Source organism: Heptranchias perlo, chromosome 4, assembly GCF_035084215.1.
Source record: "Heptranchias perlo isolate sHepPer1 chromosome 4, sHepPer1.hap1, whole genome shotgun sequence".
Classification (NCBI taxonomy): domain Eukaryota; kingdom Metazoa; phylum Chordata; class Chondrichthyes; order Hexanchiformes; family Hexanchidae; genus Heptranchias; species Heptranchias perlo.
Window position 1 is genome coordinate 67,332,231 of NC_090328.1, and position 111,994 is coordinate 67,444,224.

General features: G+C 44.7%; 1 protein-coding gene across 2 annotated transcripts; it reads left to right on the plus strand.

The window, feature by feature from the left end:
* Positions 1-40,307: 40,307 nt before the first annotated feature.
* cyp1d1 (cytochrome P450, family 1, subfamily D, polypeptide 1) lies at positions 40,308-93,341 on the plus strand. Of its 2 annotated transcripts, XM_067983075.1 has the most exons (8): positions 40,308-40,351; positions 44,723-45,583; positions 52,592-52,715; positions 77,807-77,896; positions 81,859-81,982; positions 85,913-85,999; positions 87,228-87,331; positions 90,242-93,341. In XM_067983075.1, the coding sequence occupies exons 2-8, from the start codon at positions 44,756-44,758 to the stop codon at positions 90,295-90,297; spliced, it is 1,413 nt and encodes a 470-aa protein (XP_067839176.1). In that variant the 5' UTR covers positions 40,308-40,351; positions 44,723-44,755; the 3' UTR covers positions 90,298-93,341. The 2 variants fall into 2 exon arrangements, with proteins under 2 accessions (XP_067839176.1, XP_067839175.1); XM_067983074.1 differs by having other exon boundaries at positions 87,228-93,341.
* The last annotated feature ends 18,653 nt before the right edge of the window (positions 93,342-111,994 follow it).

The window sequence follows — 111,994 nt, forward strand, 5'->3', positions numbered from 1 at the left end:
ATGACCTTCCCTCCATCATAAGGTCAGAAATGGGGATGTTCGCTGATGATTGCACAGTGTTCAGTTCCATTCGCAACCCCTCAGATAATGAAGCAGTCCGAGCCCACATGCAGCAAGACCTGGACAACATCCAGGATTGGGCTGATAAGTGGCAAGTAACATTCGCGCCAGACAAGCACCAGGCAATGACCATCTCCAACAAGAGAGAGTCTAACCACCTCCCCTTGACATTCAACAGCATTAGCATCGCCAAATTCCCCACCATCAACATCCTCGGGGTCACCATTGACCAGAAACTTAACTGGACCAGCCATATAAATACTGTGGCTACAAGAGCAGGTCATAGGCTGGGTATTCTGTGGCAAGTGACTCACCTCCTGACTCCCCAAAGCCTTTCCACCATCTACAAGGCACAAGTCAGGAGTGTGATGGAATACTCTCCACTTGCCTGGATGAGTGCAGCTCCAACAACACTCAAGAAGCTCAACACCATCCAGGACAAAGCAGCCCGCTTGTTTTGCACCCGATCCACCACCCTAAACATTCACTCCTTTCACCACCGGTGCACTGTGGCTGCAGTGTGTATCATCCACAGGATGCACTGCAGCAACTCATCAATGCTTCCTTGACAGCACCTCCCCAACCCGCGACCTCTACCACCTAGAAGGACAAGAGCAGCAGGCACAAGGGAACAACACCACCTGCACGTTCCCCTCCAAGTCACACACCATCCCGACTTGGAAATATATCGTCGTTCCTTCATCGTCGCTGGGTCAAAATCCTGGAACTCCCTTCCTAACAGCACTGTGGGAGAACTGTCACCACACGGACTGCAGCGGTTCAAGAAGGCTGCTCACCACCACCTTCTCAAGGGCAATTAGGGATGGGCAATAAATGCCGGCATCGCCAGCGACGCCCACATCCCATGAACGAATAAAAAAAACAGTGGGTGATGGGGGGTGTAGTGCGTGGCGCAGTGGATGCGGCTAGTGGCGCAGTTGGTAAGATATGCCACTTGACCGTTGAGCTCACTCACCATGACTACTCGTGTCAAATCATTGCACTTGTTCCTGCACTGCATCTATCTTCATGGTGCTGTGCTCCTCTTCCCCTTCTGCCTCCACTGCCTCGGGAGCAAATGTCTGGAGGGCCTCTTGCCCCTCCTTCTGTCCACTTCTTGCACCAAAGCCTCTCGTGCATCAGCAGAGAATCATGGTGCACGCACTCTCACAGGACCGGTACAAACTCAGATTGGAAGATTGGCGGGGTCCAGCGTGCAGATTGAAGGATGTCGGATGTAATTGTGAGCAACCTTTATTCAATGTTTTGAAAGAACTCAACAGTTTGTAAATATAAGGACAGGACCTGCATCTGTGTTTTACGTGTGCGATTTCTGATCTCCGTTCAGACTCTGTTCAGACCCGTTTCCGATATTTGAAGAAACATAAGAAATCTGAGCAGGAGTAGGTCATATGGCCCCTCAAGCCTGCTCTGCCATTCATTAAAATCATGGTTGATCTTTGACCTCAACTCCACTTTCCTGCCTGATCCCCATATCCCTTGATTCTCTTGGAGTCCAAAAATCTATCAATCTCAGTTTTGAAAATATCAGAGTCCCACAAACTTTGAACAGCCAAGTTGTTGCTCATTAAAAATTCCAGAGGCCGCATTATTACCATGATTCACAGATTCACTTCACCATTGACTTCCACCACTTCCTGCAGTCACATTGCACCTTCCCTTTAAAAGGTGCAGGCTGCCTTTAAGTGGTGTTAGCCACTTGCGATATCTGGGCCCCCGGTGGTAAGCAGCCACTCAATAGTGCAGGTAGGGCTGGCTGCATGCAGCAATCATGTAAAATAGCAGGCAGCACGAATGTTACCTATAGGCCGTGAAAATCCTTGGGAGACCAGCAGAAAATCCTGGAAAATGGCAGAGGTACAATTGCACCATTGGGGAACCTCTACCCATCCCATACAAGGCAAATGTCGTCCGGTGGGGTGGAGCCGACGCAGGGACCCCCTACGCCTGGTTCAGTCAAGATCTGGTGTATCTCTGGAGGTGGGCACACTGAGTGAGTTGAGCTGATGGGTGAAAGTGAGCCCCACTGGTGTGGTCCAGCCCAGGAAATCAGCCTGGTCAATTGAAGAAATAGTTGGGTTCTTTTGAAAGCCAATGAAGGTCTTCTGAAATACAATCACTGGTGTAATGTAAGGAAACGCGGCAGCAAAATTGTGCATAACAAGGTCCCACAAACAGCAATTGGGTAAATGACCAGGTATTCTGTTTTGTGGTGTGGTTGAGGGATAAATATTAGCCAGGACATCGGTAGGACTCCCCTGCACTGCCTCGAATAGTAGCATGCGAGCTTTAATGTCCACCTGAGAGGACAAAGGGGTCTTGCTATAACATCTCATTCAAAAGTAAAAAAGGAATAGATTGGGGCCCTTAGACAGGGAGTGGAGGGAGATTTAGCAGAGGAGGGACCTGGGCAGACTTCCCCCAATGGCGAGTAGGTGCCACATTTTCCTGCCTCCACCATGCAAACTAGGTCCCCATCCAATGACCCCACAAACTTGAGTGGAATGATTGCTGGAGAGCACCAGCAAATGTGATCCTGGTGTAACCGCCAGGATCGCGACCGAAGGCATTTCGGGCCCATGCAGTCTACAACTCCTAGCACATTTTGAATATCCAACTAAGATAGATAACGCATGAATATTTTGTTGTGGCGCTCAAGAGAAGTTTGAAATAATGAGGTTTCTTGACAAATGCAGAGACAACCAAATATATTTAGATATGTAAGACTGGATAATACCATGTGCTGATATCTGAAAAATACAAACATATAAAAGGTGAAGGAAGGAATATGATGACCACCATAGGCAAAGCACGGCTCCTGGCTATGGGACTTTCATATGGATGAACCACTGAATGCTTACCTGGATGACTGTTACACTGGGTTGATAAACTTTGCCCTTAGATTTGATATACCTTCTTCTTTGATGCAGTTTCCAGAAGAATCTTGAAATAAATGTAATTCTCCAATATGCCATCCTTGTGGTGATTTTGAATTGAAAGCAAGTGTGCACAATTCACACACTGTCTGAGTTGTAGAAAAACATAGCACATGTAGGTTGATATGCAAAATGTGCATGATTAACCAACTTACTTTCACTTTTGTCAATAATGTAGCATGAAGTGTTCCTGGGCCATGTATAGTACAGCCAGATGCAGAATATAGCTCCCATACTCTCTCCAACAATGTGCTTCAGCTCCAGCTTCAGAAAATTATTTCTACTGCACCCGTGACTATTTGCGCACTCTGCATCAGTGATCCCTTAAGTTCCCCAGTTGAAATTAACACTTGGAATTTACATGGGGGTTCTCCCAATTTCCCACTGTAATTTTGGCAGGAGATCAACATAGCTCCATAGATTCCACTGATCTTATGCTGGTTACAGCGGGAAATCAGCAAGACCCTGCAGAACTTCTCCTCCTGTTACTTTTGTGTCAAATAAATGGATCCACACCCACTAGGAACTGAGTTGCAACTATCCAAGTTCAGTTCTCAAAGGATGCTTGCAGCCAGCAGAGAGATGAGACTTTCTGTCATCCGTCTAGGCAGGATTCAAACCCTGGTCTTAGAGATGAAAGGACAGTGTTCTAACCAACTGTCCCATCCGGTCCTTCAAATGCACAAATTTTCAACAGAAAAATATTGTGGAGCTGCAAATCCTCAGTGAGGCGGTTGTGTGAAAATTAGAAGTATTAAATGCTCTTGGGAAGTCATAGCTTTTTTTAGAATTCACCTTCTGGAAACCCAGTTTTTAAAACCAATGCAATTCAACTCAGGATTATTTACAATTGTGCACATTCTACTCTTCTTTGATTCTTCTCTATCAAATTGTCAGCACATGAATTATTATTCCATTTTCACACATATACCTCATGTTTTAAATACCACTGATTCTTCAGAAATTTTTACAAGTGTTCAAATATTTTGATTTCTACATAGATGAGTGAATTTTTCTTCGAATCGATTTCTTGAAATTATTGGATAGCAGTGCAAATGAGTTAGTGCACCAGATAGCCTAAGAATGTAAAACAGGGAGAAAGCTCAGGAAGTTTGTTCAGGAAGAAAAATAACCAGACCTTTTGGTTTAATCAAAATTAATTTTAATGGAAAAATACAATGTTAGAGGTGGACATTAGAAGAAGCGATTTTCAAATGTAAGCCATGTACACATATTGTTGTATCCATTACATCCACCTGAGTTTGGGAACTTCATGAGCATTGCATCCAAGAAGAATCTTGAATCGAGGTTGACATGCTGTCCACACAGAAAGTAATAGAACATGAAATTGAAAGAATGTAACTCTGGCTGGGCATGTGCGCATACTCTAATTTTTCCCTGTAGTTGCAGCACTTACTTGTAATTTTATTTGCATTACCCTGATTGAAAATGTGCTCCCCATATGGACATGGATCAAATCTTGCTGAAGTGGGGCATCTCACAGCATGCACTGTTAGTTGGACTTTTTCCTGCACCCTTCAGCTCGAATATAATTTGTGTTATAACTTGCTGGAAGTGCGAGCTGATAACGGGGGCAGCCGAGCATTCAGGACCTTAGTGAACAATGGGACCATGTATCTCCGTGACTATTTAAGGATTGAGAAAGAACCAGAGGAATGATGGAGAAGGAGGGTGAAATGGAGGGGGCTAATTATTGTCAAAACAGGTACAGAAAGACAAGTAAAGAGAGGGAAAGAAAGAAAGATTGGATTAAGAGAGAGAAAAAAGGAGACAGAAGGGAAAAGTAAGAAAAAATGTAAAAATTTAAAATTTGACATTTTTAAAATCTGTAACAACAATTTTTTACACGTAGGATTGAGACTCAACAGATTTAATTGTTCACTTTCTGGGCCAGAGAGATTAAGTGGCATTGCATTAACTTTCTGTGGCGAGTTTAATATGCAATGAATATGCAAATCCAGCAAGTTCTTAAAAATAATGGTGAGGCTCCGGGCGAAATGCCATTTGTGTGAGGCAAACGGCAGAACGGCATAAATCGACCAGCAACTTGTGGCGATTTACAATTCATGGGGTAACCATTCCTTGCCGTTGTAAGAGATTTAAAAAAAATCAAATTTTAAATTTTTACATTTTTTCTTACTTTTCCTTTCTGTCTTTTTTTTTCTCTCTCTCTTAATCCAACCTTTCTTTCTTTCCTACCCTTTATTTATCTTTCTGATTGACAGGCTGGCTGCCATCAAAGCTGCAACGTGAGGGGTGGGGGGCGAGAAAGAGAGAGAGAGAGAGAGACGTCATCCGACACTGGACTGGAAGACTCGCGGGCGGGGGAGAGTGGAAGATCCGGGGGGAGAATGGAAGGTCGGGGAGGGGGAGGAGAGGGGAAGATCGAGGGGGAGAGGGGAAGATCGGGAATGGAGAAGGGAAGATCGGGGGGGAGAGTGGGAGATCGGGGAGGTGAGGGGAAGATCGGGGGGGTGAAGAGGCGGACATCGAAGAGGGAGACATCGGACATCGGAGCAGGGTGCAAAGGTAGGTTCATTTTATGTTTTAACTTCCTTCTATGGTGTTTTATGTAATTTATTTGGTTTCTTTTTCCCTGATCCGTTCCTTCCCTGGTTTGACCAGGCATGAATTAGTAGCGGTGGGCAAGCTGCCCAGGTAAGGTAAAAATTGTTACATTTAATTCATCTGTCACAGGTAAGTGCCTTAAGTACCTCAATGAGGTACATTTGGCTCTTTAACTGTCATCCCACCGGCTTTAATTGTCGCAGGGACTTCTGTTTTCGGGTCGCCCTCGCGCACACAGGTGGGTCCCTGGGAAACTCGGAAGTCAGCGGGTTGGAGCCGGCTTCCGAACCCGAACGAGATTTCCGCGATTTTCGGAGCCCCCCCGCCCTCACGCACCCGGCATTGCCCCCTAACATTGAGCCCAGAGTCTTCTGTGACAGAGAAAAGACTGTCTGTGGGAAAGGTAATAACATTACTTTCCCTGTGTGAGAGGGAATGAATGTTCAATATATGTGTGTGAGAGAGACCAGCAGCAAGAGAAAATCTTTGTGTTTTGTGAGAAAGGAATCCTGCACTCAGTGGGTAGCTGCACTTGAAGGGAGCCTGGGTTAGAGAACTGGTGCTACAGTGTTGTACATCTATATCTGTTTGAGTGTGGCTCCTCATTGGGAGTGTGAGACCGGTGAATTTATCCTTTAATGTGTGACCAAGTTTCAGCCAAATTAGGATTGGTATTCCTCACCTTGACTTTGATAATTACCCTTATTGAAATGGGTGGCAATCAAATTGGGTCTAATGTCCTTTGCTATATTATAGCATGTTCAGCTGATGAAAGCATTTGGAGTATTTAGTCTTCTGTGGGCACCGTTTAGACACATTCAGTTCAAAGTGAAGTCCCTTCTTGATGGAAAGATTGCAGCAGAATACAATCCTTCTGTACAATTTGAATAGCTCATTCTGCAAAACACCCCGCTCCAAAATTGTCAAAGTACTAGAATTACTGCTTGAGGACATTAAGGCCGAAAGGTTCCTGGGATGAAAAGGGCACAAGTTCCATTTCCGCTTGATGGTTTGGAATATTGGGCCTGAATTCCATTTCATTTAGACAGGATCTTTAAATTCCGATCAGGGAAGCTGTGGGCAAATTATCCAACTTCCATGTTAACTGGGCATATTACGGAGAGATACTGGACTTCCCCAAGAAATTCCTCTCTTCATATCCTTGACAACTGGCAGGAGTCCCTTTGAGGAAGGTAGATCAGCTTGGGCTGGGGTAGCTGCCACTTGCCCAGTGCACTGATGGAGTGGTGGCACATCCTAGTTATGCTAATGATCCCATCCTCAGGATTTAGGACAGTTTCTCCAGTCTTGGGCATTTACATGGTGGAACCGGGTTCCAGGAATTTCCAGGCCTCATTATTTGCTCAGTGAAAGAGCAAATTTTGTGTGCCCAGTTGTACTTGTGTTCTATTGGCATCAGGCTGTAGCCTAAATACTTGATCCGTCAGCCTGCATTAGGGATACGGTTAGGCCAGTGTGTTTTTTGACACCTGTGGAACCAATCACCAGGATTAAGAGTCTCCAAACAAAGCTACTGAGAAATTTACACTAGTAGACTTTCCATTTACCTGATATAGCGTGAACATTCCCCCCTAAGTAAAAACCATGACAAACCCTCAAAAACCCTTGTGCATCCCCTTCATGCTCACAACACGTTTGCCTTACGCTTCTTACTGCACATATGTGATGCATGCCCTGTGGCTGCAGCACAGGTAGTGGCAGGTTGAGTGAGGCTGACCGTGAAACAGATGCATGAGAGGGTGAGTATGAGATAGAGCCATGAGATTGTATGAGGATTGGGTTGAGTGGTAGTGGCGGGATGAGTACTGGCGAGGTGAATAAGTGCAGGTAAGATGAGGATGAGGTTTGAGTGGGTATGAGGGGTGATGTGACAGAGTAGTGTTGGCAGTGCAGAAGGAGATGTGGGGTGGGGGCGGTGATGTGGCAGACGGAGTGTAGGGGAATGATGGCTGACCTACTTAGGTCATTGCAGCGCCTCCTGCACTGTATGCAGGTGCGCGATATGTTGGTGGTGCAGGTGACCTCCTCTGCCACCTCGAGCCAGGCCTTCCTGGTGGCAGAGGCAGGCCACTTCCTCCCGCTCACCGGGGGGAAGATCTCTGTCCTCCCCCTCCTCCTCACCCCATTTAATGATACCTGGAGAGAGGCATCATTAAACCTGGGAGCAGCCTTCCCCCTGGGCTGCTCCATGCTGTAATTTTTGCTATTTGTTGCAGTATCTGTCAGTGGAGGACTGCCCCTTTAAACAGAGCTCCTCCAGCTGACAGACCTTACTGAGCATGCGCAGTCTGCCCAACGCGCAGATCAGCAGTGGGGAACCCGGAAGACCAGGTAAGTGGATCCAATTAGGCTGCGATCGCGCGGGGGGCAGACTGATTTCGCCGGGCGTGTTACCCACGCGCCCAATAGCCCCCCCGCCGCAAACCCGCAGCCCTGGTAACATCGAGCCCAATAGGTCACTTTCTGGGCAAGAGAGGTTGATTGGCTGTCATTAACAATTATCATGTTGTTAAAGGGGTACTTACTCTATTAATTACTAGACTTAAATTTCTGTGGCGAGTTTAATGGGAAATTAATGTGCAAACGCAGCAACTTCATGAAAATCACGGGGAGGTTAAAAGCGGGATGCCATTTTCGCAAAGCTAACATTGGAGCAGCACAAATCGGCCAGCAACTTGTGTCGATTCACAATTTATGGGGTACCTCTTCCTTGCTACAACTTGCTGGCCGATTTGTGCATTAAAAATGGCATGCATCGTTCTGACGTCATTATATTTTCAGCAAAATCTGGCCCATTCAAGTAATGCTTCATTTGGAAAAATAGGCTTCCTCCATCTTGATATATATTTTAAAATTATGAACAGTTACTGCAGCTTTTATACTCACTTTATGCCATATCTAGCTAGTATTTTAAACAATATCAATACCTATAAACATCAACCTCCATAGCCAATGTTTGAAACCCAGTGTCTTCTGTGACAGAGAAAAGGCTGTCTGTGGGAAAGGTAATAACATTAGTTTCCCTGTGTGAGAGAGGGAACAAATGTTCAATATATAAGTGTGAGAGAGAAGCAGCAAGAGAAAACTATTGTGTTTTGTGAGAAAGGAACATTACTGAAATCTCTGTGAGGGGATGAAAAGCAACAATGTTTCTCTGAGAGATGATGTGGAGATGCCGGTGATGGACTGGGGTGGACAAATGTAAGGAATCTTACAACACCAGGTTATAGTCCAACAGTTTTATTTGAAAATCACAAGCTTTCAGAGTTTACCACCTTCGTCAGGTGAGTGAGTGAAGCATACCTGACTCACTCACCAGACGAAGGAGGGAAACTCCGAAAGCTTGTGAATTTCAAATAAAACTGTTGGACTATAACTTGGTGTTGTAAGATTCCTTACATTTCTCTGAGAGATGAGGGGGCAGGACAGTGAGCAAGAGCTATGTTAGTGTCTGTCAGATGTGAAGAATAAAATCACCATCTTAGTGAGTCAAGGCAACATCACCATCTCTGACAGGAATAAGGTCTCAATATCTGGTAAGGAAAAGGGACCAGTAATGACATCTCTATAGAGATATGGAGAGGAGTCAAGCCATTTGGTATCATATTAAGCAATTTTCCAAGTTCTTGTAAATTCAAACCGTAAGAACATGTGGGAATGCTGCAGTTTTCTCTGAGCAGCTCTGCAATACTAGCTAATCATGGAATTTAGCACATCACTCAGTGCAGAGCCTCAATTATCAGAGCTTGATACCTTAACAAACTGGCAATGGGCCCCTTCAACCCCATAAGAAATTACCAATCAAAATGTGCTGATTGGTAACTTTATTAATATGGTTCAAAAGTCATTGCAAAAGACTTGTTTCATTTACAATGGCGTGTCAATTATTGAGCAAGTATTCTGCAATGATTGAAATCATTCTTTTATTCCCTTTGTTTCCTTTGTAACTTGTACCTCTGGAAAAGCACAGGGCAATGGCAAGGTCAGGCAATTTGCAATGATTGCTGCTATATCAAAAGAATGATGTGGAGATGCCGGTGATGGACTGGGGTGGACAAATGTAAGGAATCTTACAACACCAGGTTATAGTTCAACAGTTTTATTTGAAAATCACAAGCTTTCGGAGTTTACCTCCTTCGTCAGGTCACTCACCTGACGAAGGAGGTAAATTCCGAAAGCTTGTGATTTTCAAATAAAACTGTTGAACTATAACCTGGTGTTGTAAGATTCCTTACATATATCAAAAGAAGAAAGGTGCTCTTTACTCTAATAAATAAATTATTGTATCCACACATCAATATGGACAAGATCTATGTAACATCTTGTGATTAGATGAATACGTAAGAGTAAATTCACCAATCCTGCACTCAGTAGGTAGCTGCACTTGAAGGGAGCCTGGGTTCAAGAACTGATGCTACAGTGTTGTAGCCCCATTCCGTATGAAAGAGGCTCCTCACTGGGAGTGTGAGACCAGTGAATTTATTCTTTAATGTGTGAACAGGTTTCAGCCAAATTAGGATTAGTATTTCTCACTTTGACTTTGATAATTACCCTTATTGAAATGGGTGGCTGTCAGATTGGGCCTAATGTCCTGTGCTATATTATAGCATGTTCAGCTGATGTGAGCATTTGGAGTCTTCAGTTTTCTGTAGGCACTGTTTAAACACATTCTCATTCAGTTCAAAGTGAAGTCCCTTCTTGATGTAAAGATTGCAGCAGACTACAATCCATCTGTACAATTTGAATAGCTCATTATGCAAAACACCCCGCTCCAAAATTGTCAGAATACTTGAAATACTGCTTGAGGACACTAAGGCCTAAAGGTTCCTGGGATGAAGAGGGCACAAGTCCCATTTCCGTTTGAGGGTTTGGAACATTGGGTCCGCATTCCATTTAATTTAGACAGGATCTTTAAATTCCGATCAGGGAAGCTGTGGACGGATCATCCAACCCCATGTCAAGTGGGTATGTTATGGGGAGATCCTGGGCTTCCCCAAGAAATCTCTTCATATCCTTGAAAACAGGCAGGAGTCCCTTTGAGGAAGGTAGATCAGCTCGGGCTGGGGTAGCTGCCACTTGCCCAATGCACTGATGGAGTGGCAGCACATCCCAGTTATGCTAATGATCCCGTCCCATGGATTTAGGACAGGTTCTCCAGTCTTGGGCACTTACATGGTGGAACCTGGTTCCAGGAACTTCCAGGCCGCATTTACCTGATATTGCATGAACATTCTTCCCATAGGCATACACTCCACTTGCCTAAATTCAGCGAAGTTAAACATAGGTTAGTAGAGCCAAGGCTCAAGGAGCCCCAAGTGTGCACTGTACTGCTAGAATTTAGCTGGCTAAAATGGCACATGATGCACTAATAAGCTTCTTGCTGCTTGTCCAGCCAGGAATTCCTTACCTGTTAAAGGAGTGGCTTGCAGGATTATCTGGCTGAGTGGGGAGAATCCCACCTGCAGTGACAAGTTGTCTACTTCAGGTTCCGTTAGTGAGCTAGGCTGGTTGGTCAAAGATCAGTAGTGCCTCTGAGTATTGAGAATCTGCCTTGTCCTAGAATTGGATTTTTACCACTTTGCTTCAAAATTCCATTGTCAGATGTATCATCTTTGAGCCACCTTAGCCCCAAAAGAGTCTTGACTCACCTTGCTTCTTCTCTCTCCCCACCCCATGAAGATTAGACAACTGACAAGCATGGGTTTGAGCCCTCACTCAGTGCACAGCTCTGTCCAGCAGCACAACACACCATAAAATGTCTACGTGCATTACCACCAACCTCTGGACCACAACAAGGACACACAACATACTCCATTGAGGGTGAGTCTACCTGTTGGAGGTGTGGAATTTTATCTGCATCTGCTTGTCTTTAGAAGCTTTAGAGCTCCTTCTTCAGTTCTATCACAGACATTTACATTCAGCATGGCCTAGACAAAACAGCCTGTCACTTGCCAATCATATTGATAGTCTAGATGCCCTTGTCCAATACTGTGGACCATACTTGCTTGTCATCAACTACTTAGTTAGGATCCTCATGTAACAGGCTTTGACAGGAAGACGGTTATTGCATTCAAATGCTGCAGCCAACAATGAGTAGCTGAGGATGTATGAGTCACATGTCAATCCCAGGAACTTTGTATTGTCAAAATCCTTTATTGTGCATTAAAAATAATTCATAGGATTGATCATAGACACATTCTACACCAGTGCAGTCAATGATATTCAAACCTTTGGGGGAAAACAGTAATAACATAGAATTGTTGCAGTTTTGCATCTGTATATTCACACCTCTGAGGAAATAGACAAGCCTGTGATCCCTCTGAAACAGCACATCAGTTACACACTCAGTGCAGGAATTATATTGTACTCTGCCCAATGCCAACTAAATCACCACTAGGCAGTTGGAATGAGCCAGATGTAAAAAAATTAAATCAACTATTATTTTTATAGCCACAGGCATATCAGTTCTGGTCACATTGGGAAACACTCACATCATATACAATTGTTTGTCATTGTTCAGTAATCTTCTCTTTTGATAGCAACAACCTTCAGAAGGGGCGATGTTGAATATAAATGTCATGGGATTTCATCTGCTACATAATAAATAAGTAATGTAACCCCATTTGATTCAGCATCTCTAATGTTTATTACTTGGATTCAAACATTAGGAATCCTTATCGAAGCAGATTGTAATGGCGTGGGTAACACTGCTAGTTGCTTCAGTGAATCAAATTACTCTCAAACCTTAAAAAAAAACAGGATGTGCGATTAGTAAAGAGAACAGCTTGGCTACTAGAAGTATAACTTGATGTAATCCGTGTTACACACAGAATACTAGAAGTATCCTTGATGCATTTAAATTTTTGTAAAGATTTCGATAAAAAAGATCTGAAACTGACTCATATACATCCACAATGTAACCAAAGTCAAATCAATGGGCTGAAAAACTAATAGTAAGGTTTAGCCCACATCTGTTCTGGTATCCTTAATGATGCGATTACTATTCCTCAGTACTTGGTGACTAGATATGACAGGACTAATAGAAACAGTAAGGGAGGGGTCTATATTTCGGATTAAATATCTTATGTATAATTCAAATCTAATTGAAAAATTTAAGTATTGACTGAAAAAAAATCTAGTTTGAGGTTATTTATTCTTTCATATCTTCAAAAAAACAGAAAATACCTGATCTCAGCCTAGACTGGGCAAAATTAAACTTTGAACTTCTTAAATCTGCTTTTGTCATCCTAAACACAGGATGTATAATTTAAAATGCTATACTAGAGGATATCTTGAAGATATAAATTCAGCAGTGATGTGTTCCAGGTACAAAGATCAAATGGACTAAAGTAAAATGGCCATCATAAAGCTGACTCAAATATAACTTTATGTAAGGAGTCTTACAACACCAGGTTATAGTCCAACAGTTTTATAAGGACTATAACCTGGTGTTGTAAGACTCCTTACATGTGTCCACCCCAGTCCATCACCGGCATCACCACATCAAATATATTACATTAAGTAAGCTGAGCCTGGAAATAATCTAATGAAAGTAAACTACTTGATCATTTATATATATAAACAATATACAGGTCTGGGAGGCATTGTACAGTAGAAGTGAAACATAGTGAGGGCTCAGTAAAATTTAGGGACTTATGAATGTATCATTTCACTAATAAAAAGGAAAGTGCCTGAATAGCTTGTACTAGGAATATGCCATGGAATGTGTCTTCATATTAGGATTGGAAGAGTTATAGAGCAAACATAGTTCATATTGCAAAAAAAATTACATGCAAGTCCAAGTCAACTACAACTCCACATTCTCACTCAGTGTTCTAGGCCCAACCATCTTCAGCTACTTCATCAATGACCTTCCCTCCATCATAAGGTCGGAAATGGGGATGATCGCTGATGATTGCACAGTGTTCAGTTCCATTTGCAACCCCTCAGATAATGAAGCAGTCCGTGCCCACATGCAGCAAGACCTGAACAACATCCAGGATTGGGCTGATAAGTGGCAATTAACATTCGTGCCAGACAAGTGCCAGGCAATGACTATCCCCAACAAGGGAGATTCTAACCACCTCCCCTTGACATTCAACGGCATTACCATCGCCGAATCCCCCACCATCAACATCCTGGGGGTCATCATTGACCAGAAACTTAACTGGACCAGCCACATAAATACTGTGGCTACAAGAGCAGGTCAGAGGCTGGGTATTCTGCAGTGAGTGACTTGCCTCCTGACTCCCCAAAGCCTTTCTACCATCTACAAGGCACAGGTCAGGAGTGTGATGGAATACTCTCTACTTGCCTGGATGAGTGCAGCTCCAACAACACTCAAGAAGCTCGACACCATCCAGGATAAAGCAGCCGGCTTGATTGGCATCCCATCCACCACCCGAAACATTCACTCCCTTCACCACCGGCGCACCGTGGCTGCAGTGTGTACCATCCACAGGATGCACTGCAGCAACTCGCCAAGGCTTCTTCGACAGCACCTCCCAAACCTGCGACCTCTACCACCTAGAAGGGCAAGGACAGCGGGCACATGGGAACAACACCACCTGCACGTTCCCCTCCAAGTCACACACCATCCCGACTTGGAAATATATCACCGTTCCTTCATCGTCGCTGGGTCAAAATCCTGGAACTCCCCACCTAACAGCACTGTGGGAGAACCTTCACCAAACGGACTGCAGTGGTTCAAGAAGACAGCTGACTGCTATCTTCTGAAGGGCAATTAGGGATGGGCAATAAATGCTGGCCTCACCGGCGATGTCCACATCCCATGAACGAATAAAAAAAACTTCTCATTCAGTTAGCCTTACTGAAAGTATGAGGGGTTGGATTAGCTCAGTTGTGGCTGAATAGGTTTTTTTAATAACTTCATTAGCAAAAACATTAGTCAAACTTTCCCAGTGTCCTGGCCAACGTTCCCCTCCCAACAAAACATCCCAAAAAACTTTCTAACCGATCATTTCCTGGTGCTGAATGATTACCAGATTTACCTATATGACATGTTTGCTCTATAAATGAGCAAAGTTGTGTGAAGTACTTTGAGGTACTATATAAATACAAGCATTGTAACAATGAAGACTTTTTGAGATCGGGGGTGCATTTCAAGTGCAAGTTACACCCGGAGTTAGCAGCTTGCCCAATAGGGGGCAAGAAATCTCCTGCTAGAGGAGATCTTGAAGGCTTGCAGGTTTTAAAGGAATGCTTGACTTTTTTGGGTCAAAGTGGGGAGAACAACACACAGCACCTTTGCTGACACATCTTCTAGCAGTTCAGGGAGTGGCAGAGCATCTTGCTTTTCTGACAGACCTGTGGAAATTTTACTTGAGCATGTTCACCTAGAGAAGGTCATCCTCTTTTCTGCGGCTAGTTGAGTTGGCAGACTGGCTGTCTGTCAGACAGGAAAGCCGCAGGCCGCAACCGGGGATTGGGGGAAGGGAGGGAGGGAGGGATCATGGGCCGGGAGATGGAGATCGGATGGGTCGGGAGGAGGACATCAGACGGACCGGGAGGTGGAGATTGGATGGGCCGGGAGGTGGAGTTCGGATGGGTCTGATGCCGGGAGATCGGAGGTCTCTGGAGGTTGGGTGAAGAGTCGGAGGTAGGTGGGAGGGGCCGCCAACTGCGGGGAAGTCCACTATGGGGGTGATGGGGCTGACTGATTGCGGGGTCCTGTCGGCCAGTGAACTTGTTGAGCCCGGATGAAGCAATCCTGCTCCTCCGGGCCCACAAGTGATGCAATAAAGGCACTCACCTCATGGATCCGGCCTTTCCCGCCTGCTTTCACCCGACGTGAATTGGAAGCGATGGGAAACCCGAACAGGTAAGGTTAAATTCATTTAAGTTTTCCAATATACAAAGAATTAAGTACCTCAAGTATTTCAATGAGGTACATTGGCACTTTAAGTATCGGCTCGCCGGCTTTAAATGGGGACACGACATCCTGGGGCACAATTTTAAAAGAAATGTGCGGGTGCGTTGGGGGGCGGGTGGGCAAAGAAAATCGTGTTTTTGAGGAGCGGGAGAAATCCCGGCTCCAACACGATGAAGAATGCGCATGACCCATAGCCATCTGGATGCACGTGTCGTTCCCAAACCCGGAAGTCCCGTGGGCAATTAAAGCGGGCGGGACGATATTTAAAGGGTTAAAGTACTTAAAGTACTTGAAATGTACATAAATCTAATTAAGAATGAAGGCAAGAGATTTCAACACTGCCTTAACGTGTTTCCCGTGCTGTGTGAAACATGCCATGGGAAAGTAGTTGGGCTTCAACAGGCAACCACTTGGACATTTAAATCCCAGTTTGACAGATGGGGATAAAAGGTCAGTTATTACAGCAGAGCACTCAGTTCTCTCAGACAAACTTTTGGCTGGGAGATCTTTGTGTTTAGACTGAAAATTCTTGGTTTCCACACAGAATTGTTCTGTTTACACATATTTACCGACTTTTCCGACCCCCTCAAGCTGACACCATCAGGATGGGGGGCGGGGGGGGTGTGATGGCTGCATTCACCAGTACATCCCAGGACGAGGAACATCACCATCCTCGCCAGGCATGGCGTACACTTCCGCCACTTGCAGCTCCACAACACAGTGCTGCGACACAGGCACCTGCACAAGAACAGAAAGGGGAACATCAGAGAGACCGACGTCGCAGGAGGCATAACCCTTGTGAGAGGGTCTACAGACCGAGGCTGAGCTTTCTAGACCTCTCTGAGGAGCAGTGCCCATAAAGGCTGAGAGTGAGTCGCCAGGTGGTTGCAGACATCAGCTGCCTCCTTCATGCCGAGCTGCTCCCAGCTGGGCCTGGCGACATCTCATTGCCCGTCGCTGTTAAAGTGACCACTGCCCTCAACTTCTTCGCCTCCGGATCATTCCAGGGTGCCACCGATGACATCGCCGGGATCTATCAGTCGTCTGCACACAAGTGCATAAGGCAGGTCACTGATGGTTTGTTTCGCAGGGCCTTGCAATATGTCAACTTCCCCATGGATGACCTCAGCCAGATGGAGAGGGCAGTGGGATTCCACTCTGTGGCTGGCTTCCCACGGGTACAGGGTGTAATCGATTGCACCCATATAGCAATCTGAGCACCTCCACACGAGCCAGGACTGTTCATCAACAGAAAAAGTTGTCATTTGATCAACGCTCAGCTCGTATGTGACCACCGCAAAAGATTTCTTCACGTGTGTGCAAGATTCCCTGGCAGCAGCCACGATTCGTTCATTCTGAGGGAATCCAACATCCCGGACCTCTTCCACGCACCGAACAGCCTTAAGGGCTGACTTCTCGGGGACAAGGGATACCCCCTGCACAAGTGGTTTATGCCATCTCTGAGGAACCCCATCAGCGAGTAACAGAGCCGATACAACAACCACATCACTACCAGATCGGTCATTGAACATGCGATAGGACTGCTGAAGATGCAATTTTGGTGCTTTGATTGTTCTGGGGGAGCGCTTCAATACGCACCAGCGAGAGTGGGTCGCATTATAATAGTGTGTTGTGTCCTGCACTACATGGTGCAACAGAGAGGGGTACCGGTTGATGAGACCCCATGCCCTCATCCAGCATCCACATCTGCAATGAATATTGAAGATGAGCAGAACATAAGAAATAGGAGCAGGAGTAGGCCAATCGGCCCCTCGAGCCTGCTCCGCCATTCAATAAGATCATGGCTGATCTGATCCTAACCTCAAATCTAAATTCATGTCCAATTTCCTGCCCGCTCCCCGTAACCCCTAATTCCCTTTACTTCTAGGAAACTGTCTATTTCTGTTTTAAATTTATTTAATGATGTAGCTTCCACAGCTTCATGGGGCAGCAAATTCCAAAGACCTACTACCCTCTGAGTGAAGAAGTTTCTCCTCATCTCAGTTTTGAAAGAGCAGCCCCTTATTCTAAGATTATGCCCCCTAGTTCTAGTTTCACCCATCCTTGGGAACATCCTTACCGCATCCACCCGATCAAGCCCCTTCACAATCTTATATGTTTCAATAAGATCGCCTCTCATTCTTCTGAACTCCAATGAGTAGAGTCCCAATCTACTCATTGGAGTTCACCCCCTCATCCCTGGGATTAACCGAGTGAACCTTCTTTGTACTGCCTCGAGAGCAAGCATGTCTTTTCTTAAGTATGGACACCAAAACTGTATGCAGTATTCCAGGTGCGGTCTCACCAATACCTTATATAACTGCAGCAATACCTCCCTGTTTTTATATTCTATCCCCCGAGCAATAAAAGCCAACATTCCGTTGGCCTTCTTGATCACCTGCTGCACCTGCATACCAACTTTTTGATTTTCTTGTACTAGGACCCCCAGATCCCTTTGTACTGCAGTACTTTCCAGTTTCTCGCCATTAAGATAATAACTTGCTCTCTGATTTTTCCTGCCAAAGTGCATAACCTCACAAGCAGCAGGAGGAGGAGGAGGAGGTGGAAGAAGAGGAGAAGGAGGAGGACGAGCAGAGCAACGGCTCACCTGGCTGCTTGTGAGGCCTGGGAGTCACTCATACGTGAACGCTTCTCAAAAGATCACGAAGTGAGAATAGTCCACTCCTCACACTACCTGGAAAGAGCAGCGCCAACACCAGAAACCCCCCCCACCCCCACAAAACAGTCCTGCAACTACACATACACCCACCGTAAACTCACCCACTGGGTGACATCAAGTGTCGCCTTTCATGATGAAGCACATGAAAGGGCGCTATCACAAAAGACAGTCAAGAATGGGCAAGATGTGGCAGTAGTGATGAGAATGTTAACATTTAATGTAACTTATCAAAAAACAAATATAAATGAAAAAAAGACAATCTATCAAACACCCTTGTGCATACCCTTTGTGATCACTAAACCTTAGCCTTTCTCTTCCTACCACTTCTACGTGGTGCATCCCCTGTGGCTGCAGCAGAGGTAGTGACAGGTTGCTCATGTCCATGCCTGGACTGCTTAGATACTTTCGTTCTATGCCCTCTGGGTTTTGGAGCCCGTGAGGGCCCCTCCAAAAACTGCTCCACCTGCACCTGTGCAGGGGCAGACTCAGCCACCTGGAGAGGATGTGGAGATGCCGGTGATGGACTGGGGTTGACAATTGTAAACAATTTTACAACACCAAGTTATAGTCCAGCAATTTTATTTTAAATTCACAAGCTTTCGGAGGCTTCCTCCTTCCTCAGGTGAACGATGTGAAAGGAGAGGAGGCAGCATTGCGGATACTGTTTGAGAGGGGGGCAATGGGTGAGACGTGGGATCGCTTTGAGTGGCGTCCCCACTTCCATGTCCTCTTTCGCCATCATCCCTTTCCTGAACCAGGCCCACATCACTCCTACCACCCAGCTGGAGAACAGTTTGGAGGACATGTGTGATGCCTTGGAAGCCCAGTTGTAAAATTTCTGTCTGCCTGTTTAAGGCGGCAGAATGTTGTTCGTCCTGAGTCCGAACAGCCGTTTTCAGGGCCTGAATGGACTCATTTGTGAGACGCGCTTGAAGCTCAATGGAGACTAGCCTTCTCTGTAGGATTATCATTTTTAATCCAAGATTTTATTCGCCAGGGGAAAACCCCAGTTTTGGGAAAATGGCTGCAAAAAGGACCCTGTTTAAAACGCAGTTCCCAGACCAGAAAGGACAAGCTTTTGAACTAAAACCCACCCCTCCCAACAGAGACATTGCCGTACATCATCACCGGCTCCAAGTTGGCTAAGGAGACAATAAAATCCACCGGTTGATATAATTAAGTCAGCTGGTCGGGACAACAGAACCCATCTGAAAAAAGCTTTTTTTTTCACATCGTTCACTTGACGAAGGAGGAAGCCTCCGAAAGCTTGTGAATTTAAAATAAAATTGCTGGACTATAACTTGGTGTTGTAAAATTGTTTACAATTGTCAACCCCAGTCCATCACCGGCATCTCCACATCTGAAAAGAGTTCACACCTCATATAGTACACAAGATCAGCAGTTCCCATTGTCCCCCAAAACCAGCTATTTGAGAGGTGGGAAAATAATACACATTCAAACAAAGCTTTCTCTCCAGGGACCAATCGTAGCATTTTGCACCGTCTGACTCGATCAGCCAGAAAACAGTCTAACTGTTGCAGCCTCAGGAAGGAGGGGGGTCGAACAGTGGATGTAAAACGAACACCAGCCACACAGCTCTACAACGTCAGAAGATCAGAGCACGCTGCTCTTTCTACAACTAGGACCGAAGGAAGTCGCATACCCCAAGGAACGGCTTCGGCCCTAAGGACTTTGATCATAGAAGGCACGACCCGGCAGCCAAAGTCAGCAGGGTGAGCATTTCAACCACAGCCTGCAGAATACTCAACTCACAGCCATGTGGAGAGTTACCTCTGCATGTCCCAACCAAACCTTAGCAGTGTAGTGTTGGGAGTTAACAGCCGTGAGTATGGGAACATGGAGGGGCTTAGTTTAAGAAGTCCAAGGGGAAGTAATCTATTTGTTTGTAGTCATATGGGAACGTTAGCATCGGTTTTGTCATATTGAGATTTGCGGTACATATTAAACATACTTTTACTAGTTAAAATCTGAAACCTGTGTTGATTGAATTATTCATCATCCTTCAGTGTGATTCATAAGGGTAAGCCCAGACCTTCGACTGTAGATAAGTGAGTTCGGTTGTGGCCAGCAAGGCTGAATGACCCTCACACGATCGGAAACCACTTACATCTCTCCATCGCAGACATTCCTGCACTTACCCGCGACACTATCTCAGACATTTCCGCAGTTATCTGTGACACTATGTCAGACATTTCAGCAGTTATGTGCGACACTATCTCAGAGATTCCCTCACGTCCCTGTGACACTATCTCAGAGATTCCCACACGTCCTTGCAACACCATCTCAGAGATTCCATCCCGTACCTGTTCCACCATTCCACTAATGCAGGAGTTGGATTCCTCCATCCTCCGCGCTATTGTGGGGAGTGTGCGTGGCACCTGTTCCAGTACCTCGCAAATGTACGGCTGTCCCTCGATCATTCTCCTTTTAAAGGATGGCCCCCGGATTCAGCATTTGTGTGAAGCTGAGCAGAATCTGGAGGGGAGTGCGCCCACGGACACAGACTCTCCACAGCTACCCCTGCCACCAGTGTCTGCTCGTGCTCACTTGTGTGTGGTGATTCACCAGGTGCCAACCCAACTAACTGACTACCAGGACCCACTGAGGTGTGAATATCTGCACTGGTGGATGGCTCACTAAGATGAGATGGTGCGCCCTCAGAGGCCGAGATCTCCTTTGAGGAATCGTCCTCTGCCATCACTGCGGTCATTGAATGGCCTGTAAGAGAACAGAAGGCAATATTAAGCATCATCACAGATGTGTCATGTTGCGATGAGCATACTGAGGTGTTCAACATGCCAATCATTGTTAACATCAATTCATGTTGTGTTTGATGAATGTTAAAGTTGAGTCACCAGACGTTTGTGGGGTGCCAGTCTCGGCGTCCCCGATGGACAGGCACTCGAGGGTGCAGCTGATCTCCAGGGCCTCCTCCTCAGCCTCTGTGAGGACCACTATTTGCTGTGGCCCCCCCCTCCAGTCCTTGCCCTCTCGGGTGCATTTTGCGCTCTCTTCTAGAAGGGGAGAAAGTACAGACATGTGAGTGAGTGAGGGTGAAGTGGCCAACCGATGAATGCATTGCTTTGGGTGAGGCTGACCATGAAAGAGATGCACCAGAGGGTGAGTATGAGACAGAGACATCACATTGGATCAGGATTGGGGTGAGTGGTAGTGGTGGGTCACAAATGGGGAGGTGAGGAAGTGCTCAGGAAGTGAAGGTAAGTTGAGGATGAGCCTTAAGTGGGTGTGAGGAGTGATGTGATGGAGTGTCTTGGCAGTGCAGAGTGAGTTGGGGGGGGAGGGTGGGGGTTTTGTGGAACACGGAATGCAGGAGAATCAGTAAGTGTACTCACTTTGGCTGACCTAGTTTGGTCATTAAAACACTTCCTGCACTGGACCCAAGTGCGGGAAATGTTGCTGCTGCTGGTGACCTCCTCTGCCACCTTGAGCCAGGTCTTCTTGGTGGCAGAGGCAGGGCACTTCCTCCTGTCAGCCGGGTAAAATAGTTCTGTCCTCCTCCTCACCCTGGCCAGCATCACCTCAAGTGAGGCATCGTTGAATCTTGGAGCAGCCTTGCCCCTCTGCTGCTCCATTGTGTCTCTTTGCTCCAGCAAAATCCATTGGAGCAATGGCCCTTTAAATCTAGACGCTGCAGCTGACGGCAGGTCATGCGGGTGTGCAGTCCGCCCACTGCACAGCTTTCAGATGGCAAACCCGGAATCAAGATTAATGGCCACCAATTAAGTTGCGATTGTATGGGGAATGGTAAGTTTTTATTATTCGGGTTACCTGCGCGCATGTTCACCCCACCCCCCTCCCACCGCTGCCATCGTGGCATTTTAAAATCGTGCACCTGGTGTCTGTTGTCCACACTCATACAAATCTGCCTCAGTTAAACCCAGAAGTGGGCGAGTTGGAGCTGGGATGTGGTCCCAATCCAAAAAGCTGTTATTTTAACCTTCCGCCTGCCCCCAGCCCACCTGTTCCTGGGGGTTAAAATTACTCCCATGTTCCCTCTGGGGCTATCTTGAGCAGAGGCCCCTGTGAGTGAGCTCCACAGTGTTGCCATGCAGGCTCTATGCTGTTCCCTTCCTTAGATGGGCTGAAATTTATATGGGAGGGAGCTTCAGTAATCTCAATGCTCTCCTTGAGTCTTCTCTAATACAGATCAGTGGATCTGCTAAGATAGAACCTAATAGCAGGGATAGGCATAGAAAGGGCATTGCTGATGCTGCTGCCTCCTGGATGGCAACACCTCTGTACCTTTGTGTCCCCTCCGCATTGAATCACTGTATGTATCAAAAAGCATGCAAGGCCAGAGCGCCCCTGCAGCTACCAGAGCGAAACAGCCTGCAGGTCTGCTCACAGAAGTCAATAACCACAACTATCTCAGGAACCTTTGACTGCATCACAATAGCTAGCCACCCCTATCCTCAGGCATTGGGGAGCACCTCATAGAAGCACATTATTTTGGATGTTCTGGAGAATCGCAACTCATGGCGTATCTCTTCATCTCTGGAACTTGCTGGCCAATTTCCGCATTAATAACGGCATGCATCATTAACCCCCCTTTATTTATCCAGGAAGATTTGGCCCATTATTGATTAATGATTTGATTGATATTGGCAAATGTATGTGATCTTGGTAATGCAATGCAAAATGTGATATTGCAGCTTCAAGACTTTGGAAATAAAATACAAAAATATTCTTCATGATCTTCATTTGCCCAATTAGGAAAGGAAGAGAGGGAGAAATGGAAATAAAGTGTTTTAAAAACTTGTTTTAAATGTTAAAACATGATTTTATGCCTTTGTATTTGCCTAAGGAAAAGGGAGTGGGACAATTGGTTGGGAGTCGTTAGCATCTTCCAAATGACCTGATCATAATTTTATGCAGAATACTACACCATAGAACTATACACTGTATAGGAACTATACAGACTACAGGTTAAAGCTGTAAAATAGAATGGGAGAGAGAAGTAAAGATATTTGGGACAAATAGTCCAACAAATTATAATTAGATTATTTAATTTTTTTAAAAATTGGACTCAATTAATTCAAATAAATGAGTAGGGAAAGTAGAAATACTGAAGTGCTTGTGATAAACGAAATGGTGAAGTAAAAAAGAAAGATAATTTTTAAAAATTATTTTGCACATGCCTCTTGAATTTAATTATCTTTCTCCCTCTGTGAAGCCTCTAAAGTTTGGGCCAAATCCAGAACCCACAATGGGGTAGTAGAATGTTTCTGCAGACAAGTCTTGATGGCCTGGACAAGTAACTGTATTTCATGGAATTACCAGCTTTGATGAATCTGCACTGAATTGTTTTTCGAAACTGAGAGTAGGATGAATGCCCCATTTGAACAGAACAGATCGATTTTAAAGGGTCCCCTATCCTACATTTCAGAATTTAAGGTTAAATAGTTTTGCTTTAATTAATCTAAATGATAAAAATCAAAAATGGAAACTTAACATGTTTAAATGTAATTAATCTATTGACCCCAAACTCCTAATCCCAACAGTAACTACAATTTTTTATTCTTATTTTTTTTATTATTCAGCCAATCCACTCAGCTACATTTGTCTTTGATCGCATTTAAATGCAAAACCAATTAATCTTGTTCCTGACACTTCCAGTTTAAACATTTAGACACACAAACGGAAATTACTTGTCCTTACTTGAATGTTTAAAGGGGCACCATTTCATTAAATTTGCACCACAAATTTTACCTGGGTTTTTTAAAAAAACACACAAACGATAATGTACGTCATGTCAAATACAGTACTGCATCACTTTGGTCCATCATAATAAAAATGATAGGAACATAGGAACAGGAGTAGGCCATTTAGCCCCACAAGCCAGTTCCGCCATTCAACAACATCATGGCTGATCTGTGACCTGACTCCATATACATACCTTGGACCCATATCCCTTAATACCTTTGGTTAACAAAAATCTATCACACTCAAATTTAAAATTAACAATTGAGCTAACATCAACTGCCATTTGTGGAAGAGAGTTCCAAACTTCTCCCACCCTTTGCGTGGAGAAGTGTTTCCTAACTTCACTCCTGGAAGTCCTGGCTCTAATTTTTAGGCTATGTCACCTAGTCCCAGACTCCTCAACCGGCAGCAACAGTTTCTCTCTACCTACCCTATCAGTTCCCCTTAATATATTGAAAAATTCGATCAAATCACTCCTTTTTCTTCTAAATTCCAGAGAATAGAACCCTAGTTTGAGTAATCGCCCCATGTAATTTAACCCTTGGGGTCCAGGTATCATTTTAGTAAATCTACGCTGCACTCCCTCCAAGGCCAATATATCCTTCCTAAGGTGGGGTGCCCAGAACTGAACAAAGTTCTCCAGGTGTGGTCTAACCAGGGCTTTGTATAACTGTAGCATAACTTCTACCCCCTTGTGTTCTAGTCCTCTAGATATAAAGGCCAGCATTCCATTGGCCTTTCTGACTATTTTCTGTGCCTCTCCATGATATTTTAATGATCTATACACATGGACCCCTAAGTCTCTTTGGAACTCCACTGTTTCGAGCTTTTCACCATTTAGAAAGTACTTTGATCTATCCTTTTTAGCTCCAAAGTGGGTGACCTCACATTTGCCTTCATTGAAATCCATTTGCCACAGTTTTGTCCATTCACTTAATCTATTAATCTCTGTAATTTTATGCTTACAATGCTGCCCATCTTTGTGTCGTTGACAAACTTGGATATGTGGCTCTCTATCCCATCATCTAACTCGTTAATAAATACAGTGAATAGTTGAGGCCACAACACAGATCCCTGTGGGACACCACTAGTCACATCCTGCCACTTTGAGTACCTGCCCATTATCCTTACTTTCTGGGCTATAAATTGGACCGCATAGTACCCGTTTTGTAGGCGCTACGCGGCCTCCTATAGACTCAAAGTGGCATCCGGAAGGTCGCGCACGCTTCTAGCGTGATGTGCACTGGAGGCACCATGTAAAGTAGGGAGAATATGCAGTAGATCAGTGTGCAATACTGATATAAAGGGACAGATGCGATTTTGGAAATCAATGCTCAAGTCAAGGCACTGTCTTAACCATGCACAGCTGAAAAGGTTGTAGATGGCCTGTAGGACCCTCCACCAGCGCTATTTAAAGGGATCAAGCAAATAATGCACGTTAGTTGTTGGATTATTGCTTCTGGCTGCTGGTACAATTGCACGTGTTTGTTGAAGCTTCCTATACTTGGAGAAAGTTGCAATATTATATAGAGAGTGGTCTGGCAGGTCCTGCATTGCTGTTGGTGGCATTTAAAACAGTGTGCTGAACAAGGTTTCTGCCAATCATGGGTGGCCTGCTAGGGCTCCCGCTGGGCATTGAACATGACTGGGAGCATGCAGAGAGGCAACGCAGGGCAGGTCAAGCTGCGAGGAGGAGGAGGAGGAGGAGGCACAGGGCACTGAGTAGGAGGCCATATCCAATGAGGGCCTTCAGGGACCAATTCGCTTACCTCAACCTGAGCAAAGGTTGGTGCATCCAATGGCTGCGGTTCACGAAAAAGGTCATGATGGAAATATGTCAACTGCTGCAGCCACAGCTGCAACCTCAGAGCAGGGCAAGGACAGCATTGCCTGTGGCTGTGAAGGTAACCATGGCTCTTAATTTTTACGGCTCTGGATCCTTTCAAGCCGCTGCTGGCGATATGTGCAACATCTCACAGTTTCCAGAACACTGCTGCATAAAGGAGGTCACGGAGGCACTGTATGAGCTGTGAAGCAGATTTATAATGTTCCCTCTTGACAGAGCAGCAGAATGAGCGAGCACGAGGGTTTGCTCACATTGGAGGCTTCCCCATGGTACAGGGTGCCATTGACTGCACGGATATTGCCATGCTTGCTCCACATCCCAAGTCGGCCATCTTAATGAACAGAAAGGGGTTCCGCACCCTCAATGTGCAGCTGGTGTGCGACCACAGGCAGCGCATCATGCAGGTCAATGCCCATTACCATGGCAGCAGTCATGACACGCCTTCATTATGCGGCAGACCAACGTCCCACCTATCTTTCAACCGGCTCAGCAAGTCAAAGGCTAGCTACTGGGTGACAAAGGCTATCCCTTCATGAGGTGGCTCATGACTCCGATCAGGAACACACGCACACATGCAGAGCAGGCCTACAATGAGAGCCACACAGCACTATGAAAAATCATCGAGCATACCGTAGGCGTCCTAAAGCAACGCTTACGCTGCCTGGACCGTTCTGGAGGAGTCCTGCAGAACTGAGCGGGTGTCAAGATTTGGTGTTGTATGCTGCATGCTGCATGACCTCGCCCTTATGAGAGGACAGTCATTGCCACCACCTATCCGGCAAGACCCTGAGCCAGAGGCAGAGGAAGAGGATGAAGAGGCGGAGGAGGCAACAAGGTGCACAGGCCTGGGCTCTGCGTGCTCACCTTATTCATGAGTGATATCAGTAACCTCAACGACACCTCTCCCACATGACCATCAAATTGTCCTCCTTATGATTACACATTGCTTCCTCCCACAGCTCATAAATAAAAACCACCACCAACTGCAAAGTCAAATACAAATATATAAACCAACACACGAAATCGTGTATGCAACATTACACTATTCACCCCTGTGCATTCCCTTAGTGCCTGTCATTCATGTGCCTTTTCATTTCCTAATGCTCCTACGAGGTGCATCCCCAGGGGCTTGAGCATGGGTGGTGGGAGGCTGCTGACCTTCAATGGAGGAGCGTGCAGATGGCTTTGGAGGACAACCTCGAGCAGCTCTGGGCCGGTAGGACCCGGCTTCAGACTGCACCATCTTGGCATGCACTGCAGCAGTATGGCCTGGCTGGCTGGCAGGCAACAGCAAGGGCACTGGTGGAATGGCAAGGGTGGGAACAGGAATGCTGTCCATAAGACCATAAGAGCTTAAGACCATAAGACCATAAGAGATAGGGTAAAGAATTCCAAAGATTCATGACCCTCTGGGAGAAGAAATTCCTCCTAATTTTCATCTTAAACGGGCGACCCCTTATTCTGAGACTTTGTCCCCTAGTTTTAGATTCCCCCTTGAGGGGTAACACCCTCTCAGCATCTAGTCTATCGAGTCCCCTCAGAATCTTGTATGTTTCAATAAGATCTCCTCTCATTCTTCTAAACTCCAATGAGTATAGACCCAACCTGTTCAATCTTTCCTCATAAGAAAACCCTTCCATACCTTGAATCAACCTAGTGAACCCTCACTGAACTGCCTCCAATGCAAGTATGTCCTTCCTTAAATAAGGGCACCAGAACTGTACGCAGTACTCCAGGTGTGGTCTCACCAGCACCCTGTACAATTGTAGCATGACTTCCCTGCTTTTATACTCCATCCCCCTAGAAATAAAGGCCAATATTCCGTTTGTCTTCCAGATTACTTGCTGCACCTGTATGTTGACTTTTTGTGTTTCATGTACGAGGACACCCCGTCTTCCTGAGAGAGGGCAGCAGGTTCGACTGCCATGGCGCCACTGCCACTCTCCCGGAGTGGTGCTTCAGCAATCCTGGTGATCAGCTGGAGAACAGGTTGCTGGACTGCTATGACGCCCTGGAAGCCCCGTTCCACAATGGTACCCATACCCACGATAGCAGCAGTTTGAGCTTCCAAAGCAGCAGTCTGAGCTTCCAAATGAAGCATGCAGACCTTGGATGGCAGATGTTTGTGCTGCAATGGAAGCTGTGACATCGGTCATCAGACGTTGCATCATGATGGGTTCCACAGGTGCGCTGACGGAGGTGACCACCCGATCCATGTGGGAAAGGATGGGCTCCAAGCTCTGTGCAAAGCCATGTGCCAAGTTGGAGTGGGACTCCTCCATGTCCCTTGAAACTGCACGCAGGCTTTCTGGCAGGCTTTCCAATGCATCAGTCATTTGGTTGTGTACGCCCATCAGCCTTCTTCTGTAGCCTGGCCCATCGAAGTTATCATCTGATTCCTCGGCAGCAGAATTAGCATGCGACCTCGTCTTCCTGCGAGCTGGCACCTGTGGTATCCGTTCTCCCCATCCCGGCTCCTGCGCTCTTGTGCCCGGTATCTCATTACATGTAGATACCTCCTCTAACCTAGTCTTTACACCACTTGCAGTGTCAGTATCTGAGCTGGTGGATGCGAGTGACAGATCAAGTGACGGTGTGGCTTCAGTGTCAGTGTCCTCCTCCTCCTCCACCTTGGACGGCCGGCTCCAGTTCTTGGGTATCTGCAATGACAGAGGAAACAGGTTGAGTTGTGGAGCAGGGATAGGAGAAAGTAAGACGTCTGTGCTGATACCATCAGCAGCATGTGAATCAGAAAAGATTCTGGGAAGAGGGAGATAGGGTAAACGAGAAGGAGGATTAAGTATGTAGAAACCCTCATCAGCGATACCTCCAGTGCTGCCAGAGGTCACAGCCGCAGCGATGGCCTGCCCAATGATCCCCAGCACTGTCTCCTCCATGGGGGTGAGGACATGTAAGCGTGCCTGTCCTCTGTCCATTCTTGTTGCCAGTTGCTATGCGCCACATTCTCCTGCAAGACAGAGGGAAGTGTGTCAGTGAGTGTCCTGCAAGATGTTTTGGTGATGTGCCTGTCATGGTTGAATAGCTGTCAGTGTGTGTGACCTGTGAGATGTGGGCGTGTGGATTGCCAGAGTGGTACTATGTGAGGGTGAGATGCAGCATCTGAAGTGCAGCGTTGCATACGGATGGGAAGCATTTGATTGTGGGTGGGTGACGGGGGTTGTCTTGCGTGGTGCAGTAGTGCAGTTGGTAGGATGAGCCACTTTACATTTGAATTCACTCACCTTGACTACTCGTGTCAAATCATTAAACGTTTTCCTGCACTGCATCCACGTGTGTGGTGCGATGCTCCTGGCATTCACTTCCAGCGCGACTTCCTCCTACTGCCTCCACAGATGGTGTCAGGAGGGTCTCCTGCCACCCTGCGGATACCGGATGGCCCTCCATGCATCCATCTCCTCCACCAAGGCCTCCAGGGCGTCATCAGAGAACCTTGGTGCACAATCTCTTGCAGGTCCAGCTGTCACACTTGTCTTCCAGCACCGATTGCATTGACAGTGCATTAAGAGGTGCAGGCTGCCTTTAAGTAATGCTGGCCAAGTCCCAGATCGGGCCCCCTGCTGGTGCATGCAGCCACTCAACAGCGCAGACAGCGCTGGCTGCACTCAGAAATCATGGAGATGATTCCGCAGCACAAATCTCACATGTTGCCTGCATCTCAACGACCGGGCGCAGGTTAATCATGCACCGTGACCAGATTCAGGGGCATTCCAATTTAACCCCCCTGTCTCCTGCCACTCAGCCAATTTCCTAACCAGGTCAATAATTTGCCCTCAATTCCATGAGCTTCAACTTTAGCTAACAGTCTTTTATGAGGGACTTTATCGAATGCCTTCTGGAAGTCGATATTAACAACATCCATAGACATTCCCCTGTCCACTACTTTAGCCACCTCTTCAAAAAATTTGATCAGGTTCGTCAGGCATGATCTACCCTTTACAAATCCATGCTGGCTCTCTCTGGCCAGCTGGAAATTTTCAAGGTGTTCAGTCGCTCTATCCTTAATTATAGACTCTAGTAATTTCCCGACACCAGATGCTAGGCTAACTAACCAATAATTCCCTGGTTTCCCTCTCTCACCTTTCTTAAATAGCAAATCTAAAGGAATGATTCCTGAATCGAGAGATTCTTCCTCCCCAACCAAAAAGGGGTTTTCTAAACATTTTTTTCAGCAAGACAATCCCCTTAAAATTGATAAAACTCATTTAAAATGTTTCAAAGTTCAGGTTAAAAGGAAATGATTTCTGAAATTGGGTGTAATTTTGAAAAACAATTTAACCAATATACAATAGACATATTCTGAAAATAACAGACTAAAGTCTAGGAAATATTTAACTTTTAAATGTGCCCAGAAATTATGTTTATTTCTGTCCTTACACTTCTTTTTCTTTTATTGTTGTTGAGAGTAACAGCCCTTTTTTCCTGCGTTTTTCTTTTTTTCTCCTTTCACGGTCTTCCTGGATATTACAATGTGTGAACAGGAAGGCAGTCAGGGTGGGTCTTGTTACCTAGCTTTGCTCTGAAGTCAGTTGCTTAAAGGTGCATGACAAGAGCTCAGGAATAACTTTCCCAATGATTTTCAATCCCTCTCTATGGGACTTACATGGACTTCTTCAGTCCCTCCCTACGATTGTAACCACAACATGGGGAAATCATTGCATGACAAAATGGGAGTCTAAATTTAACAATCAATTTAACAGTCCATTTTATGGGCCTAAAATGGGCGCAAAAGTAAGCAATTTAGCAGTGCAGAGGCCTGCGCATGAGAGTTTGGGCTACTGCTAAATTAGTCAGGGCATTTTGTTTTAGGTGGTCCTGGCACCTTCCTGAAATTAGTGCAGATCTCATTTCAATATTGCTTGCCCCAGATCGAGCCTGCGATCTGCAAGTTCCAACTGGCACTTCTGGGTCTTGAGCAGCCTAACCAGCGGTCCTTACAGCCTCATGCATGTTTCAGGTGAGCACTTTGGATGACTAAAAATCTGGATTGATCGCTGTGTCTTATCCACATCTCTCCGAAGTTAGACTGACTTAATGTTAGAGACGTGGGGCTCGAATTTAGCAGGCCTGCGGGTTCCCAGCCGGTCGTCCTCCGGGAGCGTGGTCAACACGCTCGGCGAAATTAGTGGGTTGCCCGCGCAATCGTAGCAGGCAACACACTAATAGGAATCAATTACCTGCTCCTCCGGGGTCCACGCTGCTGGTCTGCGCGTCGGGCGGGCTGCGCATGCGCAGTACGATCTGTCAGCTGGAGGCTCTCTAGTTAAAGGGGCAGTCCTCCACTGACAGATGCTGCAACCAATGGAACAAATTGCAGCATGGAGCAGCCCAGGGGGAAGGCTGCTCCCAGTTTAATGATGCCTCACCCCAGGTATCATCAGATGGGGTGAGGAGGAGGGGGAGGACACAGATCTTCCACCCGGCGGGCGGGAGGAAGTGGCCTGCCTCTGCCACCAAGAAGGCCTGGCTCGAGGTGGCAGAGGGGGTCACCTGCGCCACCAACATATCGCCCACCTGCATACAGTGCAGGAGGCGCTGCAATGACCGCAGTAGGTCAGCCACAGTGAGAACACGAAGTCTTTCCCCTACACTCCGTCTGCCACAACACTGCCCCCACCTCACATCTCCTTCGGCACCGCCAACACTACTCTGTCACATCACCCTTCATACCCACTCAAACCCCATCCTCATCTTACCTCCACCTACTCATCTCGCCAGTACTCATCCTGCCACTAACACGCAACCCAATCCTCATACAATCTCATTGCTCCATCCCATACTCACCCTCTCGTGCATCTCCCTCACGGCCAGCCTCACTCAACCTGCCACCACCTGTGCTGCAGCCACAGGGCATGCATCACATATGTGCAGTAGGCAGCGTAAGGTAAACGTGTCGTGAGCATGAAGGGGGTGCACAAGGGTGTCTGAGGGTTTGTCCTGGGTGTTACCTATATTGAATTTCAGAGCAACAAACAGCACACATTATATTGACACCACCACTGCCATGTCTCCGCGAATCCTGTCCGTTGTGTCCAATAATGCCCGCTCCTGGGTATCACTATGAGGACCCACCACTGATACCACCCATCGTGTTCCTGCAGAGTAGGTGCAGGTGTATTTGCAGGGCTCTTCCGCGCAGACGACTGAGCGACATCGGCGGTGTAGCCGGCTGCACCCTGGAAGGATGCGGAGGAGAAGTTGTGGAGGGCAGTGGTGACTTTGACAGCGACAGGTAAGCAGTTGGTGCTGGGGCCAGCCAGGAGCCGCTCGGCATGAAAGAGCCTGCAGATCTCCACGATTACATGTCGAGCGAATCTGCGCCTCCCTGTGCACTGCTGCTCGGAGAGGTCCGGGGAGCTGCGCCTCGGTCTGTGGACCCTGCGGAGAGGGTAGTGCCCTCTGCGATGCGTCTCTCCCTGCGGTAGCCCTCCCTCCTGCTGTGCAGGTGGGCGTGCAATAACACCGTGTTGGGGGGCTCCACGTCTCTGCGGCGGACGGCGTGGACTGCGAGGCTGCTGGGGCTGGTCATGCTGTTCGTCCTCCAAGGGTGTCCACGCACCACCCATCTGGCAGGTGTTGGTCTGAGGGGTTGTGCAGGGTAGGTGGGTGGTTCCTCGCACTAGGGCTGCGGTTTCGTGTCGGTCTGTCCTCTGGCTTGGCGGGGGGTGGTGGAGGGCAGGGGTTGCCCTATGTGACGCGGTGGCCTCCTGCGTGGGTGAGGGCTCTCCCCCGTGGAGTGCACCTTGGCACCTGCCACAGGCTGCTGGCTGCAACACGCCTGGTTGGAGAGAGACTGTTTCCCCCAGTGTGGGAAACTCACTGCCTTGAACCTAAAATCCCACACTTCCTCTTTTGACAGCTGCTTCAGCTCATTAACTGACCTCAACAAGCAAGGTAAGTACACTCAAGTGGAACCCCGCTGGCTTTAATTGCCTGTGGGATTCCCACCAGCGGGGCTTGCGCGAGCAGCCCCGCACGTCAGCGCGGTACCCGGAAGTGGGCGGGATTTCGGCGCGATCCGGTCACGTGACCGGATATCGCGATTTTCGGGGCCCCCCCGCTGGAAACCCGCAGGTAACCCGACGCGAAAATCGAGCCCGTGAAGTTTGGTTCAAATCATAAGCTGCTTTATTCCATAGTATGATGAAATGTACAAGCAATGGATATGATCTGAGTTGCTTAGTTCAGTCAGTGCAACTTATAATTGTGTGATGCTACAGAATGAAACATGTGAGACTATCCCCACACAATGGGTGGTGTTACTTAACTTAACAGAATAATCTGTCTGCACTTGTCCTATTGCCCTGGGCAGAATCTCTCTCCCTACAGTCTCCTGTCTTTTCAACTTTCCTGGAGCACTTCGCTGCCTGATTGGCTTTCTGTTGTCTGGTGTCCATGTTTTAATATTTAAAAGCTTCTCTCACAGACCAACAGAGATCATGGAGTTTTCTAACACCATGGTAGAAGAAATCTCCCAAATATCTAGACAAGCTAGTGTTCAGTGTCCAGGAAAAACAACTTCTGATTAGTATATACTAATCCCCTTTCATCTGACTTTGGATTCACAATCCAATATGGGGCTGTCCTGAGGACCTAACCCCTTTAAAGCAAGTTTCAACTCAAAACAACCTAACCCCTTTAAAGCAAGTTTCAACTCAACTCAAGAGGGAGCTGTTCCATTGGGACAGGCTCCACTTAAACCAGGCTGGCACCAGTGTCCTGGCAAATTGTATAACTAGGGTGGTAGATAGGTTTTTAAACTAATAAGAGGTGGGAAGGGTTCAGGTAAGGGTAAACGTATAAGTCTAAAGAGAAAAGTCAAGGCTGTAGATAGAGTAGTGATTTGGGTAAAAACAAGCAGAGTGTGTCAGGAAGGGATAGAGAGTTTAACAAAGGTAATAGGGCATTAGTGATTAAGATCACATCAGGGAAAAATAGTAAAAAGTTAAAATTAAGGGTGCTATATCTGAATGCACAAAGCATTCATAATACGATAGATGAATTAATGGCACAAATAGAGATAAATGGCTTTGATCTAGTAGCCGTTACCGAGACATGGTTACAGGGTGACCAATGTTGGGAACTAAATATTGCAGGGTACTTGACTTTAAGAAAAGATAGGCAAAATGGAAAAAGGAGGGGGGGCAGCCCTGATAATAAAGGATAAGATAGTGAGAAAGGATCTTAGCTCAGAAAATCAGGATGTATAATCAGTATGGGTGGAGCTAAGAAATAACAAGGGGCAGAAAACACTGGAGGGAGTAGTTTATAGGCTCCCCAACAGTAGTGTTATACTGTTGGACAGAGTATAAATCAGGAAATTAGAGGAACATGTAACAAGGGTAATGCAATAATCATGGCGGACGTTAATCTTCATATAAACTGGGCAAACCAAATTGTCAAAAGTAGTTTAGAGGACGAGTTCATGGAATGCATTTGAGACAGTTTTCTAGAATAATATGTCGAGAAACCAACTAGGGAACAGACTATTTTAGATGTGGTATTGTGTAATGATGTGGAGATACCGGTGATGGACTGTGGTTGACAATTGTAAACAATTTTACAACACCAAGTTATAGTCCAACAATTTTATTTTAAAATTCACAAGCTTTCGGAGGCTTCCTCCTTCCTCAGGTGAATGTCAAGAAATCCTCGAACCTCTAGCATTTATAAATCACAGAACAATACCTGGTGATTACAGATAGTCTTTTCAACTGCCCGTTGCCAAGGCAACCAAAGTGTTCAGACAGATAGATGTTACCTACAGGGCCACCGAATATACAAACGGCCAAAACAAAAAAAAACAGAGAGAGAGAGGCAGAAACATAGAAACATCTGGAAGGAAAAGATAGCAATTGACCCGTTATATTAAAAACAGAAAATTTTTGTTCGCTGGTGGGGTTACGTGTAACGTGACATGAACCCAAGATCCCGGTTGAGGCCATCCTCATGGGTGCGGAACTTGGCTATCAATTTCTGCTCGACGATTTTGCGTTGTCGTGTGTCTCGAAGGCCGCCTTGGAGTACGCTTACCCGAAGGTTGGTGGCTGAATGTCCTTGACTGCTAAAGTGTTCCCCGACTGGGAGGGAACCCTCCTGTCTGGCGATTGTTGCGCAGTGTCCGTTCATCCGTTGTCGCAGCGTCTGCATGGTCTCGCCAATGTACCATGCTTTGGGGCATCCTTTCCTGCAACGTATGAGGTAGACAAAGTTGGCCGAGTCACAGGAGTATGAACCATGCAACTGGTGGGTGGTGTCCTCTCGTGTGATGGTGGTATCTGTGTCGATGATCTGGCATGTCTTGCAGAGGTTACCGTGGCAGGGTTGTGTGGTGTCGTGGACGCTGTTCTCCTGAAAGCTGGGTAATTTGCTGTGAATGATGGTCTGTTTGAGGTTGGGTGGCTGTTTAAAGGTGAGTAGTGGAGGTGTGGGGATGGCCATAGCGAGGTGTTCGTCGTCATTGATGGCATGTTGAAGGCTGCGGAGAACATGGCGTAGTTTCTCTGCTCCGGGGAAGTACTGGACGACGAAGGGTACTCTGTTGGTTGCGCCCGTGTTAGTCTTCTGAGGAGGTCTATGCGATTTTTCGCTGTGGCCCGTCGGAACTGTTGATCGATGAGTCGAGCATCATATCCCGTTCTTACTAGGGCGTCTTTCAGCGTCTGTTGGTGTCCATCGCGTTCCTCCTCGTCTGAGCAGACCCTGTGTATTCGCAGGGCCTGTCCATAGGGGATGGCCTCTTTGACGTGGTTAGGGTGGAAGCTGGAAAAGTGGAGCATCGTGAGGTTGTCCATGGGCTTGCGGTAGAGTGAGGTGCTGAGGTGCCCGTCTTTGATGGAGATTCGTGTGTCTACTGCCTCCCAAAGATACACAAAGCCAACACACTTGGACGTCCCATCGTATCAGGCAACGGAACCCTGTGTGAGAACCTCTCTGGATACATCGAGGGCATCCTGAAACCCATCGTACAGGGAACCCCCAGCTTCTGTCGCGACACTACAGACTTCCTACAAAAACTCAGTACCCACGGACCAGTTGAACCAGGAACACTTCTCACCACGATGGACGTCTCGGCACTCTACACCAGTATCCCCCACGATGACGGCATCGCTGCGACAGCATCAATACTCAACACCAACAACAGCCAATCTCCAGACGCCATCCTACAACTCATCCGCTTCATCCTGGATCACAATGTCTTCACCTTCGATAACCAGTTCTTTACCCAAACACACGGAACAGCCATGGGGACCAAATTCGCACCCCAATACGCCAACATTTTCATGCACAAGTTCGAGCAGGACTTCTTCACTGCACAGGACCTCCAACCAACGCTATACACCAGATACATCGACGACATTTTCTTTCTATGGACCCACGGCGAAGAATCACTAAAGAGACTACACGATAACATTAACAAGTTCCATCTCACCATCAAGCTCACCATGGACTACTCCTCAGAATCAGTTTATTTCTTGGACACACGAATCTCCATCAAAGACGGGCACCTCAGCACCTCACTCTACCGCAAGTCCACGGACAACCTCACGATGCTCCACTTTTCCAGCTTCCACCCTAACCACGTCAAAGAGGCCATCCCCTATGGACAGGCCCTGCGAATACACAGGGTCTGCTCAGACGAGGAGGAACGCGATGGACACCTACAGACGCTGAAAGACACCCTAGTAAGAACGGGATATGACGCTCGACTCATCGATCGACAGTTCTGATGGGCCACAGCGAAAAATCGCATAGACCTCCTCAGAAGACTAACACGGGACGCAACCAACAGAGTACCCTTCATCGTCCAGTACTTCCCCGGAGCGGAGAAACTATGCCATGTTCTACGCAGCCTTCAACATGTCATCAATGACGACGAACACCTCGCTATGGCCATCCCCACACCTCCACTACTCGCCTTTAAACAGCCACCCAACCTCAAACAGACCATCGTTCGCAGCAAATTACCCAGCTTTCAGGAGAACAGCGTCCACGACACCATACAACCCTGCCACGGTAACCTCTGCAAGACATGCCAGATCATCGACACAGATACCACCATCACACGAGAGGACACCACCCACCAGGTGCATGGTTCATACTCCTGTGACTCGGCCAACATTGTCTACCTCATACGTTGCAGGAAAGGATGCCCCAGAGCATGGTACATTGGCGAGACCATGCAGACGCTGCGACAACGGATGAACGGACACTGCGCAACAATCGCCAGACAGGAGGGTTCCCTCCCAGTCGGGGAACACTTCAGCAGTCAAGGACATTCAGCCACCGACCTTCGGGTAAGCGTACTCCAAGGCGGCCTTCGAGACACACGACAATGCAAAATCGTCGAGCAGAAATTGATAGCCAAGTTCCGCACCCATGAGGACGGCCTCAACTGGGATCTTGGGTTCATGTCACGTTACACGTAACCCCAACAGCGAACAAAAATTTTCTGTTTTTAATATAACGGGTCAATTGCTGTCTTTTCCTTCCGCATGTTTCTATATTTCTGCCTCTCTCTCTCTGTTTTTTTTTTGTTTTGGCCGTTTGTATATTCGGTGGCCCTGTAGGTAACATCTATCTGTCTGAACACTTTGGTTGCCTTGGCAACGGGCAGTTGAAAAGACTATCTGTAATCACCAGGTATTGTTCTGTGATTTATAAATGCGAGAGGTTTGAGGATTTCTTGACATTCACCTGAAGAAGGAGGAAGCCTCCGAAAACTTGTGAATTTTAAAATAAAATTGTTGGACTATAACTTGGTGTTGTAAAATTGTTTACAATTGTGTAATGAGACAGGGTTAATTAGTAATCTTATAGTTAAGGATCTTCTGGAGCAGAGTGATCATAATATGATAGAATTTCATTTGAGTTTGAAAGTGAAGTAGTTAAGTCCAAAACTAGAGTCTTAAATTTAAATAAAGCCAATTACATTGGTATGCGGGGCGAGTTGGCTAAGGTAGATTGAGAAATTAGATTAAAAGATATGACAGTAGATAAGCAATGGCGAACATTTAAAGAAATAATTCATAATTCTCAACAAATATACATTCCATTGAGGAATAAAAACTCCACGGGAAAAGTGATCCAACCATGGCTAACTAGAGAAGTTAAGGAGACTATTAGATTAAAAAAAGAGGCTTACAATGTTGCCAAAAAGAATAGTAAGCCTGAGATATTGGGAGGATGATCAAGAAATTCATAAAGAGGAACAAAATAGAATATGAGAGTAAACTAGCAAGAAATATAAAAACAGATTGTAAGAGCTTCTACAAGTATGTAAAAAGGAAGAGATTAGTGAAAGTAAATGTGGGTCCCTTAGAGACAGATAAACGAGAAATTTAATGGGTAATAAGGAAGTGGCAGAGATGTTAAACAAATATTTTGTATCCATCCTCATGGTAGAAGACACAGAAAACATAATGGGGAACCAAGGGTCTAATGAGAGTGAGGAACGTAAAGAAAAAGTACTGGAGAAATGAATGGGACTAAACGCCAACAAATCCCCTGGTCCTAATGGCCTACTTCCTAGGGTTTTAAAAGAGGTGGCTACAGAGAGAGTGGATGCATTGGTTTTGATCTTCCAGAATTCCCTAGATTCTAGAACGGTCCCCGTGGATTGGAAGGTAGCAAATGTAACCCTGCTATTCAAGAAAGGAGGGAGAGAGAAAACAAGAAACTACAAGCCCGTTAGCCTGACATCAGTAGCAGGGAAAGTGCTTGAATCTATTATTAAGGACGTAGTAACAGGGCATTTAGAAAATCATAATCTCTTAAAGGTAGCCGGTACCTGTAATTTGCTAAAAATAACAGTCTGCTGTCTGCATGGAGTCTGAATGGAGATCAGACATTGCACATGTAAAAACACGGTGACTAGCAGGATAGATAAGGGGGAACCAGTGGATGTAGTATATTTTCGATAAGGTGCCACACAAGGGGTTATTACACAAGATTAGGGCTCATGGGATTGTGAGTAATATATTAGCGTGGGTTGAGGATTGGTTAACGGACAGAAAACAGAGAGTAGGAATAAACGGGTCATTTTCGGGTTGGCAGGTTGTAACTAGTGGGGTGCCGCAAGGATCAGTGCTTGGGCCTCAGTTGTTTACAATATATATCAATGACTTAGATGAGGGGACCGAATGTATTGTATCCAAGTTTGCTGACGATACAAGCTAGGTGGGAAAGTAATCTGTGAGGAGGACGTAAAGAGGCTGCAAAGGGATATAGGCAGGTTAAGTGAGTGGGCGAGAAGGTGGCAGATGGGGTATAACGTGGGGAAATGTGAAATTATCCACTTTAGTAGGAAGAATAGAAAAGCAGAATATTTTTAAAAGGTGAGAGACTAAGTAATGTTGGTAGTCAGAGGGATTTGGGTGTCTTTGTACATGAATCACAGAAAGTTAACATTCAGGTACAACAAGCAATTAGCAAGGCAAATGGTATGTTAGCCTTTATTGCAAGAGCCTTGCAATAAACAGAATTGAACCATTGGAAAGTCAAGAATGCGAGCCATGGCATAAAACAAAACTGCCAACAATGGGTAGGTCCCACTGCCATGCATTGAGGTGTTCAGTCGCTAGTTGGTACACATGTGAATAAGCTCAATGCCTGAGGGTCTTGCTGCAATTATATAGGGCTCTGGTGAGACCACACCTGTATACAGTTTTGGTCTCCTTACCTAAGGAAGAATACACTTGCCTTAGAGGGGGTGCAACGAAGGTTCTCTAGGTCAATTCCTTGGATGAGAGGGTTGTTCTAAGAGGAGAGATTGTGTAGATTAGGCTTATATTCTCTGGAGTTTAGATGAACGAAGGAGAAAGCCTCCGAAAGCTTGTGATTTCAAATAAAACTGTTGGACTCTAACCTGATGTTGTAAGACTCCTTACATTTAACCTAGAGTGAAGCATAGGCTCCACTGTCCCCTGTGTGATGATGTGGAGATGCCGGTGATGGACTGGGGTTGACAATTGTAAACAATTTTACAACACCAAGTTATAGTCCAGCAATTTTATTTTAAATTCACAAGCTTTCGGAGGCTTCCTCCTTCGTCAGGTGAAGCCTCATCGTTCACCTGACGAAGGAGGAAGCCTCCGAAAGCTTGTGAATTTAAAATAAAATCCCTGTGTGATGAACACAGCTAATGTTTTTGGTGCTGGCCAACACCTTAGGCATTGGGCTTATTCACAATATACCAATTAGCGACTGACACCTCAATGCATGACAGTGGGATCTACCCATTGTTGGCAGTCTTGATTTTCCAATGGTTCAATTCAGTTTATTTCTTCTACCTTATTGGGTGTTTCCAAATTTGTACACCGTGCCCATCATCAGACAATTGCACGTGAACTAATTTTGAATGCCAACGCTTTACGGAGCAGTATTGACGTGACACACTCTGCAATGCACCCGCTGATGGGGGCGCGTTCTCGTCATGCCGGGAGCGCGCCTGGTAGTTCTCTACGTCACTGTGCACGAGCGCAGAGCTCAAGAAGTTGTGAAGAGCAGCAGAGTGAGCGCAGTGCAGAGAGAGAGCGCTCAGAGTAAGTGTTTGTCTCCTGAGACTTGTTAATATTTCTCTTGGGAAAACAATGATTCTATGGATATATGTGGCGTGGTATAGTTAACAGGTTTTTTTTCTTCTCACTTAACTGACTTGTAAATTCAACTTTCGAGACTTGCTACATGTTGTAAATTTGGGTCGAAGTATATTGTAGCAAAGTTTATTTCAAGTCCAGTGAATTGCACTGTTGTACTGTGTTTTATTTAAAAAGTGAAAGAGCATTTCCAATCGTGATTTTATTTTCAATGGTAGTGCAGTGTTGCGATATTCTATATCGTAATGGAAGATTTTTGTTCCTTCAAGTTTTTCGACTTAGAAACTGCGAGTATGAACAGCGCTGTTTGGAATTAAATATCGAATATTAAAAATGAACTACTGCACTGATTTTATTAAAAATATAGAGGTTCACCGTTTCAAATGTAACCGAAATTTGCTATTTGGGCTAGAATTTGTTTTTTGACAATGAAACAATGTTTTGCTACAGCAATTTTTATAATTATTATTAATATACATTCTGTGAATAGATTTTGACATGGCTAATTGCTAAATTTATATTTGAAAAAAATGGGAAATATTGAGGACTTAAATATTCAATCTACCTTACATTATAATTGTTTCTTAAAAGTTAGGGGGTGAATTTCCTCTCCACTTCTCCCGCTCTGATGCTGTAAATTCGGCGGAAACCCCGTTTATGGGCGTAGTTATGGCGGCGGAGCAGGAGAAACCGAGACAGTGCAAAATATGACTGGTTTTGATTTTGGCAGATAATCATTTCTGATCTAGTCTGCCCCTATTCTAAGTAGGAACTTAACTCTTGAAACTTGATTATTTTTGTTGAATTTTACATTTAAGGAAGTGCCTAAAATTTCTAAATTGTGCATTTAAAGTTTTTGTACAGTCGTAGTTTAATTGTTTTCAGAGCAGCCTTAAAAGACTTATGCAGAATTGGAATTGTTTAATATTATTTCTGCATTGTTTTCAAATTAAATGTGCATTAAATCAAATGTATAAATTATGTGCAGGGTTGCGAGGACATTTTGGGCAATTTCAGGATTAGAGTGGGTGGGGAAAGGAATATATAATTAGGGTTGCCAACGCTGGTTGGAGGCATTCTGGAAGGTTTGACCCCGTGACAGCCTCACCATTTGATCAAATATTCATCCCATTTCCTTTGAACTGAAATTTTAGTGTCGACCTCAATAACCACACGTGGTTAAGGTCTAATAGCCTTCAGTCACCATTGGGGGTCACCATTGACCAGAAACTTAACTGGACCAGCCATATAAATACTGTGGCTACAAGAGCAGGTCAGAGGCTGGGTATTCTGCGGCGAGTGACTCACCTCCTGACTCCCCAAAGCCTTTCCACCATCTACAACGCACAAGTCAGGAGTGTGATGGAATACTCTCCACTTGCTTGGATGAGTGCAGCTCCAACAACACTCAAGAAGCTCGACGCCATCCAAGATAAAGCAGCCCGCTTGATTGGCACCCCATCCACCACCCTAAACATTCACTCCCTTCACCACCGGCGCACAGTGGCTGCAGTGTGTACCATCCATAGGATGTACTGCAGCAACTCGCCAAGGCTTCTTTGACAGCACCTCCCAAACCCGCAACCTCTACCACCTAGAAGGACAAGAGCAGCAGGCACATGGGAACAGACCGCCTGCACGTTCCCCTCCAAGTCACACACCATCCCAACTTGGAAATATATCACCGTTCCTTCATCGTCGCTGGGTCAAAATCCTGGAACTCCCTTCCTAACAGCACTGTGGGAGAACCATCACCACACGGACTGCAGCGGTTCAAGAAGGCAACTCACCACCACCTTCTCAAGGGCAATTAGGGATGGGCAATAAATGCCGGCCTCGCCAGCGACGCCCACATCCCATGAACGAATAAAAAAAAGTTCAAGAACCTTCCTCCTCCCCTCCCCTTTGTATCTTCCAGTGAGAATCCTTGGTTTCCATGACCTTGTTCCTCATTCACTTATCAATGGAAATCATTTTTCACTGTTTGCCCACAGTAAGGTCCACAGGTTTCATTCACCCCTTTACTGCCTGCTCCTCTTTCAGTGATGCACCAACTTGCTGCTGCTGCTACCGGCTCTGTGGGAAATGCTGGCCCCTCGCCCACATTCCCCAGTCTCCGCCCCTCGCCCCCATTCCCCGGTCTCTGCCCCTCGTCCCCATTCCCTGGTCTCCGCCCCTCGCCCACATTCCCCCAGCTTCGCCTCCATTCCCCTGTCTCCGACCCCGGCCTGCAATCCACGGTCTCTGCCCCTCACCCCCATTCCCCGGTCCCGCCCCTCACCCACATTCCCCAGGCTCCGCCCCTCACCCCCATTCCCCTGTCTCCGACCCCGGCCTGCAATCCATGGTCTCTGCCCCTCGCCTGCATTTCCCGGTCTCCGCCCCTCGCCTGCATTTCCCGGTCTCCGCCCCTCGCCTGCATTCCCCGGTCTCCGCCCCTCGCCTGCATTCCCCGGTCTCTGCCCCTCGCCTTCATCACCTTTGTCTCTGCCCCCCCCCATCCCCCTGCATTCCCCGGACTCTGCCCCTCGCCTGCATTCCCCGGTCTCCGCCCCTCGCCTGCATTCCCCGGTCTCCGCCCCTCACCTGCATTCCCCGGTCTCTGCCCCTCGCCTGCATTCCCCGGTCTCCGCCCCTCACCTGCATTCCCCGGTCTCTGCCCCTCGCCTTCATCACCTTTGTCTCTGCCCCCCCCCATCCCCCTGCATTCCCCGGACTCCGCCCCCAGCCTACATTCCCCAGACTCCGCCCCTCTCCTGCATTCTCCGGTGTCCGCTCCCCCGCCTGCATTCCCCGGTCTCCGGCCCTTGCCTCCATTCCCGGATTCTGCCCCTCGCCTGCATTCCCCGGTCTCTGCCCCTCGCCTTCATCACCTTTGTCTCTGCCCCCCCCATCCCCCTGCATTCCCCGGACTCCGCCCCCAGCCTACATTCCCCAGACTCCGCCCCTCTCCTGCATCCTCCGGTGTCCGCTCCCCCGCCTGCATTCCCCAGTCTCCGTCCCTTGCCCTCATTCCCCGGTCTCCTCCCTTCGCCACCATTCCCCGGTCTCCGTCCCTCGCCCTCATTCCCCGGTCTCCGTCCCTCGCCTGCATTCCCCGATCTCTGCCCCCTCGCCTGCATTCCCCAGTCTCCGCCCCTTGCCTGCATTCCCCGGACTCCGTCCCTCGCCCTCATTCCCTGGTCTCCGTCCCTCGCCTGCATTCCCCGGTCTCTGCCCCCTCGCCTGCATTCCCCGGACTCCGCCCCTCGCCTGCATTCCCCGGTCTCCGCCCCCCCGCCTGCATTCCCCGGTCTCCGCCCCCCCCGCCTGCATCGCCCGGTCTTTGACCCCCGCCTGCATTGCCCAGTCTCCACCCCCCGCCTGCATTGCCCAGTCTCCACCCCCTGCCTGCATCGCCAAGTCTCCGCCTCCCGCCTGCATCGCCTGCTCACTGCCCACCCCCCTTCCCAGGTCTCTACCCCCGTTTCCTGGTCTCCACCCTCCCCTCCCCCCCAGGTTCCCCGGTCTCCGCCCTCCCCTCCACCCCTTGTTCCCCGGTCGCCGCCCTCCCCTCCACCCCTTGTTCCTCGGTCGCTGCCCTCCCTACCAACCCCCCGTTCCCTGGTCTCTGCCCACCCCCTCCATTCTTCAGTCTCCCTCCCTTTACCCTCAGACCCTGTGTAATGGAAATGAACCATATATTTTTTTTGAAAACTCTTGGCCTTCAGGAGTTGAGGCTGCTTCCCTTCCACCCTCCTGCAGGCTGGTACATTTCATCTCACTGAGCGTATTAGCCTCAAGTGATACGCCAAGTCCCTGGTGGGACAAGGAAGTGGGAACTCCCAGTTTCGGAAGTCCCCATCCCCTCCACTGTTTAGAAGGCCAAACAGGAATTCGCAACTCCAGTCAGGATCTGATATATCTGGGTCTCGAACTTTTTCTGAGCTATTCTGTTGGACTGTATGCTGAATGCAACAGCAATGGTGTCGTAATGGTGGTGGGGTTACCTTCAAAACCTGCATAGGATCACATTTGAAAAGGCAGGCTGTGAATTATTTCAGTGGAGGCTGGTGAGATCAAGAAAGGAGAGCACACACTACCTTTATTGCTCACTTCTGTAGCTGTGGGTCAATGATTAGTATAGTGGTAGCATTTTTGACATGTTGTTTTCTTGGGTTTGTGGCATATTTGTGGGCTAAAGTTGCAAGTGATTTCTTGGGGAGTTTTGAGCTAAAAGATCAGTGCCCAACGGTCTTCTGTTTCTTCATGCCTCTTTGTAAACTGATTTTGTGCTGGTCTGACTTTTTATGACATATATCCATTTTTATCTTGCAGGTTTGAAGAATTGGACACGTTTTCTCAACGAAAATGGCAGGATGGAGATTTTTTCAGGAAGAGCGTGTGGTTTCACTCTCTGAAGTTACAGTTGGTCTTGTTGCATTTGCAATTGTTCTTCTCATCGTCAAAGGTAGAAGAAAAAATATAAATAATGTTAGCTTCCCTCCAGGCCCTAAGTCATGGCCAATTATTGGAAATATGTTTCAATTGGGAGAATACCCTCACTTAACACTTACTAAAATGAGTGAAAAGTATGGAGACGTCTTTTGTATAAAACTAGGAATGATACCAGTGGTAGTGGTGAGTGGTGCGGAAACAATTAAACGAGCATTGATCAAAAAAGGAGAGGTGTTTGCTGGAAGACCAGATCTCTACACGTTTTCAGTTATAGCCAAAGGGCCAAGTCTGACATTCACTGAGAAATATGGAGAAGGTTGGAAGTTACACAAAAAGATCGCTAAGAGTGCCTTGAGGACCTTTTCACAAACAGAAGCCCAGAACTCAACATACTTGTGTCTTCTTGAAGAACGCGTATGTACTGAGGTTACAGAGTTAATCAAAGTATTGTTGAATCTTGCAGAAAAAGAGGTTGGATTTGACCCTGTTGGGCCTATTACCAGTGCTGTGGCAAATGTCATCTGTGGTCTTTGTTTTGGCAAGAGGTATGATCATAATGACGAAGAATTTCTCAGTATGGTCCAAGCCAATCATAAGATTATGAGAACATTTGCTTCTGGAAATATTGCAGACTTCCTCCCATTTTTCCGTTACCTACCAAGTCCAAGTCTTAAGTTTGCTGACAAGTTGAACAAATTTATGATTAACTCAATAGAGGAACATTACACATCGTTTGATCAGGTAAAGTAAATTCACTAAAATTGTAAGTTCATTGACATTAGTTTGGGGTGTTTCCAATTACTGGAGTAGATGGCTGATATTCCTTACTGTAGTGTCTGGGTTATGTATGCTTTCCAGGCACTACTAAGAAGAAAAGGGGATGGACAACTGTTACGCCATCCCAAGACGTTGGGGCTTTTCCAAATGGCTGGATCTGTGTCTGTGCCCGCAATCGGCACAGGTCCAGCATTGTAATGTAAATGTGGCAGGAGGGGGTATTCTTGGTCCTTCTGTCACATTCTCCTCATTCTATGCCCAAGGAGCATCCATTTACAGTGGCGCCCCAGGAAGCTGGAGCTGGGCTTTGTAACAGGATACCCCTCAGATCTGAGGGTCTAAGGAGGACCAGCAGCAAGCAGAGGACTGAAAAGTAAGTCATGGGGCCAGATTTTGCCGTGAGCGGCGACTGAACAGCGCCTGCTGTTCATTAGACTTGCATTTGCCCATAGACTTTCTATGAGCTTTTGCACGGTAAGTTCCTCTAAATTAGAGATCTGACGCCCTCTACAGGGTATCTGTGACCTGTGTGAACAGGACAAGCAGCTGTGTATCTTCTTAACCAATCGGATTGAAGCATCATTAATAACAGCGCAAAGTCTGAAACAGGAAGTGTAAGTTAGAATAGTGAATTCAGTGTCAAATCCGGTACAGAAAGTGAAATAGAGAGGTTAAGAAAGATTGAATTCATAGAATGGTTACAGCACAGAAGGAGTCTTGCTGACTCTTTGTAAGATCAATCCAGTCAGTCCCATTCCCCTGCTCTCCTCCTAGCCCTGCAAATTTTTCCCCTTCAAGTATTTATCCAATTTCTTTTTGAAAACCACAATTGAATTTGCTTCAGGCAGATTCAGGCAGCGCATTCCAGATCATAACTACTTGCTGCGTTAAAAAGTTTTTCCTCATGTCGCCTTTGGTTCTTTTGCCAATCACCTTAAATCTGTATCCTCTGGTTCTCGACCCTTCTGCCAATGGAAACAATTTCTCTTTATTTACTTTATCTAAACCCTTCATGAATTAAGATAGAGATAAAAGAGACAGAAAGAAAAGGTAAAAAAAGTATTTACATTTTTTTAAACGTCCAACAATTCAAATCTGAAGGACTGAGACTCCACTCTTGTAAAAGTTAACTTTCAGTGCCAGAGAGGTTGTTTGGTAATAATTAAGACATAGCACGCTGTTAAAAGGGTACTTAGACATGAAATGACTTGACTTAATTTTTTTTGGCGAGATTAGTTCGTATCAGGTAAGTGCAGGAACTTCACGCCATTCAATTCATTTGAATGGGGAGTCAGCTGGCGAGATGCCATATTCACATAGCTTTTGGAGGACAATTATATCTGACTGCGCATGTGCGGTCACTGGAAGTTACTGTCTGATTTGCACATGAATAACTGTGAGCCTAACCGTTATTCTAACAGCAAAATCCAGCCCATTGCTTTTTACACTGACCCACTGGACCCTTGGACCTCGGGCCTTCTGCTGTTCTCCAACAGCAGCCAGAAGACCCTGAGGACAAAAGACAGGCCTGCAGTTGCACTCCTGAGGGCCAAAAACCCACAACTGTTCTGGCAAACTTCCACGGCAACTTCAGTGTGAGTCCGTTTGAATGGCCAGAAACTAGGATGGGACTTAGTTATGCTGGGTCCTGACTTTGCGCCCAAATTTCCTACATGGCTTTGTGGGGGCAGAGCTTCCACATGCCCCTTACAAGGCCATCGATGTAAAGGGACTCAACGTATGGTCAGCATTGACCGGTTGGTGGTAGTGGGTTCCACGTGGGGGCCCAAGCTAGAATTGTGACCTGGACTCCCGACGACAAATATTTTTTTAATATGATTTTTAGATATCCGGGGGCTGCAAGAGCATCAAAAAGTTTCTCCTGAAGGGGAACACTCTTTTCGCCCAGGACCTGGCCACTTACGCTGGACTTTCACTTGATCTTCAGCGGAGGGGACATGCAGGTGCAACCCCAGCCTGCCAATGCCATACAAATCGTGGGACCTCCCCAGATCCTGCAAACTTTGGAGTTAGCGGCAAAAGTCACAACCAGCAGATCTTGGCTGTTGTGCCAAGATGCGTCTCCTTATGGCTTTTTGGGGCCCTGATTCCGATTCTCAGAGCAAGGCTCTGCCAAGGAGTGTGATACGCCGGGAATGTGAGCAAGTCATGCTAATGCACTGGGACATCCAGTTCGGGGATTTGACGAGCTGAACAGGTGGAACACACTTCTGAAAGGGGTGGGGGTGGGGGGGGGAAGAAGGAATATCGGGGCTGATATCTTTAAATCTTGGCCTGTGATACTTGAAGTATTATTCTCATCTTGGTGCTATACCTATGAGAAATTACAAATAGCATTAATTATGTAAAAGTTGTAACAATTTTTGTGCACATTTTGATAACATTTCAGGGGAAATCTGAATTGCTCCATAAACCTAAATGTTATAAAGGAAGATGCCTGTATACTTAAATTGTTGCCTTTTCCTCAGTCTTTTTATTGCATATTTTGTTTCAAACTTGGTTAGACACAGCCTGGAAACAGAGGGGGGAAAAATTGGACAGGGCCTAATATTGGATGCGCAATCCGCTATTACCCCGCGCCTAATGGCCGCTGCGCAGGCAGGATGAGACTTTCGTGAGGCCTGACAGCTTCCTTCAAGCAGCATTCCGAATCAGCATTGGCAAGAGGATTCCTTGCAATTTGCACTTTCCACCAGCAAGGGGAGCCCCAATCTCTTAAAGGCAGCTGGTACCTATTATTTGCTGAATATTCACTCGAGTTTAGAAGAATGAGAGGTGATCTCATCGAAACATGTAAAATTCTAACAGGACTAGACAGACTAGATGCAGGGAGGATGTTCCCGATGGCTAGGGAGTCCAGAACCAGGGGTCACAGTCTCAGGATACGGGGTATGCCATTTAGAACCGAGATGAGGAGAAATATCTTCGCTCAGAGGGTGGTGAACTTGTGGAATTCTCTACCACAGAAGGCAGTGGAGGCCAAGTCATTAGATGTATTCAAGAAGGAGATAGATATATTTCTTAATGCTAAAGGGATCAAGGGATATGGGGGAAAAGCGGGAACAGGGTACTGAGTTAGACGATCAGCCATGATCATTTTGAATGGCGGAGCAGGCCTGAAGGGCCGAATGGCCTACTCTTGCTCCTATTTTCTATGTTTCTATAACAGTCTGCTGTCTCCACGGAGTCTGAACGGAGATCAGACATCGCACATGCAAAACACAGGTGCAGCTCCCGTCTCTATGTTTAGAAACTAATGAGTTATGTTAAAACATTGAATAAGGGTTGCGCACTACTAAATCCCACATCTTCCAATCTGCATGCCAGAACTCACCAATCTGCCAATTTGAGTTTGTACCAGGCCTGCGAGAGTGCGTGCACCAAGGTTCTCTGCTGATGCACTGGACGCCTTGGTGCAGGAGGTGGACAGAAGAAGGGGCATCCAATATCTGCCGGGGGCAGGGTGGTGGGGGGGGGTGCAAGAGGCCTTCCAGATATATACCCAAGAGGCAGCCAGGGACGAAGTCAGTGCCAGGCGCACAGCATCATGAACATCAATGCAGTGCAGGAAAAAGTTCAATGCTTTCACATGAGTGGTCAAGGTGAGTGAGGTCAACTGTCAAGTGGCGTCTCCTACCAACTATACCACTAGCCGCATCCACTACACCCCCTATCACCCACATACCAACGAACTCTTTCCATCAGTACTCAACTCTTCCAATCAAATGTTTCCTCTCATGCTTACACATTACCACAGTTGCAAGCCGTCCACCCACAACTCACAGGCCATACACAGTGGCAGCTATTCAACCATGACATGCACATCACCCAGACACACATCCCACTTTCTTGCAGGAGAAGGTGGCGCATATCAGGAGGCAGCAAGTGGCAGTGGCATTTAGCCCCTCGAGCCTGTTCTGCCATTCATTGAAATCATGGTGGACCTGTGACCGAACCCCATATCTCTTAATACCCTTGCTTCACCAAAATCTATCAATCTCAGATGTAGAATTCATAATTGAGCTAGCATCAACTGCAGTTTGCAGAAGAGCGTTCCAAACTTCTCCCACCCTTTGGGTATAGAAGCATTTCCTAACTTCACTCCTGCACGTCCTGGCTTTAAATGTTAGCCTATGTCCCCAAGTCCTAGTATTCAAGTATAGGAGACCTTCAAAAATGGTTACAAGTGTCTCGGCAGCCAGAAGCAATAATCTAGCCACTAACCTGTAAATCTTGCATGGCCCCTTTAAATAGTGCTGGTGGGGAGGGGGGGTGGTCCTCCAGGCACTCTAAGACACATTCAGATAGTTGTGGTTAAGACTGTGCATTTAGTTGAGCATAAAATCGCAAAATGGTGTCTATCACTTTAAATCAGCGTTGCACACTGATTGTATCCATTTTCTCCTTACTTTACACGTTTCCGGCGTTCGATATTTGCGCATGCGCTAACTCCTATACCAAGAGCGCGTCTGGCGCACGTGATGCTGGAAACGTACACGTGCAGCCAAGACGCCATCTTGGATGTTGGAGAGACCATGTAACGCCGTAACAACGGGCGGTACATGGCCCAATTTAGCGCCCATACACTTTGTAAACAACTCAACTGATGTGAGATCATCATGAAATTCCATCAATAGAAATAGGGTTGTCGGTCGCAATCCCCAATTCATGCTTTTGTAATGTGATAAATAAGGTAAACTTCACAATACTAAATATTACAAAATAATAAATACTGAAGCGTTTACATCACTGACATTTCTAGGGAATTCTGTACCTGTTAGCCATTTAAAAAAGACTTAATCTTTCACAGTGTAAGGTTGAAAATCATTGTAGTGATAGTGCTACTGAGATAAGTATATTTTTCTGTCAATGAACAGATGGAATAGTAAAGTTTGACTTGATTATATTAAGAGAATGACAGTTCAAACTTCCTTAACTTTTTCGGCCAACTCGGCTAAATCCGGGAAGCATAAAGCAGAGGGTAAGATAATTTGGTGGCCTAGCTAGAAGAAGGCATCATACAAATCCTCATTATCAGTGCTCAGTAGGGTTAAACTTACTAATTGTTTTCATGAAAAGCCTAAAAACAAGAGCCTACAATTTCCACTCTTTTTGGGGTGAAAGTCAGGTGTCTCAGCAGCAAAGGGGACAAAATTTGGGGCAGAAACTATTGGGGCATGTTGACATGCTCCTCTAGAAATCACACCAGATAAACCTGTTATTCTCAGCAGTACAGATGCCTGCAGGAAGCAGGTATACATGAGCGGGGCCGTATGTTGGCCCCATTATGCAGTATTCAAACAGCTCGATTGCCTTTTGAACCTGGGGCATAACATCCAGGTAGCTGTTGAAGAGTTCATTCCCATCCTTACAACTTTTGGCCCAAGGAGTGGTAAAGAGCTGTTCTGACATCCTGTCAGGCCCACTAGGGTGGGCACCTATCTCTAATATGGGGTATGGTCATGGCTGGGATAGAGTGGTGGGCAGAAGTTCCATCCTGCTACACTTCTGGTGGCACAATAGCACTGCCACAATTTCTGTGCTTTGATCTTTTTATAGATGGTAAAGATGAAGAAGCAATGTTTTGCAGCCACCAGTGAAGGGTTGAAGCTTATTGTTCCTAGCAGCAACAGGTCTGAAGAATTAATAAGCCTACTTCAGCTGACTCCTACTCTCTTTGCCCCTTACCACCATTACTTTGATGATGGATTTTAGAAAAGCAGCTCGAGAGTCATAATTGAGAGGTTGTCCTGGTTGAAATTTGATTGGTAACCTACAGGACTCTTCCATGGGGAAAGTACATTTAATATTTTGCTTTTTATTCTCCAGGCATTGGCCAATTTACTTTAGCTATTGCCAGGTTAAAAGAGCGTGAGATAGATTGATAGCTAAAATGTAATTTTAGGCTGGATGATGTATATTCAGCATTGTGCAGCTTTTGTAAAAAAAAATGTTTGTTAGTAATTTAGAATGTCCTGTGCTTAACTGTATAGAGAGTCTAGATTACTTGTATTCGTTGAGATTACTTTCAGCACAATATATTAAACTGATCTATATCATGGCAAGTGGAATTTGATTTTCTTGTGTATCAATAAATTGCTTTTGTTTCTGTCCCACTGTAACCAGCATTCCATACAAACTTGGCATTGGAATTCACCAAAATAGAGACTATCCATTCAGCTGCCTATGCTGCCCCTCAGCCCCAGGGGTGTGATTTTTCATCTGCCTACCACCCTGTTCACACTGGAAAACCGGGTGGTAGACAAAAATATTTTAAAACCCTATCACCCATTGGCTACCCGAGGCCCACCTTGAAATGGGAGCCCAGCGGTCCCGCCTGAAACAGGTAGGAGTCTTATTTCATTATTTAAATCAAAGTCTTACACCGGTTGCATTTTTCAAGTACCAGTGGATGGACTGTGCACCGCAGATGCTCTCCCAGTGGTACCAGATGTAGAGTGGCCTAACCAGCAGTCATTAAAGGGAATTACAGTAAGCCTGTCCAAAAATGCTTCCAATGGACCTGCGGCCTGTTGCCAGTTGCTCAGTGGGCCTTCCGCATCCTCCTATCCTTTGCATATCCGTTTATACTTTGATGAGGCCTAATGAAATCAGCCTCAAGACAATGTTTCTGTGTTATGTCTGATCCGCAAATCAAATGCAGTTGAAATACATGTATGCTGCAGACCCCCAGCATCAGACCTCCATTTGTGGCCAGCAGAGCAAGACAGCTTCCATCTTAGCACTAGTAAATTCAAAAACATCCATATTATCCCACATAAAATAAAAGTAATAAATAAAATACATAACACAGGAATCTTATATTTTGAAGTAGGATGTAGTTTTGCCTCCATTAAATATCTTCCTTATAACATTTAGGGTCATAGATCAATTCAGTGTATATTTATAATGCAAAATCTACATGTAATCAAACTCTGTTTAATTTTATAGAATTGTGTTCGTGACATCACTGATGTTTTCATTGCGCTCTGTGAAAACAAAAACTTGGAGCAAAAAACAGCTCAATTAACTAATGAACAGATTATTGCCACTGTGATTGACATATTTGGAGCAGGTAAGCTTAACAGATGATACCGATTCCTTGAGCTTAATTACTATGTGCTATAAAATAGAAGGTGATATTGGAAAAGTAACTGGAAAGATGATATAAAGTGCCATAAAATCCACAATGGTGTATTTTCTAAAATATGGAACAGAAATTTCATAAAAACTGATCATATAGAGCAAATGTACGTGTATATTTCGAATAAAAACCTTTCGTCCCCCTCTAAATCAAATGATTTCTTCGAACTTCATGGAAATCAAATGCAAAACTTAGCCTGAATTTTACTGAGGGTGAATAAGTCAAGTTGTTGGAGTTGAAATTCTGCTGAGCACTATTTTTAGTTTGTTGGTAATTCACTTGTGTAAAATTCCCATACACAGTATTTTAATATTTTGCATTTGTTTGTGGAAAATTATACTGATCAAATCCAAAGTACTGCAGTCAATGAGATACTTTCATATTTATTGACAGGAACACAGATCAGGAATTTGGACACAGACATCAGCATTTTCCATCCATTAATTTTATTAGATGAAAAATCTAATGATGTCAGCTGACCTTTATGACCAAATCCCCGATATGTGTATCCACTGGGCCAGTTGTGCAGATTCATAAAATGTATCCTATAGTTTATAGTGAATGTTCAAAATTGTAGATTTATCTATATACAATATATAGTGAAACCTGTACAAACAGACACCTGCAAAAAAGGGACTCTAACAACTCCAAATAACTTACATTGTAAAATATACAAGCCGCACCTTGAAAAAACGGACACTCGCAAATTACTTACCACAGACAGCATTCAATGCATCAAGTCTGTTTACAGCTTCAAACACGGGACATGGGCGAAAAAAAACAGCTAGTTGCAAAGAAACTGCTCTATCTCTGCGATTGAATGCTTGCATGGCTCTATTCCAAGGATAGAGCGGTTTCTCTGCCATTCTGGATGCCGGGCAAAGAACACCCCATTACACAAAAGCTAGGAACAGTACCGGGCAACATCAAATCTCACTGAGGGAGTCGGGAACTGGGAGCTGTAAAATCATGGTTGGGGTTTGGGTGGGGGGGGGTGGTGGGGAGAAGTGGCCTGAAATCGTAATGGTGGGGGGGGCGGCGGAAGAGAGAGAGGCCTAAAATCACAGTGGTGGAGGGGGGAAGGTGGCCTGAAATCGTAGCAGAGGGGGCTCAAAAGTTGGGGGGAGGAAACAGAGACTGAGGAATTTGGGATTGGGAAAATGATGGAGAGAATGGTTTCCCCTCTTTGTCTGCTCACGGGTGGCCTCCTGATTCTTGGAACTTCTCACACAACAGCTGCTAGCATGAGAAATGCAACTACAGGGGACCCAACCTTTTATAAGGTACAGTAAATCCAATAACATTTGTAGACGTCCTGTGTCCTGACGTCATGTGGTCAGAACATCACGTGATCATCCCTCCAACCAGAGTTGGCAGCCCTACTCCATCAATGAGCTGCTAACAACCCCCTACCCACCCCTGGCACTTCAAATGTTAGCAGCTGCAGCACAATGAGGGAAGGGGTCATGGACAGGGGTCTGCAGGACACTAGTCCTCCCTGATTTGGCTGGGATCTCCCAGGCACTCTGGCCCTACAGCAGCCACCTTGCCCTGTGCGGGCTGCCAACGTAGCAGATCCCAGGATCAAGACATCCCTCCCCCAATTGAAAAGGACCCCAGGATGGCAATGAACAGAAAATGAAACCCAATGAACAGAAAATGAACTGAAATCACATTCTGCTGATAGGGCTCCAGTATTAGGCACGATCCCAGGCGAGGGCGATAAAAAGGAAAGCTGCAGGGGATGCAGCCAATCCCATGATATTTGGATCATCCAGTTTACAGTACTGTATATACAATGACCATTTTGAAAATAGAGACATCTGCAAATAAAGGACACCTGATGCAAGTTCCTTAGGTGTCCCTATTTTCCAGTTTTACTATAGCTCTGTTTGCAGTGAAAGCAAAATCAGGGCTATAAGGCTAATCATAGGAAATTGCCCTCCCAGCACAGAGCTTTGCTCGGGATTGTATAGCAATGCTCTTCTGTGAATACAAGTTTATGAAATGTATCTTATACGTCTGTTGTGGAAACATTCTTTATTTTTGTAACGGAAACCAGTCATCTATGTTGATAAAGTTTACTCAATCTGGTGTGTTTAGCTGAGTACATCTTCTAACATTATTTTATATCACAAATAACAAAGTTTTATATCACAAATTTCCAGGTAATAGACACACATTGTACAGGAGCTTTGCCATTTGTAGAACTAATTTGCTTGTCTGAAATTCAAGAAAAAGCAATAAAGAATCTTTCAGTAACCTAACATCCTACTTTTTAAAATATCAGCTTCTCTGTTGTGGTGGATGTGTATGTGAACCAGATTGTACAAGGGTGCAGTGATATTACCACACTTGCATTGTTGTGAAGCAATTCAGTGAAGCTAAAGTGACAACGTAGTTGGGATTCTCTAGCCAATCCTGCCTGAATTGGGAGGGGTCATGGAGAATTCAGGTGGCGAGGTCACTGCTCTGACCAGATATGGTACGGTAGCATAGTGGTTATGTTACTGGACTAGTAATCCAGAGGCCTGGACTAAAATCCAGAGTTATGAGTTCAAATCCTGCTATGGTAGCTGGGGAATTTAAATTCAATTAATTAATTAAATTCAATTAATTAAATAAAAAATCTGGAATTAAAATACTAGTATCAGTAATGATGGCCATGAAACTACCGGATTGTCATAAAAACCCATCTGGTTCACTAATGTCCTTTAGGGAAGGAAACCTACTGTTCTTACCCGGTCTGGCCGAACACAGCAATGCGGTTGATTCTTAATTGCCCTCTGAAATGGCCCAGCAAACCACTCAGTTGTAAAATCTTGCTAAAAAAAGTCACAATAAGAATAAAACCGGACGGACCACTAGGCACCGGACACGACAACGGCAAAACACCAAGCCCAGTCGACCCTGTAAGGTCCTCCTTACTAACATCTGGGGACTTGTGCCAAAATTGGGAGAGCTGTCCCACAGACGAGTCAAGCAACAGCCTGACATAGCCATACTCACAGAATCATACCTTTCAGCCAATGTCCCAGACTCTTCCATCACCATCCCTGGGTATGTCCTGTCCCACGGGCAGGACAGACCCACCAGAGGTGGCGGTACAGTGATATACAGTCAGGAGGGATTGGCCCTGGGAGTCCTCAACATTGACTCTAGACCCCATGAAATCTCATGGCATCAGGTCAAACATGGACAAGGAAACCTCCTGCTGATGACCACCAACTGTCCTCCCTCAGCTGATGAATCAGTCCTCCTCCATGTTGAGAAGCACTGAGGATAGCAAGGGCACAAAATGTACTCTGGCTGGGGGACTTCAATGTCCATCACCAAGAGTGGCTCGGTAGCACCACTGCTGACCGAGTCCTGAAGGACATAGCTGCCAGACTGGGCCTGCGACAGGTGGTGAGTGAACCAACACGAGGGAAAAACTTACTTGTCCTCACCAATCCACCTGTTGCAAATGCATGTGTCCATAACAGTATTGGTAGGAGTGACCACCGCACAGTCCTCGAGGAGACGAAGTCCCGTCTTCGCACTGAGGACACCATCCAGCGTGTTGTGTGGCACTACCACCATACTAAATGGGATAGATTCAGAATGGATCTAGCAGCTCAAAACTGGGCATCCATGAGACACTGTGGGCCATCAGCAGCAGCAGAATTGTATTCCAGCACAATCTGTAACCTCATGGCCCGGCATATTCTTCACTATACCATTACCAACAAGCCAGGGGATCAACCCTGGTTCAATCAGGAGTGTAGAAGAGCATGCCAGGAGCAGCACCAGGCGTACCTAAAAATGAGGTGCCAACCTGGTGAAGCTACAACTCAGGACTACATGCATGCTAAACAGCGGAAGCAACATGCTATAGACAGAGCAAAGCGATTCCACAACCAACGGATCAGATCAAAGCTCTGCAGTTCTGCCACATCCAGTCGTGAATGGGGGTGGACAATTAAACAACTAACGGGAGGAGGAGGCTCTGCAAACATCCCCATCCTCAATGATGGTGGAGTCCAGCACGTGAGTGCAAAAGACAAGGCTGAAGCGTTTGCAACCATCTTCAGCCAGAAGTGCCGAGTGGATGATCCATCTCGGCCTCCTCCCTATATCCCCACCACCACGGAAGCCAGTCTTCGGACAATTTGATTCACTCCACGTGATATCAAGAAACGGCTGAGTGCACTGGATACAGCAAAGGCTATGGGCCCCGATAACATCCCAGCTGTAGTGCTGAGGACTTGCGCTCCAGAACTAGCTGCGCCTCCAGCCAAGCTGTTCCAGTACAGCTACAACACTGGCATCTACCCAACAATGTGGAAAATTGCCCAGGTATGTCCTGTCCACAAAAAGCAGGACAAATCCAATCCGGCCAATTACCACCCCATCAGTCTACTCTCAATCAACAGAAAAGTGATGGAAGGTGTGGTCGACAGTGCTATTAAGCGGCACTTACTCACCAATAACCTGCTCACCGATGCTCAGTTTGGGTTCCATCAGGACCACTCGGCTCCAGACCTCATTACAGCCTTGGTCCAAACATGGACAAAAGAGCTGAATTCCAGAGGTGAGGTGAGAGTGACTGCCCTTGACATCAAGGCAGCATTTGACCGAGTGTGGCACCAAGGAGCCCTAGTAAAATTGAAGTCGGGGGGAAAACTCTCCAGTGGCTTGAGACATACCTAGCACAAATGAAGATGGTAGTGGTTGTTGGAGGGCAATCATCTCAGCCCCAGGACATTGCTGCAGGAGTTCCTCAGGGCAGTGTCCTAGGCCCAACCATCTTCAGCTGCTTCATCAATGACCTTCCCTCCATCATAAGGTCAGAAATGGGGATGTTCGCTGATGACTGCACATTGTTCAGTTCCATTCGCAACCCCTCAAATAATGAAGCAGTCCAAGCCCGCATGCAGCAAGACCTGGACAACATCCAGGCTTGGGCTCATAAGTGGCAAGTAACATTCTCGCCAGACAAGTGCCAGGCAATGACCATCTCCAACAAGAGAGAGTCTAACCACCTCCCCGTGACATTCAACGGCATTACCATCGCCGAATCCCCCACCATCAACATCCTGGGGGTCACCATTGACCAGAAACTGAACTGGACCAGCCATATAAATACTGTGGCTACGAGAGCAGGTCAGAGGCTGGGTATTCTGCGGCGAGTGACTCACCTCCTGACTCCCCAAAGCCTTTCCACCATCTACAAGGCACAAGTCAGGAGTGTGATGGAATACTCTCCACTTGCTTGGATGAGTGCAGCTCCAACAACACTCAAGAAGCTCGACACCATCCAAGATAATGCAGCCCGCTTGATTGGCACCCCATCCACCACCCTAAACATTCACTCCCTTCACCACCGGCGCACTGCGGCTGCAGTGTGTACCATCCACAGGATGCACTGCAGCAACTCGCCAAGGCTTCTTCGACAGCACCTCCCAAACCCGCGACCTCTACCACCTGGAAGGACAAGAGCAGCAGGTACATGGGAACAACACCACCTGCACATTCCCCTCCAAGTCACACATCATCCCGACTTAGAAATATATCGCCGTTCCTTCATCGTCGCTGGGTCAAAATCCTGGAACTCCCTTCCTAACAGCACTGTGGGAGAACCGTCACCACACGGACTGCAGCGGTTCAAGAAGGCGGCTCACCACCACCTTCTCAAGGGCAATTAGGGATGGGCAATAAATGCTGGCCTTGCCAGCGAAGCCCACATCCTGTGGACAAATTTTTAAAAAAGATATCCTTCCACCCCATGCCGGGACCGGTGCTGGCCCACTGCATGTCAGTGATGGTGGGGGAGGGGCTCATGTACCCTTCAGATTTCCTTCCTGTCTGCACCACTTACCATTGCTTCCCAGGCTGCTATGAGGATGGTGGCAGTAGGCTCTGGGAAGTTGGAGCGATGACGCTGGGTTCCCCTCATGGAAGAAGAGGGCTTTATAGCAGCTTCCTCTCCCCTCTATTCTGGCCCCCATTCACCTTCTTGCATAGGCCTTGGCATTCCGAGGATGCTGATCTTCCAATATTCGGAGTGCTTCTGCAGCTTTACCTGCCTAGCTGCCTCTTCTGGTGCTGCCACGGCAGTCTTGTTGCAGCACCACTGGGATTTTGTGGCTGGCTATGGTAAGTTCCTTTCTGGCAGCGCTAATCCCTTTGGGAACCTGCCATGCATGAGTAATGAATGCTGACCTAGTTTCCTGGATCGATTTCTAGTGGTGTCCGAGGGGTAGGCAGAAGTACTGCCCTGGTGGAACACTGTTGCTGGAAGGATAACCTTGGCCTATAACTCTGAAGTGAGATCCCAACCAGACCACCTGTTCTCCCAAAACTTCTAAGAGCTCTCTTCTGGTTATGAGAATTTGATTTGGAGTCGAGCAATCTAGCAGGGCTGGAACCGATTCTGCAGCTACCAATCTTGGGCAAGTAGCTATTGTATATATCACCAGAGTCATGCATGAGATGCATTGGAATGATCAACTTTTCTATGGTGTGTCAGAGAATGTCTTTAGTTTTGCTAGACCTTTTTTGGCATTAAGGAAAATACATGTGGATTGTATTTTCCTTAAAACTGACAACAGCACAATGGCATCTGGAAGTAGTTACTGAAAGATAAGGCAAAAACTATAAAGTGGATCAATTAACTTTCTACTGCTGTTTTCCAAACTTTTGTGCACTTTTGCCCTAGTTCAATGAACCTCAAGTTAAAGTATATTGTTTTACTTAAACTGCTTTGTCTTCTTTTCTAATTTACACAAACAAATAGTTTTAATTTTTGGAAACTTTTTTAACTATTGTTTTCATAGTTGTGATCCATTAAGTAGAGAAACTATTTTTAATCCATATGAATACTTTTCAGTACTTGTTACTAATTTGCTCTGATGGTTGTGGATAATTGAGTTACATTTTGTCCTAGAAATTTCTTGGAAGCTATGAGATCATGGAATATTTGGCACCAGTAGCACTAGTGTGCATTAGGCACTGATGCCCATATTATTGGGCTCCGAGGCATGAGACCTGCTTAGTGCTGTATAATGCTTTGTGGAAGCAACTGCTTGGCTTATTAAGGCCCTCCAAAATGTGGTAATGAGCTTATTACTCATTTTAGAGTGAGTGCCTGAACAATGTTTTAGATGTTAGATGCCCATTTCAAATGGCTGCTGCATGGGAAGTACAGCTGCCATGTTGGGTCAGTTCTTCGTGGATTCATATTTTTATAATTGTTTCCAGTAGCTGCTGTGTTTGTGCTGATTTCAGTGCTTTTCTGGATTGTTATGCTTCCAAACTTGAAGTTACTTAGAAATTCTTAAAAGCTCCATCCCATTTGTTATATCAGCCTGTTGCCCAATGAATCTGTCATTTTATACAGCCTTAATAGGAGCTTGGTTATCCCTCTGGCCATCCTTTATTTGCAGGTTCTGAAGGAGGAGGATCACATGAAGCAAGCAGGAGAGATGCTCATGGAATTTGGGCTGTGTAGTAGGACCCAATCTTACACCTCCATTCCTGCATAAGCTACAAGGCAATTGTTGGTGGATATGTCTCAAGAAGTTATGACTTCTGGGGGTGGCTAGGACTGCCTTGATTCTTTGATTTACCTTATTTGCATGGCAAGCCCCTCAACTCTGTGTTTCTTCCTACAAGATTTTTAAGTTGTAGCCGGGGCTGTGCTCCTACTGTGCAACAGCCTGGATCCATTCTCTCCCACTCCACCGTTACTGTAACATACAATGCTAATGCCCACTCCCTCCCACTTCTACTGTTGCAGCAGTCCCTGCAGAAATTTAGGGCCATAATTTATATATTAGTTAGCTTTTAAAATATTACAAATATAAGAAACTTTGTGTTGCAGGGAAGACTTTTCTTGGATGTTATATTTGCTCTATGCAGGGTTAAACATTACTATAGGATCAAAAAACAACTGTAGTTGCAAACTGACTTGATTCTGGTAAATGCAGAGTTATCTTCCAGAACTGTGAACCAGGTTTTTATAAATCATTGTTATACAACCCACTATTGGTTTTGGACAGAACCCAAGAACCCAAGGCTCTGCAGAGAGAGATTTAATAGGTTCCAAGAGGCCATTTTAGGTGCGAATTGTTAGTTGTCAGCATGTAAATATTCCCATTTTGCCATAAATAAATAAAATATTTCCAGTTCTGTTTCAAATAGGTAGAAAGTATTCATTCAATTTTTAATTTATGATTTTATTTTATATAATTTTGCAGCTAAAACATTGAGAACGACTGGGATCTATTTTGCTCTCTGTGTTAATTTGAATGAAAAAGTAGATGTGACTAAACTGATGGTTAAAAAATGTATTTTTATTCATTATTACCTCCAGTTTTACTCAGCCTAAAATGGGAGTAAGGACAGTACTGAAAAGTAAAAAAAAATTGCTTGAAGGCTTTGATGCAGAAGAAGGTAATTTGGACCTGCGCTAATGGAATTGGGTGGGAGGAAATGGATTTTGCAATATATCCTGTAACATGACCTGACAGTTAAGCCCAGATTTTCTGCTTCTCAGCCGTATGGATGCCAGAAATCAGAAGTTCTGCACCACCAAAAATGTGCCATGCTTGTATACTGATTGTTTTCTGAAACAGATGCATGCTTCATTTCGCTATTCATTTGGGGAAGGAGGAGGAGGGGTGGTTTGACAGCCTACATGCTAATTTCGGCATTTCTGGCATGTAGGATGCCAGATATAAATAAGACCAGTGTAAAATAGACATAGTGTTGCTAGGTGATAAAAAGGTGGAAATGCATTTAAAGGGGTTGGGAGCTACTTCAAAAATATCAAAACTTATTTTTCAGCTGATTTTCTTTTTGGTTCATTTTTTCACTCCTGACTACACCTTTTACTGTCTACCTTTTGAGCCTTCTGTTTCTTGGTTCCCATTCCCCCTCCCTCCTTCCCTTCCTCAATCAATCTAAAAGGGTTAGTGGAAATGCCCCTCTATTTTGTCTTTTTCAAGGAAGAGAAGAAGCAATGGACAGAATACATGCTGGTCACACAGCACATGGAAGCTTATGGCATCTACCCACTGGTATCCCCAAGTAGAATATACAGACCAAGGTATTCCTACCTTCACTTAACATAGGGCGATACTTGTGGAGGCTGTTTCACAAAGGAAGCCATCAATACGTTATGCCACATGCTTCAATCTAACCTTCAGCACATGCACTCAACTGCCACTGACTGCCCTGAATTTTTATACAATGAGGTCTTTCCAGACTGCCACTTGGGACATCAGCAACATTAACAAATCAGCTGTGTACAGATACATAAAGCAAATCTTGGATGTATTATTTGATAAAGCAAACTAGTTAATCGTCTTCTGCATGGACAATAGGGTTTCAGAGTGGCAGAAGGGGGTATAAATTGTACTCGCATGGCCATACATGCTTCCTTCATCAACAGGAAGGGATTCCATTCTGTCAATGTCCAGCTCAATTGTGCCCAGCAGCACTGTATCATGCAAGTGAATGTTTGCTGCCATGGAGCCTTCATTTTAGAGGTCCACCATGTCAGAACTCTTTCATTCAGAAAAGCAAGTCTCTGGGTATCCCTTGGAAGATCAGCTGAGCACCAGTATAACAAGGTCCATGCTGCCACCAGAGTCATAATAGAGTGCACAATTGGATGCAGGTGTCAGAATCACTCTAGGGATGCTCTGCAGTATAGTCTGACTTGGGTCTCAATGTTGACTTGCTGTACAGTTCGAGCATTTTCTGGTTTTTTTATTCCACTTTACACTGACATGTTTATATAAGTTTAAACTGAAATATTTCCCTCACTGATTTGTGTATGAAGTTTCTCTTAACTGTAAATGTATTTTTTTAAGTAAGGATTGTATATTTTCTGGGTATAAATTAAAGGCAGAAGCAGAGCTAACAAACATAGACTGTACATGCAGTAAATACACAAAGAAGCCCTGAAATTCTGTGGGGGTTCTTGTCTCCAACTGTAACTTCAGCTGAAAATGGTCAATTACATGATTTCTTTGGGGGTTCCACCAGCCTCCAACTGGAGTTATGAAACCCCTCCAGAATTTCAGGACTGTAGTGAATATAATGAGTATTGGCCACAATTTGCAAGGTCATTACAATCTGGTAATGTTACTTTTAAATTAAGACCCAGCCTGAAGATGGATATTTGTTAACATAGGCAGTATGCCGTTACTGTTACCTGCTGGGCTTAGAGACTGTATTCAAGTGCATTGGTGGCTTCACAGATTTACCCTGCTGTTGTTTTGGGTCCTGGGCAGAAACCTGGGGGGTAATTTTAACTCCCAAGAACAGGTGGGTTGGGGGCAGGTGGGAGGTTAAAGTAGCAGCTTTTTGAAGTGGGACTGCATCCCGGCTCCAAGGCGCCCACTTCCGGGTTTAACCCAGGCGTGTTAGGATGCGCACACACAACAGAAACCTGGAAGTTCCGTCCCCACTTAAAACCGGCAGGCCAATATTTAAAGAGCCAATTCAGGTAGTTGAAACACTTTAGGTACTTAACTTTTTGTGGATTCTGCAACAAAAACAGATTTAGCTACTCCTTGAACGTGTCTCCCATGACTTCTGAAACACGCCATTGAAACGGAGGCGAGTTGCAGCCAAAGTTCATTTTAAAGTTCCTTTAAAACAGTGATTGACACATAAAAGGTGAGGTACTGGGCAGCTGTGCTCTCAGTTCTCTCAGACAAACATTTGGCTGGGAGTTCTGTGTGTTTAGACTAAGATTTCTTTGTTGAGACTGAGAATTCAGAAAATTTACCTACATTTTGAAGCCCCTCAAACTGACAAGATCAGGATGGGGGTGGGGGGTGCGCAATGGATCTATTCCACAGTACATCTGAGGAGGAGGAAAATAAAGATGGAGAACCCATCGCCATAGCAGCGGCGCACATTGCTGCCCGTGATGCCAGGGATTCCCTCATCTCTAGCAAGTTCTCATAATGAGAGGAGCAAATTGAAGACTTTGAACTATTCAGGCCACCTGGAACAACCACTACCAACCCCTTCCTCCTCCCCCCACCCCATCCTTTTCCACAAAACAGTCCTTCAGTGGCATTGTGCCTTGACATTCATTTTGAAGCACATGAAAGGGCGAAATCACAAAAGGGACTCGATAATGGCCAAGACGTGGCAGTGGTTGTGATAATGATTAAATTTAATGTGCTATAACAAAATAAAAATATAAATTAACAACATGACAGCTCGAACACCATTGTGTATACCCTCGGAGAATTACAATTGCTTAGCTTTTCTCTTTCTACTACTGCTATGTGGTGCATCCCCTGAGGCTTCAGCAGAGGTATTGGCAGTTGCTCAGATCTCTGCCCTGACTGCTGAGATGCTCTCGGCCTACAACCTCTGGGTTTTGAAGCCCGTGAGGGCCCCGCCAAAGACTGCTCCACCTGCACATGTGCAGGGGCACACTCAGCCAGCAGGAGAGGAGGCAGCACTGCAGATACTGGTTGAGAAGGGGGCAACCAATGAGATGTGGGAGCGCTTTGAGTGGACTTTCCACTTCCATGTCCCCTTTCGCCATCATCCCGCTCCTGGGCCAGCGCAACATGACTCCCACCACTCTGCTGGCCAGCAGGTTGGTGAGCAGATGGGCCGTGTTGTAAAGCCATGGCTAAAGTAACTGCCTGTTTAAGGCAGCCGACATGTTGGCATCCAGAGTCCGCACGACCATTGTCAAGGTCTGAATTGACTCATTTGAGAGCCGTGCTTGAAGCTCACTGGAGGCTACCATTCTGTCCATCGCAGATACTTTTGCACTTACCTCAGTCACCAATCCAGATACGATGGAGTTGGACTCCTCCAACCTCTCCGCTATTGTGGAGAGTGTGCGTGGCACTTTTCTCATTACCTCGCAAAATTGCTTCTGCATCTCTATTATTCTCCTTCTCAATGATGGCCTCCGGGGTTCAGCATCTGTGTCCAGCTGAGCAGAGCTTGGAGTGGAGTGCACCCCTGACATGGACTCTCCACAGCTGCACCTGCCTCCAGTGGTCTACTTGTGCTCATTTATGAATAGTGAACCACCAGGTTACAATCCAACTAACTGTCTAACAGGACCCACCGAAGTGCAAGTATCAGTGCTGATGCATGGCTGAATGTTCTGTGATGGTGCACCCTCAGGAGGAATGAGCTGCTCTGAGGAATCACCTTCTTCCATTTCTGCTGATTCCTTGTGAAGGCTCTGGAAGACAACAAAAAGCGATATTAAGGATTCATCGCAAAAAGTGACATTCTTTCCAATGACCACACTGAGGTTTGGCACAATTATATCTTTGATAAAATCAATTCATCATGTGTGTGAAAGATGTTGAAGTTCTTTCACCAGTCATCTGCGGGTTGCCAGTCTCTCTATCTCCCGATAGATTGGCATGCAACTGTCCGACTTATTTTCATGGCCTCGTCCTCCATGTCTGCCATCTCCAGTTCTGCTCATCCCCCTTGCGTTTTGCGCTGTCTTCACTGGCAAGGGGAGAAAGAACAGACCTGTGAGTGACTGAGGGTGACATATTCACCCTATGAATGATTGCTTTGGGTGAGGATGACCATGAAAAAGATGCATCAAAGGGTGACTATCAGACAGATACATCTCATTGCATCAGGATTAGGGTGAGTGGCAGTGGTGGGTGAGTAAATGGGCAGTTGAAGAAGTGTATAGAAAGTGAAGGATGGTTGCTGCTGCTGACACTTAAATGGGTGTGAGGAGTTATATGATGGGGTAGGCCTGCCAACACAGAATGAGGCGGTAGGAGGGGGTAGGAACTACACAGTGAATCAGCAACTGTACTCGCTTTTCCTGATGTGGTTAGGTCATTGAAATGCTTCCTGCACTGAACCCAAGACCTGGGGACTGTACTCCTGCTGCTCACCTCTTCTGCCACCTCCAGTCAAGCATTGTTATTTACAAAGCCAGGTTTCTTCCTGCCATCCATTGGAAACATTACCTCCCTCCTGGCTCTCACTGCAGTTAGCAGTATGTCCAGGGAGGCATTATTAAATCTAGGGGCAGCATTTGCTTTTCTGGACTCCATTTCTCCTTTCTCCTTCAAAATCCATTCTTGGACTGGCCCTTTAAATAGTGGGCTTTAAATCGTGTCGTTCGGATGCAGAGTAGGCCCGCCACACTGCTTGGAGACGCAAAACTCGGAAACAAAGATAATTGCCTTCACTCGAGTTGCGATTGCAGATTTAAACGCGCACACTTGACGTCCGGGTTCCCCAGGCGCAAATCCATCCATCGGCTGAGTTCCCTTCTCCAAGTAAAAATCATGCCCCAATTTCTCCTGGGCTGAATTCCATTTCCTTGTTGGCTTCTGGGCTTTACTGTGACCTCCGCCTTTGCTGCCTTTTTCTACTAAGACTACAGGGAAGAATTTCCATGGGGTCCTTCCAATCTGCCCCCATAATTTTGGCAGAAGATAGTGGAAATACTGGAGAAATGGCAGAGACTGTTTATGTCTTTGCTGGACTAGGTTGGACTGGCTCCTCAAACTCTTGCTGCTGCCTCTAACCTTGTGTGCTGATCACTGCTCTGCAGCTGTTCTTTGGACCAGCACCCACATCTGCACTGATTTCAAGCCTTTCTGTCCAACACATCCTCTGGGGGCTAACCTTACCAACCTCCTTCCCATCTTGCTCACCCCACCCACTGCGGTCCCCTTGGACTCTGCCGGGGGATCAACAATCACTGTCCCTCTCCACATTTCCCTCCAGAATGTCTGTTGACTTCAAAAAAGGCCATTACTATCCATGACCCTATTTTAGATGACTGACTATACTTTCCACCACCTGCCCTGCCCAATTTGCTGCAGTGGCAGTGTGGCCCTTATCACCTAGTCACACCTTAGTCTCTCACCTTACTCCTCTGGACCCTTCTTCTCCTTTGAACTTTGAACACTGCACCCTGTTCCATCCCCTCGTTTCTACATAAATATCTTTGATGTCTACCCCCTCTTCCAAACCCCACGCCGAGTTTCTCTGAGATAGCCTCCTTTCTTTCCTCGCTCAGCCACTTCATTGAGCTATTGCCCATCCTTGGTGATTTCAATCTCCATCTCAGCACTCCTTGCCTTCTCTTCTCTAAATTCACCACCCTACTTTCCTCCCTATACCTCTCCCTCCATATAAAATCTTCTACTCATATGACCAACGCCTCAGCTTTTCTACTCTAGTGGTTCCAATCACTGACAAGACCAGTACCACCCATACCCTCTACACCCTTCTGCTCTTTCTCTGTCTTCCCTTTGAAAAAAACTCTCTCCCAATTCACTAACAACTGCTCTTTCAAGTTCCCAACTGGCTAGCCTTTGGCTCTCTATTCGCCCCGATACTTCTGGAGTAATCAATTTGCTCAACCACTCCCTCACCACCTTTGATGCTCCTATCCCAAGCAAAACCTTCACTATCTCCCATCCTCTTCATTCCCTTACTTTGGCTTCCATCTTCAGTGCCTCACGTCAAAGGGTAGCAAACTTTGAGAGTATATGGTGCACAATTTGTTTAGCCATCCATCACCAGCTCTACTGGACCTCACATACCTCTACAAAAACCATCCACTACTCTAAGATCATCATAGGGACAAAATATAATCCCTGGCTTCTTTTCTGTATTTTAAACCCCTCTCCTCCATCACCCCTCTTCTCAAATGAACCACCCTCAACCTCTTTCCTTGCAAACTATTGCTGAATTTCCAACCTCCCTCTCCTCTAAAACTACTTTAACGTCTTGTTGCCTCTCAAATCCATAGCCATCTTTCCTACATCTCTCCTATAAGGTTTCCACCCTTTCCACAACACAAAAGAGCCCTAAGCAAAGTCGTAAACAACATTCTCTGGTACTGCGACTATGATGTATTATCCCTCTTTATCCTTGATCTCTGTGCAGCCTTTGACGCCAAGCACACCATACTCCTCCAAGGCCTTTCCTTCATTGTCCAGCTCAATGAGACTGTCCTTGCTTCATTCCACACTTGAACATAGTCAGGCCTTCACTCGCACTGACTTCTTATCCAGCTGGAGGATCTATCCTTAGCTTCCTCAGCTGCATGTTTCTCCTTGCTGACATCATTCGCAGACATGGGATGAGCTTCTACATGTACACTGAAAACAACGAGCTTTCCACCTCTTCTCTACCTTTCTTGCACCCCCCCAATGCTTATTTGTTGTCTGACTGCTTGTCTAACATTGAGTCTTGGAGAAGCAGCAATTTCTTCCAACTAAACATTGAGAAGACCAAAGCCATTGTCATCAGCCGCTGCCAACATATCTGTACCTTTGCCAACAACTCTACCCCCTCTCCAGTCACTATCTCAGGCTGAACCAAATTGTTCACCACATCGGTATCCTATTCACCCCTGAGTTGGTCTTCACACTCCATATTCTCTCCATTACAAAGACTACCCAGCACTACCTCCATAGCATTGGCCGCCTTCACCCCATCTCAGCCCATTTGCCACTGAAAACCTCATTCATGTCTCTAGACCTTACTATCCCAATGCTCTTCTGGGTGGCTTCCCATCCTCCACCCTTTGTAAATTTCATCTTCATCAAAACTTTATTGCCTGTATTCTAACCAACACCAAGTCCCAGTCACCAATCTCTCCAACATTTTTTCCCAGTCCTCCAATTTCTCAAATTTAAAGCTTTCATCCTCATGTTTAAATCTCTTCATGGCTTCACCCATTCCTATCTATTGAATCCCTACCACTACGCTCCACCCTCCCTCCAGCTTTCTGCTCCTCTGACTCTGACCTCTTGTGCATGTCCCTCCTTTAGTGGCTGTGTCTTCAGCCACCAAGGTCTTGTGCTCTAGAATTTGTTCCTTAAACCCTTCTGTCTGTGAACTTCCCACACCTCCTTAAAACCACTTCTTTGACCAAGCTTTTGGTCACCCCTCCCAATATCCCCTTTGACTCGGCACACATTTTATTTTTGGTATGTCTCTGTAAAATATATTTGGGTGCTAGTCTATTGAAAAGATCCTACATAAATGCAAATTGTAAGCACAGTATTAGAGAACAAAAAAAATCAGCGAGAAACAGTAATTAGTAACGGGGTTTAGAAAAGTTTTTATTATTTTTGAAAGGATTAAAAATCTAGCCAATAATTTAACTCTTCAGCATACATTACTGACCCATGAATACTTCTTTTGTTTCATTTAATTGAAATTGTGTGCAGATGTTTTTCCGTTTTGACCATAATTTGAAAGTAAAATTGGGAACATTGCCATTGTTGGCTGTATAGTAGCATAGTTGTGCCTAATGCTGTTTAACTGTTCCTAAAAAATCTTACTTTCTTGTTTGGAGCCTGAATGAATTGAACAATATTTTGGTATGTTGTCCTTCTTTAGTTATGTTTATTAAAGTTCACCCATATCTGTTTGCTGGTAGATGCGCTGTTTGATGGAAAGGTAATGAGTTTCCTTGAATCAATGTGTGTAAGCATGAATTCAATAATCCGATCCAGCATATGCACATATGGTAATTTTCACATTTCTTAAGAAGTTAAAAGGTCCGTAAATAAGAATCAGAATGTTGGGACTAATTTGCTCTTGAGATGTGGGTTACACTGGCAAAGCCATATTTATTGTCCATCCCCAGTTGCCCTGAGAACATTAAGTCAACCACATAGAGACTGAAGGCACATGTAGGTTAGACGAGTTAGGGATGGCAGGTTCCCTTCCTTGGAGGACATTAATGAACCAGTTGGGTTTTTACAACAATCTAGCAGCATTTTTTTTCGTGCCAGTCTACAAATGACCAGATTAATGGATTTAGTTTTACAACATGTCATGGTTGGATTTGAATTCATGGCCTCTGGATTGCTGGTTGAATACCATAACCACTAGACTACTGTACCCTGTCACTTTTACCTTTATGACATGGAAAGGATTTTGTTTTATGTTACGATGTTGCTATGAAGTTAGGTTCAGCTTACAAAGGGTTAACTCCTAGCAGTATACAAACCATTTAGAATTTTGTTTAGGTTGATTCCAGGGATGGGATACGAGACAGGTCAGTTCAACATAAACATCAACAAGTTGTTTTACTTTTGCATGTCAAATTAGTTTTGAGACCATGAAATTCGTTGAGGACTGGTCTCTGGTAGTTCTGGCCATTATGATGGAATGCTTTTCACTCATTGCATCCAGCAGGGGACTGAGCAGTGCCTCCAGCTTCTGCATCAAGGGGGCTTTTCATTCAAGGTGGTAATTTTGGCAGCTTGATGAACTAATCCTCAACAGCCAGAGTTGAAGAAGGGATCACAGAACAGTCTTCGAGGTTGTATTTTCTTGGAGCTTCTCCCTCTCCGCTGACGTAACTTTGGCAGAAGTTCAGCAGAAACCCTGCTTACACTCGTAAAAGGGGTTTCCGCTGAACTTACGGCGGTGGAGTGGGAGAAGCCCCAAGTAAATTCACCCCTATATTTCTTTTCTCCCTCTGGAAAGTCAGTTTAAAACAGTGAGACATAATCAGCCAGTGAGACTGAGAGGTTCGAGGCCTAGTTATGAACACATACACCCTGTAATAGAGGAAGTCAGTGCCAGTTGCCTCGGGGACTGCTAACTTGTAGAAACATAGAAAATGGGAGCAGGAGTAGGCCATTTGGTCCTTCGAGCCTGCTCTACCATTCAATATGATCATGGCTGATCCTCTGTCTCAATACCATATTCTCGCTCTCTCCCCATGCCCCTTGATGCTTTCTGTGTCTAGAACTCTATCTATAATCTTTTAAAATATATTCAATGACTTGGCCTCCACGGCCTTCTGTGGTAGAGAATTCCACAGGTTCACCACCCTCTGAGTGAAGAAATTTCTCCTCATCTCGGTCCTAAATGTCCTACCCCATATCCTGAGACTGTGACCCCTCGTTCTAGACCCCCCAGCCTGGGGAAACATGCTACCTACGTCCAGTCTGTCTAGCCCTGTCAGAATTTTATACGTTTCAATGAGATCCCCTCTCATTCTTCTAAACTCTAGTGAATACAGGCCTAGTCGACCCAATCTCTCCTCATACGACAGTCCTGCCATCCCACGAATCAGTCTGGTGAACCTTCACTGCGCTCCCTCTATGGCAAGTATATCCTTTCTTAGGTAAGGAGACCAAAACTGCACACAATATTCCAGGTGTGGTCTCACCAAGGCCCTGTATAACTGCAGTAAGACATCCTTGCTCCTGTACTCAAATCATCTTGCAATGAAGGCTAACATACCATTTACCTTCCTAACTGCTTGCTGCACCTGCATGTTTACTTTCAGTGACTGGTGTACAAGGACACCCAGGTCCCTTTGTACATCAACATTTCTAATCTATCACTATTTAAATAATACTCTGCCTTTCTGTTTTTCCTTCCGAAGTGGATAATTTCACATTTATCCATGTTATACTGCATCTACCATGTATTTGCCCACTCGCTCAACTTGTCTAAATCGCCCTAAAGCCTCTTTGCATCCTCCTCACAACTCACAATCCCACCTAGTTTTGTGTCGTCAGCAAACGTGGAAATATTACATTTGGTTCCCTCATCCAAATCATTGATACATATGGTGAATAGCTGGGGCCCAAGCACTGATCCCTACCGTACCCCACTAGTCACTGCCTGCCACCCCAAAAAAGACCCATTTATTCCTACTCTGTTTTCTGTCTGTTAACCAAACAGTAACTGAGTTTAGCCTATACTTGTTATTTTATAGTATGAAGAATAGTAGCAGTCAGATATATTTAGTTGGAAACTGTATTTTGTTCATTCATATATTCTATGTAAAATAACCCAGTTTGTTGGTTTATAATATTTTGTTGCACTAGCATGCTTTTCAGTACACCTATATAGGCAGAAGAAAGAAAGCGGTTGCATTTATATAGTACCTTTTACATCCTTAGGATGTCCCAGAGCACATTATAGCCAAGTGCAAGCACTGTTATGATGTAAGCAGACACAGCTGCCAATTTGCACAGATCAAGGCCTCACAAACAGCGAGATATTGATATCAATGGAAATGAAAATTGGATAATTTCTATAATGCTCACAAAACTCTATCCATCTCCATCTGTATTGAAATGAAGAGCAGAAATTGAAATGTACTATAAGATCCATCTGCTATAAGGATATGTCTCCTTTGAAGTGCAAACAATTTCTTTGAAGATTGCATCACCTCCATGTTGGATTATATTGAGCATCTAAGTTTATATTTCAGCTGTCTAGGCCCAAGCTCTGGAATTCCATCCATAAACCTCTGCCTCATCACCTCTCTCTCCTCCTTTAAGACCTTCCTTAAAACCTTCCTCTTTGACCAAGCTTTTGGTCACCTGTCCTAATGTCTTGATGTCAATTTTTGTATTTTAATGCTGCTGTGAAGCGCCTTGGGACGTTTAACTATTTTAACAGCACTATATAAATACAAGTTGTTGTCAGTAACAATGGTGTCTTGCCACTTGACCAGTTTTAAATCACAATTTACAATGGCTTTGTTTGCTCAGGACTTTTGGGAACAAATTGCTATTTGCTTTTAGCAGTTAATTCACAAAAGCTGGAATACTCTCTGTACCAATATTATTACAAGGCTGTTGGGCACTGACAGCCCCATGTCCCATAATAGGTTGGTTTAGTCTCTATGGAGGAAAGTAGCAGAGGTAGTCAGTTCAACCTCCACCACCCCCAACAACTGCCACACATGCAGGTATAAGTTAAATTTATTTTTTATTCGTTCATGGGATGTGGGTGAGGCCGGCATTTATTGCCCATCCCTAATTGCCCTTGAGAAGGTGGTAGTGAGCCGGCTTCTTGAACCGCTGTAGTCCTTGTGGTGAAGGTTCTCCCACAGTGCTGTTAGGTAGTGTGTTCCAGGATTTCCAAGCTGGGATGGTGTGTGACTTAGAGGGGAACGTGCAGGTGGTATTGTTCCAATACGCCTGTTGCCCTTGTCCTTCTAGGTGGTAGAGGTCACGTGTTTGGGAGGTGCTGTCAAAGAAGCCTTGGCGAGTGGCTGCAGTACATCTTGTGGATGGTACACACTGCAGCCACAGTGTGCTCGTGGTGAAGGGAGTGAATGTTTAGGGTGGTGGATGGGGTACCAATCAAGCGGGCTGCTTTATCCTGGATGGTGTCGAGCTTCTTGAGTGTTGTTGGAGCTGCACTCATCCAGGCAAGTGGAGAATATTCCATCACACTCCTGACCTGTGCCCTATAGATGGTGGAAAGGCTTTGGGGAGTCAGGAGGTGAGTCACTCGCCACAGAAAACCCAGCCTCTGACCTGCTCTTGTAGCCACAGTATTTATGTGGCTGGTCCAGTTAAGTTTCTGGTCAATGGTGACCCCCAGGATGTTGATTGTGGGGGATTCGGCGATTGTAATGCCGTTGAATGTCAAGGTGAGGTGGTTAGACTCTCTCTTGTTGGAGATGGTCATTGCCTGGCACTTGTCTGGCACGAATGTTACTTGCCACTTATCAGCCCAAGCCTGGGTGTTGTCCAGCTCTTGCTGCATGCGGGCATGGACTGCTTCACTATCTGAGGGGCTGCGAATGGAACTGAACACTGTGCAATCATCAGCGAACATCCCCATTTCTGACCTTATGATGGAGGGAAGGTCATTGATGAAGCAGCTGAAGATGGTTGGGCCTCGGACACTGCCCTGAGGAACTCCTGCAGCAATGTCCTGGGGCTGAGATGATTGGCCTCCAACAAGGACTACCATCTTCCTTTGTGCTAGGTATGACTCCAGCCACTGGACAGTTTTCCCCCTGATTCCCATTGACTTCAATTTTGCTAGGGCTCCTTGGTGCCACACTTGGTCAAATGCTGCCTTGATGTCAAGGGCAGTCAATCTCACCTCACCTCTGGAATTCAGCTCTTTTGTCCATGTTTGAGCCGAGTGGTCCTGGCAGAACCCAAACTGAGCATCGGTGAGCAGGTTATTGGTGAGTAAGTGCCGCTTGATAGCACTGTCAACGACACTTTCCATCACTTTGCTGATGATTGAGAGTAGGCTGATGGGGCGGTAATTGGCCGGATTGGATTTGTCCTGCTTTTTGTAGACACGACATATCTGGGCAATTTTCCACATTGTTGGGTAGATGCCAGTGTTGTAGCTGTACTGGAACAGTTTTGCTAGAGGAACGGCTAGTTCTGGAGCACAAGTCTTCAGCACTACAGCTGGGATGTTGTCGGGGCCTATAGCCTTAGCTGTATCCAGTGCACTCAGCCATTTCTTGATATCACATGGAGTGAATCGAATTGGCTGAAGACTGGCTTCTGTGATGGTGGAGATATCGGGAGGAGGCTGAGATGAATCATCCACTCGGCACTTCTGGCTGAATATGGTTGCAAACGCTTCAGCCTTGTCTTTTGCACTCACGTGCTGGACTCCACCATCATTGAGGATGGGAATTTTTACAGAGCCTCTCCTCCCGTTAGTTGTTTAATTGTCCACCACCATTCACGACTGGATGTGGCAGGACTGCAGAGCTTTGATCTGATCAGTTGGTTGTGGAATTGCTTAGCTCTGTCTATAGCATGTTGCTTCCGCTGTTTAGCATGCATGTAGTCCTGAGTTGTAGCTTCACCAGGTTGGCATCTCATTTTTAGGTATGTCTGGTGCTCCTCCTGGCATGCTCTTCTACACTCCTCATTTAACCAGTGTTGATCCCCTGGCTTGTTGGTAATGGTAGAGTGAGGAATATGCCAGGCCATGTGATTATAGATTGTGCTGGAATACAATTCTGCTGCTGCTGATGGCCCACAGCACCTCATGGATGTCCAGTTTTCAACTGCTAGATCTGTTCTGAATCTATCCCATTTAGCATGGTGATAGTGCCACACAACACGTTGGATGGTGTCCTCAGTGCGAAGACGGGACTTCATTTCCACGAGGACTGTGCAGTGGTCACTCCTACCAATGCTGTCATGGACAGATGCATCTGCAACAGGTAGGTTGGTGAGGACGAGGTCAAGTAGGTTTTGCCCTCTTGTTGGTTCGCTCAACACCTGTCGCAGGCCCAGTCTGGCAGCTATGTCCTTCAGGACTTGGCCAGCTCGGTCAGTAGTGGTGCTACCGAGTCACCGTGGTGATGGACGTTGAAGTCCCCCACCCAGAGTACATTCTGTGCCCTTGCTACCCTCAGTGCTTCCTCCAAGTGATGTTCAACATGGAGGAGGACTGATTCATCAGCTGAGGGAGGACAGTAGGTGGTAATCAGCAGGAGGTTTCCTTGCCCATGTTTGACTTGATACCATGAGATTTCATAGGGTCCGGAGTCAATGTTGAGGACTCCCAGTGCCACTCCCTCATGACTGTATATCACTGTACCGCCACCTCTGGTTGGTCTGTCCTGCCAGTGGGACAGGACATATCCAGGGATGGTGTTGGAAGAGTCTGGGACTTTGGCTGAAAGGTATGATTCTGTGAGTATGGCTATGTCAGGCTGTTGCTTGACTAGTCTGTGGGACAGCTCTCCCAATTTTGGCACAAGTCCCCAGATTTTAGTGAGGAGGACTTCGCAGGGTTGTCTGGACTTGGTTTGCCTTTGTCGTGTCCGGTGCCTAGTGGTCTGATGCCGGGTGGTCCATCCGGTTTTATTCTTATGATGACTTTTTTTAGCGAGATTTTACAACTGAATGGCTTGCTAGGCCATTTCAGAGGGCAATTAAGATTCAACCACACTGCTGTGGGTCTGGAGTCACATATAGGTCAGACCGGGTAAGGACAGCGGGTTTCCCTCCCTAAAGGACATTAGTGAACCAGATGGGTTTTTACAACAATCCGGTAGTTTCGTGGCCACTATTACTGATACTAGTTTCTTTTAATTCCAGATTTTACTTAATTAATTTAATTTAATTAATGATCTCATAAAGGTAGCTAAAGTAAGTCTAGACATTGGTGTCAATATGCATCTTCTACCACTCGAACTGCCTTCACTGATCTCTTTACTTATCATACTTATCAGCACCTTTGTGTCAGGGAAACGCGAAGAGCAACCTTTCAAAACACTCAAGCGCTATCTTATCTAACAATCACTGTCAACTTATATACCCTGTCACCAGGGCTTCTGCTATTCTTTAAGGACATTTCATTTACAGGGACAGCATGCCCCCACCTCATCAAGGCCTGCATGTGTTCATACGGGGTGAGTGCTCAAGCCACTCACATATCTTGAACATTTTCTTTTCTCCCTCTAAAGAAAAACCTGGCCCATGAGACATGCAACTGGGGAGGAGTGCCATTTTTCAAAACTGAATCTACAAGAAGAGGAGGTCTTTGACATTATAAGCAGACAGATAGGAGAGTGTATGAGAGATGATGAGGTCTTCGACATTATAAGCAGACAGATAGGAGAGTGTATGAGAGATGATGAGGTCTTAGACATTATAAGCAGACAGATAGGAGAGTGTATGAGAGATGATGAGGTCTTAGACATTATAAGCAGACAGATAGGAGAGTGTATGAGAGATGATGAGGTCTTAGACATTATAAGCAGACAGATAGGAGAGTGTATGAGAGATGATGAGGTCTTAGACATTATAAGCAGACAGATAGGAGAGTGTATGAGAGATGATGAGGTCTTAGACATTATAAGCAGACAGATAGGAGAGTGTATGAGAGATGATGAGGTTGGAGGCAAGGTTATAACAGAAGGTTGAAAAAATCTGAGCAAGGATCAGTATACATAGTCTCAGCTTCATGTTCTTTCTCAATGTATTACACTCTCGAACTATTTCTTCAGGAGGAAATGTCACTGTGTGCGCAGCTAAAAAAGCTCTTCTGTGTTTCGCATGATAGGGAATTCCTTTCAGGAAGAGGCCAGCTACTCAGATGGGGATATGCCTGCAACAACTTTTTTTAAAAATTGCTTTTTAAGATGTGAGCAATGATGGCAAAGCTGAATTTATTTCCCATCCCTAGAACTCCTCTGCCATTTCACCACCAGCTCCATCAGGATATCTTATTTGCACAGCACCAGTCCAAAAGTTACCCACTTGGGACAAAGTAGTCACTGAGTCAGGAGGGTGGTTACTGGGTGAAGCAGTGGGCACTGGTGAAAATGAGGACTTGGGAGTGAAAGAGAGAAAGCATGTTATCCTTCCTTGAAGGGTGGAGAAACAACTGCCCTTGTTGAGGAGCCTAGGGACTAAGATCTTAGGGGCTCAATCTTCAAAAGAGATATAATTATGGAACACAATTACATGTGCAGTAGTGTAGACTATTTCCACCCTGTATTGCAGAGCTCAACTAGATGTATTCAGGCAACTAAGACTTGAGAATTCCTATAATCTGCTGTAACACTTCTCGTAGCATCATGGGCTTCATCATATCTGTTTTCCTCCTCTGTCTGCAGAAGCCTTACTGGAGTCATCAACCATGACATCAGGGGATCACCAATCAACCATCTTGATATATGGCTCTAAGTCATGAGGGCTGGTATGGTAGATTGTCACATGATGAATGCATCATTGCAGCTTCCTGGTTATCTGGCATTGCACACTAGCTGCACATTAAAAGAATGAAAGAATTTTTTGTTCATAAAATTATCATAAACAACATTTTAAAAGAAATAGTGAATTGTAGAGAGTGCTAATGCCTTCATTAATGTACCTTTTTACAGATGGTAGCTTAGGGGCCAGTGGTCTGCAGTGATTAGCAAATCAGCACAGCACACCAGAGCACCCAGTTTGACCATTTAGGAAGTCAATTGGTACTAGGTGTTGAGCGGCCTAATCAGCGGTCCTTGAAGGTGGAACATGAATGGCCCCACAAAAATCTCCCAGTCCGTCCGATACACGTCCCCAACCCCCTGATTGTCAGTGGATACCTTGGCCACTATCAACATATATTGTAAAATCGTGGGCTTGTTGCCTGCAGTTTTCTGATATGCGCTGGTGGCAATCAAGATTTCCTTGCCAACACACAGAAAATTTGGCCAATGCCTCCATATTTTTATGTGGTTTAAAACATGCACATGGTATCTATTTAATTTAAATTGTTTCATATTGCAGGTTTTGATACAATATCAACTGCTTTGCAGTGGTGTTTTCTGTACCTTGTACGCTATCCAGAAATCCAAACAAGAATGCAAGAGGAAATTGGTAAAGTATAACTTTCAATACAATTAAAAAATAATATGCTGTTAGTTTAAGGACACTTACTGCTGCAGTAAGTTAGAAAACTGTCACTATATCTTTGGAACTAGGGATTAAATCCACCCTAGTCTAATGGGAAGAAAGTCTCCTCGGTCTGCTGGCTATAAAGGTTCAACATAAACTGTTCTGAAATATCAACCCAGCTGCTAGCAGAAATGGGACCACATCTCAAAACTCCATAATTTAACACAATCTGAAAGAGACACAGTAAGGATGCCATATGTGTGGATTAAAAAGGACACACTGGTGCAGTAAGGATAATATATTCCAAAATTGAGATTAAGATATATTGTTGAGGCAGAATAGCTGGACCTTTACTGTGGATTTCAACTGTGCTATAACTGGGACTGCTTGATAACGACTGGTGAAAAAAGTAGAAAAATGTCCTGTCTCCAGCGCTGGCATCCTTCATCTCATTATGCACCAATACTTACGAAGAATCTTAGAATATGAGAACCAATTCTCTGATATTGTGCTCGGAGTGATCCCCATCCGGAACGCACAGGTACTTCAAATTGAGCAGGTAGGCCCAAGCGCACTCTCGGCTCAACTGAATTCCCTAGGGGTATAAGAATTAAAATTTTCTGAAGCTGCACTTCAAGCATATGTGGGCTTCATTAGAGCCACTAAATTATGCAGATTAATGAAAAATGGTCTGACAGTGAATTCCCCGTGGTCTTTTGCAGCAGCTCTTCATTCACTAAGCGCCTGTTTAAAACATGAGGGCTCCATAATGTTTCCTGTAGAACAACAATCCTTAAACTGAAACTGTCTGATGTTTGCAAGTTGGACTTTTCCCGCTGTTTGAGAGTTGCCATATTGAGTTTTTGCTTTATGGTGAATGCACTATTTTTCTGTGGCTGTTTGCTGCGGCTTTTCTGTAATTAAGGACTCCTTTGGGTACACACCTGCAGCAACAGCATTATTGCTGCCAACCTCAGATACAAGCACACTGTTCGGCATGGAAATTCCATTGGGTCTGCTTAACACTGACCTGTATGTGGAAGAGGAAGATAATTGGCGATCATGCCAAGTATAGGTCGCAACTGAGGAAGGAATGTTGGGTATACTTGCACCTCAGCCCTCTGTCATCCACCGCCAGCCAGCCTAGGAATTAAATTATCTGACCCAGACACAATTACTTGGACATGTCTGAAGAGACATGACTTTGCATCTCTGCTTCAGCAAGGAAGCTGTCACGGAGTTGTGCTATCTACTAGAGATTGACCTTCATGTAAGATCCAGCACAGGGACAGCTCTGAACATTGTGATGAAAGTCAAACACTGCATTAAACTTTTGATGTGGAGATGCCGGTGATGGACTGGGGTTGACAATTGTAAACAATTTTACAACACCAAGTTATAGTCCAGCAATTTATTTCCACATCGTTCACCTGAGGAAGGAGGTAGCCTCCGAAAGCTTGTGAATTTAAAATAAAATTGCTGGACTATAACTTGGTGTTGTAAAATTGTTTACAATTAAACTTTTGAGTCAGAGGATGCTTAAGCCACCACTGATACTTGCTACATTAGTCAAACATTGGTTCACCAAAGTATCAAACGAGTAACAGGAGCCATGTTTGTTAGGAGCAACAATTAGTCACTTTCCGCATGGAAAGGAGGCAACAGCTCGAGAGGGTGCAGCACTTCTACCAGATGGCAGGACCTCATTGATGGGGGCCTTGATATGCTACATGAGTGCTAACAACTCCATGTCATATATGAATCAGAAAGGCTACCATTTCATCTATGCAGTCTCAGATCAGAAGAATGGAATAATGCAGGTGACTGAAAGATAACCCAAAAGCAGCCACAATGCCATCATCTTACAACCATCCAGTGCCAGCACTATTTGAAGGAGCAGAGAGACTGGAAAGATGGCTTCTCGGAGTTTGGCACTACCCATTGGAGCCGTGCCTCTAAATACCAGTCAGGGACCTTCCCACATTGAGTCATAGAGTTTGTTGTTTGCTGTTGGATCTTTCCTGATTAATATTTCAGTTTAACGATGTGATTAAGTTCCTTATTTGAGCCAATCAAAGAAATGTGAGATTTATTTTTTTATATGCTGTGGGCAAATTTAATATGCCACCCTACAAATTTATTGTGTGACTTGTTATATACAAAAATGTCAATTTTATAGATATTGCAGGATTATTTGAAATTGTGAAGATCAAGCTTAGCATATTGTGTTGGTGTAATCTCAATTTATAGCAGCACAGTTGGTGAGAAATTGAATTGGTTCCTGACTCTATTCTAATTCTCAGCAAAGTTGAGCCACATTCCCACAAAGATGAGGAAAATTGCTAGGAGAGGTGTCCTCAGGTCACTTTTGTGTACCCATTTAGTGACTGGCTCAAAACGACATTAATGGAGGCCTGAGAGCAGTTCAGCTATCATCGCAGGTGTAGCTAGCCAGTGGCCTGCGGGAAAGAGAAGGATATCATTGCAGTTTATCTGTGACTCTGTTGTTTTTATTCCAGCAGTGGATGTTGTGACAATCAGCACAGAACTTACACAGAAATTACAACATAGAAACAGGCCATTCGGTCTAAGCAGTCTGTTCTGGTGTTTATCCTCCATGTGAACAGTAGTCTTTCCATATCCCTTTTTTCTCCCCCTTTCCTTCAACCTCCAATCTAACATTCTTAAAAGTTGATTTGATCTCTGCTTCAAGGACTAACATCAGTAATGGAATTCCAAAGCCTCGCAACATTGTGTTTAAAAAAACAAGTTTCTCCTATTCCCTTCTTGTATATCTATGTCTCCTCATTCTAGACCCCTCAACAACTGGAAACAGTCTGTTTCTATCTACCCTGTTCCATCCCTTCATAATTTTAAATGTTGTTATCAAATCATCCAGTAATCTCCTGGGTTCTAACAAAACAGCCTCCATTTTTCAAGTCTTTCTTTGCATTTGTATTTTCTCACACCAGGCAGCATCCTAGTGAATCTGCATTGTACCCTCTCTATTGCCTCAACATCCTTCCTATCGTTTGGAGCCAAAACTGCACACAGTACTCCAAATGTGGTCTTACCATAGTTTTATATAGATTCACCATTACATCTTGACTTTTATATTCTATACTTCTTGCTATAAAACCCAGTATTTCATAAGTATTTTTTGATTTGGTCCTCCGAATTATTTACCGTGCCTCTTATTTAGTATCTATAAATTGTGACACCACTCCCTGTAGCCCTAAATCCAAATAATTGATATACACAGTGATGGCCAAGAAGCTTCATTCGCTTGATACACAGTGATGATCTCAACGAGTGATTATAAGAAAGATTTTCCAGTTGGATGCTTCTGGCAAGGACCACACTTACTAGGAGTGCATTTCACGAATATATGCCAACTCACCCAGTACTTTTCCTTCCATTTGAAAAAAAGGATGGATAATTGTGGACTAAAGGTACACAATTTCTCAATGTGTACTCCTGGTGGGAATGGTTTTGTGCCAGGAGCACCCAAGCAGAAATTCTCCCTTTATTTGTGTGATGTAACTACAGCAAATATTTATCAGAATTTATATTTCTTAATTGCTCTTGGGATATGGAGGACACTTGCAAGACAGTATTTATTGCCCATTTCAAGTTGCCCTGAGAGCAAGAAGAGTCAACTATGTAGTAGCAAATGGAAAGCCAGACCAGGTGGGGTGCAGGCTTCCTTCCCTGAAGGATGTTAGTTAAACAGTTGGATTTTTACGGCAATCCAGCAGTTTTCATTGTTGTTTTCCAGTGCTCACCCATAAATTGCCAGATTTATTCAATTCAATTTCACAACTTGCAATGCTGAGAATTATTGCACAACCTCTCGATTGCTAGGCCAGTTCCATATCCTCTACAATAATATTAGTATAATATAATAATTCAGGGTTTAATATGATTAAAAACTTTATTTCTAGATAAAAAGCTGGGACAACATAGATCACCAAGGTTTGAAGACAGAACATTGCTGCCTTACGTGGAAGCTTTCATTAATGAGGTGTTTAGGATCACAACTTTTGTACCACTCGTGATTCCTCATAGGTAAGGACATTACTGGCAGTGAATTACTTCATTGTATTCATTTATTAAGAAAGTTCCTAAAAACAAAAATTGTATGAATGAAGTTAGCGAAGAGGAAGATGTGATTGTTTTATGACGATACTAATTTGAGGCTTCTGTTCATAATTGTTTTGGATTGGAGTGGATTGAAATTCACCATCTCCGCCTGGTCCTAGTCCCTCTGCTAACTTCTGCAGTATTGACAAAGTCCTGAGTGGCGAGGCAATAATTGCAATGAATTAGAGGATTGTGAGATAGTGAAATGCTGGGCTAGGAGCCAATGGGAAGTAGAGCATAGAACTAGGAAGCAGGGCATGGAGCCAGGGAGTGGTGGCAGTTGGGCCAGAAGACATGCAGAGGCACAGAGAGCTGGGGGGTCTAGAGCAGCAAGGAACAGTTGCAGTGGAGAGCAGAGCCTGGCAGAGGTTTAGCTGCAGGGGAATGGGGAAATGTCATAGTGGTTGTATGTCACAGAAAACATCTTGTGATAGAATGTAATTGGTTGATTTTGGATTGAATGAATCAGAAATAAAATTGCAAACTCAGAGCTGATTGGGTCCTGGTTTTGGAATCCGATTAGTTGAAGGGACACATTGAAAGGACAGTAGTCGCTGGATCTAATTGACCAAAGATCAGCGCAGTGGTCTTTAGTTCTAGAATCTAATTAATCAAAGGGACAGTACAATTATTAAGTCCTACCTTCTTACAGCCAAAACAGTTTTAATAATATAGATGTTGTTTATTCTAAGGAATTATTTTTGTGGTTTGAGGTCTGTTTGAGAAGTAAGTCTTCGTTATCTATTTCATTTTTTCTTCTGCCTAATAACTACTTCCTGATTTACCTCAACATCTCTTACTGCAGTCTTGATTTCTCAATTTTAAGAAAATACTCTCTGATGAAAAAATGATACATGGGTGGAGATATTTTTAATAAAGAAGAAAATTATATAAAAGTCTTGTGTTTGCTCATGTCCATCACATTCCAGATGTCATGAAAAACAATCTTAAAAAGACAGAGGCATTTTATCCTGTATTCTTCCGATTTGAAACTTTAGAGTCATAGAGTTATACAGCACGGATAGAGGCCCTTCGGCCCATCGTGTCCGCGCCGGCCATCAAGCCCTGTCTACTCTAATCCCATATTCCAGCATTTGGTCCGTAGCCTTGTATGCTATGGCATTTCAAGTGCTCATCCAAATGCTTCTTGAATGTTGTGAGGGTTCCTGCCTCCACAACCCTTTCAGGCAGTGAGTTCCAGACTCCAACCACCCTCTGGGTGAAAAAGTTCTTTCTCAAATCCCCTCTAAACCTCCCGCCTTTTACCTTGAATCTATGTCCCCTTGTTATAGAACCCTCAACTAAGGGAAAAAGCTCCTTAGTATCTATCCTATCTGTGCCCCTCATAATTTTGTACACCTCAATCATGTCCCCCCTCAGCCTCCTCTGCTCCAAGGAAAACAAACCCAAAATTTATATGGAATTTACTCAACTCTAATTCACCTCAATAACTTACAAGCAGCTCTAATTACCTGAATTCCCATGGGGCGTATTTTAGCGGTGGTCTTGGAGAGACAGAAATATATATATATATGAGCCAATTTTACAATTGCACACTACCTGCAGGGAACTGTCCCACTAGCCACGCATTTTGGAAATTCATAGACAGTGAACTAGTGTTTTCCCAATATTTGCGGCTGGGAGAACAAAACTATATTTTGTCACAGATGCAAAGCACTCTTAAATTGCTGTGTGCTTCTGAGCTTGCACCTGAAACTGACTAGCATGTTTCGATTTGCCCTGACCAAACAGCAGTTAAACACTGCATGACCTGCTTAATTAATTAGACTTGTGATCACAAAAAGACATGAGGGGGTTAAATTGGTTAACCCCCGAATCCAGGCGCGGGCATCGTGGTGCACGATTAGCCCCTGCCCAGTGGTTCCAACGCCGACAGCACGGTCGATTTGTGCAACCTCCTCATTTACCTAATAGTAATGCAGCATCGAGGCCTAGTTACGATGTTCTCTCCAGGCACTTCTCACCAGCAGGGGGGCCCAAATTGCGTGAGAGTTGCTTGCACCTCTTAAAGGCAGCCTGCACCCCTTAAATGCACCATATATATAAGTGCAAAATATAAGATATGGGTTCACATGGAGTCTAAATGGAGATGGGACATTGCACACGTAAAACACAGACACAGGTCCTGTCCCTATTTTTACAAACTGTTGAGTTATGTTAAAACATTGAATAAAGGTTGCGCACTACTAATTCCCACACCCTCCAATCTGCACGCCAGACCTCACCAATCTGCTGATCTGAGTTTGTAACGGGCCTGCTGATGCACTGGAGACCTGGGTGTAAGAGGTGGACAGAAGAAGGGGCATCCTATATCCACAGTGGGGCATGAGGCCCTCCAGACTATGCTCAAGAGGCAGTGAGAGGCAGTGGGGGATGAAGTTAATGCCAGGTACAAAGCACCATGAATATGGATGCAGTGCAGGAAGAAGTTCAATGCTTTGCCGTGAGTGGTCAAGATGAGTGAGGTCAAGTGGCATCTCCTACCAACTGCACCACTAGCCACATCCACTGCTCCACGCACTACACCCCCATCACCCACATACCAATAAATTCTTTCAATCTGTACTCAACTCATCCAACCAGATGTTTCCTCTCATCCTCACATATTACCACTGTTGCAAGCTGCACACCCACAACTCACAGGTCACACACACTGGCAACTATTCAACCATGACAGGATCATCACCCAAACATCCTGCTGAACACTCACTGACACACATCCCGTTTTCTTGCAGGAGAAGGTGGTGCATAACAGGAGGCAGCAAGTGGCAATGGCATTTAACCCCTTGAGTCTGTTCCGCCATTCAATGAGATCATGGTTGACCTGTGACCTAACCCCATATACCCGCCTTAGCCTCATAGTTAACAAAAATCTATCAATCTCAGACTTAAAATTAACAATTGAGCTAGCACCAACTACCGTTTGCAGAAGAGCGTTCCAAACTTCTCCCACACTTTGTATTTAGAAGCGTTTTCTAACTTCACTCCTGCAAGTCCTGGCTCTAAATGTTAGGCTATGTCCCCTCGTCCTGTATTCAAGTATAGGAGACCGCCAAAAACAGGTACAAATGCATCAGCAGCCAGAAGCAATAATCGAGCAACTAACTTGTAAATCCTGCATGGTCCCTTTAAATAGCGCTGGTGAGGGGTCCTCCAGGCCGTCTATGGCATGTTTAGCTGATAGTGGTTAAGACAGTGTGTTGGCTGCAGTGGTTAATGCCAAAATGGTGTTTATCCCTTTAAATCAGTGTTGCACACTGATCTAACACATATTCTCCTTACTTTACATGCTGCCGGCTTTCGTTATCTGCGCCTGCGCGAACTACTTTACCAAGATGACATCCGGCGCACATAACACTAGAAGCATGCGCGTGCATTCCAGACGGCATTTTGGAACTTCAGGAGGCCCCGTAGCGCCTATACAACGGATGCTAAACGGCGCAATTTCTAGCCCACAATTCCTTCTTAGGACTAGAATACATTGTACATTATATGTAATAGCATCCCTTGAACCATCGAACCATAGAAGTCAATGGAAAAGAAAATCAGGTCAGGTGTGAAATGGGCTGCTGATTTGCTATCACTTGTTTTCCACCCAGTGATAAAAGTTAATTGTTCACAATTAGTTTGGAGCATGATTGCAATGTTTTAGCTGCTAATCTGTTCTGTCTCTCTAAGATATCATCTGAGCAGTACCATAGGTGCTCCACGATGGGTTACCTTTTGTCTGTTTGGTTCCAGTTTGCACATATGGAAATGTATTATTCTGTTTCTAGTTAGTTCTTGGTTATTCTTAAAACTGCATGTAACATATTTCATTTATTTGCCTCACAGCACAACTACCAGTACCGTCCTTAATGGCTATTATATTCCCAAAGATACTTGTGTCTTCATAAATCAATATCAAGTCAATCATGATAAGTAAGTTTTCAGTTTCTTCATTATTATGGATTCCACTGAAAATCTATGGGCTTTCTGGTGCATTTCTGCTGTAACTCCAACAGAAGTTCCCATGAACCTTGTTGGGACAGAGCCTCTGCTTGCCCCAACCAAGGAAACTGTCATCACAGCAGCATGGCTAGGGAGGCTCTCAGGCTGGGAGTTTTCTTGGTCCTGTCTCGAGGTTGGCCTCGCATATAGTGGTTGCCAATACACCAAAAAGAAAGAGGAATATCGACACCAGCAATGGTCTATGTGGAGCTCACTGGTCCTGAGACCTCTGAGTTTCTCACCAAGATATCTTCACTCCTTTCCTCCCTCAGCCTCTGCACTGAGCGACTCCTCTATGATTTCAATCTCCATCTCAACTCACCTTGTCCTCCTCTGATTTCACTGCCCTCCTGACCCCCTTAACCTCTCCCTCCATATAAACTTTCCTACCCATATTCACGCAACCCCCTTGACGTTACCATCTCATGTCGCCTCTCTACTTCCATTGCCTCAATCACAGACAAGGCCATCTCTGATCACTTCATTCTGCATTCAGCCTTGCAAAAAATTCTCCTCAAAGTCACTTTAACTGCACTTCAACTTCCAATTGCCCAGCCCCTGGCCTTCCATTTGGCATAATACTTCTGCAACTGGTGATCTACTCAATCACTTTCTCACCTCCGCCTTTGATGCCCTTTGGATCTGAGAAAGACAAATGTTTATTCCCTGCTATTAACAGGAAGTAGGGTCAGAGACTTGTGGTACTGGGTCTCTACTTCCTTAACGTTGCTTTGGGATTTCTGGGGCTTCTCCAAAGCGTTGGACCTGGTCCTTTCCTGGTCTGGCTTATATGTGACTCCAGTCCTGCACCAACTTGGTTGATTCTTAACTGCCCTGTGAAGTGGTCTAGCAGGTCACTCAGTTCTATCAAAACTATTACCAGCAGATCAAGAAAGTGGTCCTCCACTACCTTTGCAGGGCAAGTAGGGATGGGCAATAAATAACTGCCTTACCAACAATGCTCACCTGCTGATGATGAATTTAAAAAATGTAAACTTTAAGTCATAAAATATTTGATAAATTCTATGATTAGCAACTACAGATTAGCAACTACAGTGTGTTAATTAAATGTCAGCAAATATTGACTCTCCTGAAATTTAAACTTACACAAGAATTATATATAACTAATGTTGAAAGTGATGTTCCTTTCCTTTCTCAGGACATTGTGGAAGGATGCTGAATCATTCATCCCCGAAAGGTTTCTGGATGACAGTGGACAACTAAAAAAGGATTTAATTGATAAAGTCATGATATTTGGGATGGGTAAGAGAAGATGTCTTGGTGATAGCCTTGCACGGGTTGAGATTTTCATCTTTTTAACTACCGTGCTGCATCAGCTGAAGATTGAGAACTTGCCAGACCAGAAATTGGATCTTACTCCAAACTATGGACTAACTATGAAACCTACATGTTACAAGATCATTGTGTCCCCACGCAAATAATGCATTCATTATATCTCTACTTTTAACATGATTGTTACAGTTAGAAAATAAAACCAAGTGTATACCAAGAAAGACTTACTGACAGTGCCACCCAGATAATTTAAATAAAAATGGGCTATTTTAATAAAACAAACAGATTAAACCCTTATAAAAGTACTGGGCAAAGGCATTTCATACATTACATCCATATGCTAATACCACACACTCCATTTCACCCATTAATCTTTTATAAATTATATGCTGGCATTTTCTTGCAGTGTTTTATTTGATTGCAATATTTTATTGAAGTATATGATAACTCGAGACATGTTTTTGTGAATGTTGTTTGTTCTCATTCTGTTCTTTTGAGGAGAGGAATGATGGTGCTAGAAATAAAATAAGTTTTTCCCATCAGTCTCACCATCAAGCACCATCAAGTAATGTAGTTAGAGTTTCTACTCTGCAAAGGTATGTACCTCCCAACATAAAAAGAGCATCCCCTACTGCATCATAGTGATTCCACATTTCCTCCACCTACCATTCTGTGGACAGTCTGTGTAACTTTACTCTGTTATAGTTGGTGCCTAGCTATAAGAATTTGCATATTATGGAGTCTTGTTCACTAAGAATACAGTTGAGAGTCTACAAACTCATTTTACTTGGAATTCTTACAGCTGTCAAAGATCACAGCAGTATGGACAGTTATCTACTGTTGTACTCTGGCTTTGTAAATAGTTTTTGGTTTGCCATGTCCCATAACATGATTACTGGCATTACAAACACATTGGGCAGAAATTCCCCTGTGCGCTATTGTTGATGAATCCGTTAATTGTTTCAAGATAACATAATTGAAAAAAGCAAACAGAAGCATTTTACCTGAACTTGTTAATCAATTCATTACAATAGCACACACAGGAATTATGATAATTGAATATATGAAACATTAATTTGTAGAATATTTCTTCAGAAAAAAATCTTAAAACTTTCTCAAAAAACAGAGATTTTAAGTAATTAGAAGTCACTTACATCTATGATCAACTTCGTCAATTTTTAGCAAAATTTTGAAGTGGACAATGGGTTATAGTGAACTTTTTGGGGAAGAAAAACTAACCTAAGATTAGAAGTCAAAAAATGCAAGGCTCTATTGCTGGGGCAGACACAAACAGTGGCCAGAGATAGAGCCACAATACTGTAACCCCGAATTTGCATCCTACACTCTGGTCTAGTGAGGCTCCATGCCAGCAGTGGAGACTTGCAATTTCTGCTCTTAGGAATATACTCAGAAAACTGGCCACTAATTAAGCTTGAGAACTACCCTTTTCAGTTTGTATTTTTTGGTGAAATTTTGTGCTAATTAAAATGAAAGCACCCAGCTTCAAACATAGCTATATCAAGTACAGCCATACCAAATACAAACTAAAGCTACTTTTCCTCAACAATATTTGGACCCCTCCACCCCCCCCCCCCACAAATTCAGAAGAGCACCCCCAGTGGAGTAGTGTTTCTGTTTCCTGTAGCAGTCACCATTATGACCTGAGTCAGTGCCTGTTTGGAACATAGGAAGTGTTAGATGAAAAAAGACCAAAGCCCATCTAGTTCACCTTCTACCATCCAGGTAGTCACATGATTTGTGCAAAATGATGGGCCATTTTGCATTATAGACCTGTGCCCACAAGGAATTGAGTTGATAATTCCCAAACTCTTTTCAAACTCTTAAGGAATTAAGGGAACAATATTGAGATTTGCTAATGACAGCAAATTACGATGAGGATTGTTTAATAAAAACTGTAGGGGCACAGTATGGTATGGTAGTGTAGTCTGTGTTACTAGACTAATAATCCAGAGGCCTGGACAAATAATCCAAAGCACATGATACAAATCCCACCATGACACTTCAAGAATTTTAATTCCGTTTTAAAAGTCTGGAAAGAGTAAATGTGACCATGAAGCTGTCAGCTTGATGTAAAAACCCAACTGATTCACTAATGTCCTTAAGGGAAAGAAACTTGCTGACCTATATGTAACTCCAGTACCACACCAATATAGCTGACTCTTAATTGGCCACTAAGAAGCCACTCAGTTATATTAAACTGCTACCAGAAGTTCAAGAAAAAGGTCCGTCAGTGCCTTCTCAGAGCAACTAAGGATAGGCAGTAAATGCCAGCCTTGCCAGCGACGCTCACATCCTGGAACTATTTTTTTTAAATGCAGTCTGATGTAGAAAAATGTGAAGTTATACATTTTAGGAGTACACCTACAAGGTAGATAACAAATAAAACTGGCACATTTAAATTTACATGGATATATATTCTCTTTACCCCTTGAAGTCAACTTGAAAGCAAGAGAAAAATGATCTGCAAACAATTATTTTGGTGGCACCGTTGGTTAGATGTGTCTATCATTAAGTTTCCATTGAATACTACAACCATTATTATCTGATCTATAGAGTTGCATGGCTGAATTTTAAGTAGAGTGATAAATGAATGATGATTCATTAAATTAGCAGTAATCAGCATAATTGATATAAAAAAGATTAAATTAGGAGCTAACTTGAGAGTCATTTGACAAGTGTTACATGTATAAATAAATTAAAACATGCTTTGGAATGCAAACAACAAAATGTAACATATATATCAGATAATCATTTGTCTTTGAATACACTGCAATGTTTTCTGCTTTCATTTTATTTATGTAACAGGCATTTTTATCATTGTCTACCAAAACTTATAATTCCTTTGTATTCTGCTTTAAGATACATTCAGGGATTTCTGCAAGGGTTCTCGAGCAGGAGTTCATCGGAACCCCTGAAGAAATGGGGTAAATTGCTTAAAAGCAGCACTTATGCCTTCCCGTGGCGGGGGAAGGGGACGTCCACTGATCTGCTGAAATTACGACAGGCAATTGGGAGAATCTTATGGAAATTCAATGCATTGCATATAACTTCTTAGTATTATGAAAACCTATCTCTCAGTCACCTGTTCTCGCTATATTTTACGCTTAGGACTGCTAGTCACGATTTGGCATCTTAGATGAGGTGCGGTAGTGTCTGTTCCCAGAATGCTTCTAAACAGCAGTTCTAAAGTCCAAAACACTAACAAGGGACTAGTTACAGACACCAATATCCTTATATTTGTAGCTCTTTTTCTGGAATATTGGATTATGGGACAATTCAGTTGTGTAAAGCACTACTAATTTCTATCAAGATTAACTCACAGAATGTATTTGCCAGAAATTGCATGCCAGCCTGTCAGCAACAATCTTCACATTGGCTCTGTAAATGCTTCAGAATATGTCACAAGATGAACACTAATTATGTTTGCATGCTGTTTGTAAATAAAGGTGCAAAGCTTTGCCATCCAATGGGAAAAAATTAATAAATGCATTTTACTTAGTGAATAACTGATATTTAGAAGTGTTTTATCAGATTGTAACACAGGAGCAGAGTTGGGACAACACTAATTTGAGGGGTTTATACGACACTAAACTAATAGTGAAGCTTGAGCCTTGAACATTCCTAGGAAGCCTTTTTTCTTTATAACATATGCAGGTCCAGCTGCAGCTTTACTGCACCAAAACAGTCAAGTACCCTTATAAATATTGAAAAAATTATGCAACTATGAAAAAGAAACTTTGTGCTCTATGAAAGAGTGATTCGTGTTGGGATATGGTTCTGAGGGTACTAGCAGCATTTTGCTACCTTGCACCTTTAATCTTGTGTGAGCCTCGCAGTTGATATTAGGTTATTCTATATTTTACAGTGGGGTATGACATAGCCAAGCTAAGTTCTGTACTCGCATTTCAACTTCCAGGAAGGGTCACTGGATAGCTATAAGGCACAGAACTGTGGCTGATTTTTTTCCCCTTCCTAGCCCAAAGGTGCCAATGCCAAATGTACCACCATCCTGCAAAGACCAGAGATTGAACCTGGGACATCCCTGCTTCAGTCACTCACCAGGTGGTGAACTTACCCACTGAGCTATGGAGAGAGCATCTTGATGGATATATAAAACATTTTAAATTTGAAGAAAATGTAAAAAGAAAATACATCTGAAAAGGATATTGCACTTGTGTATGCAGAATACATCAGGTTATTCACCTGGATAGAATTGGACAGAAACAGTAATCTAGCAGGATGGCCTGTGGGCCCTCTGCTTCTTCCTTGAACGGAGGCCCAACCAGTCCCCATCCCCCACCACCCTCCGCCTGGATGATCTTACGTTGAACAACTTTTCCTTTGACTCCACTCACTTCCTCCAAATAAAAGGTGGCACTATGGGAACCTGTATGGGTCTGAGCTATGCCTATCTTTTTGTGGGATACATAGAACATTCTTTGTTCCAGTCCTACTCAGATCCCCTCCCTCACCTCTTTTTCCGGTATATTGATGACTGTATCGGTGCCGTTTCCTCGTTTCCTGCTCTCACCCCAAACTGAAAGATTTCACCAACTTTGCTTCCAATTCCCACCCCACCCTCGCCTTCACATGGTCCATCTCCGACTCTTCCCTTCCTCGACATCTCCATCTCCATTTCTGGGGATAGGCTGTCAACCAATATCTATTCTAAGCACACCGACTCCCACAGCTACCTTAATTACACTTACTCCCACCCAGCTTCCTGTAAGGACTCTATTCCATTCTCCCAATTTCTCCGTCTCCGTCGCATCTGTTCTGACGATACCACCTTCTGCACCAGTGCTTCCAATATGTCTTTTTCCTCAACCGAGGATTCCTCTCCACTGTAGTTGACAGGGCTCTTGACCGTGTCCGTCCCATTTCCTGCACGGCTGCCCTCACCCCTTCCCCTCCCTCCCATGATAGCCCCCTTTATCCTCACCTTCAACCCACCAGCCTCCACATTCAACAAATCACCCTCCGCCATTTCTGCCACCTCTAGCGTGATGCCACCACCAAACACGTCTTCCCCTCCCCTCCCCTTTCAGCATTTCGAAGGGACCGCTCCCTCCACGACACCCGGGTTCTCTCTTCTATCACCCCCAACACCCACTCTCCTTCCCACAGCACCTTCCCGTGCGAGCGCAGGAGATGCAACACCTACCTTTTCACCTCCTCCCTTCCCACCATCCAGGACCTCAAACACTCCTTCCAGGTGAAACAACGATTTACTTGTATTTCTTTGAATTTAGTATATTGTATTCGCTGCTCACGATGCGGTCTCTACACTGGGGAGACCAAACGCAGTTTGGGTAATCGCTTTGCTGAACACCTGTGCTCAGTCTGCAAGCGTGACCCTGACCTTCCATTTTAATTCTCCATCCCACTCCCACTCTGACACCTCTGTCCTTGGTCTCTTACACTGTTCCAATGAAGCTCAGTGGAAGCTCAAGGAACAGCACCTCATCTTTCGATTAGGCTCTTTACAACCTTCCGGACTCAACATTGATTTCAATAACTTAAAATCAAAACCACTGCTCCCATTTTTTGGGACAGTAGGTGCTGGCAATGGTTCTGCTGTTGCCATTTACAGCTCCTCTATAGTTATCTTTTGTTTCTTTACTTGTCCCATTACCACCCTCCTTGCCTTGCACCATCATCCCTTTTGTCATTTAATCACTCGTGCTCTCCACCCTATCACAGACCTTCCCTTTTGTTTTTTCCTCCCCCCCCCCCAGCTCTGAACTTGCTTAAAAACTGTTAAATCTTTAACTCCTTCCAGTTCTGACGAAAGGTCATCGACCTGAAACGTTAACTCTGTTTCTTTCTCCACAGATGCTGCCTGACTTGCTGAGTATTTCCAGCATTTTCTGTTTTTATTCTAGCATTCTTTAGCTGTTTTGTAAATTATTGTTGATGATAAAACAGTAAAATATTTGTAATAAAGTGCATACTCACAGCAAGGTGTTCTCCATTTATTGCAAAATAATCCTTTCCTGATAAAGAAATTGAATATTTATATGTAACACAACACATTAATGGTTGTGGACATCCAGACTTAATATTAGATGCACAGTACTGCAGATAGAATGCATTGGTCTTATTCTGAGGCCATAAAGAACCTACAAGTTCAGTTAACAAACAGTAAGTTGTAAGCAACTTAGTTATAAAAATGTTACAATGATTAATTTAGCAAAAATGTAAACTGTACTAGCTCCATTATCCTTTGGTAGTTAGTCAAATTGTTATTTGATCTATACAATTCTGCAGTTCCCCCCATTTTAAGCAGTAGTATAAAAGACTACTATTCATGTGTAGTATTTATCAATGTTTGTGATCTGTGAAGCCATCAGCATGACGGATCAACCTACAAGATCAAACATGAGATTCTCTTTTACAATTTTAATTCTTGCGGAACAAATAGAGCTGTGAAATGTTAATAATTAAACATCATGAAGAAAATTTCAAACTTTTTTTTAACTCCTGGGGATTAGAAAATGATTAGAAAAGCATCAATTTCAAGAAATTTGCAAGCTTGAAGTTGCCCAGCAGCAATATGATCAAGTGAGCCTATTATCAAGTCAAGCTGCAACTCAAGTCTATCATTTCTTTTCCAGTATTTTACTGGGAAAAAATAAAACACTTTGTTCTTTTTCTTTAGTGAATTTAAGTAACCATGGCAAATAGTTCAAGTACTGAGGACAAATGGGTTCTGTTTAAAACCACTCTCAAACAGAATGAAGCCATGTATGTCCCAGTGGTTAAAAGAAGGGCACGTGGTGAAACGAAACCACTATGGTTGACTAGGAATCTACAGAGGTAAATTTGATTGAAACAGAATGCATTCCACACACTTATGGCATTTAACTAACAGGAGAACAGGGAAAAGCATCACATGCAAATAAGAAAGACAAAAACAGACATAAGATTAGACAAGAGATCTCTGGAAAAGAAGATGGTGCGTAATTGTGGCAGTAATAGCAAAAGATTTTTTGGCTATGTCAGTAGACAATAAAGGACCGCATAGGGCCACTAAAGGACACTAGGGCAGATTCAAACTGATTCTCAGGTTATGGCAGAGCTGCTAAATTTTTTGCATCAGTCTATACTTAAATGATACTTTTGTTCCAAATGAGGGGTGCTTAGTATTGAATAGCATTATTAACATTAAAATAGACAGTAATATCATCTTGGATAGATTAGGAAAGCTCAAAATTGAAACGGCTCCAGGTCCAGATAATATCCATCCAAGAAGATTAAACAGATGGGACAGGTGCTCTGTGAGTCCCTTGCCCGTGTCTTCAATAGTTCAGTAGACTGGAAGCTAGCTCATGTAGTTCTTATTTTCAAAAAAGGGACAAATCAGAGCCGCTGAACTACATGCCTATCAGTTTGACATCCATTATTGGGAAGATGCTAGAAGGGATTGTAAGAGATGCCCTTTATGATCACTGGAAAAGAGAAGGGACCATTAGAAATTCACAACATGGCTTCCGATAAAAAGGCCGTGCCTAATAAATTTGATGAGTTTTTTGAGGCAATCACTAGGATAGTGAGGGTAATCCGGTAGGCATTGTCTACCTGTACTTTCAGAAAGCCTTTGATAGGATAGGCAAAGGAGGAGATTGCGGGGGCTCTGACACATATATTCAGAACCTCTCTGGCCACAGGGGATGTGCCAGAGGACTGGAGAACCGCTAATGTAATACCATTATTCAAGAAGGGGAGTAGGGAAAAACCGGGGAACTACAGGCCAGTGAGCCTAACATCAGTGGTCGGAAAATTATTGGAAAAAATTCTGAAGGACAAAATTAGTCTCCACTTGGAGAAGCAAGGATTAATCAGGGATAGTCAACATGGCTTTGTCAAGGGAAGATCATGTCTGACTAATTTGATTGAATTTTTTGAGGGGGTGACTAGGCGTGTGGATGAGGGTAACGCAGTGGATGTGGTATACATGGATTTCAGTAAGGCCTTCGATAAAGTCCCCCACAGGAGACTGGTCAAGAAGGTACGAGCCCATGGAATCCAGGGTGCCTTGGCACTTTGGATACAAAACTGGCTTAGTGGCAGAAGGCAGAGGGTGATGGTCGAAGGTTGTTTTTGTGACTGGAAGCCTGTGGCCAGTGGGGTACCACAGGGATCGGTGCTGGGTCCCTTGCTGTTTGTGGTCTACATTAATGACTTGGATATGAATGTAAAAGGTATGATCAGTAAGTTCGCTGATGATACAAAAATTGGTAGGGTGGTAAATAGCGAGGAGGATAGCCTCAGTCTGCAGGACGATATAGATGGGTTGGTCAGATGGCGGAACAGTGGCAAATGGAATTTAACCCGGAAAAGTGCGAGGTGATGCACTTTGGAGGGACTAACAAGGCAAGGGAATACACAATGAATGGGAGGACCCTAGGCAAGACAGAGGGTCAGAGGGATCTTGGTGTGCAAGTTCACAGATCCCTGAAGGCGGCGGAACAGGTAGATAAGGTGGTAAAGAAGGCATATGGGATACTTGCCTTTATTAGCCGAGGCATAGAATATAAGAGCAAGGAGGTTATGATGGAGCTGTATAAAACACTGGTTAGGCCACAGCTGGAGTACTGTGTGCAGTTCTGGTCGCCACACTACAGGAAGGATGTGATCGCTTTGGAGAGGGTGCAGAGGAGATTCACCAGGATGTTACCAGGGCTGGAGCGCTTCAGCTATGAAGAGAGACTGGGAAGATTGGGTTTGTTTTCCTTGGAGCAGAGGAGGCTGAGGGGGGACATGATTGAGGTGTACAAAATTATGAGGGGCACAGATAGGATGGATACTAAGGAGCTTTTTCCCTTTGTTGAGGGTTCTATAACAAGGGGACATAGATTCAAGGTAAAAGGCGGGAGGTTTAGAGGGGATTTGAGAAAGAACTTTTTCACCCAGAGGGTGGTTGGAGTCTGGAACTCACTGCCTGAAAGGGTTGTGGAGGCAGGAACCCTCACAACATTCAAGAAGCATTTGGATGAGCACTTGAAATGCCATAGCATACAAGTCTACGGACCAAATGCTGGAATATGGGATTAGAGTAGACAGGGCTGATGGCCGGCGCGGACACGATGGGCCGAAGGGCCTCTATCCGTGCTGTATAACTCTATGACTCTATGATACCTTACACTAGGTTATTTCACAAGTTAGAATCTTGTAGTATTGTAGAAATTTGAAAAGCTGGATCAGGAATTGGCTCCAATCCCACAGTCAAAAAGTGTAGTTAACGGATGTGGTTCCGCTTGGAGACGTTACGACTGGTGTCCCCCAGGAATCGGCCCTAGGCCTGCTACTCTTCACGGTCTTTATTAATGACCTGGACAGAGGTATTGGGAGTATGGTAAGTTTGCCGATGACATCAAAATCGTCAAGGGTTAAGACAGCAGAGGAATGCAATCAAATCCAAAAAGATTTAGATGGAACGACATATAATACACGTATCATTTGCAGGGAATAATACAGAAAGAGGTGAGAGAAAAAGATCTTGGCCTTATTGTGCACAGATCACTAAAAGTTCATGACCAATGTAGAGAAACTGTACATAAAGCTAACAGAGTATTGGGGTGTATTAATAGAAATATTCAGTATAAATCAAAGGACACCATTTTGACACTATACAGGTCGTTGTTTTATTTTATTCATTCATGGGATGTGGGCATCACTGGCATGGCCAGCATTCATTGCCCATCTCTAAGAAGGCGGCTATTGCCAATCCCTAAGAAGCCCGCCCTTGAGAAGGTGGTGGTGAGCCACCTTCTTGAACCGCTGCAGTCCGTGGGTGAAGGTTCTCCCACAGTGCTGTTAGGTAGGGAGTTCCAGGATTTTGACCCAGCAACGATGAAGGAACGGCGATATATTTCCAAGTCAGGATGGTATGTGACTTGGAGGGGAACGTGCATGTAGTGGTGTTCCCATACGCCTGCTACCCTTGTCCTTCTAGGTGGTAAAGGTTGCTGGTTTGGGAGGTGCTGTCGAAGAAGCCTTGGCCTTCTTTGTAGGGCATCTTGTAGATGGTACACACTGCAGCCACAGTGCATCGGTGGTGAAGGGAGTGAATGTTTAGGGTGATGGATGGGATGGCAATCAAGTGAGCTGCTTTGTCCTGGATGGTGTCGAGCTTCTTGAGTGTTGTTGGAGCTGCACTCATCTAGGCAAGTGGAGAGTATTCCATCACACTCCTGACTTGTGCTTTGTAGATGGTGGAAAGGCTTTGGGGAGTCAGGAGGTGAGTCACTCGCCGCACAATACCCAGCCTCTGACCTGCTTTTGTAGCCATAATATTTATGTGGCTGGTCCAATTAAGTTTCTGGTCAATGGTGACCCTCAGGATGTTGATGGTGGGGGATTTGGTGATGGTAATGCCGTTGAATGTCAAGGGGAGGTGGTTAGACTCTTTCTTGGAGATGGTCATTGCCTGGCACTTGTCTGGTGCGAATGTTACTTGCCACTTATCAGCCCAAGCCTGGATGTTGTCCAGGTCTTGCTGCATGTGAGCACGGACTGCTTCATTATCTGAGGGGTTGTGAATGGAACTGAACAATGTGTAATCATCAGCGAACAGCCCCACTTCTGACCTTATGACGGAGGGAAGGTTGTTGATGAAGCAGCTGAAGATGGTTGAGCCGAGGACACTGCCCTGAGGAACTCCTGCAGCAATGTCCTAGGACTGAGATGATTGGCATCCAACAACCACTACCATTTTCCTTTGTGCTAGGTATGACTCCAACCACTGGAGAGTTTTCCCCCTGATTCCCATTGACTTCAATTTTACAAGGGCTCCTAGTTCCACACTCGATCAAATGCTGCCTTGATGTCAAGGGCAGTCACTCTCACCTCACCCCTGGAATTCAGTTCTTTTGTCCATGTTTGGACCAAGGCTGTAATGAGGTCTGGAGCTGAGGTTAAAATACCTGTTCACCTTGCTATACAAAGTTTCAATCTTGTCCCTAATACAACTGCCAGCTGCATAATAAATTGAACTTGCAATACCTGCAGTACGGACCTGGAAGGAGTCAGTTTCATATACAGTCATGGCTGTGGTTACTTTGGTTTTGCTTATATTGAATGAGCAGGACTGATGGTTGACTGATCCTGTAGCTGTGCTCATAACAGGTTCCGAAGCTCATTTACAGATTCTTTGGTTAGTTGATTTCTCAAAGCACAGCCTACAGAATTTATGCTAAGGCTCTGCCATGCACAGTTAGAACACTGTGATCAGTTTGGGTCACTAGCCACAGAAAAAAAAAAACTGTACTAGAAAGGGTACAGAAAAGAATAACAATGGGCTCCTCTGAAGCCTCAGTGACTTTATTAGTTGCATGTTTGATAACTGGTCTGTTCTGGATTAGCGGATCTCAGCCAGGATGTCACTAGGGATGTTACATTTGGCCTCAGTACCCTTAAGTTGTGTGTGGAGGAGAAAATAGGCTAGAGTGCCCACTCCTGATTGCTATCCAATGACCCCATTGGAAATGTAAACATGTAGGCTTTGGTCGAGGTAAAGGTAGAGTGTGACTGTGATGTTCCCTAAGGGCAAATTTGCATCTGCAATATCTCCAGTATGCCAACGCTCACAAATGAATAACAGCTACTTGGGCAAAGTACTAGTGAGTGACCAATGCCCATGGAATTGTAATAAGCAAGAGGAGGGGAGAAAATTGTAGGTAAACAATTCAGCAACACCATCTACAGATTGTTTAAAGGCAGCTCATTACTTAGTGTTTTTATATCTTCACCGTATCTTCCACAGATTATGTGGCACAGAGATTCTGAATTGCATGCTGAACTTTTACAAACTTTTGTCCTCCCAAGATTACATTTCACTGTTATCATGATTTTAGTCATGCAAAGGATTGCAAAATATTTATTTATAATTGGCAACAACAAGCCCCAGTTGAATCCTTGGTTAAACTTAAAAGCACCAGTTGAAGGTAAGGTTTATTAACTGTCAGCAATCCGAGCTGGAATCTAGGTTAGCAAAACATTTCAAGTTAAGCAATATTTTCAAAGAAAGAACTTGCATTTATGTATCACCTTTCACCCAAAGTGCTTTACAGACAATGAATTACTTCTGACATGCATTCGCTGTTATGTAAGCAATGCAGTATTAATTAGAAATACATATAGAGGAATGGTTTGTTTGCTGTCTGTTTAGCTTCTGATTGTGCAGCAAGCTCCATTCTTGGCAGTGGCTCCACCACAGTTTTGTCAGGAAGAACAGAGGTGCCCAATCTAATGAACACTGAGTGGGTCTCGATACCATAACTAGTGAATGGGCTGCATATGATCATTTGGCTTTTAAGTCAGGCAGAATCAGAATTTGCACAAAACTGATGAGTTGCTCGTGTTTAAAACACTCTTCCCACTTGTTGCTGGAATGAATTATAATTATTACTTATTGCAGCACTGCGGCACTTTTTGAGATCAGTATCCAGCATTTGTGAGTAATTAAAAAAAATCTATATTACTCCTCTATTTGAGAACATTGTCATATTGGCTATAATAGGAGCTAATGGATAATTCATTTTAAGCTGAAACTTTAAAATCTTAACATTGGAGGAAATATGTACTATTAAATATATTTTCATTAAAGCAGCTTATGACACAATATTTTGGCAGCTGTACAAATCAAATATGTAATTAATTTACAAAACAGGTACAGGATTGTAAAATAATTAGCATTTTGTACTTATAAGCTGGCAGTAATGGCCATTTGAAATTTTATGATTCATTGTGGATTAGAAAAGGTTTATGCACCTAGTCTCCTTGGAGGCATTTAAATGAACAATTTAGCACAATTGATTAAATACTTTGATTGAGCAATGCTGGATGAATGACAGTAAACATAAATACATTGACTGGCATAATTGGAACAAAAATCCTCAAACTCGAGTAAATAAATGCAGAGAAAAGCATGTTGGGGTGAATTTCTGTGGGGATTCTCCTATTAGTCTGCCATAACTTCAACGAAAGAGTCACGGAAACCCATGAATAACAGTAAACGCTCTTTATACCATTTTTCCGTGGCTTCCATGGTGTAGTTATGGTGAATGAGCAGGAGAACTGTGGCAAATCACCCCCATTTTTATACAAAATTCATTATTGATTACTGCACATGTCTAATGATCATAAGGTGAACAATGTCAAAAAGTTTCATGTTCACCTGTTCTTCAAACAGATGGAAAATGCTTAAGTTAAATCAGCTGGTTTATTCAACAATATTAAAACGGATCGCGATTTTTAAAAATTATCCAGATTTGCCTGATGTGGGCAGTGCTCACTTTCCAATGTGAGAGAAATATATAATGCCATGAACTCTTCAATATTATTTTTAACCCTGTCCCAAACAGATCCCAAGTAACACTCCTGACACTGTCGATATCCTGAAGGACACCCAACTCCTTCGTATTCTTTAAATTCATGGCTAGTGCAGTCTCCAACATCCAAAGCCAGCAATTATGAAAAGCAAGATTCTGACACTGGCTGCAAACCCCCTGCTTTCTGCCTTGCCTAAGGCTCAAGTACTCCCAACCATGCATGCTACTTTAACCCTTATGCCTCAATTTTAGCCCAGCCATGCCCGAAGCGAACAGGACATGTGGGGTTAAATTGGGGCAGAGTACTTAGCTCCCAGTTTGTGTTGCATTCCTGCCGGCCGATATTTTAACTCCCAGGTTTCAGGAGATGTGTGAGGTCCTCACCGCGGGCAGAGGAGGGCCTGAGAAATATTTAAAAGTTGGGGTCGGATTATATAATTCGGACCCTGTCGCGAATCTTACCTCAGGCTGTGCGACTCTCGCTGAGCACCTGGGAAAGCTGGCAGTGGATTAATCCAGGGCCAGAAGTGCCCAGCCTTCATGTTATTGCCGTTGGGTTTGGGTTGGAGTCAGCATTCCAAAATTTAAATGAGGCCTGGGAGTTAGAATGGACTGGACCTCACGCTGACATGGCCATGTAAGCCTATCGTTCACTTTGGTCCCCGCACACTTTACAGCCCCAGTTAAAATTGATGCTTTAGTTCCAACACCATAGCCCAGCTCTGCAACCACAATTATTTTTCAGAGCTGCTCAGCCCCAGGTCTGACTCTGGCAAAATGCTTCCATCATATACTTGTCAAATGTAGGTTCCAAAAAAATTAGATCTTTGTCAGGAGGCTAGCAAGATACCACTACCCATGTGCCAATATAACAATACAAACTTGCAGGCTATTCTAGAACAGTGATTCTAAAGCTATCTCATTAAATGGTGTGTGTAGCCCGCACAACACCATTTGGCTGCATTTTGAAACACTACAGGGAGGTGAATGAAAGTGCAAAGTGACTTATAGATCATGGGTTGTGCACCAATTAAATACACAATTTAGGCCTGTTTACTCCAATGATGGCTGTTATGGTAAAGACGTGCATCAGCACTTTGGTTCATAAACCTACAATTACAATAAGCAACAGCCTCCGGTCTTCAGGTATCCAGATACTATTCTGCTTGGAGCTTTTCTTCTAATGATTAAGGATTCCTTTTTATCGTGACAAATTAAAACTTGACTAAACTTGCTACGAGAATTGATTTCAGAAATTCTTTCAGGAAAACAGGACTTGCATTCCTTACATGCATTTTGGGCAGCTGTGGGCTTAACGCTGAATAGTTGTTTCAACTGTTGTCATACCAATGTGAGCCACTGCAAGCATTGCAACTTGCAAACATTGGGAAGATTGAAACCATTGTCTTCGGCTCCCACCACAAACCCTGTTACCTAGCCACCAATTCCATCCCCCTCTCTGGCCACTGTCGCAGGTTGAACTAGACTGTTCACAACCTCTGCATTCTATTCGACATGTAGCTGAGCTTCTGACCCCATAAACTCTCCATCACCAACAACTATCTCCGTAATATCACCCATCTCCACCCCTGCCTCAGCCCATCTGCCACTGAAACCCTTATCCATGCTTTTGTTACCTCTTGACTTGACTATTCAAATATTCTTCTGGCTGGCCTCCCATCATCCACCCTCCATAAACTGAGCTCATCCAAAATTTTGCTGCCCGTATCCCAACTCACATCAAGCCCCGCTCACCCATTACCCCCGTGCTCGCTGACCTATGTTAACTCCCGGTCCAGCAAAGCCTCAAATTTAAAATTTAAAATTCTCATCCTCAGTTTCAAATCCCTCCATGGCCTAATCCCTCCATGGCCTCGCCCCTCCCTATCAGTCTAACCTCCTCCAACCCTACAACCCTCTGAGATTTCTTTGTTCCTCCAATTCTAGTACCTTCCTTGCCCCACCATTGATGGCCATGCTTTCAGCTCTCTAGGTCCTAAGTTCTGGAAATCCCCCTCTAAACCTCTTTGCCTCTCCATATCTCTCTCCTATAAGATGCTTCTTCAAACCAACCTCTTTGACCAAGCTTTTGGTCTGTCCTAATGATGACCTGTCCTAATGTATCCTTCTTTGGCTCGGTGTAAATTTTTGTTTGCTTACGCTCCTGTGTTGAGCCTTGGGACATTTTACTATGTTAAAGTCTATATATAAATGCAAGTTGTTCTTGCTTCGCATCTGGAAGCAAAACTGACACAAAATGATCTATTGTTTATGGAGCTGATAATATGACAGTTGGCAACAGTAGCACAGATGCACACTGGGTTCTGAGGCCCGCTGAAAGCCTAGTGCGTAATACCGTGCCAGCCTGTAACTGTGAGGCACTTATGGAACAGAAGTCCTGCACACCTGGCATGCACTAGGCTCATTAGGGTCCCAAAAGTTATTTAAATTAACTGTTGACCCCATAATATGTTCTCAGTACTTAAAAAGTGCAGCAGTTGCTCAGCGCCCATACAAAATGGGCATCGGCTGGTAGACCCACTCAGCCACATTGGGTCCTCTTTCTTAAAGATGAAGCTGGTTGGTAGTCATGTCAGGTTGCTGCAAATTGACATTGAGTCTATCTGCTTTTTGTTGTTTTTGTCACTGAAGCAATTCTGACCTTGTTAAAACTGCACATCTCCCATCTCAAGGAACTTCTAATTGGCTGCTACTTCAATAGAGCCTACGGGTATCCCACTAGGCATCCCAGTCTATCTAGAATCTCTGGAGGTGTATCAGAGGAGTCATGCAAGGTTCTTATATCTCTGGTGCACAGGTAGGAGCTGTAGCCAGACTTTGAAACCATTTTGAGTCCAGGGATCGCTCTGTCAGTGGCTATCAAGGTCACTGCTACTTTGAATAATTTTGCTACTGGTTCTTTCCAAGCAACAGCAGAAAAGATCTGTCAAATCTCACATCCGGCAGTGCACCTCCGTATCATGAAGGTGACAGATGCATTATTTGTCCAGGCCTGGGATTTCATTAATTTCCCCATAGAAACCAGCCAACAACATAAAAGAGCTCTGCACTTTTTAACCATCTAGCTTGATTAAAGCATAGAGCCAGGCCTGTCCTGTTACAGTGTTGCTTGAGAGAGAGATAATTCAAACATAAGCAATGTTTTGTGGTCGGTTCAGTTTGCATTTGACTTAACAATTCCGTTTTGAATTTATGATGTCAGATCTTCAAAATCTCAGAAGTCCTAGTAACTCTTCTGGGTTTTAAAAAAACCTTCAGTTGGAAAATTTCATGTGACCCCCTTCTCCTGACCCCTCTCAGACCTGTCTCTCCAGTCTCCTCCCCTTCCTGTCATCCAGTCATGCCATCTTACAGTTCTCACCTTTCAGGTACTTTGTCCTCCCAAATCACTATCCCAGCCTGTAACTATTTCTTTGCCTTCCTACTCTCCTACCACCACCTCAGTGCCTCCTTATGAGCAACCATTCCAACTGCTCCATCCTCGCCAAACTTTCCGCCCAGCAAGAGTCTTAAGGCAGGCTCTAATAAAACACAACTTTATTTAAGTGCCTACACCATACAGTGTACAACAGTCATCTGCATAAGGACCTAAAACCCTGGGATAAAACTGCTTTCAGTCTTAAGTCAAGACCGTTTAATACCATTGCATTTCCTTACAACTATACTGCCTCATTCCAAATGAACTCCCATGACACATTAAAGTACAATTTAACCCAAACTTTATTCATCCTAAAGGAGTGTGGTACACCTGTTCACTGTTTTGCCCTAGTGCTTCTACTTACTGAAAGTGTTTGGTCTGTGTCTTCTACTTCCTAAGCTTATGCTCCTTCTAAGTGGCTGCCTTGTTGGAGGAGGAAGTGAGACGAGTGGCTGCTAGGTGTCAGTGCACACTGCATACAGAGGTAATCGAGTACTCTCTTGTGCTGAGTCAGTAGATGGCCCTGCAATCACAGGCACATGCGTATTGTTGCCTGGGCCTGTAGATTATTTGACACATCTGGACTCATTTGAACGAGGCAGCAGGGTGTTATGCAAGTTGCATCGTACTGAGTGACATCTCCATCATCTGTGCTAGCTCCTGCCATTCTACTGCTGCTGGACAGTCATTCAGCATGTCCAGAAATCTATATGGTAGCAGATGCAGGTTGCCAAGTGCCAAGTGTGTGCTGGGGTAGTGCTGAAATTTAACCAAAGTACTGGTAAGCTTCCTGTTGCTTGTCCAGCCAGGACCCCACCCTAGCTGTTAGGGCACCGGCTTGTAAGGTTCCCTGGAGCTGAGTGGGATGAATCCCACTCCATTAATAGTTCGAACCCTCCAGATCCCAGTAGTAAGCCACTATCAATCATCATTGTGTTTTGGAGTACTAAGGACCTGCATGGTTCAAGTCTCAGATTACGGAGTCTGCCAGTGAGGGTTGACACTGTTCCAAATTTTCATTGCAGCTGTTTCTTCTTGGAGTTAGCTCAAACCCAAAGCAATTCCTCTTCCCGGTCCCCCCCCCCCAGAAAAGGATAGTTGCCAGTTAGCCATTAAAGGTTGAGCCATTGCTACGTGGATAGTAGGCACCAGGAACTCTTCATGGTGAGTGGCACAACTTACCATGAAATATGTGAATGCATTGCCATTATCCTCTTGAGAACAGCATGGATGCAGACTGCACCCCATCAAACAGTTGGGGCAATGTGGAGCCTCAGCATTGATGCTTTCCTCACTGAGTCCTCATTATTGGCCTCCAGGCAACGTCTCCCAGCAGTTTCTGTCCTAAGCCTGGTTTTCTCATCATCTATACAACAATATTCACCTACAGTGTGATGGAAGGACCTATACAGGAAAGCTTGCAAAATGTCAACCACTTTGATGTTCTAGAAGTCCAAGGTTGTTTGCCAGACTCACACAACACATGGTACTTAATTGAAGCCCTTATGTGAGCACATGTGGCAAAGAGATATGCCACCATGAGGCTGATGTCTTCTCCGAGGTACTCAGCAACAAGTTGGTGTGAGTCAGACACCTCTCTCTGTAACTTTCCGAATTTCCAGTTTGACTAATTTATAAATAATATTAACAGCTGTTCTGGCAAAAAAGCATCAGTTACTTCCTTCATTGATTTTTAGAATCCTATATTCTGACACTGTAAGTAAAGGTTGAAAAGCTTTTTGACTGCACTTCTTTAAGTCACAGGAAGACCAAAATAAGAATGTCCTGAATATTTATGCAATATTCATATTTTTATATACATAACTAAATTTTGAAAAGACCTTATCAAACATTAAAAACTCCTAAGGCAGTCAGCCTAATTGTACAGAATGCAATGTTTTGCGGTTTTGAAGGAAGCATTGAGGCTGAAATCACTATGAACCTGGCAATTATACAATAAAGTTATGAGATTTATCAGGGCCAGGTGTGTAGGCTCAGGTCTTCATTTGTTGGCCTTCTGAATATAATCTGCAATGCTCCATTATAAATCATAAATCACAAAATCACTCTTAACCAATATACAAAAATAGTAAAGCAGGGTCTATATGGCAGTAAATGTGTTGCATAGCAACTTAGTGTTGGCACCTTCTACACTTTCACAATTACTGCCTTTTTCTGGGGAGAGGTGCAGGAGAAAGTGTTTTGTTGCTGTACAAGGCGATTAGAGAGCAATCGACATGACGAAAATATTAGAAGTGGGATTTTAAAGCAAAAACAGTGAGGCAGATCACAAACCCACTTAAACTAGGACTGCCAGCAAGTTAGAAAAATCCAGCTGGACCATTGAAAAACCCATCAGTTGGCAACCCTAATACTTGGAGCTGTGTTTGACTTTAAGAACAAGTCTTTGAAGTCATGGAATCACTGCAACGTGAATGAGAATGCATAATTTTGTTAAAAAAGCATAACAAAGCAAGTAGAGTAATATTTTCTCAAGTATAGTTCTTTCAAGTCATCAAGCAGTATCGAAGTGCTTAGCTAATGGCTCACCGTTATGTATGGCATGAGAAAGTCTCACATTATACCACTGACCTTGTGAAGTTGTATAGTTTTTATGATATTTCTGAAACATCTGGAACCATCCTGTGGTAGACAATACAACAATCTGTGTATTGGCAGTTTGGCTTCTAATGCAGCCTCACTGTTCAGCGGTCTCCAGTTTTGGGATTGTTTTTTAAAATAATAAGTTAAATTGGCAAGCAACTGTTGAAAAATTGTTTCCAGCCACTCAATGTAATAATCTAGGAACTCAGAGGTCAGATCTCATGTTAACAAAGGGATAGATTTTGAAATGTCACCACAACAATACACTGAGTTCCATTGAATCTACAGCACAGAAACATGCCATTCGGCCCAACTGGTCTATGCCGGCATTTATGCTCCACATGAGCCTCCTCCCTCCCTACTACATCTACCCCTATCAGCATACCCTTCTATTTCTTTCTCCTTCGTGTGCTTATCTAGATTCCCCTGAAATGCATCTATGCTATTTGCCTCAACTATTCCTTGTGGTAGCGAGTTCCACATTATTACCACTCTTTGGGTAAAGAAGTTTCTCCTGAATTCCTTATTGGATTTATTAGTGACTATCTTATATTGATGATCTCTAGTTTTGGACTTCCCCACAAGTGGAAATATTTTCTCTATGTCTACCCTATTAAACCCTTTCATTATCTTAAAGATCTCTATCATGTCACCACCCCAGCCTTCTCTTTTCTAGAGAAAAGAGCTCCAGCCTGTTTTTCAGTCTTTCCTGATAAGTATATCCTCTAAGTTCTGGTATCATCCTTGTCAATCAGATCTGTGCACAGTACTCCAAGTGTGGTCTAACCAAGGTTATATACAAGTTTAACATAATTTCTCTGCCTTTCAATTCTATCCCTCTAGAAATGAACCTTACTGGTTGGTTTACCTTTTTTATGGCCTCATTAACCTGTGTTGCTATTTTTAGTGATTTGTGTATCTGTACCCCTAGATCCCTTTGCTCTTCTACCCCATTTAGACTCTTATTATCCAAGTAATATGTGGTCTCCTTATTTTTCCTACCAAAATGCACCACCTTGCACTTATCTATGTTGAAATTCATTTGCCAATTACATGCCCATTCTGCAAGTTGATTAATGTCTTCTTGCATCTTAACGCATGTCATGTTGTCCACAAATTTTGAAATTGTACTTCTGATTCCCGAGTCCAAGTCGTTGATGTAAATTGTGAACAACAGTGGTCCCAGCACTGATCCCTGTGGAACACCGCTTCCAACATTTTGCCAGTCTGAGTAGCTGCCGTTAACCACTACTCTCTGTTTTCTGTTTTGTGGCCAGCTTGGTATCCATTCTGCTACCTGTCCCCTGACTCCACATGCTCTGACCTTAGTCACGAGTCTACAATGTGATACCTCGTTGAAGGCCTTTTGAAAATCCAAATATATTACATCTACTACATTACCTTTGTCTATTCTTTCTGTTACTTCTTCAAAGAATTCAATAAAGTTGGTCAAGCATGACTTTCCCTTCTGAAATCTGTACTGACTATTCTTTAATATATTTCCAATTTCTAGATGTTTTTCTATTCTATCTTTGAGTGAAGATTCCATTATCTTTCCTACCAATGAGGTTAAGCTAACCGGTCCATAGTTCCCTGGATTTCTAGCTCCCTTTTTAAATATATGAGTAACATTAGCTGTCCACCAGTCCTCTGGCACTATTCCCTTTTCTAATGAATTTTTATATATATTAGTACTTCTGCTATCTCGTCCCTAACTTCTTTTAATATACCCAGATGCAGGGGTTATCTCCCCTATCTATCTTAAATGTCATTATACCTTTTTTGATCTCCTCTTCTAATGTCATACCTAGCTTGTTAGTCTCCCTGGTAAATACTAAGGCAAAGTAACTATTCATTATTTCTGCCATTTCACTGTTATTACCTGTGAGTTTATGGGGTAAATTTTAACTGTGACCCAGGAAGGGAGTGGGGGGGGGGAAGATTTACGGGTGCGAAACCCAGAAAGTAAGTAGGGGGGTCACGATCTGCAATTGCGGCCTTAATGAGGCCCATCAATATCATTTTGTGCTTGGCAGCCAGCCTGATTGACAGGCTGGTTGGCTGTCGGCCGGGAAGGCCTGCTGCATCAGGCTGCAGCCGGGGATTGGAGGGAGGGAGGGAGGAATCGTGGGCCGGGGAGGAGATCGGGGGGCGCGGGCGTGGGGGCCAGCAAGAGATTGGACGGGACCAGCAAGATGATCTGGGGGGGTTGCCAGAGATTGGAGGGGGCCAGCAAGAAGACTAGTGGGCCAGCAAGAGATTGGAGGGGACCAGCAAGAAGATTGGGGGGCCAGCAAGAGATTGGAGGGGGCCAGCAAAAAGATTGGTGTGGGGGGGGTGGGCCAGCTAGAAGATCAGGGGGGCTGGCAGCAAGGAGATCGGAAGTTGCTGGAGGACCGGTGCAGAGTTGGAGGTCGGTGGGGGTCCACCACCAATCGCAGGGGTCCTGTTGGCCAGGTGAGCTTGATGGGTCTGGATGAAGCACTCCTGCTTCTCTGGGCCCTCAAGCAATGTAATAAAGTCACTCGCCTCATGGATCCGGCCCTTCCTGCCTGCTTTCACCTGATGTGAATTGGAAGCGATGGGTAACATGTAAGGTTAAATTTGTTTTAATTGTCCAATACACAAAATATTAGGTACCTCAAGTATCTCAATGAGGTACAGTGCCCTTTTAAGTATTGGCCCGTTGGCTTTAAGTGGGGGCGGGCCTTCCTGGTGTCTGCTCTCCACACGCAGACAAACCTGCCTGGATTAAACCCAGAAGTGGGCAAGTTGGAGTCAGGATGTGGTCATGCTCTGAAAACCTGGAATTTTCACTGCCCACCTGCCCCCAACACACCCGTTCTTGGGGGTTAAAATTTAGCCCTATCATATGTATCCCTTATTGGCCCTATCCTTATCCTGATTTTGTTTTTATTATTTATGCGTCTGTAGAATATTTTACTATTTCTTTTTCTATTCTTGGTAATTTAATTTCGTATTTCCTATATGCTTTCCTAATTGTTTTTTTGACATCCTTCCTAACCTCTTTGTATTCCCTTTTGTCATCCTCTCATGTATTATCTGTGTACTTAGAATATGCCTTTTTTGTTAGTTTCAATGTTACCCTTAACTCTTTATTCAACCATGATGTTTCATTATCGGTTAGTTTGTTCTTGTTTTCAAGAGGAATATATTTCTCCTGAACTCTACCGTTTTAAATATTTCCCACTGCCGTCTACCCACTATTTTCCCTAGTTCCATTCTCATCCCCTCAAAATTAGCTTTTTTACAATCTATTACTTTGGTCTTTGTCTTACTTATGTCTTTCTCAATCATTATTTTAAACCTTATTATGTTATGATCGCTATTGCCTAGGTGTTCTCCCATGCTTAATTCTCTTATCTGCTCCAGTTCATTTCCCATTACTAGATCCAACATTGATTCCTCTCTTGTTGGTCTTCTCACATACTGGGTAAAAAAGGAATCATGTACACATAGTAAATATTCCATTGCCCTTTCCCTCCCTCTTCTTGCCAGTTTATTTGGGGGTAGTTGAAATCTCCCATGATTATTATTCGATGTTTTTTTATTCATTTCGTAGATTTGCCTACATATTTCTTCCTCCATTTCCCTTCCACTATTAGGTGGTCTGTAGAATATGCCTATTAACGTAATCGATCCTTTCTTATCCTTTGTCTCAATCCATATGGATTCTGTTGCTATCTTAATATTACTTGTGTCTCTCTTTTCTAATGACATTATTTTGTTTCTAATCCGTACAGCTACTCCACTCCCCTCCTTCTTCCTTCCCTATACTTTCTAAATACATTGGCCCTGATATTAGCGGGGAGGCGGGATGGTGATTGGGCACGTGGGTAACCCGCCCAGTAAAATCCGTCCGTTCCTCACACGATCGCGGGTAAATTGAAGCCACTTAACGTGGCTTCCGGGTTTGCCATTGGAAACCTGCGCAGCGGGCGGACTGCGCACCCGCATCACAGGTTGTCAGCTGGAGGAGCTCTATTTAAAGGGGCAGTCCTCCAATGGCTGCTCCTGGAGCAATCACCCAAATAACACAATGGAGCAGCCCAGGGGAAAGGCTGCTCCTAGATTCAGTGATGCCTCACTCCAGGTGCCAATGGGCGGGATGAGAAGGAGGATAGCTGTCTTTTACCCGGCGGACGGGAGGAAGTGGCCTGCCTCTGCCACCAAGAAGGCCTGGCTTGAGGTGGCAGAGGAGGTCACCAGATCTAGTAACAGCTCCTGAACCTGGATCCAGTGCAGGAAGTGCTTCAATGACCTAACTAGGTCAGCCAAAGTGAGTACACTTACACATCACCGCCCCCACTCCACAACTCATTCTGCACTGCCAACACTACTCTATCACATCACTCCTCACACCCACTCAAAGCTCATCCTTAACTTACCTGCAATTCCTCACCTCCCCATTATCCAGCCTACCACAACCACTCAAGCCAATCCTCATACAATGTCATACTCACCCTCTGATGCATCTCTTTCACGGTCAGCCTCACCCAAACCAATGCATTCAGCAGTTGGCCACGTTACCATCACTCATTCACGCGTCTCTACTTTCTTCCCTTATAGGAGAAGAGAGCCCAGATTGCATGGGAAAGGGTGAGGACCGGAGGGGGTCCGCAACAGATAGTTGTGCTCACAGACACGGAGCAGGAGGCGCTGGAGCTGAGCCGCACCCTCGAGTGCCTGTCCGTCGGGGACACCGAGACTGGCATCTGACAAGCGTCCGGTGACAGAACTTTAACATTCAGCACACACAATATCAATTGATGTTAACGTGCCTTGCCATCTTCAGCACCTCAGCATCTGTCACCATGCTTAATATTGCCTTCTGTTCTCTTACAGGGCCTTCAGCGACCGCCTTGACGGTGGAGGGCGATTCCTCAGAGGACCTGCCGGCCTCTGAGGGTGCACCGTCACATCTGAGCGAGCCATCCACCAGCACAGATACACACACCTCGGTGGGTTCCCATCCTCAGTAAGTTGGGGTCGCACATGACTTACCACACACATAGAATCATAGAATCATAGAAGTTTACAACATGGAAACAGGCCCTTTGGCCTAACATGTCCATGTCGCCCAGTTTATACCACTAAGCTAGTCCCAATTGCCTGCACTTGGCCCATATTCCTCTATACCCATCTTACCCATGTAACTGTCCAAATGCTTTTTAAAAGACAAAATTATACCCGCCTCTACTACTGCCTCTGGCA

What these genes read in the sequence shown, in the direction of transcription:
- cyp1d1 (XM_067983074.1), top strand. Translation starts at nt 44,756, where the DNA reads ATGGCAGGATGGAGATTTTTTCAGGAAGAGCGTGTGGTTTCACTCTCT. An exon ending in GATTGACATATTTGGAGCAG is followed by an intron (nt 52,716 to 77,806) that starts GTAAGCTTAACA and finishes TTCATATTGCAG; the next exon opens with GTTTTGATACAATATCAACT. An exon ending in TATCAAGTCAATCATGATAA is followed by an intron (nt 86,000 to 87,227) that starts GTAAGTTTTCAG and finishes TTCCTTTCTCAG; the next exon opens with GACATTGTGGAAGGATGCTG.